Raw genomic sequence first — 144,179 nt, forward strand, 5'->3', positions numbered from 1 at the left:
TCCAGAACTACACCTGGCACAGCAATCCCTCTTTCCAAGGAAATGGATATCCTCCTCGTAGAGGAGGCTTTGGTGGCTGGTGAGCCAGCACTGTGTGTAAATAGTTTAATCTTGTAAAATTTTTCTTTTTTTTTTTTTTATTATTTTCTCTTTGAAAGAAAAAAAGTGAAACATTGTCCAGTCCAAAAAAGATGTGTAAAACCCTGTATCGTTTCACATTTTGTACATATTTGTATTCGCAAATTTTGTTAAGATAATTGTCTGGTTTACTGGTTTCTTTTTGGAAAACACTACAGGCAAAGGGGTGTATGTGACCCTGGTTTTAATGTTAACATTATTTTTTTAAAATAAGACTAAAACAAGGACATTGAAACAATTGTAGCAGCTGTTTTGTTAATTGTCTCTGAACAGGGAGTAATTTCTTCACTTATCCATATATAAAACATTGAATTTCAAGATGTGGTTTGACTCTTTGTTATTACTCTGCTTGTTGCTCATTTTCTAAAACAGCTGCACGTAGCAGGAATGTTTTTAGTGTCTGTCAATTACATGGTGTAATCTGCTAATGTATGGCCTATTTCTGTGTTCATGATGGTTGGGAAGCATACTGTAGGCAAAAAAAAAAAAATTCAACCATGTGTTTTCTGCCATAAATGCAATATGTTTTCTGTGTGCACTCATAACTGTTGTGCTGTCAGTCCAGGTAAGTTCAGTTTTATCTTAGTCTTTTTTAGATTGTTAAACTGAAGTGTTGCCATACTTTTAGCTTTTGGGGTGTGTATGATTTCTGTATTGTCAGCTCTCCTGTCTGTATTTTCCCTCCAGTTATGTAAATGGGGAGCACAAATATCAAACTAAAGTGGAAAGATTTGTTGCTGGCGCTATAATTCTAACATTATCAGAACAATTGTTTTACAGTTGCAGCTACAACCATTCATAAAATTCACTAACAAAACATTAACAGGGATAGAACAATGCACTGAGGCGTCAATATGCAGAACTGACACTGCGTTGTGGAGAATGGACATTCTAGTAATTATGCAGTTGCACTGCCTCTAAGCCTGTAAGTAATTAGCACAACATGTTTATAGTCCTACGTTTTTTATGTATTTATTGTTTTCAGATTTAAATTTTGTAAAAAATGACAAACGCACCAAATAGAGAACTCTGTATCAGGACTCTTGCTATAAATGTTTAAAATGTTCCAACTCTGTGGGGCAAAAAAAAAAAAGTTTTTGCTGTAACAAAATATGCACAAGAAATGTAAGAAAATCAAAAATACTTTAATTCACATTAAGACCTCAAGGTAGCTGGTTGAAAATTCACATTGTCAAGTCACAGATTCAGTTCAAGTGAACTCAGTCAGAATTAGCAACCCAATAAATAATACATTAACCCATAAAATGAACCACCCTAATTACCACTTCAGGCTACATTCAATACATGAAGGAGCAACACAAGTTAACTTTCAAGAAATACACAGAATACTGTTCAAAACTAAGTTCAGGAAAAGTGCCTGTTTGAGTTGCAGTACCCGACACGTGCCAAACTCTTCAGTGCTGATTGTAGAAAGGAGATCTTTAAAAGTCTGATTCCCTGTTTTCAGTGATTTTCATTATACAACTGTGGAAAGTAAAGTGCTGATGTGTAATTATAATCTCTGGTGAGTTGGGTTCTCTCACATAGGCTGGAAAGCTGGTGAGTGGTTTCTGCTTTGTCCCTGCAGTAAAGGGTTCAAGCTGCTTTCTAGTTCTCTTTGTTTTTGCAAAAGGCCCTGGAAATAAAACAATCAAAACGTTAGTTGCGTGTGAAATCACTGTGTTGCATCATATACAGTAGGCATGTAAATCTCTGACTTCAGTGATTACAACTGAACATAATTATTTAGGAAATGATTTTGTGCATGAATAAAATTTGACCTTTTTGGTTCAATTCAGAATTATTTTAGAAAATACACTGAATACACAAATATGACTGAAGTAACTATTCACACAATAGTGGACAGGGGTAGGACAGATCTGAGTAATTATACTTGAGATTTGTACTTTTACTTGAGTATTACTGAAGTTAAATATTTGTACTTTCACTTGATTACATTAAACAAAAAATATACCTTTTACTCCTTACTTTTTCATTAAGACCATTAAAGTATTCATACATTTCAAAGGCCATTTTTTTTCTTCTCTTGTGTCTTGGGCAAAAGTGTTGGGACATCTACAAGAATTTTTGACATCCCATTCTGAACCTACAGGCATTATATGGAGTTGGTACTTCTTTTGCAGCTATAATAACTTTCACTCTTCTGGGAAGCTTTCAACAAGATTTTAAAGATGCCTGTGGAAATTTGTTAATTCATCCAGAAGGGGTTTGATGGGGTTGAGGCCAGGGCCAGGCCGTGTGGGCCAGTTTTTTTTTTGCTCAGTACTTAAAATTTTTTTTAAAAAGTAAGACAGAGTACCTGTAATTCCACTAAAGTACTTTCTTTGGCCTTTTCCCTTTTTATAGAGGAATATAGGAGACAGTTTTTGCCATTTAAAAATTGCCCAACAAGGTTATTTTGACCAAGAAGCTTTTTTGTGTTTTTACTTTGTTTAATATTATTATAATTCATTCAAACACTCCAATAATGCAGCTGCATCACATGCAAATGTTTGCCTAGACTGTTACGAATGCCATTTATGTATTTGAACAGTACCTGTCTGAGTTCAGATAACCCCTTGAGAATGGCCTGCTGCCTCTCTGTGCTCTTCAGCAGCTCTGGGTGTAACAGGGGGTCCCGCTGGACCACATTAGTGGGCTGTCTGCTGCTGTTCACATCTAATTAAACAGCACAAGATGTATTAAACATGCATCACTCATGATGATCTGTGTGGGCAGCATACACAACCCACTGGCACTTTCAGGACCATGAAAGGCTCAGTTATGTTCAATTTTATTGATTTGCTATGATTTATATACCTGCATTTGTCTTCTGAGAGGCTTCATGTGTTGGTGGTCTGGAGATTGGAGCGAGGGGGTCCAGGTGGTAAACTTCATCAGTGCGCACGTAAGGGACGTAGTCAGACGATGGAGGCCATTCATCATTGCTGTCTGCAGGTTCGTCTGTCTGCGGTGGGGAGGGCTGGTGAAACTGCTGGAGTCGGTGCTTCACAGCCGGGACGGGCGGAGAGTGCCCTCTGCTGGAGAGAGGTCTCTTTAAAATGAACATGCTTGATGTATACGCTGTTAAAATACTTAATGTACTGTTTGCTCTCCAGTCCATACATGGAGACCATTTGAATTCCCTCATTTTGTGATTTTGTTAAAACCAACGCTTTTACATATACCTACCTACTCAGTCTGACGTCATCAGGACTGTTTCAGCCTAAACTGATGTTTGAATGATGGTTTTAAATACAGGCAATCAGAAAAGATTTACATATCAGTCTTAAAGACAGTCATAAAAACAGCCTGTTTAATTCTATAGAATTCTATGCGAGGCTAGAAAAGGTTGAAAAATAGTTTTTGGTATATTAATCCAGTGTTAATTCAGAAAATAATACTGACGAAATAATACAATATGCAAGATATACTAGACCTTTAAAGATCTGCATATGGTCAAATGTGAGGCTTCTTTTCACTTTTTAAAGGTGACTTTAAACATGATCTTTTTAAAAAGTGTAATACAATAAAATGTAATCCTTAATTATCAATTATCATCTTACACCAAGTTAAAACTAAGATTCCTTTCTCTTTCTTTAGTTCCAAAATGAATTTTATACTTTAGATTTAGATTTTGGAACTTTTTTCAACAGATCTTGAAAACAGTTCTTATGGTTTTAAAATGACTTCCATTTTTGCTAGTAATTTTAATAATGCTAAGGGATTAGGAGCTGTGCTGTAATTCTGAAAAATGTATTTGAATTTCTTTTCATAACAGACTTTACACCAATTCAAGGATCAGTTCATGTAATAAAAGGAGCTGAATTATTCTACTTTAGGGTATAAGTGATTTTTTTTTTTTTTTTTTGATCCCACAACCAGGGAAATTCCACCTCTGCATTTAACCCATCCGTGAAGTGAAACACCACATACACTAGGGGGCAGCCCTATCCACGGCGCCCGGGGAGCAGTTGGGGGTTAGGTGTCTTGCTCAAGGACACCTCAGTCATGGACTGTCGGCCCTGGGGATTGAACCGGCAACCTTCCGGTCACAGGGCCAGATCCCTAACCTCCAGCCCACGGCTGCCCCCCAAAAACCCTGGCAGAGCCTTCAAAAATAAGAAGAACTCGTCAGCGTTCCCCTCCACGGAAATCTTTAGTAAAAGGCGAAAGATTTGTGCGTGAATGAAGAGAAACCCGAGCTATTGTTACTAAAACGAGTACACAGGTAAGAGTCAAGAGACTGTGTGCAGTCACCTGGTTCTGAGGTTTGTTTTTGTCCTCTGAGATTTACATCTAACACAAGTTTTTATACGTGACAACTTTCAATCACCTTTTATCACCCCGTCTTACTTTCTAGTGTTGCCTGCACTGCAGGCAAGACAAGAAAATGTTCTGCAGCTAAACAACTAACCACTCTGCTTACCTCTGAGTGGCAGAGGACGGTGCTCTTTGAGAGTCCTCACCCTGAAAAGTGTGCAGAAAAGTGTTGATAAACTAAGAGAACAGGCACCCACTTCCCTGAACATTGTTACAATCACACTAAATTAAACTTGGACATTAACGTTCATCACTTACGTTTCGATAAGCAGAGTGCATGTGCCTTTGGATATGAGATGGGTTCACAGCGTGTGACGAAGGATTTTGCTGAGGAGTTTTGGAGAACGCATTCCTCTCCACTAATGTCATGAGCTCCATTTGGCGGCGTATTCTGCTCTCCTGCCTGTGCCGCTGTAGGACAGCAGGATAACGCTCTGATGCTGGAACAAATGGCTTACTCGGCCTTTGCGTATTCCACTCTGGCTTCCTCCCAGGCTCCTGTGCGTGGGGCCTGTCTGTTCTCGCGTAGGCCTCGTAGGGATCTGCTTCTCTGAGTGCCACAAAAACGTTCTCTTTTCCACCGTTCTTTTCAGCCAGTCTGGCCTCACGTCTGGATCGTTTGGTATTGGGAGAAGCCCTGCACTCTGCTGGAACAGCTGGAGCTTGTATGTCACCTTTGTTAGTAACAATGACTTCGGTCTCAGGTGGGCCGACTTCATTGACATCTGCATTGAAAAAGAAAGTGATCACAAAAATGCAATATCTGTTCATTAACTAGGAAACCTTAAACTAAGGATGGCCGATATGACTATCATGATGCTTGAAGACGATTTGACGATGTACAATACAAATCAACATTTTGTTTAAGGTTTGAAAACAAATGCAGCAGCAAAACAGTAGCGTGACATTTTTATTTAAATCTGCAAAAAATAAACGACGGGACTAAACAATTAGTAAACTACGATGGGCATCCAATTGACAATATTCTGATGTCAATCACATTGCCACCATTTTGGCAGGCAATCTAAGTTCATTTAGCAGCGCAGTGACTGTAATGGGATAAAATCAAAACCAATCCAGTAAAGCAGCAAAACGTTTTAAATGTTTTTTTTTTTTATTCTCATTTCTAAAGTGTATTAACTGGTGTATTTGAGTGTGTTGCCTTGATTTTATTTGATTTGTTGCTGTAGTAATGACAAATGAAAGCTAAAATCCAAAAGGCTGAGATTTCCCACTGCGTTATTTTTGCGTCCCAAACTGCACACCAGCACACTATATATTATGTTTAAAAAAATTGTGCATCTTCCATTAGCATGCACTCATTAATGTAGTAGGAGAAATACAGAAGTGTGAGGTTTGGGGCCGGCGTTAGATCAGCCAGTGAAACACGTTCAACAGCGCTGATGGCTGATAGCTTCAATCTGCAGCATGTTAGCTGCTCAAGAAACATCTCCAAGCGAAAGTTTGAGGTATTTGTTGATTAAGAATGCATTCACTGAGGTAAGCTGGTGTTAGCCTAGTATTCAAAATTCTATGTTTAAGGCACCTCAGTGTAAGTGCAACTTCTTCTTCTTTCGGCTGTTCCCTTTAGGGGTTGCCACAGCGGATCATCTGCCTCCATCTTGCCCTATCCACTGCCTCCTCTACTTTTACACCAACCATCTCCATGTCCACCTTCACTACATCCATAAACCTTCTCTGAGGTCTACCTCTTCTCCTTCTACCCGGCAGCTCCATCTCCAACATTCTTTGACCAATCCCTCAGTGTAAGTGCAACGCCAATGGAAAATTCTGGTAATTCTGAAGCTGATAATAAGAATAAGAAGCTGACCTGAGCTTTAAGATTATTATTTAAGAGCTTTTGGCAGTTTTGGTAGCCACTTTTAGTTTTTATATCACAGACTGGACTCTTTTTAGTGGTCATTCTGGTGTATTTTGCCAGGTTTTTATCCAGCTGCAGGGCTGTAGCTGCAGTCATGCTGATGAAACGAGCTCTATCAGAGTTACAGTCCTTAGGATAGATGCACTAGTTTAGTGTTCTCAAAGTACTGACAATACCAGTGATGTACTAAAAAAAAAAAACATACTGTGACAAATGATTGCGATTACAATAAGTCATATTGTCCACCCTACATCAAACACTATAGAAAGTTACCTGTCTGAACTGCTGTGTCTTTTCTCGTACTTTGGAGAGCCTCCACTCTTTGTGCGGTGTCCCCTGTGGCCACACTCGCTGAACTTACACCACGCAGAGCTGTGATAATTAGACAAAACACAAAGTTGTGTAATCTGATGTATATAAGAAGCACTGATAACACTGTGTTCAGGAACTTTACCATCCATTTATTTCACCTTGTGAGGCAGACTCGCCCTCCAGGCTTCTCAGCAGGTTGGACACATCATGCCCTTTCCTGGCTAGCTCTTTTATTCTCTGCAGATGTTTGTCCTTCTGTGCTTCTTCTTGAGCTCTTTGGACACTCTGGTACAGCTCTTCTTTTTTGCGTGACTGCAACTCCTACAAAACAATAGACAGAAGATTTTGTATTACCTTAACTGTGGAGCAGTCTAATGGAAACGGCATTTTTAATGTAAACATATCTATTTTGGGTGGAGATGGAATATTTGGTGTCATATTTGCTACTGATTTTTCAAAAATGTATTGCATAATTAAATGGTTAAGATGTAAACAAAGTCATTCAGAGTAAAATGATGTGAAATGCTCTGTTCTAGGGAAATGTAGGTAGTCGAAGTTGTTCACAGTGGTGGTGATAGGAACCAGACGTCTGAAGAGTTAGAGAGTTTTGGTAGATGTATTGCTATGATCTTATGATGTGCTAATATACTCATATGGCCAATACAACTTATCTTTTCATACTGTGAAATGAACACAACAGTGGATCTTCAACGCAACAGCCAGCTAATGAACAGTGTGTGTCAATCAGCTCTTTTCTCCTGGAGTGTAAATTAGACTTGAGTACAATTGTTAAACCATCATTTGTTCATCAGATTTTCATACACTTAATGTCTGAAAATATCCAGACACCACTTCTAATGTAGTTTTTAATGTAGAATTCTAGTGAATTCAGCTATTTTAAATTGCACCTGTTGCTGACATGGACGTGCTGACGTGCACACAGCTTGTACAATATCCACTGAAAACTGACCAATAGAATGGGATTCTGTGAAGCAGCAGCACGAGTCTACGGTCACCATGCTAAGTGACGAGCTTTAGCCATACGAGCAGTGGAACAGCATTCTATGGGCTGATGGAGCTGCATCCAATAACTTTTGGAGGAGTTTTAGTGGCATTTGTTAATGCTCTTGTGTCAATGTTGCAACATCTAGTGCAAAGCCTTCTCAGAAGAGTAGAAGCTGTTACTGCAGCACAGGAGGGGGTTCAAACTTCCTATGCTGTGGACAAGCAGGTGCCTACAAACTTTTGGACAGGTTGCACATCCATTTTAAGAGTGATTAAAAGTTCCACTGGATTGTCTACCTCTTTTTGTCTCTGGCGCTGTGTGTCCTGTAGGTACTGCTGCTGCAGGAGCTCCCTCTCTCTCGCCACTCTCCTCTCCTCTTCCTGTTCCAGCGCCTGGCGCGCTGCATCTTCCTTCTCTTTTTGACGCCTCTGCTCTTCCACCTGAGCCTCAATAGCACGCTGGCATAAGTGGAAACCAAAATTATTGTTACATTATTATTACAAACTGCAGATATAAGCATTATCATAACTGACACATCAGCCTTTTTTCTTTAATACAGAGGCAGGACTTGGCACCATCACTTTTAAAGCAGATGTATTGCTTCTCGAGTGCCCTGCTGGGTTACATTAGCAGTTGCTGCTCAAACGCTGCAGCTGAAATGTCTGAGCAGGGAACTATTGTACACTTCACCAACTCAAAGGTCAGTAGCACAAAGTGTTTGAAGCCTGTGTATGGACTCTGCAGGGAGTTGGAGCCTATTGATGTTGGAAAGATAGAAAGACTATTTTAAAAGAAATAGAAACCTCAAATGCCCTCCTGCTGCCTTTACAGCACCAAAGAGCACAATATGGTCCCCCTTCATCCTGGAGCTGGGTGGAACGTGCATTATTGAAAGGAACACTCGCTGCTGTTTCTCACTGGCTTATTCTGTTGTTTAAGAATAAGGAGCACAGCAGCTTTTTATTAAACCTAAAGTCTAATTTCTATATTTTGTTGCAGGAGTCTGTTAGCTAATTTAACTAATGTATGCTAAGGTTTGTCACACATATGCTTAGGAAGTCCAGCCAATAAATCCAGTGAAACTGTGGAGTGTTTTCAGCCTTACAGGTTCTTTCTGAGAGGCAAGTTGCTAAAAGTATTTATAGAAATAGCTTTTCAATAAGCAGTAACAAGTAATACTCTGTAGTAAGTAGTAATACTCCATGTCTGCTAAATTTCTACTTCAGTTTAACCTCTGTAAAATATCACATTTTGGTTAGATGAAGTGCAGTAACCTAGTCTTTTTAATGCCTTTTCTGGGTGAGAAAGGGTGTAAAAGGATGGCTGTTCTAGCACGAGTTTGGTAGATCTGCTTGTGGTGGAAGCTTTTATTTAAAATTAAACTTTTTTTATCCATTTATTCATGGATGACAAACTTCATCTACTACCTTATGTTCAAGTTGTTTGATGCGCTTCCTCTCTCTTTCCTCTATTTGGGCTGGGTCTAGAAGTGCAGTCATGGTGCGCAGGTAACTGGAAAAAAAAAAGATTGAACACGTTACACTGATTTCCTTTCTGAACCAAAATGCACAAGTTTTTTTTTTTTTTGTTGCCACCTTACAACAACCAACCTGGACTTGTGTTGAAAGCCCTGAGTGGTGTCCACACTGGCTCTGCCAATACTGTCCCCTCCAAATGCACTCATGGCCTCCCAGGCTGTAGACAAAGCTCCTGAGGGTGACCGGTGATGGGAAAGGGAGCTGCCCATGTCTGGATCTCCGCTATCTGAGGCTGGAACTGCAGGCGGGTGAAGAGGAACTCGCCTTTGAAAGGAGTCAAAGTGCATGGCCCAGCGCTCGTGGTCCTCAGCCTAAGAACACATAATGCCAGTAAGAACTCCTGACCTACTTGCTCGACATTGAAATTATTAGCAATTTTCAAATGCATTCCGAGTTTGAGGTGTGTACCTGGTTCTGGATCTGTTTCTCCAATTTCTTCCGTAATTTGGCCTCCTCTCTCTGCTGCTCCAAGTCCTGTAGCCAGCGCCTCTGCTGGTCTTTTTTCGCATCACTGAAGGCATGCTCCAGCGGAGCGGCCTCCTAATTAGGCATGAAATGCGAAATTTAATAAGAGACCCGACACAGTGGAAATTCCTTAGGTTATTTTATAAAATTTTTTGCAAAAATGTTTCTGTTTAAGAGAAAAAACACTTATAGAACTTCAAACTGACTGTAGACTGAGAACAATTCTGCAAAAAATCTTGTTTAAGCCATTTTTCAAAAGAATATTTTGACAAAAAGAAAATACTCCTCTGTTTAAAATGAACGCAACTTTAACCATTTAAATTCATTGTTTTATAATAATGATGGACCTCTGCCAAAGTAATGTTATTTTCCTTTGTTCCACACTTAAAACAACAAACTTGAAAGCACGCTATGGTTGAGGAGGTGCCATAGCTTAAGAACATACAGTAGCCTGTAGAAGTTGCTCATGTGATGTTTTGTATGTCTAAAATCTAAATATCTAAAAATGTGACAGTCCACCAGTGCTTTCGGAAATGTGCAGAAGCATCTTGTCTGAGTACTTACAAGAAATACTTCTGGTCTTGGTGGACTGGACTTATTACATGAATAACAAAAACAATGATTCCAAGATAAACAAGTTTTAAGGGAAAAAAAACTTAAAAGGTTACCCCAAGTATAAAGGCTGAGCGGATAGCAGAGGGAAGAGCCCTCTGGCTGCCATGCATCTGTGAAGGTGCTGGTCTGCTGTTTGTGCCTGTCCTTGAAATCCTGTCATCTTGCACCTATGGTGATGCATGCAGAAAAGAAATATAAATGCTTTAGACAACTGTAACCTGACTAAAGGATAAGCAGTACAGTAGTTTGTAACTCTAATACAACTTTATTTCCTATATGCTTAAGAATTGAGTATTAAATGGGAGTTTATCAACTCTTTGTGACCCTTTGCTGCGGTAACATCCTCTACTCTTCTGGAATGGCTTTTGGAATGCTGAAACATTGCGGTAAGGATTTGATTGCATTCAGCCACAAGAGCATTAGTGATGTCAGGTACTGATGCTGAATGATTAATTCTGGATCATAAACGCCACTCAAACTCATCCCAAATGTACTGAATGGAGCTCCGTGACTCCAGAGAACACGGTTCCACTACTCCACAGGCCAATGCTGGGCAGCCTTATACTCCTCTAGCTGATGCACTGGGATTTACTTTGGGCAAGGTGGCCGCATGTTTAGCTTCTCCACAGCACATTTTTGCAAGTACTATAGGTAAACAGAAAGAAAGGGACAGTAGCATTGTCTTACCCCTGGCTGGTCATTTGATCTTGGTCCAGTAGAAGGTTCACTCTGAAGCGTAACCTCTGTATTTGCTTTCTGCTGCTTTTTAAGAGCCATCTGCTCATCTGTACATGAACAGAAAACATGCACTAAACCACAACTTACCATCTAAACCCAACCCAAAAAACTAATCTATCTCAGTCACCTTAACCTCCTACTTTCTCTACAGCACTGTGATTAATATTGAATGACTTGTCAGTCTCTACACAAAGGCTTCTAGTATTGATTGTGCAATCAGACACTACCCCTGCTTTAATACCTAGCTCTCTCCTCCATTGTGCCCTTTTGGCCTCCAGTGCATCTCTTTCTCGTTCTCTTTCTCCTAAAGTGCCGAACAGGCCTGATGGCGTCAAATCTGATGGTTTTCTGTTTCAAGAGAGTAGAGAATGTCAAATAAATGCAATTGGTTGTATTGAGAAACAATATGCTTCATAGATATCTGTAGAATTCTGTCTGGGGGAAAAGGTTGGTTAGTGAAGGTTTCTGGCAAGCTTACTTTGCATTAACCACTTTCTACAAATGTTCTTTTCCCTTAAAAGACTGCTCATGTTGCAAAATTACACAAGACTAATTATTAATGAGTCTATTATCTACACACAGGCCCCAAATCTTAAGTGACATGAATTTGCCATGTATTCATTTATTATAGTTTTATTATGCATCTTGCTATACACGTTTGATTCTTAACTTGTTTGATTCTTAACTCTTAAATCGTTACTATAAGTGTGTGTTATGCTGATACGAGTGGATCAGATACAGCAGTGCTGCTGGAGTTTTAAAAGACCTCAGTGCCCCTACTGGAGTGAGAATAGTTCACCAACCAAAAATATCCAGCCAACAGATGAGTTACTGTCTCTGATTTTTTTTCTACAAGGTCGACAAAGTAGTGTCCAATAAAGTGGACAGTGAGTGGATACAGTGTCTAAAAACTCCAGCAGCACCAATGTGTCTGATCCACTTGTATGAGTGCAACACATAACACGCCACCACCACGTCAGCGTCACTGCAGTGCTGAAAATGATCCACCACACAATGCTCTGGATCCTCTACTACCACCACTGATGATGATTATTTATTCTCCAGAACACACATCAAACCCCTCTGAATTACTTTTACATCTTAACCATTTAATTATATGGAGATTTTAAAATTTGGTGCCATTACCCTTTAAAACTGAGTCTGAACTGACACTGTTCATCAAATATGCAAAGTAAAAACATACTGAATTGGTACCTGACATGAATAATTTTATAGCCCAAGTCATGTGACCATTCTTTAAAGCCACAAAATGTCTGAGGCTAAAATCATCCAAACTGACTTCACAGAAACCAAATTATGGATTTGAATGATGTGCTATTTTAAAGTAGTCCCACCACAATTCAATAGTTTTATTCTCTGTTTCAGTATTAAGTGCAGCTAAAGCGTTGGGACGATTTTCAATAGACATGCACTTACTTCTCATTGGTTCCTCTTCCTTGTGAGCTTCTGTGTCTGTGATTGCTGCTGTCCAGAAGAAGCTCAGCAGCTCCACTACTCACTGTATCACTTGAAGTACACTGCTCTTTTGTATCAACTGCAGGTCCTCCTGTTAGCAAGAGATTCAGTCAGTTTAGAAACAGCTACACCCAGCAGCAGTAAATGAGTAGGTGAGTAAATTAGTGGACTACAAGAGTACGTGGACATCCCTTCTAAGTAGTTAGGTGTGGCTAATTCAGTTGCATGCATTGCAAACAGGTGCTTAAAATCAAGCATACAGCCATGTTATGCTAAAGCACACTGCCATTAGACTCTGAAGCAGTGGGAATGCATTCTCAGGAGTGTTGAATCAGTCTTCACTATGACAGTCTGGTCGATGCAAAGAGAAAGCTACTTGCTTGAATGCATAGTGCCAACTGTAAAGTCTGGTGGAGGAGGAATAATGGTCTACAGCAGTCTATACTTTGACATTTTGGAGAACTGTACTTCCAGCTTTGTGTTAGCAGTCTGGGCATGGCACTTTCCTGTTTCCTGACAATATATAATGCCCATGCTCACATAAACAGAGGCTGTAATAGCACCAAAGTGTGACCAACTCCTTATGAATGGCTATGGGTTTGGAATGAGATGTTCAACAAGAACATACGGATGTGATTTTCAGGTGTCCACATACTTTTGCCATGTAGTGTATATAACTCACGGTTTTCAACATGTGTTTTTAAATCGTCTTGTACGTCCTGCCCTGAGGCTTTGACGGTGTTGAGAATTTGCTGAAGTTGCTCCTGGGTTAAACACACCAAACTCTCCTTCATAGTCTTCTCTATGACCTTTGAGGTTTCATCAGTGGTTTTTGTTTTGCTCTCCGATTGCACTCTGACCACCCCAATGACGCTGCTGTGCTCTTTGTTGACCTTGACTTTGGTCTTTCTTCGGGTTTGTGCAGTTGACTTCTCAACAGCATTCACACCTACAGGATCTCCGCACTTCCTCTCTCTCTGGGGTCTTTCGGGTTCTTTAGGACACTGTTTTGAGTGGACCGTGCTTTTCTGAGTTCTGTTCCTATAAGGTAACTGGTATGAGCACAAAGACAATTCAGATCAGTAAATATCTCAGAAAACTAGCAAAAAATGTGAATTTGCATTCACAAAACAAAACATCTAAGGTTTGTAGGATAAACAAATAATGTCAAACTGCATTTTGCTGATGTTGTAAATTTTAAAAAAGGCCTTATGTCTCCAAAATGGAAACATTTGAAAGAGAAGGGAAATGCCTTCTTTAAAAAAAAAAAAAAAAGCATTCTTCACTTTAATTATTATTTTGAAATGTTGTTTTTGGAGTCTACCATACAGGTGTGGGAAAAGCACACTTGTCAAGTTAAAGATTTTCTGGAATGTCTGTAAAATTCAATCATAAAGATAAATTAAAATAATTAAATGAAGTCATTCAAAGTAGTTTGCTGTAAAATGTGCCATTCTGCCACCTGCAGAGTTAGAACTTTTTACAGTGGTTGTGATAGGAATCAGAGGTCCAAGGAAAGCTATTACATGAAATGGTTATGAATATGTTCATAGGCTGATATTTAAAATATAGTTGTATGACAGTTTTGAGAAAAGGAAACAGAACTATTCCAGTAATAGCCAAGTCTTTCTGAAGCCACAATACTTACCTGACAATGTCCCATCTTACTGGAGGCCTTTGGCTCATCTGGAAAAGTTACAGTAATTCAGATACTAATTAATTACATTACCATAATACAAGCATACACGGTCATACTTAGAAGGCACAATAAATGAACATACCATAGCTGGATAACACAAGCTTGGGCTTCCCATCCTCAAGTTCAAACATCAGACCATCACTGCAAAGCAGATCAGTCAGTCAATAATTTTCTAACGATGCACACTTGAACAAATCTATAGCAAGTGGGTCACATTTACTAAAACAAACACACAAACAAGCCATCACACTGTGCCCGTATCTAGTTATCAAATACAAGACTTTGCTTATATTTGGCAACATGTAGACAGCTTTGTCACTGTCCAGACATCTACAAAGTTATCATTATTTTAGCTGTGTATAGTAGCAAATTAGAATTAAAAAAATAAATAGTATGAATATAAGCTCAAGTGGAGATTTTGAGCTTTCATATTTACATCCAAATTGGCTGAACGATGTAGGAATTGCAGCAATTTGACACAGCCCACCTCTGTAGATTTTGGAATACCGTGGTGAGGATTTGATTGCATTCAGTCAGAGGACCATTAGTGAGGTCAGATACTGATGTTGAAAGATCAGTTCTAGATCATTCCAGCTCCTGCCAAAGGTATTGGATGGAGCTCCATCACTCCAGAAAGCGCAGGAGGTTCTCTAATATCTTAGTTATCTATATAGCAAACAAGCTGAGCTGAAAGAGGCCTGTGGAGTGACCATCAGGGCCTCCTCCTCACCATTACCAACCTGCTCTCCTGATCATTTGTGCCAACTGCAACACCCTCAACCCACATCACTGTGCCATCCAGATGTACCAGCATTGAGATAGGATGAGACTGTTTCAGCTCACTCCCACTTTTCATAAAGACTCGGTCAGAGACCGCCTCAGTCAGAGACCGCCTAAGTCAGAGACCGCCTAAGTCAGAGACCGCCTCTACCAGTGCAGTTTCTAAAGCTTTACCATCCAGTCTTCAAACAGAGATCCTCTTAGCTTTTATTTGGTATTTAACTTATTAAACTGTAAACACTGTTTGACCAGAGGAGGATGAGTCTCCCCTTGTGAGTTTTGGTTCCTCCCAAGGTTTCTTCCTCCAGACTGAGGGAGTTTTTCCTTGCCACCGTCGCCTCTGACTTGCTCACTGGGGGATATTTGTTGTAACTGTGTGTTTTCAAACTTCTGTAAAGCTGCTTGGTGCCAACATTGTGGTAAAAAGCACTATACAAATAAACTTGAATGGAATTGAATTGAATTGGAGAGCTTGCTAATCTGACTAACATAATCCTGACCAGACAGATTAAGGACTTAAAACAACAGTTTGGGCATTATTTATATCCATATTATTTAACAATAGTTGACAAGTTACGTTTTTCAGGTTCTCTTCCTTCCTTGTCTGAGGTCTGGTCACTACAACCAACAGATTTCTGTTGGTGCTTGAGTAGTAAAATCCTCCGAGATGTTTCTGTTTGTATTTTCACAGCAGAATATGATAGAATGATGGTACAGTATCAGTATTTTCCTGCATGTACATATAAACCAAATGTGCAATAAAGTTAAAAAGGAAATGGTCACACGACTTTGAGGCCGAGAAGTTATCCGTGTTACACTCCAGCTCTGGATGGTTTTACTTTGCACACTTGATGAACACTGTGAGCTCAGACTCAGTATTAAAGGGCAAATCCACCACATTAAAAAAAAAAATCTGCACAATCAAGTGGTTGAGATGTAAACAAAGTAATTCAGTGAGGCTGGATTTGAAATGCTCCATTTCCCAAAACTTACCAAATCAGAATTGTTCACAACAGTGGTCATTAAAAAAAAAAAAAACAGAAATCCAAAGCATTTAATGTTCCTAAAAGCTCAAACGCACAGAAAGTTATTACATGAAACTGTTACAAATACATTTCATAAGAGTACTGGAAATAAATTCAGTATCTGTATTCAGTACAGGCTGAATTTAGTAAAGACAGTGTTTATAATGAATCATATGAATAGTTTTATCAACTTCAGCTACATTTCAAAGATCCGACACATGTAGGTTAACTGGTCTTTTTGGATAATGTATAAAATATTCAACGTTACATCTGAAACGACTGTATTAGGCAGAAAGTCGGAAAAGTCGGTGGAGCTCCCCTTTAAAGGTAACACGAACATTCCCTGATGTGACTCTGTAAGGTGCCAATAAACGGAAGACTGGCTGGCCACTCATTAACAGGCTTCTTGGTCAGAGGTTCCGTTCCACCTTAAACAGTGCAGCAGCTCCATTCGAACACCTGAAGTTACCCCGGCCAGAATGCGAATACTGCACCATTTAAGGTGGAACGGAAAATTCGCATAAGAAGCTGACCAATAAGAAGCAAACCACAGCTTCGTATAAGCTTCAGACGTTAAATATGCCACTGGGGCAGTAAAGATGCATAAATCACATTTAGGTTCACAGACAGCTCAACGCTGGGGGTCTAAATTAAACGCTTAAGACGCGTCTAACGTTGCAGTGGTCAGACAGTAGTTACCGCTGGAACTGGTCAGTGTGTCGAGCTGATTAAGCAGCCGCGAGGCAAACACTGTCGTTGCTGCTCCAAGACGGAAAAACCCGTAACGTTACTCACCCAAGATTCATTATTCAATTTTCCAGACATTGAGCTTCTTGAAAAGCGCAGTAAATCTATGAGATGACGTTTTGTTGTGTTTCTGCTTCGGTTGCCACAATAAAGCGCCCCAGCGACTGGCTTACCGTTGTTTTCCTTCTCTTCTTCCCGCTCTGATACTTCAGTCACAAGCCAGCTCTCTGTCGCCCCCTACCGGCCACTGAATGTTCAGTTCAATTCAATTCAATTCAACTTTATTGTCATTATACAATACAGGGTAGTACATAAAAGATGCATAGTAAACAGTGCAAAGACAAAAGACAGTAAAAGACAAGACAAAATGTGCATAGTCAGTAGGTACAGGTGTCAAACGTAGACAAGATGTGCATAGGCAAGTGTTATAGGTATATTGGACGTATAGACAGTTAGTGCATAGTCAGATATTCCCCTAACACCTTGACCACTGCTGGGTTAAATTTGCACTGATGGACGAAGTACACAAACCATGTAATTGAGTTAAAGTTGGTTGGTTAGTGTAGTGGTTAACACCTCTGCCTTCTACGCTGTAGACTGGGGTTCAAGCACCCTACACTATACCAATAAGAGTCCTTGGGCAAGACTCCTAACACCACCTTGGCCTACCTGTGTTAAATGATCAAATTGTAAGTTGCTCTGGATAAGAGCGTCAGCCAAATGCCATAAATGTAAAGTAGAGATCAAATCTTCCTCTAGGAAAAGTTCCTCCTTTCAGACCTCCACTTACATAAAAGTACAAAAGTATTAGCCTTCAATGTACTTATAGTACTGAAAGTCAAGTCAAGGCAAGAGGCTTTTATTGTCATTCCATCTTTGTACAAGTACACAGTGGAGTGATTTCAGGACCAACACGGTGCAACAAGGAACAAAAAAGCACAAACGTGCAGACGCAGTGTGCAAACAAAACATTTTACTAGAACAATAGAATAAATATGATAAATTAAAGTAAACAGACATTAGACACAGTAAACAGACAGAGTTACGCAGTCAGATATCAAACATAACCACAGCGGTTACTGAGGTAGTACTTGAGTAGAAGTAATAAAGGATTAATTATTCATTATTAGTTAAGGATTCATTATGGCTCTAATATCCTGTTATCATTTTTATGACAAGACTCTACTTTATCAAATCATTTCAGGTGAAAGTCCTCCAGCGTCTCTCTTGGTAAACCAGTCTTTTAATAGAACGTCATTAATTAGTGACGCTGACGTCTATTAAAATGATCAGAAGCACAAAACACTGAAGGTAAACGGTTTCCATCAGGGAGAACCGAGTGGCTCTGAAATCACTTTTTACACACAAGCAAAGTTTCAGTTTCAGATTTATTTACAACTTAGTTCCAAGTTTAAGTTGAATAAAAACTGGCTTTAAACTCAGGATCACAGATGAGCTCCTTTACTATGTTGATCTGTAGGCCTCTGTTCATAAACATAAACCAGCCCAAACTCATTTACTATAAAATTAAATGGTGTTTGTAGAAACTCAGAAAAAAGCCGCGTCAGTCTCGACTGCATATGTGGACATATTTCTATATTGAGCTCTATTTACACAAAGTTAGGTTAGTTCATCATTTATGTTGAACAGACTCTCCCAAAGTTTTACGCTGCTGCGCTGACGTTGAACCGCGTGCTGCACTGGGTCCGTATGACCAACAGGTCAAAACCAGCTCTAAACAAAGTGACCGCTGGGCCCTGATTGGTGCTCTGGCTTTGCGCTTCTTTTGTTGTGACATGTTACGTTTTTGTACACACAGAAACCAAAAGGAACGACCAATTTTGCAGAATGTAGTGGAGGAAAAAGTCAGATATTAGACTCTGAAATGTAGCGGAGTAAAAAATAAAAAGTCACCCAAAATGGAGAATATACAAAAAAATTACTAAAGTACAGTAACGAATTACATTTACTTTATTACTGTCCACCACTGTAATTTTGTGCCTAAAGTGTTACAGAAATATTTTTTTAATTCTTTGTAATATTTTTGTAATTTTGTTTAACATAAATAAACTCCATAAACGACTCACGACTTGACCACAAAGAGCTGGTGCTATAACACTAAAGCTGTATAGTAATTATTATACTGCAGCATGTTTAAGAAATGTCCACATATTTATTCTGAGTTATTTGTCTTACAGCGGTTGTCCTCTGGGCTTGTTCTGACAAAGACTCTCATTCTAAGGATGAGGTTAGCCCTGCTGCTGTGTTTATGCCTGTACAACAGGAAGAACTAGTCGGAGCTCAAATGCGAGGCCTGAGCTAAGGCTAGAGCTAGTGTTAGCCTAGCTGGAGGTTAGGGAACCAGCCCTGTGACCGGAAGGTCACTGGTTCGATCCCCTCGGCTGACGGTCCATGACTGAAGCGCCCTTGAGCAAGACACCTAACCCCCAATTGCTCCCCGGGGGCTGTGGATAGGGCTGCCCACTGCTTCGGGCAAGTGTGCTCACTGCCTCCTAGTCTGTGTGTTCACTAGTGTGCATGTATGTGGGTGTTTCACTGCACGGATGGGTTTAATGCAGAGGTCTAATTTCACAGAGTGCAAACACAATGACTCTTTTAATGCAGGAAACGATTTTCTAGGCTATTCGTTTATCCTACCTGGATTTCAGTGCTGGTAACATTTCAAAATATACTACCCGCACTTTCATGTAGAATAAGGACATTTAGACAAGGTAGCTCAGTTCGCTGACTTTGGGCTTACGTTGCTGCATCTGGCTAAACTGAGAAATCCTGCTTGGTGAAATGTCCCCTGCAGCCCTGCTGAACATCTCTGAGCACAACTCTCGGTTCTGAACCTTGAGAAACCCAATGTTTACATCTCGAGAAATGCCCCAGGGGGCAGCAGAAGCCTCTAATACGTGGAAGGAGGTGGGGAAAGAGAGCGGGGCTCTCTCTGGTTGAGCTCAGGCTGAGCGTATCACAATGTTGTCTTTACTTCTCTGGACTCCTGATGCACCTAAACAGGCTGCTGTTGTATGAGGGGCGACGGGAGAGCTTAACGTTGGGCAGGTTTTAGCAGCCGCTGGGCAACAACACGACTTTCAGCGACTTACCTCGGTTAGCTGATCTAGTGTATTTACAAGCCAGGCGGCTTATTTAGCTGAATGCCAGTAAGCAGATGGCTTATGGCTGTGAATTGTAGGGATAAGCTGAAAACAAGCTAGGAGCAAAACCACTGAAGAGGTGGCTTTGGGGAGAATAAGCTAAACATAATGTCAGTTAATTTAAGGTTTTAAGGCGGTCCTGGCCAGGTTGACACACTAACTAACTAGCACAGCATGAAATATTAACGGTAACGTAGAAGAATTCAGCTGGAGCTCGCTAGCTAACTAGCTAACAGCTGCATCATTGGGGAAATAACATTCGCTAACCTTCCGTGGGACAGGGGGCTTTTACTGAAGGGGTCTCATTATTTAGCAGTTAGGGAGCTGGATAACGTAAAGCAGGCTGATATCAGTGTGTCGGGCAAAACATTAACGTAGCCAACAACCCGAAACATGTTAGCGCTGGTACTAACAGCGGAAGCCACTAGGTAGCCGACAGCATAGCTAGCCTTGTTAACCTAGCTAGTGCAAACTCACACAGACGCTTTGTAACTGAAGGAGGTTAATCTGTAGTGCAGTGTTTTATGTGGTCAACTGCCTTGTTAAATGGTCAAGTAAGCACCGTAGCTAGTTAATGAAATCCAATATAGGTAATGTAACCCACGGCTAGCTACGCCAGCTGACCGACTTCAGCTATCGTTTGCTGGTTGTCTCGCTAGCAAAGTTCGCGGCCCCTCGTTGGATCTCACCGGCGCATTTGGACCCGATTTGTTACAGTATTGGAAGTGGAACGAATCCAGACCACCAGCTTCAAGTCAGCGTACTAAAGAGTACAGCCTGACTGCTGTCTTTCAGCAGGTAAGGTAACACAACTAGCTAAGACTCCAACGCAGTTCACAGTGGCTAAGATGCCGAGCTAACGCTAAACGGTTCCTGACTTGCTTGGTTAAGGTGGTTTAGCCGGCGAGCTCTTGCGCTAAATAAATGTGAATTTGGCGTTGCTTGACTATGAGCTGAATAACTGAAGTAATAATGCAGTTATGGTCGTGGCAAGTTGGCGCACTTGATATCAGAATGAGAAAAGAAAACATCGCGAAATGACGTTAGAAGCAAGCCGCTCACAGCTAAGCAAACTAGCTACTTGGCTAGTTAGTTTCCACAATGTCATTAGGAAATAACGTTAACCGAGCTATGGGTTCCTCACAGCTCTCTCACTGCATTATAGCTGGGTAGCTTAACATTTGGTTCCATCTAATGAACGTGCTTTTTAGCCACTGTTGTGGCTTATGTAGTTAGTAGTATGCTTTATTTGAAGGCTAAGCTAGCGTAAGTCCGTTTCTTGGTTGACCCGATAGCAACCACTGGCACCAATGACTCATATTCGCCAAAACAGTTTTTTTTGTCTACCCCAATTTCTGCCGTGTAATGTATTTTTTCCCATTTCCAACTGCATGAAAGCCAGGCTGTGTCAAATGTGATGGAGCTACTGCGCTCATCGTGTGTGATCAGACTGTGGTGGAGAGATGGGGCTGATATTACGCTCCGATTCGCCAGCTTCTCGTTCGTATTTTCCGTTCCACCTTAAATGGTGCGCGGTTACGTTCTGGCGCGTTGTACAAGCGAGTGCAACTACTGCACCATTTAAGGTGGAGCGGAACATTCGAATATTAGGCTTTGAAATGAGATAATGAGGAAAAGGAGGCTCTGGATTGAATATTATGAATGCTTTATGATTATCTGCCGTCTCTGCTGCGGTCCATTCAGCGAATATTGCCATTTTTAGGTAAATGTGTGCCTGATGTGATCGAATATAAGGCTCACGTCTTTAAGATTAACGGCTAATACTGGCGATCACGTTTGTTTTGGAAATGCGTCTCGAAACGTTCGGCTAGCCAGTGCAGCCACATGGATGGCAGCTTCGTCAGTCCTGGTCCTCAGTCAGATAGGGGTCATTGCGTAAGGCTCACAGTCAGGGAAAAATGACTCCATCTCGTGCGTATCCTGAGTCGTCTCTTAGGTCAGGTTTTGGATTTTTAACGCAGATTTATTGCACATGCAAGGCCACACGTGTCACGTCTGCCATTCTGTTTTGCTGCTTATGCTGCCTGCGACTGGCGGTGGGAGGCGGGTTGGACAGCAGGCTCTCACTGACAGCAGCCCTAGGCTTAAGGCTTTCGCGGATGGATGTTCAGTGTGACCATCACTCTTTCTCTTAGCCCTCATGTGTGATCTCTTATTTTCTTTCACCACTTCACTGATGCATCTCAGTGCATTTTTGCTTAGCAGGTATGTGCATGGCATTCTGTCAGTGCTGTGGACCCTCAAGGGCACTTGAATGTGACATTGTGCTTTTGATGGAAAATTGTGTGTTTATGGTGGGGTATTTTATGGGAAAGGCTGAACCCTTTTTAGTCATGGGCAGTATGTAATCTGTGCTGTGATATTGCCACTCTGTGATGTTGCTTTTTAGTTTCAGCTAAATTTCTGTTTAATTGTATTTGATGGGTCACTGCATTACATACATCATATAATGTCCATAAAATAGAGGTATCTCTGTCAAAGTAGGTGTTTTTATTTTTAATGTTTTTTATTTTGTACACACTACTCATGGTATCCGGAACATGATCGTTAACTATAATGTCTGTAATGTACTAGCTACTTGATATAGATAACAGTTTAAAATCCAACTAAGTAAATATGAAGTTTCCTTCCTGGAAATGTGCTTTCTGTCTGGTTAATGTTTATAATAGTGTGTAATGTTCCCTTTGGTGTCATTTTAAGAGAAGACAATGAAATATTCCTGTCATAATAAGCTATGTCAAATGTGTAATATTCCCAGATTCCTTTGGCATAGAGCAGCCCTATGTAATCGTTGATGCATAAAAGTTATCAGTGCAAACTTAATTATGACCTAATACTGTGATGGATTTGTGAAAATATTCCTAGTCTTACCGATCATGGAGAAACAGTAGAGTCTTTTTCTGAGTAGACTTTCTTATACTAGTTTTTCCCTTTGATAACTTATCAGAATTGGTTTGACCTTATATGGTTTTTGTAGTCTACTAAAGGTCTCTCTCGGTCTCTCTCTCTCTCTCTCTCTCTCTCTCTCTCTCTCTCTCTCTCTCTCTCTCTCTCGCTGTGTGTGTGTGTACTTAGAGAGAGAGAGAGAGAGAGAGAGAGAGAGAGACAGTCAGTCAGTCATGGTATTAGCATCCTCCTCCACGGTTATCACTGGCGCCATTCCCCATTTTCACTGTCAGATCATGTGTTTCGTTCTCAGTATTATGCTGGAATCTTAGATTTTGTTCCAGTGTTTATTTTCACTCGACATTCTGAACAATGATCAACATGCATGATATGTCCAAGAGTGCCCAGGCACCTCTTCCAATTAGTGGGTTCTACTCTCGGTGCACTCATTGCAGATACAGGTGTCTCAGCTGCTTGTACGCAGCTTGAGTAGTCTTCACAGAAAAGAATAGCTAAAAGAATGGCAGCCACACAAACCTGAGGTCACCATGTCAAATTCCATGGGACAGTCGGGGGCATAGAAAGCCCACCAGCATTGAGCTGTGGAGCAGTGAAGTGTTCATTTCCTGTTGGAGTCGTGTTTTTGATCCAGAACTACATCCCACATCAGTACCTGATCTCACTAATGCTCTTGTGGCCGGACGCAGTCAAACCGCTGTTCCAGTGTTTATTGTAAAGCCTTTCCAGAAGAGTAGAGGCTGTTACTGCAGCAAAGGGAGTCTAACTACTTGTTAACCCTGATTTCAGAAGAAACGGTGGATGAGCAGGCATCTGCAAACTTGTGTATATGTGTATTGGACTCTTTAAGTCTCCTGTGCCTGATTTTGGCCTACTGGCCTTTTAAGCAGTGTAACTGATGTATGGTCATCCAGTACCTGCGAAGAGTATAATCTTACACTGTCACTTAAGCTATCAAATTTTGGCACGATCATTGAACACAATCTCCCTAATATGTGTGGTAATTACGCACTGTTAGTTAATTAGCAGCCTTTTGTTGAGCACACCTGCTGAGTCACTTAAACTCTAGAAGGGGTTTTTGTTTAGGTCACATATGTTACTGCTGAAATGTATAGGGGTATGTGTAGAAGGGGGTGTGGTCAAGCATGGAATGCGGGACGGAGAAGCCGGTCTGGCTGAACCAGTGGGCTAAGTACCTGATGATGCTCCCCTTTGCCTTGTTTCTGCCAGCTTACTTATAGCCATCTCTCCCTTCAGTAGGCCGCAGAGCTGCGAGAGAGAAAGAGACGAGTGAAGGCACGAGAGCAGAGCTGGGCCGAACTGAGCCGACTGAGTGGAGCTGAATGAGCGGAAGAGAAAAAGGACTGAAAAGTCCCCGCGAGCCGTGCTTTATTTTGTAGGCTGAAAAGCCGAGTGTTTTGACTGAAACAATATAAGAGAGCTCTCCGCCTTCACCCCCTGCTGCCGGCGTTTTTCCTCCACCCACCGTTAAAAATCGTTACAGGGTGTGTTTACAGTTCATCTTGTGTTGGTGAAGTATCATCTGTATTTATTTAAAATGTATAGGTTAGGTGTCTTTTATGAGCTTCTCTGAAACTAATAGCATGACTAACAGTGGGCGGCTGTAGTAGTACTTACATTTACCAGTTAAATTTCCTCTTTAGGTATTAGTTTTATCATAACCATTATACTGGAATGCCATAAATAAGCACAGACAATGCGACGTGCAAGCAGTGCAAAACACACTGTTATCCCTTTTAACGGAGTGCCTGAGTCAGGGTTGTTGAAAACGCAGCAGTCTCTCACACGCTTCCTGCTGTCTAATCCATTGCCTCTAAAGTAGTGCACTTTTGTCATGGTAGCCAACCTAAAGAAATGGCCCGTCTTTCGAGGTTAGCCCTGGCCTTAGTTAGACACCATAACGATCAATACGCTCCCTCTTGTACTGTCTGAGAAGCCACCTAATGAGGCCACAGTCTCAGTGTCTTGTCTGTTCAACAAGCTGTAGACCAGCTGGTGCTAATAGCATGAATAATATCTTCCAAATTCAGTCAGATCCTTTTTGCTCCTTCCCGGTTTAGCTTATTTTTACTAAAACAACACTTTTCTCATGGGTATTGTACTGCTTACTACTGTGACCTTCTACTAGGGAGCAACAAACAAAGCCTGTTTAATCCAGAATATTTGATGTTTCTTTGTAAAATTGTTCTCGGTTCTTCACCTTTAACCAAAACAGGACAAACCATGTGTGTCTAAAGGTGTTTAGACATTGGCTGATAATCGAAACCTCCCTGTGACAATGCAAGGATATGATGTGAAGACCACAGAAGGAAATAGATCAGGGTGACATTTGTTTAAGTGGACCTGACAAATGGAGTGTGGTGTTTTTCCAGGAATCCCGCAAGCGCTTGAGTGGTTGAAGGATGCAAAAGGTCTGAACTGGCTGAACAATGGCCAGTTCTCAGTGTTGGTTAGCAGTAATCAGACGCACCTCTTTTAGGCTCTCTCTGCTGCCAAGCGGAAGATGTTTGTGACTTGCTTCAGAAACTGCTTTGCTATATATCTTAAACTTTCCCCAGATGTTACGGTGGTGGTTGGTATGGTTATTAATGTTGAACAACATGAGTCTTTTATTTACCATGCTTTTAACATTTGGAGCAGATTTGGGACATACAGAATTTTTGTCAGAAATACGACGATGCGCAATAATCATTATTAGAATCTATGGTCAAATTATATTGCATTGATTGTAATGTTAACAGAGTCGTTTTGACCAGGAACCTCATAGGAACTCTTCATGAATTGTGTTTAATGTAGCAGTGCGGTGGTACAGTAAATGATAATAATACTAATTGGTCTCTTTTCCTGCTGTGTTAATAACGCCTAATGCACCCGCCATTCAAAATAAAGCCAAAATTAGTTTGCAGTCTTTGATCATGATGACATGTGAAAATCTAACTGGGAAGGATTTATAGATTAATTATAAACCATTGAATTATCATGTTGATATGAACAGCAACCCCATAGAAAACTAACTTTCTTTGTTGCTGTGTGGTCTATGTATATTATGGCTTAAAACTACAAGGCTTTTTATGATGTACTTGTCCTTTTTTTTTTTTTTTTTTTTTTTTTTTTTTTTTTTTTTTTTTGGAGAAACCTTTTGTGGTGTATGGACAATAATTCCAGGCTAGTTTTACAGCACATCAGGCTGTTCATATTTTGGAATCCATAGGCTTTTGAGGTATGATTTATTAAACTTATGTACCAAGCATGAAAAGTTGTCCTGCTAGTAAAATGTTTTTTTCCAGTTTAAATCAGCTTCTCTGTAGCATTACATTACCTGTCATTCCTACAGGTTTTCCATCCAGCCCTTCATGTCATTAGATTATCTCTTAATGCTTGTGTGGTGAACTGATTTTCCAGCTGATTTAAACTGGGGACATCCCCATCTGGCCTTGGATCCATTCTGCATGTACCTTACATTGCAGGCCAAGACTTGCACGACAGTTGTGGACCTCCGTGAACTCTTTCACACTGACAGCCTGACTAGCATGCATGGAATGCCTATCCTGTCACTGGTGTCAGGACCTACACCCACGTTTTTCCTACTACTCTTGTAGCAGTTACTATGAAAGTCCCTCTCAGCAGGAGCTTGGTTAGTCATCAATTAAGCGCAGGTATGAGCTATGTGGCAGAAATATTACATTACGATACTGAAAGACTTTTTCACGATACACAATACGTATAGTGATATTTATGAAGCGCAGATGCCGTGCACTAGTGGTACCACATTTAAAAACAGCCATCGGTAACTCTGGCACAATTATGTGTTCAACATTTAACATACTGTACTGCACTAACTCTGAATAAACGGGACTTAAACATGCAGTTAAACTAGTTCTTTACATGTAGACGATGTCCACATTGTGCTCATTAAACGATGATAAACTTCATCACAACAGTGATGAAATCATCACATTGCCCACTTCTCAAGCTGGACATGGCAGCTTGATACACACGTTTCCAGGTTCAAGACTTTGTTGATCTTTTGAGTCTGTATTTGATTTTGTGGAGCTTTAGTTATTTGCTATGTGTTTGGCTTAGAATAACACAAATTTTAATTTCAAAGCATATAATGCAAAGTAGACGTGTAGCAGCAATATTGATGTTTATATATTGATGTTTATTTATATATATATATATATATATATATATATATATATATATACATATATATATGTGTGTGTGTGTGTGTGTGTGTGTATATGTATGTATGTGTGTGTGTATATATATGTGTGTGTGTTTATGTATGTCTATTTAATGTTATTGTTACACCATGGGGTCTGAGAGTAACGCAGTTTCAGTGCACTGCATGTCCTGTACATATTTTAATATTGACAATAAAGGTGACTTATAGCTCAGTGTTGCTCAGCTATAAAGGAAACTTATTGCACCCAAATACCTAGTTTTGACTAGACAGTGGTTTTCAAACCTTTCATTGAATTTTTTGTAGTTACATTGCTGCATATTATATTGCTACGTCCGAGGTCATCGTGCTCACAGCACACAATGAAAATGTTGTGATTGGTCAAAGGCAGGTTTTCATATTGCAGCCTTCATTGATATCAGTGTTTCAGAGGATAATATTGCAATAACATTAGATCTGTCCGTGCCCTGCCATACAAATGCTTTCTATTATAGCAACTTTTGCCGTGATTCACGAGCTTCACAGAAACCCCATTTGACTAGTAGTAGATTGTTGTTTGAGGTTGATGCAATGTTAAGCTTCCAGTTGCTAAAGTTAATAAACAATATATTGAGGGTGTCTGTGTTTTTGCACTGCATCTAGCTTTGGATCAAGAGAAGTTCATTTTCCATAGAGGTTTGTTTTCATTCTCAAGCTCACTCAAACTTCTCTTTGCCTGCTCAGAATGACCCTTGTGGTTTGTGGAGTCTTGGTGCTCGTCACCCCCTGGCCATTACACATAGCTGGTGGAACTGAGTGTCACTTGATGCGAGCTGTGTACTGTTTAGGTCTTTGGAAACTGCCATATTGTGTTTTTTTTTTTTTTTTTTTTTTTTTTAAAATCGCCTCTTTAGAGCTGCTCAGCAAGTCTTTGTTTTTGTAATTCATTACTTGTTGCAGGGCGCCTCTGCTGACTTCAGGGAGAGATCAGCAGAGATATACCATGGAAATATTCAGCCAGCACTGCTGAAGAATTGCAGGTGCATTCAGTTCACTTGTCTAGGTGAAGGATCTAGGTGAGAGGGTTTGTTTGTTGAACGTATCCACGTGCTCTGAGTAGCTCATCCTTTGGACTAAACTTTTGTCTTCAAACAATGAATGGGTGGTTCATTGTTTGGACTCAATGAATATAATGTCTTTCCCATCTGCAAACCTTACTAAACCTCTGTTCCCTTAACACCGAAAACGCTTAGCTCTGGTATGTATAATGGTGTGTTCACACTTGGCGGGGTTGGTTTGATTAAAACAAACCCTGCTTAGACTGCTGGTGGTTATTACACGTGAGAATGCTTTCTGGTGCGCACCAGATAACCCTGGTTCAGTTTGATTGAAGTATGAGCGCATTATATACCAAAGATGTCTAAACAGGAACAAACAGTCGCCTCCTGTGGCAAGACTAAAGAATGGTTTAACCCATTATAAAATGCTCTGTATACACATCACTGCCCACATGAAATGTGTTATGTATGAAAGTGCCCAGTTTTAATGTTTTTCAGTGACTTTGCCCAGCTTGCTGTTGTTGGAAAACCCAAGCATTGTGTCTTTTGTGGTTGATTTCTTTAGTGAACCAGAAGTCCAAAGACTTCTTTGGTTATGCCAGAGAACAGTTTGGCTTCGGAAGTTTGGTGCATATTTTGCCAGTTATCGTCACAAAATGTACAAATTCTGCCCAAACGGTTGTTACTTTTATTCTGTATGACTTGAGTTTACATCTCAATATATCACATGTTTGTGTGAACGCTAAGAGAACCAGAACCAAAATGCAGCGGTGTATCATGTTCTGATTTGGTCCAGACCAAAGGAGCCAGACTACATATATAAACACACCCTGCGTTCCGCTAGACGGGTTTTCCTTGCTGTTGTTTTTGTCTGGCTTTTTACCTACAGCTAAGGGTGAATGATATGGAAGTTATGATTGTGATACATTTTGCCACAATATGCTTTTCTGAGTGTCATGGCTATTGTCCACCAGACATGTACCAGTGTATAACAGCTTACCACCTGTCATAAACTGCATACTAACAAATAGGATTTTATTGTTAGCAATTGATTTTGTACATTTTTATTCTTCATATATATTTTTCAATTCAGCATAATGTTGAATTTAACTTTACTCAAACCATTTTAAAAAGGGCCTTTTAAAAATGGTTTTATCTGCACATTTTGTCAGTTTCTATTCATTTGCAAGCCTTAGAAAAAGGAAATAATTGTCTTGTATTGCAGCTCCTACAAGGTCTCCGCTTAACCATTTGGGGCAAAATGTTTGCATGGATTTCATTAAGCATGTACTCTACAAAAGTTGCATATCCACTGGAGCGCTGACTTCAAGGTGATTACATGTTTAGGCTTTTGGAAGATGACTGAGGTTTGGTAATTGTCCACTAAATGTTGTCTAGCTGTTGCTGGACCAGTGCAGCTTTTCGAAATCCTCCTGAGGGCACTGCGGTTATGAACACTAACAAGGAAGTGGTTAGTATGCATGATGATAGGGCATGGGTTGTTTTCCAGGCGTTAGGGGCATCTGTGGATTTGTTTTGAGGAAGGAGGTTTGCATGGATCTTGTGGTGTGCGATGATTGAACAGTTGACTGGTGATAAATAGGTTTGGCTCAGGCTTTGTGGCTTTGCTCCTGTTTCAATGTGCTCTCTTGTTTGGTATTAGAAGCATCTAATTGTGTAATGCTTTGTTCACGGAGACGTTTGTTTGGGGAAGAGCTGATCAACAGGGTCACAAAATAACCTTGTCCTGCCTTCTTGATTATTCTTGTATGAGCCAGCAATAACTGTTGGCCTTTTTTAGGCCCTTGTTTTGGCTGTGAGGCTGTGTGTAATGAGTTGTAGAGCCAGTGATTGCTTGAATTCATTGCTCTACACACATCACAGAATTTGGTCTTTGGTTTTGAGAGATTGAAACCGTGTCTCCTCTTGGCCCAGCAGTACAAAGCAGTCCCAGCCAAATGGAGAAAAGCTAAAATGGCTTTGAGCAGTGCAGTCAGTGGGCACCCTCTTTCGTCTGATTGGCTGTCGCTTTTCTTGCCCACTGTAATAACACCCTTGAATTGTACTTTGTCCGCTGCATCCCATCCTCGATCGTCGGGGGGGCTAATTTTAGCTCTATAATGCTGCATGGCTAGCCGTCAGAGAAGAGATCTAAAGTGGCTGCTGGAGTCTAATCTACCATTCCTGCCTGCAAACAGTACAGTCACCACAGTAAAGAGGCTTAGTGGGGTCACCTAGCTCTACTTGTCTGTCTTGTTCTTTCATTCGGTCACTCTTTGTCTCGGCCCCTCCTTTCCTTTTTTTCCCCATCCCTCTGTGTAAACCACTCCCTCTGTTATTTTGTCAAAACAGCTGAAAGTACTCTTGAGCCACTACGGTTTCATTGTCCACTGAGGCACACTTTACTTTGTTTAGGAAAACTGCTTTCTTTTTTTTTCTTTCTAATTTAGAGACCTCTCATAACAGGCTCCTTCCCTTAAGCCACTTCACATAGCCAGACTCATTCACAGCATGTAGTAATCCCTCCCCAATTCCTCGGCAGAGCAGCACAGAGCCAGTGTCAACAAACCACACTGGACCGTGGAATACAGCGTGTAGCTGCATCCTCGGTTGAGGAAATACAGTACAGTACTTGGAAAAACTGGCAGCTGGATCTAACCCCACACACAGTAAGTGCAGAAACAATCTGAAGAAATGCAGAGATGTTTATTCAAGTTTTGCATTTTATTTTTGTTACCTGTCTTAATATGTAAAGAAGTGTTTTGTATAAAGTGAAACTGACCTAATTTAACCAGCAGCTCAATAGCTATGAAGTGACCTATAGTTTATTTAATAACTTGTTTTGTTTTCCATTCATGCATTTTTATTCTCTGTTCTTTTTTAAATTATTTTTAAAAAGTTGAAGACTAGCAACTATTGCAGTATGAATAGGGACTACTTTTAGAGTAAGGATGAGATCATATTTTTTCACTACCATGGTATTATTAGTGCATAATATACTTAATATACTAATATATAAGATGTAAACAGTCATTCAGAATGGTTTGATGTACAATACCATGTTCTAGAGAAGATTAGAGTCTGAACGTTTTTGTGGTGACACTAATCAGATGGTCAACGTGTTGAATGCCTCGGAAAGCTTCCTCCCAAAAAGTTGTTATGCACACATGTTGCTTGATGAGACGACGATGTACGATAGTTGTGAGGTTTTTAGCCTAAAATATATTGTTTAAATGTCATTAATGGTGAGGCTGCTGTAATCCAACGTGGTCCCCACAGAAAACACTTTTTTTTTTTCTTTCATACGTACTATTATTTTACTATTATCACCACTACATATGAAAACTCTAAGACTGGAGTAGGTTCACTGGGTAGTTGATTAAAAAGGTTGTATTTGCGTTGTTGAATGAACAATTATTAACCATTTCACACCAAAAACGCTGTTAATGACATCCCAGTGACTGAATTACGCAGACATTTAAACGATTGGTTTGATGTTTTATCCAATTTATCCTGTTTTATTTTTTATTTAATAAAAAATATTTTAATACTTTTGATTCAGATCATTATATTAATCCTGGCCTTGAGCTTTGAGTGTGAACCTTTTTGAAATAACAGTCCTAATCATGGTTAATTAAGAGTTATGCATGGTGTAGGAAGGGTAGAACAAGCTGTGGGCTGTTTACACTCATTCAGTTACTTTCAGAGGTTTAGTCTGTTAACATTCTCTGCATTTGCTCTCTGTGGTTAACCATCCTAACATACTGTGTACCATAAGATGCAAAACATTCTGGTGCGGAATCCTCTTAAATAGCGTGCTTAATATTTATCTTATTTTTTTGTCTGCTCTTTCAAGGTCAGAGTGCAGCTCTTTGTTTAATTGGCCAGTTTATTTAGAATGTGTCTTGGAATCGCTTGAGCTTCTGTTCCATGTTAAAATGGATATTAGCTCATCTTTCCACACTAAAGTTCTGCCCCATTAATCTCTCTGTCACTTTTATAGCAAAAGAGGAAAAACATGCAGCTGGTGGTATTGGATTTATGGCAGTTTACAGGCTGTGAACTCTGTGTCCCCACAATCTTTCTCAGAAGTGTCCAGCGCAACTTGGAACTGACCGACGAACCCTCCTGCTCTGCCGGCTGATAGAAATAGCCACTAATCTGATGCTAGTGTACTGTCATAGAGCTAGGTGATGTAATTGCTAGAGCTCCACAAATCTCATTTGCCAGTGTACTGGCCACATTAAAGCACATCGGAAAATCTTAAGAGGCAGGGCAGAGATTAATGTTGTTTGTGTAGCTCTTCCTCCCTGCATAATGTTACTAGCTTTGTTGGCACTGAGCATGACAAAGCTGCCAGTCGTGGGTAATCGCTCTCGGAGATGCTGCTGATGTTCTGCAGGGCTGTTTTCACAGACTGTGGTCGTGTGGTGCTGGGTAGTATTACTGACATTCATTGTCATTATGTTTTTTGAATTTGTGACCTTGTCAGATGATATTTAAGTTAAGACGTCTTCCTGAGTCTTGATACTCTATGCCAGGGGTATTTAATTACAATTCAATAAGGTCCAGTTAGAGAAAATGTCCTCAAGCAAAGGTCCAGAACATCATAATGTCTAACTTGCGTCATGATTCAGTGCCATATACTGTTTGCTGAAGTAGCCGAGTAGTTATATTCAGTAATATTTCAATAATGTGTACTGTCAGTTTTCTCTTTTTTAAAGCAGGCAATGTAAAATAACCTCCCTCTGACTCACTTTCTTCTCCTACTGCTGTTTCTCGCCTCATCCCTCTACTGAGTGTGCGACACTCACTGGAGTCTCAGTGCTCATCGTAATGCACAGATCTGATTGGCTGAGTAGCATCATGTGTGATATGTACAATGCATGCGATTGGACTGGGAGTCTCCCGGGCCACTACCGTAAAGGCTTGAAAAGTTAAACTTTTCTGTTAGATTAAAATCGGACCACCCGGTTGGAATGAAATGATTCTCCATGTTTTATCGGATATATATAGGTCCAGGTCCGCATAGGGAAGACTCTGGAGTCCAGTATTCACGCACAACTTTTGTTTGTTTTGATTTTTTCATTTAGCTCATTTTCTCAGTGAGGCTTCTTGACAGCTACACATCCTTTCAGACCCATAGTGTTGTCATCTCGCATAGAAGGAGGAACAGAAACGTCAAGGATTTTTTTTCAGATCTGAGGCACCCTGATTTTGTCCCCTCTCTCACTGGCGCACACAGTATATTGCCCAGCACTAACATGATGTTGGGGGGCTTTTGGTTGGGGGTGTTGGAAAGTTGCTGGTGTGATGTTTGGTTGCAGTGGGTCATATGCCAAATGGAATGTGACCTACTGTGACCACATCGGAACATCAGTCACATAGTCTCTGTACTTGGCATTCATTCAGAGCTCAAATTTCAAAGCGGGAGAATGTATGTTTGATGTGGAAGCTTGCTACTTTCTCAATCAATTACAGTTGGATCACTGCTAGATAATTAAGAACTCTTTCTTCCCTCCAGAATGTTTTGTTATACAGGTCTACCTGGTTGCTCTGTTGTGGCCTTAGGCCCAACTTGGTTGTGTGCATTTGCATGAATTTAGTTTGGGGTTCAGTCTCATAATTGGAGGCTGACTGTTTATTAGGGTACGTGGTAAAAGCTATTTTAAATGGACTGATCGTTGTCTTGGTTTTATGGCTTCTTGGCAGCTACAGTGCAGGCTGTAAGCAATTGGACAGCAACTATTTTTGTTTTAGCTCTGTGCTCCAGTGCTTAGATTTGCAACAACAACTGAGGTTTAACTGCAGAATGTTGGCTTTAAATTGAGCGTGTTTACATCTACATTAGTTAGTTGTTTACATCTACAACCCCATTTCCAATAATGTTGGCTTGCTGTGCAAATGTAAATAAAAACAAAATGCAGTTATGTGCAAATCATTTAAACCATATATTTTACTGAAAATAGTACAAAGACAACAAATCAAATGTTGAAACTGAGATTTTATGTGTGTGTGTGTGTGTGTGTATATGTGTGTGTGTGTGTGTATATGTGTGTGTGTGTGTGTGTGTGTGTGTGTGTGTATGTATGTATGTTTATTTATTTATTTATTTATTTATTTATTTATTTATTTATTTAAAAGCCCATTTTAAATTTGATGCCAACACTACATTCCAAACAATTGTGTTTCCGTCACCTCTTCTTTTAACAACACTCTGTAAATGTTTGGGAACTGAGGAGACGGACTGCTGTAGTTTTGAAAGTTAAATGTTTTCCTATTCTTCTTTGATGTAGGATTTCAGCTGCTCAACAGTTCAGGGTCACCTTTGTTTTGTTTTTCATTTTATAATGCACCAAATGTTTTCAGTGGTGACAGGTCTGGGTTGCAGGCAGGCCAGTTTAGCACTTTTGGACTCTTTAAATATGAAGCCATGCTGTTGTAATATGTGCAGAATGTGGTTTGGCTTTGTCTTGCTGGAATTAGCAAGGCCTTCCCTGAAAAAGACTTTGTCTGGGTGGCAGCATATGTTTCCAAAACGTGTATATTGTTCAGCATTAATAGTGCCTTCACAGATGTGCATGTCACCCATGCTTTGTGTACTAATGCACCCCATACCATCATGAATACTGGCTTTTGAACTGTGTGGTCTTTAGCCTGGAGGCCAATGATTTTTAAAAAGAATTTAAAATTTTGATTTGTTGTACCCCAGGACACTTTTCCACTTCCATTTAGTCCATTTTGTATGAGCTCGGGCCCAGAGAAGGTGGCAGCGTTTCTGGGTCCTGTTTATATGTGGTTTCTTCTTTGCGTTTTAGAGTTTTAACTAGAGTTTTCACAGAAAGTGTTTTTTCAGAAGTGTTTCTGAGCCCATGCAGTGATTTCTACTACAGAATCATGTTTGTTTTTAACGCAGTGCCGTCTGAGGGTCCAAATATCACGACCAGCGAGTACTGGTTTTTGGCCTTGTCCCTTGCATACAGAGATTTCTCCAGATTCTCTGAATCTTTTAATGTTATTATGTACATAAACGATGAAAAGCAGACGTTCTTTGCAATTTTACACTGAGGACAGTTATACTTGAATTGCTGCACTATTAGTTTTCTTCTTTGGTCCTGTTAAGAGACAAAAGCAAGACTTCAGATACAAGAGCATTTTCCAACATCAACTTCAGACCTTTTACTTCTGGCTCCTTTGGCTATGAAATAATGATGCTGCCATGCACAGTGATTTAAGAAACAACTGAACAGCCTAATGAATATCTGCTTTTGATCCTCCAAAACAGGAGGGCTACATTCAGTCTGTAATTCCTGCATGGGTCACCTGTTACGGACGTGCATGCCCTCAGATTAAAGCGGACAGTGCTGCTGTCATTTTTTTCCTGCGTTCTAGCCTCTAATGCCAGGTCTTGATGTTTTCCCAAGCATATTTAGTGTGAATGATGGATTTTTATGCTCAAGCGGTGGTGATCCTTAAACAGAAATCACATGTGACCTTGCTTCTATTTTAGTTCTGATCACTCCCCAGACCCCTTGTGTTTACAGAGTATGGGAACAACATCTGTGGCCAAAGCTTGGCAGAGAGCTCCATTCGTTATGCAGTGGAAGGCAAGAGATTCCACCTCCTCGACTGTTGTTCATATAACTGGGCCACTTTATATGGCAGCAGTTCATTAAAATACTTCTGTTATCAGCAAGCACATTTTTACACATGCAGCTCTGCTTGATCTGCTTGATAGACGGGTCTCCGAGAATGCAGGGCTATTCTTTTACGATAATGATGCCATCTCGCAGATGAAGGGCTGCGATTGCAGTTTGCATTTGGGTTCATTGGTAATTTCATTAAGTGAACGCTTTGCCCATTTCAGCTTAGAAACTGCTGCACACTCGGCGATAGTGAGCGATGCTGTTTGTATAATAATGAGTAACAGTGTAATCACATTTCTAATTTGGAAGGACAATTGATTTGAAAGGTATTCACTGCTCAGTGATGGGGAAGGCATCTTTATACGTTTAGCACCACCCCCACCTCCCTTCCCTTGCGCCATTATAAGGATGTGTGATGTAAGGACGGTGAGTCATACTCGAGTGGGTGCTGCATGAACAAATGGTAGCAGCACATTCTGTCCAGTTTTACACACACTGTGCCCCTTTTGCTGCTGTTTACATGTTTAGCTTATGGCCTGACTGATGTGAAAATTTTATTGCTGTTACTTTTTTATAAGGGTCTAAAAATTCCTGGCTTATGCTCTCGACAGATATATTTTTATTAGATTTATTTTTGTTATTAATGGTGCACCAAAATGAAAATCCTTGGCTGAAAACAGATCCAAAATCAGAACACGTTGGTGCAAAAAAAACAATAAAAAGCTATAAATTATTAAAGCATCGGGGCTGCAGTTCATGCCACAAAATCCAATGTCCTTGTCAGACAGAGAACGATTGGACGGCGAAGGCAGTGAATTTCAGTTATTACATTTTGTAGTTAGAATTTGCCCTTTTGGCATTTGAGTTCTGTGGCTGCAAATAGGGTCGTTGTGCGGCCAGGGACTTTCCTATCTGCTTCTTTTTATCTGTTGTGCATTTCGAGTGGGATGTCCTTTTTTTCTTTTCTTTTCTTTTTTTTTTTTTTTTTTTGAAGCACTGTCAAGACCTGTAGTGGAGAAGCTCTTGGGCGTTCTACCTCCTGTTGCTACTCGACGTGAAGAAAGGTTATAAATCGCTCTGCTAATGTTCCTCATAGAAACCGTGAAACCTTGAAACAACCAGCGTTTCTAATCACTGTTTCGCATTTTCATTACCATTCAAATCATTTGTAAGGTTTTTTGAAGCAGGTCTACGCAGACACTTTATATTTCAATTGTGGTTTTCTTTCTCGGCTAAAAAAAACAAAACACTTATTACATTTTTGCCCGTCTGATTGAATACATTCTGATTATAGATTCTGACTGAGGTGTTTATTCATCCACTCCACTCAACAATCTGATGGAAAAAAAAAAACTCTATTTACACGCAAACTACAAGTAATCCATTTCAAAATTACATGCATGTGTAGTCGTTGCAATGGCAATGAGCATCACGTGAGTCCAGTCAGTGTGAGATGAGCAGCAGTGAGCAGTGCTTGTGTTTTTAATTGCTTTAAAATGATGTCAGACTCAGGTAAACGTACTTCACATGCACTTATTGAAGAAGTACGAGAGGCGAGCGTCGTGTTCGATGACACAAGCTGGACGTCTGTCCCACCGCCGTCATTTAAAGATCAAAGCATAGCCTTTGTCTCCTCTGCAGACCAGTTTCTGCTTCGCCATGCTGAACGTTATAAACCTTTCACTATGACGTGATGAACATGCTAAGAACATGCTAAAACTTTCTGATTGGTAATTTAATCAGATACAGACGTTTACATGGTGGTGGTGGTGGTGGTGGTTACGTTTTAACAGGTTATATATGTGATTACCCATGTCAGCCAATCAGACAGACATTGTATTCTGAATGGCCTCAGTTGGAATACTCTGTTCCGATTGAGGTGTCTACATGGACATATTTCTTTTGGATGATTGGGCTGTTAGTTGGATTATTAGGCTGCGTGTAAACATGGCTAATGATTGTTTGGTCATCAGCTACTTTCGACAGTGAACAATGTATGTGATGTTTCCTTCCAGCACTTTTATGAGCAAACGGTCTGGAAAAATGGTGTCCTACAGTTTTACATGGAATTAAATTGAGCTGATAGTGTTGTTTGTTGGTAATCATTTGTTGCGTGACTCATGATTTAAAAAGGTCTGTGGAAGGATTCAACAAAGTGAGTGAAGAGCTTTATCTCCTCAGTGGGACGATGTTGACCAGCCATGCTGGAACTATTTTGCACAGTTGGTAGGTCTGACCTTAAAAAGGCAAGCAAAAAAAGCTGAACTGTTCTTTTCTGATCATGCAGTTTATAGAAGGTTGTCACACAAGTTCTAAAGAGTTTTGCGTATGTGTGCTTATTTAAATTTGAGAAATATTTTTAAACGCAAAAATATGTTTGGGGCAGTATAAACTCTGGACAGCGCAGAGCAAGTCGAGGAAAAAGTGAATGTTGAACCCTGGTTTTAGCTTTAATACTGACTGATATGATGGTCATTTTCAGTCATTATGTTTCTTAAACTCAAACAGCAGAACCATACAAACTCTTGACATGCACAAATGATGGAAGTGTGTCAGGTGGACCTTCAATAATTAGATTTCTGTTAGTTATTTTTCTTATTTTTCATCAGTTCTTCTCATAGAAATTTTTTAGTTTTTTATATATTTTAACATGGTATCCTGTGCTAAATGTCACATTTGTATACAATTTCCAGTTAATTTAACCATGATGTTCAAATTTACCTGTTTTTATTGTTGTGAAGGATGCAAGCATATAATGACTGCCACTTAAGCAGTTCTACAAAAATGACCAGAAACAATAACATCCTCAAGAGTGAACGATTTTCATGTGAGAGATGGATTAAAACCCCACTAATTATTGGACAATTATTTCAGCCAATGTTATCAGCTGTTCAGTGTACTGACTGGGCCCTACTGTGCCTCCTTGTGTTGTCTTGATCCTTCTGTTGTGAAGTAATTAGCTGTGTTCACTCTTTTGACCCAGTCTCATGCTTGTACCAGGAGTCAATGGTGGGCCCCATGCTAGGAAGCAGAGTGCCCCTTACTTGATCCAGCGTCAATAGGCTCCCCGTAGAGAGGCGGTGTGTGCGATTCGCCACGTTGACTTGGGATGAAGACATCATCGGTGAAAGTGTTAACAGATGCAGAGAAATGAGGGCAGGGTAGAGGTGAGGGTTCTCTCCTTGTACTAATCCATCACTACAGCGTCCGGCACGTCTGTCTTGAAAAAGATCAGCAAGTCAGGATGAGAATGTGTCACTCAGACTCAGCAAGAGGCAGTTTAGCTCTGCTACGCACCACATTCAGAGCACCGTTGTAAAAGACTGCCTTTACGTTTAAAGGTCGAATGCTTGCAGGTCTCTTTAATCCTCCATGGCGCTCTGCTGGATGTTGTTGCAAAGCTAGACATTGAACTCTAACAGGGTAAACCTATATCCTCCTTATTAAGCTTGACTCTAGCCGGCCTAGCCCTCCTATCGTTTTTCTTCTGTATCGAGATGCCTGTGTGGCCCGGGGAAGTTCTCTTATGCTCCTTGAGGTTGGACGACACTTGAGTAACAAGAGCTGTGTGAGGAGATGAAGGGAGCAGGATTTGCTGTGTGCTTTTGTTACTTAGGAGTGAAAAATGGCTTTTAACATATGTTTTAAATGCAAATTGAGAGTGCATTCTGCACATAGCCGACACAGATTCCTGAATTGTTCGTAGCATCATAATGTAAACATTGTATGTGGAGCATTTTTATCAATTTTACAGAGGCTCCTTGCATTTACAGATGTTTCTTTAAAGAACCAGTTGTTCTTTAAGATTCTTTTAATCTTTATATCTTTTAGGATTGCATTGTAAGGAGATATTAACAATTGATGTAAAATCTGTGTGTAGTATGTTTCTCATAAGGGGGGCAGTTCTATTTTCTCTTTTATTACAAAAGGGATGTATTTGGGTCACGTCTTTAGAATATGACCAGAGGCATTTCCTTGCTGTGGTGCATGAAACTAGGTTTGAGTGATATGGTAAAAATATAACGTCATGTTGCTTCCAGACATTTTCATGACACACAGTGTGTAAGATGTTTAGTTCCTCTGAATTTGGACAAGGAAGAGAGGAAAAAATATCAGTTGTGCCACATTTACGTTTATGCCATCTGGCCGATGCTCTTATCCAGAGCGACTTGCAGTTTGATCAATTTACACAGGTAGGCAAAGGTATTAGGAGGTGTTAGGAGTCTTGCCCAAGGACTCTTATTGGTACAGTGTAGGCTGCTTGTCCAGGCAGGGATTGAACCCCAGTGTAGAAGTGTTTTACAGTGTAGAAGACAGAAGTGTTACGCACTACATCAACCAACCACATTTAAAAATACTACCCAGAGCTATAAATGCAGTGATTTTTTTTTTTTTTTTGATTTTTTTTTTTTTTTTCTTCCACCATTCACTCGCTGTGCTTTGTGAGTGACCTGTGTGATTGGTTTCTGGACGCCTCACAGTTGTAAAAATATGGTGCTTTAAAATCGGTTGAATCTTTTTGAATCACCCTGCATTTAAAACATAATGTATTTATTGTACATTGAAAGGGCAAAATGTTTTGGTGATGCTAGGCTACTACGCTAAAAGTTTCATAAGAAAGGTGTGTTTAGTCCCAATTTATCCCTCTTATAAATGTTTATGTATCAGCAACAGGAGATTTGACTGTGGAAAACATCAGGATCGGCCCATGGTTCCCTTATTGGTGCATCCCTGCTGCCCACAGTATACATTGAAAACCACACTGTGATGTAATTAACCACAATAATATTATTCTTATACAGCCTAGCCAAACAGACGCTGTTTCTTTTCTTGTAATAGTTGACAGGAATTTCATATTTACCCCAACATCTGGACACAACCAGTTTCTACAAACAACTAGTGTTTGGGTTGCAGACTTTGCTGCCTGTTTTATTGCTGTCGATAAGGAGGCTTATGTAAGGAGTCCAGCAAACTGGCAGCTCACTATGAGTGATTAGACTTGCAAACGTCATTCTGGTGTTGTGCAGCCAGCCCGTCGTGTGCCCTTGTGCCTGCTGTGCCCCTCTTCTCCGGCTGATAGCCCAATGTTTTGCGTGCGTTTTGTCTCTATGGATTGGGAACTAAATGGGGTCATTGAGTTTCACATTCACGTGTGCCCCAGGCATCAGCATGCATTGTTCTACATTTGTATGAGTGCCTGCATGTTGTAATGAATATCAGCATTTCTAATTAGCAACTAATTAAAGGAACAGCATGGATGATGAACAAGGACAATAGAGCATGGCAACCCTGTTGTCAGCATATGGGCTTTCCTTAGTGGTTGCAGTGCTTTTGTCTTCCTTGTTGGGATTTTGGTGAATGTGCTTCAGTCTATTGGACAATTGATTCTATTGAAGTTTCCCCTGTGTCCGCTTTTATCGAATGTTGATTGTTCTTTAGTTCTGGCTTGTAGAATTATCATGCATCTGAATATATTTGCATGTACATTGTTGATCCAGGCCTGCGGTGGAAGTTGAAAACAATGCTTTTAAACTGAATAATCAAGGCTGTTTTTCTAACAGGACTTTATTGCTTGTTTATAGATGGTATTGGTTGCTATTAGCGTGTCCTAATGAGACTTATACCTCTTATAACAATATACCTCTAAGCCTTTTCTGTTGTAGCGTTGCTGCACGTTCTGTTCATTTTTCAGACAGTATAATTTATTTTATTTTAATTTCATGTGGATCCCTTGGAGTGAATTTGATTAATTTCAGCAGAGTTATGACTTCACCTAACACATATTTAATTAATATTAGCTAAGGTGATGCCTAGATGCGTAGATAACCTTGACACACATGTTGGAGTGAAGGTATGAATGTAATTTTTGATTTTCTTTTTCACTTTCTAAGCATTTTTAGTCTCGACTGCTGACTGAAATCGGTTTGAATAGTGAAATTTAACATTAAATCGTGTCAAAAGATGGTAAGTGTAGTGGTTCGTCTGGTCTTATGCTGCACAAGTCTGATCTGGTGGTTTGCTTTGGTTTCTGGCATCTGACCATCCTGGTCTGCAGACACTGCTTTGTGCTTTCAGTTTTTTTTCAGGAAACGTGTTGTTTTTTTTTTGTTTTTTTTTCTTTTTTTCAAGCTCCATTTGCTCGATAGAGCAGCAGCAGTGAGTGACCACTGTATCCAAGAGGTCACCCAGTTTCCAGCAGTGTTCTCGTGGTGTCCGGGGTCTATTTGAGCCTGGTCCAGTGTTTAGATTGGACTGGTTCTAGGACTCTAAAGCTCCAACAACACTGTTCTGAAGACACAGATCATTGATTTTGTTTCCTGTGAGCCACCACGTCCTGCTGCTAGTGCTGTGATGAAGCACACTTCAGTGTTTCCCACACACAGGCTGTACTTTGGTGCCCCCCAAAAGTATATTGCCTTCGAAGTAAATTTTGTCCCATTTTAACAAATTAAAAAATTATTTCTGTGAATGAACTGTGGCACCAGGGTCACCGATCACTTTTTTTCCATGACTTAATACTTCACTTTAGCCATTAATGGCACTTCACATCTGAAAATGAAAGCCTGGGAGGTTCAATATTCAGTTATTTAATGCCGAATTCAGCAACCTGAATAAATAAATAATATTATAAAATGTAGTAATTAAATGTGGGGCCGTTTTGGATCTTAATGTTCGTACTTGGGCTGTATAAATTATAGGGTGAATAGTATATCCTAAAGTTTATGTTACACCAGATTTCTTTTTTTAAATTGAGGACAGTTGTGGAAAACGTTTACCTTAATATAGGCCCATTAATAGCCTACAACAGGGAACTGCCACCTTCATGGTAGTGCTAAAATAAAACAAGCTCTTGAAACTTTGCTTCTAAAGGTTGGTTAGTGTAGTGGTTAACGCCTCTGCCTTCTACACTGTAGACTAGGGTTCAAACCCCCACCTGGGTAAGCACCCTACACTATACCAATAAGAGTCCTTGGGCAAGATTCCTAACACAACCTTCGCCTACCTGTGTAAAATGATCAAATTGTAAGTCGCTCTGGATAAGAGCGTCAGGTAAATGTAAATGTAAAGGCAGTCGCATCCTACGCCTGAAATTCCACACCAACATTCCACACCAACAGGACATTGCACACCAACAAATCATCAAAATGTCTCACTTGTGCCTTTACTTCACTTGAGGTATGCATGTTTTGATCTTTATGAGTGCTTAAGTATTTCAGAACAAAATTCAGGCAGAAGTTGAGGCAGAACTATGTGGACTTGAGGGGGAAAAAATGGTGGTAGTGTCACTTTTAAAAACTGCCATTAAAAACTATGATTTATTATTCAACATTTCACAGTATTTTGTGCAAAATATGCAGTTTAAAGAAAGGTTTTGTACCGAGTTGAACCATAAATATTACCTGGGTTCACCTAAAGCAGGGTGGTCCAAACTTTTCAAAGAGGGCCAGATCATACTCTGTTAAAATACCCGAGGGCTGACACATTACTCACAAATGATTCAAAATATAAAGTTTTTTGCAAAATATCAGAAAATAGAATCTGAGCTTTCTGTGAGCTATCGTGTTTCCCATCGCTGTATGAAAGATGCCCGAGGTGAGAAAGATGCCTTCTTTTATTGTTGAATTGGTCATTCAGGACAGTTTGGATGGAGAAGCACTTACAATAAATAATTCAGTTGTTTAAGAGTAACAGTACAACATGTCAGATGTACTAATCATATTCCTGATTAAGTCTTTACTTGTTGAAAAATATAATTTGTGAGATGAACTAAACAATCTATAAATTGTTGGTTTTGTTAATGTTCTTTACATATCAAATAAACGCAGTGCAGCCGTGTTTTAGTTCGACCTTGAAGGGTAATATTTGCTGAACTACTGAATTTAGTCTGATCAGGAGTTAACATCTCGCCACAGTCGGCAGTTTTCAGTGTTTAGTTTGAGCTTTGGGTCTGTAGTCTTGACTAAATATTGTTTGCTAAATGGTCAGCTGCCACCATCAGGTGAAAGGAAGAACTGCAACGTACTGGCTGATGGAGCACTTATAATACACTGTAAAACAGACGCCGGAGGCTCATTTAAATCTGTCTGTGGGCCGCATTTGGCCCTGGGGCCGGACTTTGGACAACCCTATCTTAAAGGGTCTGCGCCAAGATAAGACAGACATTTTTTTTTCAAGCATCTTGACTCACAAAAGCTTCATTCTTGATCCATTAATTGTTGCTTAACTTCAAAACTGTCCTGATTTTGGAACCAGATGGTGCAGTTATGTTGTATTTAATAGGCACAATGTATTTCACATAGGATAGTGACATGAAGGAGAACCGTGGAATGGGAGATGGTCAAATTTGACTAACATGGCAGACGTCTTCATGAGAATCAACCAGAGTTCTGTTGTTATAGTGGAGCTCAGGATGACGGGTGCAGGACTCTTTTGTTTTTCTTCTCTTAATGGAGATCCCACGTCTTTCATGAGCAATTTTGGCGTGTTTACTAAATGAGCCATCACCTTACTTTCTGGTGGTCTCCCCAGGCTTTTTTATTGTAGTGCAAGATTTCTCAGCCTTGACGACAGACAAAGGCATGCCTGAAGGTACTGACACTCTCACGAAATGTTGTACCGCACCCGGAAAATCTACTATGCCACCTCACCCTTCAGGCTTTACTCATGCAGTGGGATGGTGCAGGTTGACAGTGTCCTGACAGAAGTACTGAGGGCTTCGTGACTGCCTCATGAACATATCTTGATAAAAAATGTTTTTCTGCAGTGATTACTTGCCACTTAACAATATGATAATGCATATTTTAAATTATCCAGCTACTTTCTCTTGCAGTAAGAAATAGTTTGATGGACATATTTATATGCATTTTTTCAATTGTTTGTCCTGTAAAGTTTTCATTATTTGGCCAGTGTGTCAGTCCAGTGGTTCTCAAGCCAGATGGTCCAAATGGGCTGGGTATCGAAAATCTATCACCTATTTGGTGCTGACAAAATTACCTAAATTCTACAGAATGTCGAAAAATGATAATTTAATGCCAAATTTCAATTGGTGCGAGTCGGTTTGTTTTGACGGGTGTGAACATGCGCCTCTGCTTACTTCCACACCAAAGAACCGAACTGTGGTCTGCTAAAAGTCACAGGTCTCAGTCCGCTCCCAGGCAAACCCTGGGTTAGTTTGCTGCAGTGGAAACGCGTCTATGATTTTGTGCATCATATTCGAGGAAATGTAGCATAAATCCTCTTCTTCTAGCAGCACATCAGCGCTTCACTGGCCGCATTATCTGCCTGTTTTAACATCTGACTCTTGACTCATTTCATTCCCGCTAATAACGGTACACCAGTAATAAAACAATAGCCAAGAGAAGCATTTGATTTTGGCAGAAATGGACATTTTCTGTGTTCATTGTGGCAAGTTTGCCAGTAAGAGAACTTGTCTCTGCTAACTTTAAGACCAATAAACAGATACTCACATGTGAAAGGTGATGTGCTGTAGCCATTGCGGTGTGTAACCGGCCGAACTAAAAGAAATTGTCACAAAATCTAGACTGCTGATTGGCTGTCTGTTATATTCTGCAAGCCTATTGATAAATTCAGAGCTGTTTGGTTATTCTATCATCACTTACAGTGAGCAAATGCACCCACTTTAGCAAATTCTGTTCATTTCTGGATTAAGCCACACCCACTTTCAAAAAAGTATAAAGAAGTATCGTTCAGAATTGGGATCAAATCAGGGTTTCGGTATTAGTATATTGTTAATACTAAAAATGATTCAATTTGATCTCCCTCTATTATTCTTTGACTGCATCACTTTTGGCGTTCATGACATAGTATTTAGGATTTAGTGGGTGGTCTGTGGTGTTGGAAGTATTTACTCTGATCGAATCAGTGGGTAAACTGACTGTCTTTTAGGTAGAGCTGGCTAACCGCGCTAGGAATTTTGATTAACGTGAAGGTCACCTTTCTCCTGTTACAGCTATTCAATTCAATTTTATTTGAGTACTGTGCCAATTAGAGTGCACCGTGCTGTATAACCTTGGCAGACTCTTGAAGTGTGTGCGGAGGAGGAACGCTGTGTCTGGCTGTTGTTGTAACCTTCATTGTGTAGGATGGTATTAACTTCGTGCAGCTGCTGTTTTGTATTGGCTCAGATGGATTGTGAAGCCCTCCTATGACGATGTAAAGGATGCAGAACCCTGTACAGATACGGGAAGCTAAAAGCCAAATGCATGCTTTCTTGAATCATTATACTGCACAATAAAACCTGCTTGGCAGTGTTGCAGTAGTGACTAGAGCCCATGTGTCAAACACGAGGCCTGCCACACAATCCTATCTGGCCTGCAGAAGTATTTTAAATTTCTATTAATATTAATTATATTCATAAATTATATTAATTAATTCATATTACTCCAAACTAATGACTCTCCTACCCCAACAACAGTCTATGGGCAGTGGTTACATCTCAGTTCTACACAATTCTGTGCAATTTCACACCAGTCATACCATAAAAATGCATTTTAGCTACAGTTCAACCAGCAGAAACATTAATGTCAGCTCAGCAGCTCTGAAATTGAGCCCAAGTCTTAATGCACTTGCAGCAAAGAAAGGATGCCAGGCATCTAGTTCAAGTAAATATGTAGGTTTAAAAGCCTGAGCTCCTGGGCACATCTGCATTTAGAGTACTTTGTATGTCCATGTAATTTTTCAAGGTCTACTACAAGTGTCTGAATTTTACTGTTGAAGTTGCAGATATACAGTTGCATATTTGAATAAACAACGGCCAGTTAAAAAAAAACCCATTTATTTCTGGCCCACAGATTTGATGAGATTTTTTAATATGGGTCTTTTACTGGTCAAGTTTGACCCCCTGGTCTAGAGTACGATTTTCTGGTTTAAAGACTAGGAAGAGCCCCTTGTGATGCAATTACAATGGCTTTGGGTTCATTTTTGGAGGTGGCCTGCTTTGTGTTTTTGTTGTTGTGTGAGCACTAATTCAGTCTTTCATTCTGCTATTCATACATTGATTCATACATTTATTTGTGCCTGCAGATGGATTCAGAAGTAAGCCAAGAAGCTAACAATTATGCTAGAAAGCTAAATGTTTTATTGCAGCTGCATTAAAAGTGGTAACTTTAAGGCTTTAAACTGTGATTACAGTAGAGAGAACTGAACAGACAAATGACTGAAATTGCTCTTTAGATGTGGAGGACAACAAGCGAATAGCTAAGGATAGCACTCTAATTAGATTTCTTACCTTTTGGATAGTTTTCTCAGACTTAAAGGGTAAAAAGCTTTGTCTCTGGCATTCACAAGTGCTGGGATTGGTGTCGTACCACTGGGATTTCCAATGGTCGTTTGAAGCATTTGTGCAGTGCATGCTGTATATTATGGTGAACTTGACAGTGATGAAATCCTGAATTCTGTCAAACCAATGAGGCTAAGGTGTATAATTTTATTAACTCTCTGCTTAAATACTGGCTCTGAATTCTGTCAAATGACCCAAGTGACATTTGTGGTTTTATTTCTTAAAAACAAACTAAGGTATAGAAATTCTGAAATGCGTGAAGAATTATGCACTTGATTATAAAGTGCCTTTTGTCCTTTTTAATCTTTCTACCTTATTTCTGACTTCTGTTTGAATGATGTTTGACCTCCATTCCACTAATTTTGCATCACATTCCTTAGTAGTCCATTTACATGGCAAGATGCACAATAGCATATTTTTTTTTTCTTGTATTTACCAGCACTCAGAAAAATTAGCCAGGAGAGCTGACCTGCAACAATGCTAGGAAATCACTTCCATTCAAAGCTCCTATTGAATCAGGCCTTTAGCAGAATGGAATCCAGACAGTTTCTAAACACAGACTCTCAGGCATTTGGAAGAGGTAGGATTCTCCATGTTCAACATTGTCTGCCAGATGCTCTTTTTCACAAATGTAACGTTGTGATCACTGGATTTTCTGGGTCCAGTGAGAAACAGAAAGTGGCCTTCCAACTTGTACTTGGCCTTAAATGCATGACTGCTGTTCTCTGCTCATAGGGAAATTTAAATAGTGCAATATGATATTTAGATTTCTGTGAACTTGCGTTGTATACTTGATAATGAATGAAATGCATTAATTGTGCTCTTGTTGGGCTTCCTTATTCCTTATTAGGCTGGAGTTGGATTCATTGTTTAGCTTTCATTTGAGTAACTTACCACATTTTCTAGTTACAGCAGGCACATCTTTACATATATGTCTGATTTGTAATCAGGGCTTCGATACGTTTGTCTGTTTCTTGGTCCAAGTCTTGACAGTATTGATCATAATTTCTAATGCTGCAGGTGGACGTGCTCGTCAAGGTCAGCAATCGAGTGTGTCTCTGCAGCTCAGTTGAGGCAGCTTGTCAGCTTGTCTTTGTTCAGGTGATTGTTATCCTTCGCACATTAACCCGTCTCAAGGAGCCTGGTGAGCTGCTGCTGGGTTAAATCCATAGCTCTGATTGGCTCAGAAGATTACAGCGAAGCATCAATCATTCCATTGACTGGCCTTTGTGTAGTCCACAGTTTACCCTGGCTAAAGAGAGGGTTTTTTCCACAGGGCTAAAAAACTATGATGAATAGTGAAGCTACACTCTTTCTTTTCATTCATCTGGGGAAATATGTGAAATGACAAGCTGTCTGATTGAAATGGGCATATGTTGAATGTTGTTTTACAGGAGGAATGAGGATTACCAGTGAAGTGGGTTGGGGTGATTATGGTGAACATGTAATATTGCACTACTTGAACTTCACAATATACAGTGCATGTGACAATATTTATTATGCCTGAGGTTTGCTAAATAGTTGGAACAGATGCTGAACTTCAAAACAGAAGTGCTTAATTAAAAAGTGAAAAAAAAATAGTGTGTGTGTGTGTGTGTGTGTGTGTGTGTGTGTGTGTGTGTGTGTGTGTGTGTGTGTGTGCACGTGTATATATACACAGTATCTCACAAAAGTGAGTACACCCATCACATTTCTGTATATTTCTATAGAAATGAAACTTGGAAATAACTCACACTGTACAGTTTGCATAGCAGTGTAGATTTACTGTCCTCTGAACTCAACACACAGCCATTAATGTGTAAATAGCTGGCAACACAAATGAGTCCACCTCTCAGTGAACATGTCCAAATTTTCAATATTTTGTGTGATTATTAGGTCACTGCATTGAGCATGGAATTTACCAGAGCTGCACAGGTTGCTACTGGAATCCTCTTCCACTCCTCCATGATGACATGATGGAGCTAGTGGATGTTGGACACCTTGCACTCCTCCTCTTTCCACTTGAGGATGCCCCACAGGTGCTCAATTGGGTTTAGCTCTAGAGACATACATGGCCTGTCCATCACCTTTACCTTCAGCAAGGCAGTTATCTTGGAGGTGTGTTTGGGGTCGTTATCGAGTTGGAAAACAGCGCAGTTTCCAAATGTCACAGTACAGGTTGGAATTCATGTTTCCCTGAATGAACCGCAGCTCCCCAGCGCTGGCAGCATTCATGCAGCCTCAGACCATGATACTACCACCACCATGCTTGACTGTAGGCAAGAGACAATTGTCTTGGTACTCCTCACCAGGGCACCGCCACACATGCTGGACACCATTTGAGCCAAACAAGTTTATCTTGGTTTTGTCAGACCACAGTACATGGTTCCAGTATTCCATATTCTTAGACTGCTTGTGTTCAGCAAACTGTTTCTAGGCTTTCTTGTTCATCAGCTTCAGAATAGGCTTCCTTCTGGGATGACGGACATGCAGACAGAGTTGATGCATTGTGCGGCGTATGGTCTGATCACTGACAGGCTGACCTCCCACTTCTTCTACCTCTGCAACAATGCTTGCAGCACTTATGTGTCTCTTTTTTGAAGCCAGCCATTGGATATGACGCTGAACACATGAACTCTACTTCTTTTGTTGACCTGTTTTGTTCTTTTGGTTGGACTGTTCGGAATGGAACATGTCCTGGAAAACCTCTGTATGACCTTGGCCACCGTGCTATAACTCAGTTTCAAGGTGTTGGCACTTATATTTTTTTTTCTTATGGCCTAGGCCATCTTTGTGGAGAGCAACAATTCTCTTTCTCACATTTTCAGGGAGTTCTTTGTCATGAGGTGCCATGTTGAATATCCAGTGGCCAGTAAGAGCAAATTGTACCCAGAACATCCAATTTAACAGCCCTGCTCCTCATTCACACCTGGAACCTTGTAACTAAACTGAGTGACACCAGGGAGGGACACCGACACACTTGGGCACAATCTGGACATGTTCACTGAGAGGTGGAGTCACTTGTGTTGCCAGCTGTTTAGACATTAATGGCTGTGTGTTGTGTTATTTTTAGAGGACAGTAAATCTACACTGCTATACAAGCTGTACACTGACTACTAAGTTATATTCAAATTTCATTTCTATAAGGTTGTCCCATGAAAAAATATAATAAAATATTTACAGAAATGTGAGGGGTGCAGTCACTTTTTTGTGAGATTATGTATGTATGTTTTTGTGTGTTCAACACCCCTTATATATATAACGCAATAATAACACTTAATAACAAATAATAACGCGATTTTAATGCAAATTCTACTTGCCCCTGTGAGTCATCCGTAGTTCATGTTGAGATTGGACCGTGCGCGGCGTCTCTCATTAAGAGTAGACAAGTAAGTGTGTTTACATGTAAAGATCTTTGCCAATCCGACTGAAAACAATCGGATTACAGACTCAGACTGAGGTGTTTATTTTCACTCTGTTCAACAGTCTGATGAAAATCTTCGTTTACATGCTCGCTACAAGTAGTCTGATGCAAAATGACACGCATGCGTGGAGTAGCGCTTAGAGAAAACGTTACCATGACAGGGAACATCACGTGAGGTCCAGCCGTGTTGAATGGTATAAACCTTTCGCTGTGACGCGCCGCGCATGCGCAGAACATACACGTTCGGATTGGAGTGTAATTGGGTTCAGGCGTTTACACGGATATTATTCTTTTATTTAACGGAGTATTTAGAGGTTTACCCACCTCGCTGAATCGGATAGAAATTATATTCCGACTGGCCTCAGTTGGACTAGACTATTCCAATTGAGGTGTTTACATGGATGTATTCTATTCTGATTGAGCTGTTGGATTATTAAAGGATTATTAGGCTGCATGTAAACGTGGCTAGTGATAGCATAAGATCATAACCATTTTAACCGTAACATTTCACTTAAAAATCCTTATTTTCTATAACATTTACACAGATTAAAAAAATGGGATTAATTGCATTAATTGCTTATGAAATTCTGAGATAAATTGCGATTAAATGTTTTAATTGTTTGACAGCCCACATATATGTATATGTGTATGTATAAGTGTGTGTGTGTGTGTGTGTAGTGACTTGAAGCAAAGTTTCTCATTAATCAGCCATCATTCTGTAAAGCTTATTCAACCTAGCAACGGTTGCTGTGAAATAATGTATTTGTGGGTGTGGCATTTGTAGGTCAACTTGCCAGTTTTAGAAATACTGACGATGCTTGTGCTGAGCTCAGAAAGCATATAATGATGTGATTTATTATGAAAATGATGACACTGTCGTATTGCCCACCCATAAAACCAAGTATCATATGGAATGATTAAAGCAGGTGTGAGAGGCCTGGGAGTATTCCCCAGGCTTGTGGAAATGAGAGCGTGTTTTGCGTAATGTCAGGCTCCCTCTCTCACGCACATAGACAAGCTCTGCAGCGTAATTGGAAATGCCTGGAATGAATTTCTGTGTACGGCCAGATCAGTGCAGTCAATTAAGGAACTCGCCACTGCCTTCGTGCAGGAGTGAATTACGTGGCCATTTGCGCTGCCCTTTTTAGGATGTCGGACACATCATCCGTTCAACCAAACTAAGTTAGTGCCAAGACTTTTTTTTTTTTTCCATTTAGTGAGCTCTTGTAATGTCTCCAAATCTTTTTATAACCATTGATGAAACTCGCACATGTAGATCGTCCGACAAGTGAGGATTACATTTTAGGCCCCGGTGAGAGGATGTCCTGACTGGATCTAGGGCGGTGTTATGATACTGTAGAGCCACATATCAGAGGTCAGTGGTTGGCCTGTGCTATTGATGAGAAACAGGCTGATGTAATAAAGGATCTGGTCCCTCTGGCACGGAGATCAGTAGATAGTGAGTGGCCTGCTGTCTGCCAGAGCGGCTTTTTGGCATGCGCATATGCGTTAAGTACTTTGTGTTTGTGTAGGCTGTCTCTTGTTTGCTTTGCTGCCTGGAGTTTGTTTGCTGTATCTTAGGACATCTGTCATGTAATCTTTTTTTTTTTTTTTTTTTGTATGAGTAATTTGTGATTGCTCATTCATAGATAGATGCATAGATTAATGGAAACATTCATACGTACGTACAAGTACATAGCAACTGCTATTTACGTTGTGTGCATGTTTCATGATGAATAGACCAGTAGAAAAGGCTTTTGCAATTTTTTGAAATTACATTGATTATGTTACTTTCTTTCCTCCTTCTCCCATAAGCTTACCATTTCATAATGATGTTGTTGATACATAAGAAGAGCTAAAGACTGTGCAAAATTTTGTGTTTGCAAATCACTTGTGTGAGGATGTATTGCAGATTATTTATGCCAAAATATGATACAACTTGAGTTAGCCATTAATGGGATAAATGTGCATATAAATATTATACATGTGTATTTATCGTTTTTCAGAAAGTTATTTGTATGACATCTGTGGTGCCGTTTGTTTTTCATTAACTCCAATTCTCCACCTCTCCCTCCTTGTTCCTCCAGGAGGCAGCTGTAGGGGCGTGTCCCAGCACCCTCTGGGCCGGGATCGATTGGCTGGCTGGTGGGCGTGGCCGGTGGCGGGCTGGCTCCTCCCCCTCCCGGCGGCAGCGTGCGCTCCCAGCCGCCCCCCGCCTGCACCCCGCGCTCGCCCGGCCTGCGCGCCCGAGCCCATGCACCCGGCGCCACGCGTTCCCCCAACGCCATGTGCGTCCCGCACACCATGGAGGCGGGCAAGCACAGCACAGGCCAAGGCCAGGGCCAGGGCCAGGGCAGCCGTGGCGGCGTGCCGCTGGAGCCGTTCGTCCACCAGGTGGGCGGCCACACCAGCATGATGCGCTATGATGACCACACCGTCTGCAAGCCGCTCATCAGCCGAGAGCAGCGCTTCTATGAGTCGCTGCCCCCTGAGATGAAGGAGTTCACCCCAGAATACAAAGGTAAGCCATGAGACATGGGAAAGGGTAATGGAGTCCACACTATGGTGGCGACTAAAGGTTCTTGTTCTAGTTAGTTAGTTCTTATAGGCATTGATTTATGGGAAAGTCATGTCAACATTTACTTAAAATTAAAGTGCTGTGTGACCTATAATCCTTAATATAATCTGCATTATGTGCACAAATGCTTAGAAAGATATTGCCGTTGATTAAAAAAGGGAAGAGGTGGAGAGACATTGCAAACGACTACAATGGCCTGTTGATTAAGCTTTATTTTGGTACAGTCATGTGAACAGACTCTTCTCAGGTTTATTCTCATAAAACAGCGGGGTTAGGGAGTCTGTCACAGTTCTCTCCAGATGAGAGATGGTGTAATTTGGGAGACTTGCCTGCACCACTGCGTGTCCAGATGATTGCAAGTAATAAATGTCATGTAGTGTCAGCTTGGCCTTAGAGCAAATGTTTAATCAGCATCTGATTCTTATTAAAAGCTGCAGAGCTGTGACACTGTAATCCCCGTTGGCGTGCATCAGGTCATTTTTAGACACTTACAGCAGCAGCTATTAGGGCCAACAGATGTTGGAGTGCAAGCGAAAATTAGTGTCTTGGTTAAATATGGCACGTTTACAGAAATGGCTGTTGAAGTACGTAGACCTTGTTATGCCAACGTCATAAAGTCTCAGATTCCCTTGTTTGTTTCCTGTGCTGCCCTTAAACACCTACTGTTTCCAAAGCAGCTTGGTGAGCAGACCCTGCTGCATATTCAGCTGCTGTCACGCCCTGCACGCTGCCTGTCTGCAAGACTTGATTATGATGTCAAAGGTTCCTCAAGGTCTACTTATGTTCATGTGCGATTATGTACAAAACATCTTTTTAGAATTAAGCTGGCTGCTTTTGTTCCTCTGTCTTCAAAGGGGGATTCCACTGCTTTCCACACCCCCCCCTTTAATTCAGTTGTTAAGACATAAACAACCGCATTCAGAGTGGTTTGATGTGAAATATTCTGATCTTGAGAAAGTGATCTTTAGAAATCAGGACAGAATTGTTTGTTCACAGTGGTGGTGATGGGAACCAGACGTCCATCTCAAAGAAAGTTATTATATTAATTTAAGAATACTAACATGTAATTTGACCCTAACGTCATTTGTAATATGCATTCATAGAAGAGAGGTGCACACATGGCGATTTAAGGCAATATATTACTTGAAGAAAATATTTTTCAGATTTACCTCTATATTTCTTTAATCACCATTACAAATAATGAAGGCCTGTTTTTGTTCAATGGTGGATTTGAATAGTAAATAAAACGAATAGTAAAAAAAAAAGTTGTAGACATCCAGACTATCCATTTCTCATTATATACATGAAGAATGCCCCACACACACACACACACACACACACACACACACACACACACACACACACACACACACACACACACACACACACACATATATATGCATTCTGAGTTGAGTGAATGAATTTGACTCTGCTGTTGATGTTGTCCGTACAGCTGGAGGAGGTTCTTATTGAACGCTTATAGAATTACGTAATAAACTTTATGCTAAGTTAAACCATTTACAATTTAGTGCATCATTCTGTAATGATTTACAAGTAAAATAAATCATTTGAGTCCTTTTGAATCACCCTGTATAATCAGATTTTGTATGTACGTTGGCTGATTGGCTGCCCGGTATTTTATTCATTCAAAATTCGAAAAAACAGTCTGGGCTGAAACACTGTGAATGGGTGTGGCTAATTTATTGTAGGCCGGATATGAGCTAATGTGATAACACTGGTTTCATAACGGGCTGTTTCGCAGCTTTATTTCCATGCACCATGTGGACTGGTGACTAAATGGTCCATTTTGAAAGTTTACAAACTGCAATGTTTACAAACTACTTCATTAGAGAGCAAGAGGAAAATTCAGTTTTCCATCTTATGGGACCTTCGTAATACAGACAGCAGGCAGAAAGGATCAAGGGCAGCTGTGTTGCAGTAAAGCAGAGGAAGAGACATGGTCATTAATCTAGACTTAAAAACACTTCCTGCAGCCTGCTGTTCGTCCTCCTTATGATTTTGTTAAGGCCAAAGCTGCTCTGCTTTAGCAACCATGGAAAACAGATCACTGGGGGCCAGGTGCACTGCATAGAGTTGTTATGACATCTATTGTCAGAGCGGCTGAGGCAGAGCAGCGCCTGATGACTGACGACTATAACCTGGGTGGAATTTGTCTGTGTATCTGCCGGGCTGTTCCAGTGCCCGTAGCGCCTGAGATTTTCAAATGGAGAACACGCCGCTGTTCATCTGCAATGTGATCCTCATTGTCCACCCCCACCCCCCCCTCTGTTTGTGGAGGGTACCAGCGTGTATTGCTATCAATCACTGTGCCTAATAAAAGCACTGCAATTGCCATTGCTCATGTTGTCTATCTAGGTTCCTGCTGATAAGGCAGTAATATCTGTGCTGCGAGACAACAGTTCGTGGTCATGCTTTATTTTGGTGTTCGTCTATAGCTCGTCTACAAATACCTAAGCTGTTAACCCTTTAAACTCTAGGCTTTTTCGTCAGTTGTTAGTCCTAAGACTTATGCAGTAAATGCTGTAAGTTGTAAGTAAAATTTTCTTGTTAAAAAATGAGGGAAAACGTCCGATGTGTTTTGAAGGTGGGAATTAATTCTGGAAGACTACACGTGTATCAGTGTGGAAACTTACAGGCAGTTTTGAAGGTTTGTTTAACACAAAGTTTGATGACCAGTTGAGGTTGATGCTGATGCCATCTAACACCACAGAGGTATTTATTAGGATATATAGATCAGTGCTTGGCAGTCAGGACTTGTCCCACAAGGATTCCCAGTGATAATGTGTTATATTTGCGTAATGCATGCTTGGTATTGTGAGAGAACATGAAAATAATACAGAACCATGAACTCCATCAAATATGGCTGAGACTAAGGGGTGCAGAGCTGCACTACATATAGAACAGGGATATGTTGAGGTTCTAGATTTATGCCCTTCAATATGCTATTCTACATACACTTCTACTGGAGAGATAAACAAAATATCTGGTGAAACTCAATTGGTTGTCGTCTGTATGAGGGTTACATCTAGGGTTATGATTATGTGGAGGTTGGACTGAGGATCTGGATTTAACATTGGTAGAAAAGTTCAATTAAAGCGAGCATCTTTGAAGCCTCTACAGTGGCCCATCAAAATAAAGTTACCTCATTTGTTTCTGCAGCTTCTTGAAACTTTACAAAATACTTAATGGCATGTGCATCTACAGGTGAATTTGCAGTTTTGTTCATTGTTCACAGTTCACGGCTCTCAAGTAGCTGTGCAGCTATTCAGTAGCATTGTTTTTTCCCCTTTCTTTACCCTGCTTCCTGAAATTGCCAGCATAGGCCATCCCTGTTGACATCTATTGTGTTTGAATTGAATTTGAATTCTCCTGCTCCTGGTGAGCATGGTGCCGTCTGGTCGGTAGTCTAATATGTGCCAATTGTTTGTCCTTAACACGGAAGCATATATGACATTGATCAAAGCTCGTCTCTCAAAGCCCATTTAGCACCTGGTCTGTGGCCACCACCACCCTGTTGTCACCATGCTAGATTCACGACATGCTTTCCCTATGAAGCGGCTATTCCCTCATGCTGTGATTGGCGTAAATAAATACAGACATCTCAAAACTCCTGACGCCTATTTCAGGCCTGGCTTGAGCAAGACCACAGATCCTGTTTTTTCCATCCTTTAGAAGCCGTCCTTCACTGTGCAGGCGCTTAAAAATAGGGCTGTCCCCATGAGCTAAAGGCTTGGCATTGTTTGTGCATGACAGGGAGCCTGGAAGAATTGGTCGCAAACCTTCAAGGTATGTGTGAAATGAAGTAAAGAGCTATAAATAGGCAAAAGTGTGGGGTTGTGGTTAGAGGAGGTGCATGGAGCAGCTGAGGTGCAAACCCTGGTTGAAGTTTTGTTCCCATTCTGCGCCAAGTCAGACAGTACTGGTAAACACAGTGTGATTTTCTTTTGAATGCTAAAAGTAGACATAATGTGTTATTTTTCCTCAGTATTTACATGCGTCCGGGGGGTGCTCCCAATCCCAGGAATTTGGTCACGATAAGATGGCCACATGCACTCTGAATGCACACTGAACGGTGCTGCTGGAGATGAAAGCAAAGAGCTTTTTAGGCCAAAACCACAGCTGTGAAGCAACAATTTATGGCGCCCTATTTTGAAGGTGTTTAATAGCCTAGTCGTTACGCGGAAGCAGTTTTAAAGCTTTCGGTTTCATCTGGATACGGCTGGTTTTTGTTAGAAAGCTTCTTGGCACCCAGCCACTCATGTAGTCAATGTTGTGCCCGATCTCAATTGATCGTTTTAGTTATTTGCATCATTTCACATGTCAGTATCAGCTGTGTTATGGAAAATGTGGCTGAGGGACAAGCATTCCATGGATGTTTTGGCATCTTCTTTGCTTCATTTCAATCTTTTGTGTGTGTATACAGAGAAACATTGTGTGTATATATATATATATATATATATATATATATATATATAATTTTTTTTTTTTTTTTTTTTTTTGGCTGAAGAAACCTCAGGGCTGTTGTGCACTTTGGAGCCATTTTTGGGGCCAGGTTTACTTTTGTAGTGTACATATGTTTAAGGCTTTCTGGTAACTTGCTAGAGTTGCACGATGCGGATATTGCGATTATATTGCTGAATGTTGCAGTTGCAAATTAGCTTGCAATAGGTATGTGTTTGATGTTGGCTAAGAGTTACTGTGGTAACAGGCCCAGTGATGGGAAAAACACTTTTACTGCAACTTTTTTTAATTGCTCATTTATTGTTTTATTTAGTGCCAACTATAGCAAGACACTAGTATTCCCACACATGAATGTAACTGAACTTTTAAACATATCCTACCACATTTATTATACCGAACAGTTGAGATTGTTCTCAAGACAGCTGTTGTGATTGTACACTCTCAGTGCTGCAGGCAGGAATCAATCCTTTCCAAAAAGCCACATAATAGTACAGTGTATATTTTAGGACATCCTCAGATCACAGCGTCATGTTTCCGATATCAGACAAAACCGTTTCAGGTCTTAGGAAAAACTCAGTTGTGTGTCAGGCTGTACAGTCAGGCTAGACCAAGCAGTGGCTGCAGACACCATAACATTAGATATTAAAGCAAATTTTAAAAATGACTCTACTACAACCCCAACTTTTACTGAACTGTGATGATACGATCCTCATGTTATGGTTTTATTGCTCCTCCGCCTGCTTCATGATTAGGATCCCTCTCAAATTTTTCTCTATAAATATCATTAGCTGATGCTTCAGGACTCATAAGTAATGTTTCGGGAAGGATCAACAGATGTACCTTCAGAGATGATGATGGTGATGATTTTTCCAGTAATTTTGAGACTGACACTAAAGCAGCTGTCGGAGCAAAAGAAGCGATGTGTGAGTTGATCCTAAGTCTTTGTCAGACAAAAGGTAAAGCAAAGAGAATAAATTCCAAAAGTTTGGAAACCCTTCTGGTTGTAAAGTCTTAGAGCACAGTTAACTCATTAGGACTGATTAGGCAGGTCAAGAACTGTCTTTAGGAACAGCCAACTGATGACTATCCAGAGCATAATGAATTTTATAGTAATTTCCTGATCATAAAAGTCAGCATCTAATGTATGGAAAACAACATTGTGATCAGTTAGAGGCGTTTTGGAAACAATTGCTGTGTACTAATGATGTTAAAATGCGATGTGGTCTCCATCACCAATAAATCTCTTGATAAAAAGAATGTCTTGCCAAAGTTAAGCATGAGGATGCATCTGTTATGCTTTGTTATAATATGGCAGTCAATGTCACAGAAAACATAGCATGGTTGGATGGAAGAATGAATTACACTAAATATCAGCAAATTCTGGAATTAAATTTGACACATTTCAGGTAAGAAACTCAAAATCAACAGGGCAATGATCCAAAACATACCTCAAACTTCGCCATGACCTGCTTGCAAGCTGAAGCTTTAGGACTGACTCTGAAAGTCCCCTGATTTGAACATCACTGTAAGTTGATCTTAAACATTCTGTGCATACAGCACAGCTCAAGAACTTCACAGAATAGAAAGACTCATTTTTCAAAGAGGCGGTGAGATCTGCCAAAGGGAGTGCTGCTAAGTACTGACTTAGTAGGTTGTCCAAACATACTTTTGTAATTAAATAAAAGGTAACTGCAGTATGATTTGCAGAACATTGTTTACTGCAGAAGTTGTGTTGACTTCACTTCAAAAATCAGTAAATGCATTGGTGGATCAATAATGTTAGACTGGCCTGCATTAGAGGTCTGTGTGGGTGGGTGCTTCAGCTGCCGGTCATGTTCTCCTGGGTTGACGAGATCTAGTGTCTTTCTTGCCCACGTTTGTACGAAAACACTTGGTCGGACTGACATGACATGGGAACTCGCACTGCAGCCCCTACAGACAGCTCTGTCTACTATAAAACTGTATCATTTAAAACAACACGCTGCGTCTCCGATGTCCTGATCAAGACACTGGCTGAATCTCAGGATGCTCCTTGCTCCTTACATAGTATACCACTTATTAAAATAGTTGCTCCAGCACCAATAAAGTGCATCACACGTCTGATAAATAGCCTTCTGAGATTCAGCTATGTGTGCACAGTTCTGTACTGGACAAACAGTGCACTATATTGGTGTAGAAGCCAGATTCAGCCATTGACAAACCACTACAACAGCTTTGTAGTGCCACATTGTGCCACATTGTGCTCTGAAACTGTGGAACAAGTGACCAAAATTTCTGACAGAAATCTATCCAATCGTTCAAATGCTCAATTGGAGCTCATTTGGGCAGTTAATCTGGCATCATTTTCCTACTTACACCACACAGCAAGCGACAGTCGATGAAGCTGAAATTCGTTCCGGTCATGAATTCAGTCTGCCCCGACCAAATTGGGCTTAAAACGGGCTAAAATCACCCAGGCCCACTTGCCTGCTTTGGGCTATGCCAGTCATACCTCAGCTGCAAAAATAAGTGTTTGTGTTGCCAAAATTAATTATTTCATACATATTTTGTGTATTTTAGGCTGAACAAAACTATGAATCCATGTGACATGGATGAACTTGTGCAGATCTTTAGTCTGTGTTATTGTCATGTAAGGCCTCAAAGTTTGCTTTACATATCATTAGTATAACAAAAGCCAATCTCGCATGGAATACCAATCATTATGCAGCCCTAGAAACTGCTTAACTGGACTCCATTCAGCTACCACTGTATTTGATGCATGACGGCGCTAGGGAGACATCAAGCTGAGAGCCCTGCATCTTAAAGGCCTCTGCAAAACAAGCCAAATGCTAAATCCTTAATGCCCATTAAACTGGGCCCTTCCTGAATTAGCACAGTGTTGCAGGAGCTTTATTTTGCTGGCTCATAAACAGACTCGGTCGCTAGCATGCACGCACGCACACACACACACACACACACACACACACACACACACACACACACACACACACAGCCCCTGATGTAGGCTGGTCTGCTCTGACATCAGCGCTGTCTCCATTCATTAGCTCCAGTAACTGAGCTGACATCACCAAGGAGGGATCAGTGAGCTAAAAAGGCCACCCTGTAGCTGCGAGTCAGCAGGATGATGCATGATTATTGGCCTCCCTCCTGCCACCTTCTTGTGTTTCCCACCCCCCCATGACCCACCACTCCCCAGCTTCTCCCCTTTCTCTTGACTTGAAACGCTTTACTGCACCATCAATCAGACTGACGTCATGTAGGAAACGTTTGCAGGCCTCCTTTCGGGAATACATGGCCCCTCTTAAAGCAAGGCTGCCAGTGGTGACTCCATTTAAAGTCCTAAATATTTCAGATGTGTATTCACTCGCCAGGCAGCGGTTTGAATCCTAATCCTCATATTCTATATTTAGTGTTCCTACATTGTTGCTCTATTCACAACTGTGTTGTATGCCAAGGAGTGTTCTTTGTGCACCTGTTAAAGCACAATGCAGTTTTCTTGCAGGTTATATTTTGGTCCTATTATAATGTTCTCATTTTGTGTACTGTTGCTATTGTAATTGTCTGGCTAATTGAATCCTAAATTTCCTTCGGGATCAATAAAGTATCTCTCTATCTCTCTATCTCTCTATCTATCTATCTATAAAGCACTATACATAATAATATTGGTCAAATATGTTGAACTTATTGGTGGACAGAAGTTTAAACAGCAGTGCAAAACAGAATTATATCTGTTCTTTTGTCCTTTTTTATGCACAAGTGTGATAGTGTCGGAGTCCACATAAGCAAGTCGAATTGAGATTACTACACTACTAGAAAAAGTTTTATGATCATAGAGATATTACTCTATGCTTACAATTTACTGCTGAAAGCCAAAAATCTTAGACACTCTCTGTATTTTTTTATAAGAAGTCATTTTTACAGTGTATATCACTGAAGAGACGCCATCTGAGATCCAGTTTCTGGCTCAGATTGATCGATTTTCAGATTTTAAAAAATTGTGAGTTCAGCTTCTTCTGTTTTAGTTTTTTTTTTTTGTCTCTATAAAATTACATTACCCATCTATTTGACTGGAATAGACACCCACCTTTTGAATGAAGCTTATAAAATATGAAAGTTGTGAAGTAAAGAATATGACTAAGTGCGTTTTGGAACCAGCGGTGGTCTCAAGGAGGTTATTGATTAATGTTTGACTAATGACTGATAATCTGTTATGAGTCAAACAAATTAGCCATGATTCACATCCCTAGTTTGAGACATGAGTGTAATTTAGATGAGCTGTTTGCATTTATTTAGCTACTTACTACTAGCTCCAGTGCAAAACTAAAGAAGCAATCCTTGGGCACAACCCCAAACTGATGTTTTGAATAAAGGGAACATTGTGAATGTTTTGTGTTTACCAAACTATTCCTTTACTACCACTTTCTTTCTTAACACTCTGCTTTCCATCCAGCCTTTTATGTTCACATAAGTTTTGAATCACAATTCAACATTAACACATTAAACATTAAATCCTAATTGTTTGCTTGTCCTGTGCAGGTGTGGTCCTTGTGTGCTTTGAGGGAGACATGGACGGCTACATTAACCTGGTGGCCTACCCGTATGTGGAGAGCGAGGGCCTGGACCACGAAGAACTGCCTGAGAGGGACCAACCGCGGCGGAAACACTCACGCCGCAGCCTACACCGCTCCAGCAGCGACCACAAGGAGGACCGGCCCGCCCACGAGAGCGACAGCAGCGAGAAGTAAAGCTCTACTGTTTCCCAGTGTTTGTGGTTCCAGTACCAGTATAAAGTTTGGACACACCTGATTTGAGTCTGTGTTTATGTTCTCAGTTCGTAGATTTACAGTACAGTATCAGCTTTTGATATTTAATATGATAATTTCTTCAACCCACAATTAAAACTAGGAGATATTGGTAGTTGGTATATGAATTCTCAAACATGTTTGTATATAAAACTCAATTTTTTAAAGCCTGCTGCTACACCAGCCCTTCTTACATAATGCTTATGCATTTCCCTAAGCCTAGAATATATAAACTACTTATTAAAAAAAGCCCATTTTCTGCCCCCTTTATACCGGTAGGATGTACTTGGATGCCTGGTTTTGGTAATCAGCTTCAGCTCTATCCAAATTTATTATTATTATTTTTTAACACTTCAAAGTTTTATCAACATCAACAAAACTTTTTTCCATTCAGCTTCTGAAAAGTTGTTTATCGATACCTGAAATTTTGCGACAAACTACTTTAGACATTTTTTTGGGAGGAGAAATAGCCCATCAATTGAATGACGTGACAGATTTCCCTCACATCCCTCTTACAACACACAAACAGCATGTTGGAGAGGCTGAGCTGGATTGCTGCCACTTTTTTGCTCTTACAGAGGGAGACATCCAGACGAGGCTACAATCTTCCTAAATGGAAAGTGCTCAAATATTTAATGGCAGTGAAAAGATAATTTTATGCTTTTTCATTTTGTTGCTTGGTTCACGCAGAAAGCTATAACTAATGACGGTGGTTTCCATGAAAGAGGGTGAATTAGACTCTCAGAAACCTACCTTTCTTTCTTTTTGACAATGTTTTGAAACCTTTCCAGATCTGCCTAAAATAAGGGAGATCTTTCTTGAGTATGTGTCCAGACTTTTCACTGGTACTGTATGTGAAAGAAACAGACCAACCACAGCATCCTCATGTTGATGTATTTAGTGCACTCTAGTGCACATGTTCAGTGGTCTCTTCTATTGATTAGTCCAGCTAAAGCCGAACAGTCCAGGCCAGCGCAAAAGCATTGATCGTTACAGCCGATGAACACGCACTGAGGGTCATCAGTTAATTTACTGTGCTATTACCTCACAGTGTACAGGGCGATGTATTGCCGTACAGGGAGTTGCAGTGTGGTAGAAGTAAGTTTTGTGTGCGATCACCGCTGTTGTGCTTTGTGTAGAAGAATGATATTCCTCTGTGCTTGTGATGTAACCACACAAACCTCTGGGTGATGTGATATAATCACCTCAGGCAATTTATGCTTTGTGATATCTCTGTGGAAGAGCACAGCCGCAATAGTGCAACACAAACCAAATCGATGCGTCTCCTATGTTCAGAAAGAATCCTTTATGCTCCGTGGTGGAATAGCTGTTCCACCACAAAAATACATACAATTTTCACTCTGAAGTCTGAATAACTCTGAACACTCTGAACTCTGAAAGCTGAAAACTTGTATTACTCTGTAACAATACGTGACTGAAATGCACTCAGCCAGCACTGAAGTGAACGCAAGCTCTTCCAGTAATTCATATTCGGCTGTTACATCTGAATCAATATACTCCTGGCATATGATCCGCCCTACACTTTCGAAGAATGGGAGTTTGTCGTGGTTGTTTTCAATGCAGAGTCAAGGCATAAGCGCCTAATGTGGTTGTGTATTCATTTAAATGCTTAGTTTAGCTGTTTTGCTCTCTTGTTTAGACCTGGGAAGCAGTTTTCAGCACCTGTGCCACATGTGGTACAGCCTCAGCAATATGCTGCCGAAGCAGGAAGGTCTTCTAAGTGTGCAGAGACGTTGTGGATGTGGGTCATTAAATTTGCATTCAGCATAGTGATTCATCAGTGTCAGTGTTTTTTGCCAGCTGAGTCTGGTCACATACTATGACCTTAAGCATTCAGAGCCAGCGCACATACAAAGTAAATCTTTTGTCAAGCCTTGTCTAGTCAGGAGATGAGGGCTTTTTGTACAGAATCCAGCACTTGCTCACATTCAGCATGATCACGCTATGGCACTGAACCGTAAAGATGTGCCGATGCTATGATTAGTTGTTGAACTAATGTGGTTGTTCTGGATTTTACATCGATAAATTGAACTCTTGCTTCAATATCTATATCTGTCTGTCTGTCTGCCTCTCTGTCAGTATATTCCTACCTACTACTATAGTTTTATCAATGGGGATGACGCACTTAACTAAGTCAAGTATTTTAAATTATTTATTTAAAATAAATTATATATTTAAATAAAAAAAAGTTTCAAAATATACTGTTCACTCCCAGTCCTTAAGCTGCAGAAACAGCATGTTTTGAAGTTATAAAGAACATTGCAGCCCAGACTGAACAAGCAACAAAGATGAAACAAATCACTCCCATTTTAATCAATGAACCTGACTGCACCAGCTGTGAGCAGCAGATCGTGATGTGGTGCGATGCCATTTTACCGTTCACCATACCATTAGCCATTTACCATTTTACCACTCATTCATAAACTGGAGAATCAGAGGGCTCTCTACAAACCCTTCCGTAAATATGGTAAGGATTACAGGCACAGTAACAGCATCCACCAGCAACAACAGTAAAAATATATTTCCCGCAGTGTTCCTGAAATGACCGACATGCAAACGTCGTACTCAGTAACGTCGCATGAATGAATCAATGGCATCATCAGTTAACAAGAACGAGCTTCGCTGTGGAGATAATTAACTCTGTTCAGCTCTCAGCTGTTGATCATTAGACTGAGAGGAAGGGGAAAAGGTGAGATGTGTTGCTTTTCTACCATTTACAGGTTTTAACTTCTTTTTGGCGCTGCTGCCATGTTAACGCTGATTGATGGCACACGTGAATTCCTATCGGAGTGTTCACATTAGGTTCACATGGCCACGAATCTGATACGTATCTGACCTAGGACCACATATGAAAGTGTCTCAGGTCGGATTTGAAAAGACCAGATTTGCGTGTCCACACAGCCCAGAAAACCAGATCTGAATCACATTAGGGCAAAAAATCTGATTTGTGCCACTTCAGCCTGGTAATGTGAACAAAGCCTTAGAAACTCACTGGAATACACTCTGGTTCAGACCAGTGCAGAAGGCAGTTTTCATGGCTGAATTGCGACACCAGCTTTTACTTAACTGCACTATCGATGTTCTTGACAAAGAGAGAGCCTTGTTTGCTTCTGCGTCTGCTGTAGAGTTACGCTCTGTCTCAGAGTTTCAGGGGTGGGAAATGTCCCTGGTTTAGCTATTTACCATGGTTATTTTCTGCACAGTAACCCGAATAAGAGGATACTGCAGAGGTTTGCTTTTGGGCTTTACTAAGAATCCAGAGTTTAAACGTATCATTATGCTAGAATTTTTGAGCATTACCATTTACGGTCCAATTACGACTCCGCTGAAATGTGACACAAATTGTGCCTCCCAGAAACCCAGCACATCTGCTAAGTCAGTGACTCAGTCATTTAGAATCCTAAACTTTGAGGTTTGTTTATGCTGAGACTAACCATGTCTGCATTTCTTTCTTTGTATTCTCAGTCTGCAGGAGCTGAAGAGCCCACGTCTAGACCTCCAGATCCACTCAGACGTGCCCTTCCAAATGCTGGACGGCAACAGCGGCCTGAGCTCGGAAAAGATCAGCCACAACCCCTGGAGCTTGCGCTGTCACAAGCAGCAGCTCAGCCGTATGCGTTCAGAGTCTAAAGAAAGGAAGTTCTACAGTATCCTACTTTACATGTTTACTTAAGTGTTCTGTAATGTTCATATTGTAGCTGTAGTCACTGACTGGTTGAGATGCAATACAGGACGCATTGGGGGCTTCTGGAGGGCTCTGACAGAACTTTGAATGATGGCGGCACTCTGAGCTGAGCTTTAACCACAAGTCTAAAAAATTGGTTAAACAAGTAAAAATCCTCAGGTTAATTGATCACAGATGTAGTTGTAGCTGTCTGTCTGACAGGTAGGGTTGGAGGCCACAGAAAGAAAGAGCAGGTTTTTCTCAGCATTGGCAAAGATGTTTGTATTTTTTTCATCTTGTTTCTGTTTATTTTTGTTTTGTTTTGCTGAATCAGATCAGAGATTTCCATAACAAACTTTGTTCCAAATCAGTGCGCAGATGTTGAGACATTGTTTTTCTCAAGCCCTCAAGTCCCAATGAAATTTAACTGCCAAGAGCAAGACGGAGGTCTTTCTGTCCTTGTCTGTTGTCTCTGAGGTTAGGGGCAGCTGAGATGAGAGATAAAGTTCAGCTTGTACCTGGTGGTCCCCTATTATTGTCTGAGTAAACTTGACCCTTCCCTGTAGTCCCGCTTGTCAAAGGCAAACATTATGCCCCACACAGCTGCAGAAACTAGAGACAGGCCAGATTAGATTTTCCACTGTACTTGCACATTCCTGACATGTTGAGCTTTTAGCCAGAGGAGAAAAGAGGAAATCAACACAGGTGACCACCCTGCGCTGCGCTAATTCTCTGATGGCTTACATCCCCAGGTGACCGAATATACTTTGACTGGAGGCACCACTTGAGCTCGATATTAGCAATAGGCAATTAAACTTATTGAGAGTGCCCCAGAAAGCAGGAATGAAATAGGTGTCAGTTTGTTCTCATTTCTAAATGAAGTGTTCACTAACAGTATGTGGGTTATTGGAGTACCGTATTAGTCGTTCTCTACTGCTGGAAGTTTCTATGGGGTGTTTAGAATCAAGAACTTGTTCTCCATGATGCTGAGCTACATATTTAGTCACTGATAATGTATGTTTGAAGTTACTCCTCTTGCTTTACCACTGTTGTTGACCTGGGTACGAGTTCCTTGACCCAGAATCCTCTCAGAATTTCTCCTGCTTGAGAATGTGGTGCACCACTTCAGCTACCCCTGCATCCTGGACCTGAAGATGGGCACGCGGCAGCACGGCGACGACGCGTCCGAGGAGAAGGCCGCTCGCCAGATGAAGAAGTGTGAGCAGAGCACCTCCGCCACTCTGGGTGTGCGAGTATGTGGGATGCAGGTGAGGATATCTTTTTTTCATTTTGTAAATGGTTTCTTCACTCTTCTTGTGTTGGTAGAAAGTTGCTTTTGCAGGACAGTTCAAATTTCGAAGCGCTGTAATCTGGTAAGAATTAGTCGATTGTTTTCTTTTGTCAAGGCCAGACGCTACAGGCAGAATTGCTGATTTAAGTCCTATCAGCCATTTTTCAGATGTTTGAACTTTTAATGTAAGTCAATGGGACCAGACTCAAACCCTCCAAAGTCGTTTTGGGCCATTTCTTTTGGTCTGTTCATCATGAAACGTACGCACAAAGTAAAGAACAGGCATTTTCAGGTTATGTCTGGAAAATGACAAAAAATGGAGGTGCATTTTTCTGGCAGCAGCTATATAAAACACGTTTTCTCTTAAACTGTGCTCAAAATATAGTAAAACTTAACAAATATATTCATTTCAGTGTGTTTAGTTAATTTACATCAGCCTGCATCTGTGTTTTTATGAACGTTGATGGACACACTTGTCCATGTCATGTTATATATCACTTAAAAATCATTTCCCGTAGAGTATAAATAAAATCATATGTGTCTTATATTTATATGAGTGAGGGCATTCACACAAATGGTGCATGTTCTCCAAGATCTTATGGGGTAATGCAATTTTGAGCCAAGTTGTTAAACTCCGAATCCCAGCTGGAACACCAACATGGTTTTGTGTGTTCGTGCCTAGACATATTCTGAGGGATATTACAAAAGGATAAAAAACGTTGCTCATTGCAGTCTAAAAGAAGTGTGAAGACGTTATGAAATTCTGACATTCTAGACTTACCTGAAGCTTCTTACTTCTGTGCAAACGTGGTTCTACTACTTCTGTGCATACAGTCTCCTGGTCTGTTTGCCAAAGAACTTGGCACCAGTGTATATGCATCCAATTCATAGTGATTAAACTGTATTGTATTTGCAACTGTGCTGAAAAGTCTTTTGTATCTGTGCAGTTAAAATAGCTTAGACACATTTGAGAATATAAATACTGGATACTAGGTCATGGCCAGCAAAATGCGCGTCCTGTTAAATGCTTGGGCGCAGTGTTGAACCCATGTCCGCTGCTTTGTTGAGGACAGTTTGGTGCTTTGGTCAGGCCCCTGTGCAGGAAGTGGCTTTCACTGATGGCTTTCCTGTTTTCTAACTCTAAAGCCTTGACAAGGCCTGCGAGGTGAGGAATGAGGCCCTTGGGCTGAGTGACGTTTCTCTTGTAATAGCTGCCCACTTCAGTCTAATTGTTGTTCTCTTACTGATACGCTGTCTCTGATACATCTACATGAAAGCACCTGCAGTGAAGAACTGCTGGTCCAAAAAAAGCCTAGTCCCGCTGAGCTGTGGAATTGATTGATGAATGTAAACACAGTTGTGATGTTAGCACATTGTAATTTGCTTCAACGGTGATTGCGTGGTTTTGGTTCTCTTTGTTTCTGACTGTGGCTTGAATCTAAAAATTTGAGAGGTGTGGCTTTTATTTCAGTCCTTATCTCGGTCACACTTCTTAATGGTGCCCTTCTGCTTATCTGCAAACACTTACATCTACAACTGCTCAAACATTTCCACTGCCAAGTAGCTCATGCTGTGTTGAATTTGGTTGCCCCTTTTTTTTGGGTTACCAAGGCCCAATCCCAAGCCCTATCCTTCTGTTTTGCATGTTCACTTCTAGTCGTAGTGTGTCCCGATTCTTGTTGAGATGGAGGGGTAGAGCGAAGCGTCAGGGCTACATGACCCTAATGTATGCTAATGTCTCGGTAGCTAGTTAGCTAAAAAAAAAAAAAAGTTTTTGGAAAAAAGAATCTGGGTGGGCGATAATAAATAATCTCCCTAAGCCTTTGAAGGCATATGATTCCCTAAATGTAACTGAAGCCCATCAGTGAGGAGCTGAACTTTACTCTCCTCTGCTGTCACTGCAGACTGGCAGGGTCGTCTACAGAGCAGCGCTCTGAAGTGTTGTCCTTTTTATTTGAGGGTCCCGTTTTTTTTATTATTTTTTTTTTTATACCATAACACCAAATGACCACGACCCTATCTGGACTAAGCGGTTAATGATGATGATGATTTAAAAAAAAAACAAATGCTGAGTAAAAACTAAATTGTGAAGCTCCTTCATTGTTGCTACTATCTTTTGTGTTTACTGTTAACACAAGCCTTGTGTAAGAAATCATGGTGACCATCGCAACCTCCAGAATACCCAGCCTCCTCTCTCAGGGACTGTTATGTGATGGGGTAATCTGCGCTGATACTCAACCACAGTTCAGATAGTTCTGAATTTGGATTAGTAATGGTAGCATGACATACTCCACTGTCCATGATAGGCTTAAAGACAAGGTTCAGGCCATTTAAATTATACCTCTTCTTTGCCCTGCAGGTGTACCAGATGGACACAGGCCATTACCTTTGCCGCAACAAGTACTACGGCCGCGGCTTGTCCATCGAGGGCTTCCGCCACGCGCTCTACCAGTTCATGCACAACGGCGCCCAGCTGCGCAAGGACCTCTTTGAGCCTATGCTGGGCAAGCTACGCAGCCTCAAGGCCGTCCTGGAGCGCCAGGCCTCGTACCGCTTCTACTCCAGCTCGCTGCTCATCATCTATGAGGGCAAGGAGCCTGAGCCAGCTGAGCCTCCTTCGGAGAAGGAGCCTCTGGCTGGTCAGACTGCCCCGGACCCGTCCCTGCTCATCCAGGAGCACACCCCTCCTCTTCCGCCACCTCCTGCTCCTCCTCCTCCTCCGCCTTCGGACCCTCATAGTCGCCCTCCACCCAGTGTGGACGTGCGAATGATAGACTTCGCCCACAGCACCTTCAAAGGCTTCCGCGATGACCAAACGGTGCATGACGGACCCGACCGAGGCTACGTTTTCGGACTGGAGAGCCTCATCAACATCTTGGAAGCGATACAGGAGGACAACCAGTAGCTGAAGCCTTCCCCTCACCCAGTCATCTCCACCCACTCAGCCATACACCCCCACCTCCTTCCTCCCTCTCATTCTCAATATTACTGTATTCTTGATATGAACACAGAAAACAGTAGTGACATTTTTCTGTGAGAGAATGGCACATTGGTACACGCAGGAGCCAGAGAGAGGAGCAGCCTTCCTTTCTTTTGGCTACTGGCAGTCAAACCTTGAGGGTTCTTTTTTTCAAGCTTCAGGGGGAGAAATGGAGGTGACCTGTACAAGGGTCTTTACTCGGCCCCCACCTTCAGGACAGAAATGGCAGGAAACGGCCCCCTCGAAACAAGAGAGGGGTGTGCTTTTTTGTGTGTCCTGTGGATTCGTCGCCACCATGTGGCCAACCGAAGAATTGCAGTCAAGATAGGATTTTTAAGCAGGCAGCCACAGCTCAGGGCAAGTCCAGGGTCAGGTCCTCTTTACTGTTTGGGGGTCGGTGCAGGGAAAGCGTCTGTCTGTCTGTCTGTTTTGTATATGCGTGAGTAAATGTATGTGTGGAGGATAGAGATGTGGTGGCTGGGGAGTACATGTCAACTCCCCACATCAGTATTCCTACAGGGGCTCAAAAAAGGGAGCAGATTTTGCTCATTTATTGTTTGCGAAAGCTTTACTGTAAAATTAAGGGTTGGAGGCTCACCAGGCCCTGCCTGTTCTCCTTGACAAAAAAGACGGTGAAGCCCGCCTTTGGCGTCAGTTACCATCCACAGCCTTGCTGTGTGATAATCCAGTTTGAGGTCACATGCTTTTTAATTTTAATTATTTTTTTTTTCTTTTCTTTTTTAATGTTGCTATTTCTGCTGCCATCTAATCCACTTCAGTTAGAGTCAGCGTTGCATTTTAGCGTTTTTCTCTTTGATTTTGTTTCCTTGTTTTTGTATTAAAGTCTTTTTCTGGTTTATGGTAAGGCAAGACAGTCCTAGGCGTGTCTTTTGGGGCAGCACACGTATATCCGTAGACCTTGTCACCTATGTTGTTTAAAAGCCCCTTTCTGTCAAATATGGTTATGCTGAAAGTAAACCATCCTATCTTTTGCACTGTAGATTGTGTTCTCAACACATCATCCTAAAGCATGGTTCTTTGAGTTTCTTTACCTGCATTTTTTCCCCCCAGGGCTTCATTTTTATTTTTAACTTTTCATAAATTATTCACACCGACTCACAGTGAACCTTTGTCCACCATCAGCACATGTAGCAATGCGATTCAGAGGAGAAAAAAAAACACATACGAAGAAACATTAACGTCACCTTTCCTCAGCCATTTAGCTCGTCGTGTCCCCTTGCCGTCACTGTGGGTGGAGAATTGTCTCCTCGTAGTTAAACGTGGTTAGGGTGTTCTCTGTGTAGGTGGAACAATTGCACTGTAGCCATTGCCCTTTTTTAAGACAAGTGGATTTATTTTCCCCCCCTTTTCCCTCTCTGGCACATCACAGGCCCCATTGGGTCATATTTTTTGTAATAAAAATGCAGTTACATGCATATTGTATTGATATTACCAGTGGAGTATTGTTATTAGATTATGACACCCCCACTACCATGAAGGTACTGCTTCTATTATTATAGATATTGTTCTTGTTTTTTCTCTTATGTCAGGGACGGCCATTATGTGTCTAGATTAGATGGGGTCTTTCCAAAAAAGGAGCTTCATAGAAGTCGTGTCATCATTCTGCACTGCTAAAGCAAACAAGTGTTGTAAACCCTCTGCTTTTTGCTGTACTGACGTTTTTACTCCCAGTATCACCGGATCCTGTGATTTATGAGGTCAGTAAGGAGTCAAAATATGAATATTGCTATGCGCAAGTTAACAGTAATAAGACAATCACACCAAAATACCCAAAACACAAGCTTTGCCAAATGTGGTAGTTCGGTTGATTTTGGTAGTGGCGGTCTATGGATGTGCGTGTCCAAGGAATTTTGAAATTTAAGCCTCTGCATGGGTCAGTGTAATCAGCGAGGGATTGGTTAACCACGTAGAAGAGGGAAAAGGGACTTCTGGTTAAATTAATGCCATGCTGTATGCATAGTGTTGCCCATAATTCACAGTCAAAAACATTTACAAGGGTGAGCCACGCAGGGCTTACCCTGCCTTCTCAATCACGTCCTTAACAACGTATCCCTAGCAGCTCGCTCACGCTGAGGCACTCATGTTTCACAGTAACACAGCAAAGTGTAATATAATACACTTACTTGCTCTCAAATTGGTCGTCTTACTGAATTTATAGTTTTTCTCTTGTCTTGCATAACACACATGTAGCCATATAGTGAGATCAGTATTTGAGTATTGGCTCTTGACTGGTTAACCGTGTACTTGTGGAAGTGTGTACATCTCAAGTGAGTAGCTGACGTTGTTATATAGGCCTAATTGTGTTGAAGTTTAATACTAAACATACTTTTCATGCAATGTCATTTCAGCGCAGCAGTACTTCACTAAGTGACCTCGTAATTCTGAGAATCCGGTGACGATTGGGGAAAAATGTACACAGGACAAAAACAGTGGCTTTGTGGCACCTTGTTTAGTGTAGAGTGGGATACCTGCGATATTTTTGTTTTTTTTTTGAGTGTTGTTTTTATAGAGAAAAGCGGTTTATTACCGATGACGTCAGAGATGTTCTGGTGAATGAACATTGTAGATGTGAGCTCTCTGCAGTGTGTCTCTCGGCTCCACCAAAGACAAACAGAGCCTTTAGGAGTTTGTTTGCACCCCCCCACCCCCACCCCGGGGATAAGATCTCTGAGGAAAGAGAACTAATTCAAATTTAAGAGAAAGAAAATGAATTCCAAGCATAAATGCCATTGGTGTGACATGCTCACATCCTCACATAATAAAGTAAATGACCATGTAAAGTACGTTTTACAGCGTATATTCTTACTATTATTAATTTATTGAAAAAGCGAGACTGCATTGACGAAACGATCGAAGTAGGATCTAATCTAAATGTAGGATGTCTTTAAAAAAATCCCTCCTCTTTGCGCCGTGTGTTTCATCTTCTCCCCACTTTAAAATGTTTGAAGGAATAGTTCAGTCAGGCTAATGGGTGGCTGCTAGCTTCTGTTTACTCTTGGCCACGTTAGCATGTTTGTGCAGTTTCTTTAAGGTTAATGTCCGGCAGTGTATAAGTGCTAATCAGGATGCAAAACTGATTCTAGATCAGCACTGGTAGCTCTGGGACTTGATTACTGTACTGTTTAATGATGATACTGGTCTGATTTAGCATAAAAAATCTGTTCTGTGCCAGAGCAGGAGAAAGCAAACTAGCAAAAAGGGAATTTTGCCGTCTGTTGTGTTTGTCACAGGGATCGCGATGAAGTCCACACTGCCTCCTCTGTGGCTCATGTTCTTGGTCTTTCCATAGATGTGAGGTAGAACCTGTAGAGAAAAATCTATTACCCAAAAAATTATTCTTTTTTTTTTTTTCCCCCCCTTTTGTTGTTGTTGCATGGATGGATATTTTTTTAAGACAAATATAAGACATATTTGAATGTGAGTTATAAAACATTTATTTAAGAAAACCGTTGTCTTGTCTTGTTTCTTTTTGTCTTTAATGAATTGATCAGATACCTTGACTGAATCAGTAATAATCATAGAGTGGCATGCAAAAGTTTTGGTGTGCCTGATCAAATTACTCTGTGAAAATGTCAAATTACCCCCATGAACACCTCGTAATGCATGATTACAGTTCAAGATTCAGAAGAAGTGACCCTTATTATCCCCCACAATGGGGAAATTTCATCTCCACAGTCTAACCCATCCGTACAGTCAAACCCCACATAAACACTAGTGAAGACACGCACAAAGGGGCAGTGGGCACACATGCCTGGAGCGGTGGGCAGCCCTACTCGCAGTGCCCGGGGAGTGCTTGGGGGTTGGGTGCCTTGCTCAAGGGCACCTCAGTCATGTACTGTCGGTTCAGGGGTTCGAACTGGCGACCTTCTGGTCGCAAGGCTGGTTCCCCCAAATTAGTTGCCCGGTCACCTGAACAGGGACTTAGATTAAAAGTCTGATGCTCCAATGACCGAGTTATCCAGGCCCCATTTATTTTGTTGAATTTAACATCCTGGGGGGGGACATGGGATGAGATTGTGGCATGTTGTGCACTAAAATTTCCAGACAACATTTTTAACTTCTCTGTAGCAGATGTTAAATTATTAAAATCAACAAAACATCATTTCATATCAAATTAGATAACTAAAAACAAGAAAAACTGATGGGTTGCACCATTCCTTGTGGATTATAGGCCTTGGGTATGAAGCCCAGTGGTGAGGGAGAACACTCCATCCTGATGGGAAAACAAATGAAGTTCAGTGTAATGTCTATGAAAGGACCAACATCAAGTTTGAATATGACTTCAAGGGCTGTTTCATTATTGTTCTTCAGATACTTAGGAGGTGGGCCATGATGGACCACAATAAGCCCATATCATGCATGAAGAAATGGTGCAAATAAAATGGAACACACTAACAAATATGGTTCTTCCTGAACGCTTTTTGGTGCTATGTAGAACAGTTCCTATGCTGATAGATGCTGGATGTGCACTATATGGCCAAAAATGTGTGGACCGTGATTCCCCTAATTACAGAGTTCCGGTGCCACTCTCAATCTGGGTTTGGTGGATGCCAGGAGAACGTCATCGACCAGAATGCATAGTGCCAACAGTGCCGTTCAAGTCTGATGGAGGAAAGCTGATGATCTGGGACTATTTTTCAAGGTTTTTGGCCCCTTAGTTCCAGTGAAGGGGAATTTTAATGCTACAGCATACAAAGGCATTTTGGACAACTATGCTTCCAACTTTGTGGCAACAATTTGGAGAAGGCCCTTTCCTGTTCCGGCATGACCGTGCACCTATGCACAAAGCGAGCTCCATGAAGGTGTAGATTTGATGAGCTTGCTGAGGAGACTCAGCAGTGGCCTGCACAGAGTCCTGATCTCAGCCCCACTGGTCACCTTTGGGATGAATTTGAATGTCGACTGTGAGGCAGGCCTTCTTGTCCAACAGCGGTGCACAAAAGCTCTTTTGACTGGGCACAAATTCCCACACACACTCTAAAATCTTGTTGAAAACCTGTCTAGAAAGAATGCAGGCTGTTATAGCTATGATAAAGCGCATGTCCATATTAATGCCCATGGGTTTGGAACGGGATGTCCAACAAGCTCATATAGGTGTGATGGTAAGGTGTCCACAAACTTTTGGCCACGTAGTGGAGTAACAAGTTCCACTGTAGTTCTATACGAGAGCCTACTATAAATGTTTTTAATCATGCTGTTTTTTATTTCTGTTTGAGGCTTTGCCTCATTTAAGTAAGGGCACGTTTTGGTTCAGTGAGGTTTTAGGCTCTTTAATGCTTCAGGCGAGCTGAACGGAACATAATCGCCTGTGTTTGACTGTAAGTCGGTATTTGTAGAGCAGCGGCTCTCAGAGGCCAGCAGATCCCTTTGTGGACTATAAAGTTGATCTCGGGTAGTCTAAAGCTGGGTTTATATATAAACCCGCATTCGGGAAAACGCGTTTATACATTAAAGCCATTACATCAGATTCATAACCTCGGTTTGTTTTCGTCCGCGACAAACTGACAGCGCAGTGTTTCTACTTCCGCGCCACGTTGTTCTCCTGTGATTGGTCCAGGCGGAGGACGAATGAGGCCAATCACCAAATCACACACTACGGCATATACCATTACTGTAGACGGGGGGTGTTCAAATAATTTATCTTAAAAATAGCAGCGGGGCTGGCTGCAATTCAACCGTAATTCATATACATTCAATTTTACCTGTTTTCAAATAAAAAAACAGTAATCCGTACCTCACAAATCAAAAAGTAGAAAGTAGAAGTAGAAGTTCCTCCCTTTAGACCTCCACTTGAGTAAAAGTACTAAAGTAAAGACTGGCTTCATGAACTCATTTCAGGTGAAAGTCCTCCAGCGTCTCTCTTGGTAAACCAGTCTTTTAATAGAACGTCATTAATTAATGACGCTGACGTCTATTAAAATGATCAGAAGCACAAAACACTGAAGATAAACAGTTTCCATCAGGGAGAACCGACCAGCTCTAAACAAAGTGACCGCTGTGCCCTGATTGGTGCTCTGGCTTTGCGCTTCTTTCGTTTTGACATGTTACGTTTTTATACACACAGAAACCAAAAGGAACGACAGATTTTGCAGAATGTAGTGGAGGAAAAAGTCAGATATTAGACTCTGAAATGTAGTGGAGTGAAAGTAAAAAGTCACCTAAAATGGAAAAACTTAAGTACAGATACACGAAAAAACTACTTAAGTACAGAAACTAATTACATTTACTCAGTTACTGTCCAACACTGGCAAATACAGACTACACACTTCTGTGGAAACGCCTTTTAAATTTGCTCAATTTTCCATTTTTTTGAATAACGTACACTCATAATTCTCCATATATGAGCACGGATTTACCAAAAAATGAGTTTTTATGACAATGCACCCCCCACCCACCCATATAAGTATAGTGACAAAACAGTAAATAAAGGAAAGTAAACAAAACTTTCATGATTCCCGATTCAGTTCATTCTAATTCAGTTCAACCATTCAGTGTGTTTTGGTGAGAACCAGTTGTAGAGAAACACGCGATCTTTTCTCTTTAAAATTTCTAAATCTAAATTCATATGAAAATACATTTCTGACCGCTGAATGCGTGGAATAATTCCCCTTTAACGAGATGGTACGTTCCGTTGACCATCGACCTAAGCACGTAGGCCCGCCCACTGATCCGGATCCGCCTCGGGAGTGAACTGGGCTCTTATTCAGTGAATTATCTCTGTTTATGACTCGGTTGGAGGTCCATTAGAAACCAGTGTGAGTCTCGTCCCTGTACCTTCCCCGTCCGGAGTGACAGAACTGCTCATTGATCTGCTTTTCAGGAGAATTTGGGACCAACGAGCAACCGGACCTACAAGTTTAGCAGGTGAGGCTGTCACTGGTGAGTGAGATGCTGCTGCCCGGTTCGCCAGCGTGTCTTAGTTACCGGCTGTATGACGATAATATCACCAATTAACCTAATAAATAAAAGTTATAACAACAATGTTTTGCTATATGAACCGTTTTGAAGGTGTAGCAGTTACTAAACGGTGACTTGTGGCTGTTAAATGAGGATTTTAGCTAGCGGTGCGGTTGATAGCTAAGGAAGTCTGACAGTTATTAGGTTATGATGTTACAGGTACCAGTTTCTTCATCCATTCAGCGAGAATTGTTGGCTTTTCTATAACATTTACCTGAAATACTGTTTTAGCCTAAAATGGGGCGTTTTATATGTTTTGGCTTAGGTCGGTTCTGTGCAGCGAGAAGTAGGAAATTCGAATTTCGCCGTTCCACCTTAAATAGTGCGGCTGTTCCTTTTTAGCGCCTCGGGTAGAGCGTAACAGAATGCGTGTTCGTTCCATCGTTTAAGGTGGAGCGGGAAGATTCGAAAGGGTCGCGATGAGATAATCAGGTTTCATGAGCTTAATCTAGTTTGTAGGAGTGGAAGAGGTGTGCAAGATGTAGGGACAGAGATTAATACCTTGTAAAGCCAAAAAGAGAGTAATATTTGTGATGTGATACAGCGTAATCTTTCACAGGAGCTGTGACTAAGCTTATTCATTCCTTCTTTAAATACACGGTATTGAAGTAAGGTATGCAGCCACTGTGACACACAGTATTATGGCGTTATAATAACGCTCTTAAGTATGAATGGTATTTCTTGCGTAATATTTCCATTGTCAGTTTGTTCTAGGATGTTCGGGTTTGTTTCCTCCTCTGACTCCTCCTTTACCGTTCAGGTGCAGGTGTAAGCTGGTCATACCTGATGCTCCTGTGCGTCCTGTCCCTTTCCAGCCACGTCTGACTGCTCTTCTGTGCTTCCACAATGAAAGCTCTGATTCTCGTCGGGGGCTACGGCACTAGATTACGGCCCCTCACTCTCAGCGTGCCAAAGCCACTGGTGGAATTCTGCAACAAACCCATTCTCCTCCATCAAGTGGAGGCTTTAGTGAAGGTTAGTAGATGTTGTGATCGCTGTAAAGCCCTTGTTGTTTGTATTATATTTATGTTACATTTGGCTTCATGTGTTTAGCCCACACAGTGTTGGCTTTGGATCACACACACACATTTTCTAAGTTGCTTATCCTACTGGGTTGCGGGGGGTGCTGGAGCTTATCCCATCGCTCCTTGGGTGGGAGGCAGGGAACACCCAGAACTGGTCGCCAGTCCATCATTGAACAGACACTCGGACATACACATTGACCCTCACACACTCAAACCTAGGGCCGTTTTAGCTTCTCTAATTGGCCTGACTGTGTGTCTATGGACTGTTGAAGGAAACTCACGCAGACACAGGGAGAGCATGCAAACTCCTCACAGACAGGACCTCAAGCACCCAGACAGGGAATAGAACCTGTTTGCTTTCTGTGCTAATATAAATTTAGTATCGTGGGGGGTGGAAGTGTCATCCGCCCAATGACAGCTGGCATAGGCTCCAGCTCCTCCCGTGACCCAGAAGGATCAGTGATTTAGATGAGAGTTTGGGTGGTTCCCAGCAGTCATTTGAATTGGTTTCTTTGAATTGGCTCTTATTTTTCTCTCGTATTTCGTCAGTTCTCTTTGCATAAAGATTCAGGCCTTGATCAGGACTGTTAAAATCCCATTATTTGTTTATATGAAAGCATAGAAGAGCCTGGGGTCACAGGACTACTTTGGAATGAAAACAAACGAGGACATGCAGTAAACGCTACTTATCTAGCAACATTTCTTCGGCCTGTACCTTGGTTCTGTGGGTTGATGCACACTTTCTCTTTGCTGAACGATCAGTCTCTGCTTTGCTAGCATAATCATATTAATGTGTTCATTTTGTGACAGGCTGGAGTCCGTCATGTCATTCTGGCTGTGAGCTACATGTCTGAACTCCTGGAGAGAGAAATGAAAGCGCAGGAACAGAGAGTAAGACTCATTTGATCCTACACTACAAATGCTGATGACGTGTGGATGAACATTGGAAAAAAAAAAGGAAAATCCCAGTTTGTTCTTCAGTGTCATAATGTAAACACAAGAGAGTCAACGTTGCTCTGTAATGACGTGGGAACATAGACGTTAACAGAAAGTGGATATGGCAGTCACTGTGAATCGACAATAGTTCTGCGTGAATAATAACGATATATTCTTTTACAGCTCGGGATAAAAATCTCCCTTTCGCATGAGAAGGAGCCTCTGGGTACAGGTAAGGGAATTCTGTCTTCTAAGACTTACTGTGAAAGTTTAACCCTTTAAATGGCCACGATCTGCTGGCTGGTCCAGCATTGTGAAGGGAAATTCCATCAATTTTTAAAAAATTCCTGCAAAATGTAATTACTGAAATTTGAACAAAGTAATTTGGAGAGATTTAATGTGAAATACGAGAGAGATTGTAGAGAAAATGACCAGCTCAGATTTCTTTACAGTGGTGGTGATAGAAACTGTATGTCTTAATGCCTACATCACAAATATAGGCATTTTATTTACCATACAAACTGACCAGTGAACCTAAACGTGTCTTCTGAGGTTTTTTTTATAATGTAGTTGATGGTAAAATAGAGGTAATTCTGTTAGTTTTTTTGAGACTAATTTGTCTTAGAGCATCTTGCATCTCTGCCTTGAATGCATTTTTAAAAAGTCAAAGGCTTATTGTAAAACTGTCAGAGAACAGTGTATCAGGAATCAGACAGCATATTCATAACCATTTCATGCAATAACTTGCTTGCATAACTAGGCATTTAATGCTTCAGATGCCTGGTTCCTATCACCACCACAGCAAGTTTCTCTAGAGTGGAGCATTTCGCACCAAACCCCTCTGAATGACTCTGTTTACATCTTAACCATTTAATTATGCAGACAAAAAACTTGTGGAGTCCCCCTTTTAGGAATAACTCAGCCAGTTTGCATTGTAGTTACAGAATAGTAAGTCTTAGGATGTGGTAAGCCTGATATTTTAGAGGGTTAAACTAGGACTTTTTGGCCTGCACTCCAGCTCATTATCATAACTACATGACTTACACATTAGTTTCATAGTAGTTAATAGAGGTGTAAATCTGATTTGATTCAATTAGAAAGATTTACTAGGAAGAGGATTTTTAACAGCACAAGAAGTTGCCAAGTCATTTATAGTTGCTAATTAGTATGTCTTAAGATCACTAACTGAATAGTGAGTTAGCAGTTTACAGGCGTAATGTCTGATATTACACTGATATTAATGTTTGTATTAAAGTAGTTCTTGATGTTCCTAATTCCACTGGACTTCTCTTCTTGTAGCTGGTCCACTTGCTTTGGCCCGGGAACTGCTGACTGACAACGAGGAGGCCTTTTTTGTGCTCAACAGTGACGTCATCTGTGACTTTCCCTTTGAGGACATGCTTAAATTCCATAAGAACCACGGCAAGGAAGGCACCATTGTTGTAAGTCACTTTTCCCAGCATATCTCTGTTCACTTTTTTTTGTTGTTGTTTTTGTGGGTTTTTTTATTTTTATTTTTAAACTCTTACCTTGTACATTTACTCACTGACCACTTTATGAGCTCCACCTACCATGTAGGTGTACAGTTACAGACTGTTGCTCATCTGTGCTCAGAAACTGACCTTTATGAAGGGCCAGTTGATGGCAAACAGAGACAGTCTCTAACTGTACACCATCAAGTTGGAGCTTTAAGGTAATTGTGTCTAATAAATTGGCCAGTGAATATATTTAACCAGTTCAGTTTGGCAGGTAGGAAAAGGCCAAAGAATCACTACATTTTGCAGAAAGACAGTGAACATTACCAGGATGTCTTTGTCACATTGAGGCTCTGTAACATCAATAACATCAACATCTTTCTAGATCAGGGACCAGCAACACGTACCCCCAGAGTTGCAAGGTTGGCACACAGGCTGCTGGTCACCATAATAACACAGCCAACAACCTCACCTAGCTAGCAGCTAACGAAGCAGCAAAGAGAGAGATTTAAGACGAATCTCAATAATTTGGAGACAAACATATTTATGTGGGTTTATAATCACTGGTTTCCTGACACGTTTAATCTGCAACAAGAAACTGTCCAAAAAAAAAAGTCACCGGAAAGTCATGAAGCTGAAGTCAGATTCTCAATCGCCAGCTTCTTGTTCGAATTTTCCCGTTCCACCTTAAATAGTGCAGCAGTTGCATTCTGCATTAATAAATTGTCGATCGTTCCACTTTTGTGGGAAGGTATCTTGCTGGAGATGTGAGAAAAGTGGCTATAGCTGAGCTAAAGCTGAAAGCAGAGCGTAGTAAGTCTGTGTACATTTTTTTTTAGCCTGTACTAATACTTTAGCACGTACTGAGGCATATTTACCAAGATATTAAAATGGACATAATGTTGTGGCTCCCAAGGTGGTTTGATTTCTGTCGGAAGGACAAAATGTCTCTTCTTAACATTTGGGTTGCCGACCCGAGCTCTGGACTGACTTGTCATGTGATCATGTTACAGGTAACAAAAGTAGAGGAGCCGTCGAAGTATGGTGTGGTGGTGTATGAGGGAGAAACTGGCCGCATTCACCGCTTTGTTGAGAAGCCACAGGTTTTTGTCTCCAACAAGATCAACGCTGGAATGTACATCTTCAGCCCCTCAATGCTGAGGAGAATCCAGGTCAGGCAGACACTTGGAACTGAAAGGGATCTTTTTTTTTTTTTTTTTTGTATTATGCAGATATTAATGTTCAAGCCTGACGTGACCAAATAAGCCGATTAGCTGTCTCAATAAATGCATTTCTGCTTTCTTTTATTACATTTCCAAGCAATTTAAATAATGAAAACACGTAATGAATTCTGTGTGTTATATTAAAAACAATGCGAATTGCCATTAGAACGGTATGATTGTGAAAATGAACAGCTTTGAAAAATGAAATAATTGCGACCAGCGTAAATTACAGCGATCATGCACTTTTTAAGTAATAATGACGTCTAATCTAATGGATCTACTGGCTTTTATCCGTATCACGTCATGCTTTTTATTCGTTTTGAGGGGTTCTTACTGTGGGATACTGTTTCCATGATGTATTTATTCCACTCTGTGCTTTTCCACAGCTACGACCCACTTCCATTGAGAAGGAGATTTTCCCAGTCATGGCTGAGGAGGGGCATCTATACGCCATGGAGCTGCAAGGTACAGCAGCACATTGTCCTCTTACATTGATTGTTCCACGATTGACCTACGAGGCTAATGTAGCTAACCAGTGTGATCTGCATACATTAATCATCACACTTGTCTCAAACTGTGTTGGGTTGTTCAGTGATCTCACATAGACTTGCTTATATTGTCTCGGACACGATTTTATGCAGTTATCTATAAAATGAACAAAGGTCTAGACAAAATTCAGGCTACACAATGGCTGCTTTAACCTATGTGATACATTTTGTACGTTTTTATAGATGTTGAGGCCTACTTGTAATGATTTAAGCATGCAGTCTGCACTCTACTAACTAGTAGCTGTAAGCTTTATTTACTTGTTAGTGATATTACCCTTGCAGCTAGGGTGGCTGCCTGTCCTGGATCTCCCTGGATTGTCCAAGTTTTTGGTTGCCTGTCCAGAACAAAAAAATATTCTATTTGTGGAGACAAAATATGCAGGAATCCAAGCATTTTTAACTAATTTTAATGTATAAATTGCTTTTTAATCCAGTCAAACCATCTGTAAATGCACAATGGATTTGAATATGATACATTACCCTCAACGTCGGACAGTTGTTGGGGAAATGTTTGCTGTTAGTGATGTTAGACACTAGGCAGCACTTCGATGCGATAACTGAGAAGCTGATAAGAGAACAGCTGAACTGAGATCTAGCGTAGTCTGAAAAGCACAGTTACTGGATAAAGATTTTTAAAAAAAGCAAGCAAGTTGCTGATTGAGTGTCCAGGGACTCCTTACTGGTAGCTGCAGTGCAAAGTGAATGAAAAAAACTTAGGACTTCAAACATATTTTGTTACATCATTATAAATATGAGTTGAGGTGATGGTTTATTTTCCCCTTTGAGTTAAAGTGCTGAACTACTTGACTAAAGTGGTTTGACTGCCTCTTGCTTCAGGTTTCTGGATGGACATTGGGCAGCCGAAAGACTTCCTCACTGGTATGTGCATGTACCTACAGTCCGTCAGACAGCACGCTCCGGAGAGACTCCGTACTGGGCCCGGATTCCTTGGCAATGTGCTGGTGGTAAGAAGTGTGCATGCTGTGGGCTGCCGAAGCCTTGCTAGTCTTGTGTTAGTTGGTCCACTAGGTGGCAGCATGAGATGATCACATTCCAGCAGACAGCTCCCTTTATTCTCTTTATAAAGTAGTAACATTAGGATAGGAGTTCTAAGTAAATGTTAGTTAAACTCAGGAATAATTCAACTAACCCAGATAATTGTACTGATTTATATATGTATTTTTTCCTCTGAAGGAAAAGTGAGAACGCTTCCCCCTAAATGTAGGAAGAATCTATGTAAATTAGCTGTTTTCTTGAACTATTTCTTAAACAAGCTTTCTTTCCATCCAGGACCCTACGGCGGTCATTGGGGAGAACTGTACGATCGGGCCTAATGTGACCATCGGGGCTGGAGTTGTTCTGGAGGACGGCGTGCGGATCAAACGCTGCACAGTGCTGAAGGGCGCTCACATCCGCTCTCACTCCTGGCTGGAGTCCTGCATCGTGGGCTGGAGCTCTTCTGTGGGACAGTGGGTAAGGAGTTCTGCTTACTTTATTACACCAAAGGGAGAGCTACATTGTAGGCAACCAAGTCTTGATTTGTCAGATTCAGAGGAGATGATCCTACTTATGTATTAAGTGCAGTTGTGAGCAGCTCTGACCATCTGTTGCTGTTTTTTTTTTCTCACCCCAAATGTGATGTTAATGTCTAACGCTTAATTCAGGTTCCTTATACGATAATTCTTTTCCCTACAGCGGTCATCGGGGAGAACTGTACAGCTGGGCCTAATGTGACCATTGGGGCAAAAATTGTGTATTTATTTTATTTTTGATTTTTTGGCCAGACAACAATAACAGTTTAGAGTAGGGCTGGGAATCGGCAAAGCCACCACATTATGATATTATCACAGTACTTAAGTCACGACATGATGTTATTGCATTTTTATTTTAAGCATTTTGCAATATGCCGAATATTGCGTTAACATACCCTGCAGTACATCGGAATTTATTACCTTTTTTCAACTGAAAATAATGTCCCCCAACACAGACTTGGGCCATATCTCATTTTTTCTGCTAATGAGAGAAAGTTTTCAGTCTGTTCATCTCACTCGTCATTTTTATTGCCGGAAAATTGGACGGTCAAGCAGACAGACTGACCAACACTTCATAAAAACTTTAAATTAAAAAAAAATATATTGATACTTGGAGTCTGTGTATCAAAACAATATGGGTCATGCAAAATATTGTGATAATATGCTGTATTGATTTTTTTTTTTCCCCACCACCACGAGTTTCGAATTCATAGCTTTTATACAAAATGATTAAATGCACTTGTTGCCATAAGGCAACAGCATGCGACAGTGCAACTGTAACCTGCAGTGCATGCAATGGGAGTGTGTACCATTTGCACTGTGCATCATTTTTTTAGCTTTTCAAGTTGGTAGTTTTATCCATAAAAATATTTCTATATTACTTTCTATATTCTTAAAACTTTTAAAAGTTTTTTCATGACTGGACAGTGAATGTGATGGTATACGTTAGTGATTGCAGTTCCATTGGTGGCTTGCTGCCATATGGCAAATATGAAGGAGTTTCTGTTAGTTATTACATTTTCAAATAAAATCTATGTGTTTACAAAATTCATGTAGTAAAAGTTTATCGTAATGACATCAGCTTGTCATTATAAATTAATTAATAATAGTAACTGGATCATGCCATCATAAATTGACTGTTACCAGTGTCAATTCAAAATAATTGTTAGACGTTAAGATGACATTTCGGATAAGAGATAGCGCCTGATACCTTCTGATTTCCATTGGAATTATCTACAGCACCTGCTACACACTGAGAGTTATTGGGCTGTCATTGCAATTGTTGTTATAAGCTGCGGTTTCTATTTTAAGACTATTGTGCTGGTCCAACCATGTGACCTAACTGTGCTGACAGGGTCTGGGCCACCAAGAATGAGTGAGCGTTTGTGGAAGATCTTTCACACTGATCTGAATGTACTGTTAGTTACACCTTAGTTTAAATGGGTACTTGATGAAGAGAAACTGTCATGAAGGTGGCTGTATTCCCGAGCTTTCATTTGGCTTCTGTTTAGCTTCTGTTCATGTGCGTTTTTGAAAATGTGGTAAAAATGGATGGATGTAAATTTTTGCATCAAATCCAGATGTGGTTATTTTTTGGAATTGCACAAGAGTTCTCATTCTCTCAGCATATCTCATCCTCAGCCAGCTGTACCGCTCTGCTGACGCTCTGCTGACACCCTGCTTTTCCATAACCTTAACCCTGCCCCACTGTGGTTTGTTTTGTTGGTTTGTTGTAGAAGAGGTGCATGATGAAAATCCTGCAACCCTGAATTTATGCACTATTTTTCCATCTGCGTTTAGTTTTTTGATATATTTTTAATTAATCATGAACAGTTTATTTTCCAAGTCAAGTTGAAAGGCCTGTACCATGGAAAACAGATTTTTTTTTTTAAGTAAAATAAACAAAACATACCATACAGTCCCAGTCCATATAGTCCACACACACATATATATATATATATATATATATATATATATATATATATATATATATATCAACCAAACTGCAAAACAATTTGATGCCATAAAAACTAATGCGTTCACATATATCCAGTTTAGCACCACCCATTCACATTGAGGTTATGATGATTGTTCCAGACTAGACTGTTTTCTAAAAGAGACTCAATACAGGACAGCCAATCAGATCAGAGCTCATTTACCGGCAGTGACACAACACGACTAGGGCGGCAGGAGGTCATTCATTTTCCATGAGAGCTGGCGATTTCCTGCGATCCTGGCAGGATAGCCCTGCTTCTGTTTCGTTAGCGGTGTCACATGAAGAGGATGCTTGTTCTAGCCTTCAGCCACTCAACTTGGTAGCATCGTGTGATGGGGAATTGAAGATGACTTAACTGGGGAGGAAAACAAAATGGATTGAACCTGCCTTGTGTAACGACACTCTCTCTTTCCCTCAGGTGCGGATGGAGAACGTGACGGTTCTGGGAGAAGACGTGATAGTCAACGATGAGCTCTACATCAACGGTGCCAACGTTCTGCCCCACAAGTCCATCACAGACTCCGTGCCTGAGCCTCGCATCATCATGTAGAACACACACACACTTCTCACTAAGTGCCCGAGTATGTGTCAAGAGGGCACCAGCAGTTTGAGGACGTCCTGCAGAGGACGCTGAAGGGAAAACTGACCAGTTGTGAAAAGGTCATTAGAACCAGGCCTGGGTCGAATATTTGTTGAGCGTATTGTAAGGGTTGGGAAATGAGAGACAATTCTGAGAAAAATGTATGCAATCTGAGAACACATTTGTGTGTTTAACCCTCATGTTTAGGATCTAGATGAAGGTTTATCTAGATTAGATGTTCCCATGCATCTGTTACAGGCCATACTTGAGCGTCGTCGTCAAATTCACTGTGCATTGTCGGCAGCGGCTTCCGATGCTGAGCTCATTCGTGGCAAAGGCTGGATATGATGTCACGTTGCCTTAAAAACAAAGAAGGGACACTTGATGTCCCTTATGCAGCTTTATCTTCTTTGTCGCGTTTGTTTTGATCGTCGTTTCCTTGCTTCTGTTCCATGCTGATGATTTGTGATAAATAGGATACCCTGGGAAATATATGTCTGTGGTGATAGACTTGCAGTACAGGTTTAGTTTAGCTTAGCCTAGGAGCGCTTGGTCTGGAACTGATAACGGTGCCATAGGATCTAATTACTTTGTTATTTCACAAGTTCATGTGAATAACAGCAACGGATGCAGCAACACTAAGATTAAAAAGCCATGCCAGAATGTTGAAATGAAGGCCCTCAATGTTTTCTTTCCAAATTTGTAGATTATTTACATGTAGGTTATTAACAAAACTACTAGTCTGAATCTGTGAGTGAGAGTGCAACATGTGGTGGCAACTTGGTGAAGATAATGTATTAACTTTTTTTGGTAAAAAGCATGAACTGACTATGAAGTATTTGAACGATGCCACTGAACTGTCTCAGCACAGATGATATGAACACTTTTAATGAAGACATTTTTTATCAGAATTAATATAAAGTGTAAGCAAGCAGTCTGTCTGATTATTTTTGGTGGAATGTTTGTCTGTCCTTCCCTAAAAGCATATGTTTGAGAAATGTAAACATTTGTGCACACATCACATTTAATATATAGCAACATAACTGAAAATTAGTTGATACATTTGTTTCAGATGCATTAATATGCACTTCTATATTGAGCACTGTATGTCCCCATGCCTAATGCCTGAAATTACAGTGAATAGTAGAAACACCTAAAAGGGAATTTCACCAATGTTTCAGACTTTCTATGTTAGCCAAGTTATTAGGGAACCAGCCCTGTGACTGGGAGGTCGCTGGTTCGATCCCCTGAGCAGATAGTATGTGACTGAATTACCCTTGAGCAAGGCACCTAACCGCCAGCTGTTCTCCGGGCACTGCAGATAGGGCTGCCCACTGTTCCAGGCAAGTGTGCTCACTGCCCCCTAGTGTGTGTGTGAGTGTATGTGTGTGTGTGTTTACTAGTGTATATGCAGTGTTTCATAGCACAGATGGGTGAAATTTCCTCATTGTGGGACTAATAAGGGTCACTTAATCTTGATTGTATGTGGAAGCTTTTAGAGGCATTTACATCTTTTGATTTTGATGCTCGTTTAGAGCGTTTCAGACTCAGCAAGTTTCTCCAGAATAGAGCATTTCACAGGAACCAGACGTCTGAAACGTTTGTCTCTCAAAGCTCCCTCACAGAAACTTATGACACAAAATTACAACCGTGTGGTTTGATGCTTGAAAGACTGTTGTATGATAGGTTTATTGGCCTGATTTTGGCCCAAAAGGTTTGTTTATTGATGACTGAGAGGTGCCTGCAGGGCATTGTAAGGCAAAATAGTTTGCCATAGAAAACCTTTTTACCACTGTTTCATCATCTACCTTACATATAAAAACTCAGAATTGTAGGTTCACTGGTCACTTCGGATGGTAAATAAACAGCCTATATTTCCATTGTAGGTATTGCGACTCCTGGTTCCTATCACCACCACTGTAAGAAAACCAGTAAGCCAGTCAGAAAATGTTTCTATAATGAAGCACTTCACATCATACCTCTCAGAATTATGTTGTGTTCATCTCACAACCATATTATGTAGATTTTTTTTTTTTTTAATTGGTGGAATTCCCTTTTGTTGCAACCAAAACAAACATTTTTCTGTTTTGACAAACGAAGAAACTGGAACAATATTACTTGGCTATTAGTTAGATGTTGGATTCATTGACACTAAGAAAAGGTGATCTTGGGAATCTTGGGAATTCAAACAGTCTGTAAAACATCTTTTACTGCTCAGTCAACAAAAAAACCCTGATTTTTTTACTTTGATTCTTATTGATTTTCTATGAGGTTTCAGTATTGACAAATGTAGCTGAGGATTTGAAAATATAAATAATTTATGCTCAGTTAGTTCCTAAATTGTAGGTCATATGCAATACAAAGGTAAACAAGTTTTAATGGGAAAATAAGACATTTTAAAACACGTTTCCGACCCCAAATTTGAAATAACTCATATAAGCACAGGAAACTTCATATTTTGCTGTGCCATGTTGCGTCAAAAGATTCAGCGACCCCATAAAACACACGAGGCAGTGTGAGAGAGGCTTATATTAGTCAATTCCGAAGAAGAACTGGAAGAAAGCCTAGTTGGCACTACATCCAGAGGGGCATGAAAAATAGTCAGTGATATAGGCCTTTTCATAAATCAGTGTATTTTCCTCCTCTCACAGCTCACTTACTTAGCCGTGGAGGCCGAATAAAGTCCTGAGTGTAATAAAGCAGCTGTAGAAAATCATTTTGAGTTATTTGAGTAAAGTACAAGTCCTCTTAAGGGAGCTTCACTGGTTCTTCCTCACTGGTCATCTGAAAAGCTGTGCCTAGTTGCACCTCGCACCAAGTGACCCTCATTTGTGTAGAAATTCATGCGTCCCAAATTGCTCTCCACTCAAAAACAGTGCCCCCAGATGTATTTGGACACTAACCATTTAACCATTGGTAAATGTCAATGAAGTCTGTTAGGTTAACTCATATAAGGTTTAACACAAATCCAAACATTAACCTGATGGTTGAATATGTGTGAAGATGAGAAAGCCTGGACTGGACTAAGGTTACTGGCACAGAGGTGGAAACGTCAGGCTATTTTTCTTACAGTGGTGTCACTGAGTTTGTGTTCACGGACTGAATCCTGAACTCAGAAGGCATTTTGGATGTAAACCTGCAGAAGTCCCCAGAGAAACGGCTCAAACTAATGATCTGAAACAGCAGCCACCGTTTCACCAAACAGAAAATGACACAGTTTACAGTGAAAACCACTTGGTTTGATATTTTGTTTTATTAACACAAAGAACTTGGTACATTTTACAATAAGGAACAAATGTCCAAATACTTGCTCGGGTGTAGAAGGCATTATTTTATGGTCTATAAACAGGGTTGTGTTCTGGACTTCCAATAAAAGTAAGGCAGCCCCTTATAGCAGCCAGATGTTCATGTTGGGCTGTTCAAACATGTGATGTTCACAAAAGCCTATTGCTTTATGCAATAATAATAATAATGCTTTCTGTGAAACAATCAATATATGAACAGAATTTTACTTGGTTGCCCAGCAAAAAGTTTTTTAAAGTTTATTTAGCTGAGAAAGAACATTCAGTGGTTGCTCCCGGTGCTGGCTAACCTTTTTGTGCTGTGAGAAATTTGAGAACCCAAATTTGAACAAATAGAGGATCATACTTATTATTTAACACAAGACAAAGCAGTTGAAGAGGAACTCTTGAGATCAGAGAAGTGAAAACATGAAGAAGCGAAATGAAATTGGGGCAGGCGATGGCAGAAAACCTAATGTCCACAGTTGGTTTTACTACACGCTTGGAAAGGGAGGGGCGAAGGAGGCGTATTCGGTTGGTTGCATTGTGTGACTTCACTGCTAGATGCCACTAAATCTTACACCCTGCACCCTCAAAAGTTATACAAGTTAAATATATAAAAGTTAAAAGATCCCCTGCCTTGGCAAAAATTACAGGGCTTCACAAAACTTCATAAAAAAAAAAGATTGTGAGATCCTCACAGTCTGCCTACACAGTGTGCACTAAATAGGGAACAGGGAACGATTTGGGACTCTCTCATGGTTTTCTCCTCTATTTAACTCATCCAGAACGACTTTGGCCTCCTCTTTCCCAGCTCAAAACGTGTACAAAGTGTCCAGCACTGGGTACCAGTTCAGTGAAGCATGGATATGAAATAGCTGGCTAATTCTTCACTGCTGTTTACCTCAGTCTGCTATGACTAGTTCATAAATAGCAGGCAACTTCCGATTCAGCTCGACGTGGCCCACACAAAGGGTCTAAAAATAAATGAAATGGACTCATGTTTGGCCTGTCATACGTGCTCAATGCATTCCGCAGCCTTAAAAAGGCAAAAATAAAGTGTTGAGCCGAAACGCAGGAAACATCCTCCCTGATTTCAGGAGGTTTAACTGATGACAGAGAATGTGACTCATAACGTTCGTGAACGCGCGTGACGTCACGCTGCATGAATTGTAGCCTTTCAACGGTCCAAGCCGGCGGCAAAGAGGAGCCCGTTCATTGGCTGGGCGGGCGTCCCTCTTCGCTGTGATTGGCGGACGGGAGTCTGTGTCTGGGTGCTCGCGAGGGATTCCCAACAGATTTCCAAACTCCACCCGTATTATGACGAGACACGCTCCCTCCTGTAAGGAGATTGACTGGTAGAATATCGGCTCCTGCGCTATGATTGGCTTCTAGATGCTGCCAGCCAATCCCAGAGCAGGAGGGCGGGGTTTTGTCGGAATGCGGGTGGGAAAAAAATGAAGCCAGAAAAACCCGCTTCGGTTAAATAGCCTCAGTCTTACATGCAGAGGCATCTGAGGCTGAACCGCTGAGTGCTGGGTTCGCGCGAAATTCCCTGCGTTTAAAAAGCTCTGACTGGAAATATACTCACTTTGGCTAAATGGATGTGATTTCGGGAGTGCAGAAGGTGAGAAAGAAACATTTACAAGTATTTACAACTTTTTATCCTCAGAATTTGAGCTTACGGTCATCAGACTAGTGTAGACTTGGCGGTGAAAGCTGTTTAGCTGCGTCTGAGCCAAACGTCTGAGTGAAGCACAGACAGAAGGAGCCACAAATAAATAGACATTTTCAAAAGTGCCACTATTTTCCTCGCAAAACGTTAATTCAAGGGTTAGGAATGGGAATGGTTCTGTTCAAGAACCATGGGTTCTATATAGAACCATGTCGTGCTTGAATGGTTCTCTGCATGGTGGGTCTTCAGACTGATAGAGAATGTGTTGTATGTATGCTGTCAAGCAACGCTTTTGGTGCTATATAGAGCCAAAGGTTCTACATAGAGCTATATACAACACATTTTCCCCTCAGTCTGAAGAACCATTTCACCCTGTAAAGCTTAAGCTTTGAAATGGTTCTAAAGAGAACAGTTCCTTTAAAACCATTAAAGACCCAGCTTTTTTCTGAATGAAGTGACAGAAACAGTGTAAGTGAATGTGATTTTCATCTCCACTCAGTTTGCTTCACACTTTGGCTTCAGTTCTTTGCCGTCCCCCCTGACAGGCATGTTTTAGTGACTTTATTCTGAGGTCAGGAAAAGACACAACATAGCTGCCCACGCTGAATGGAGGTCAGCTAGCTTGCAACCTGACAGGCCCATTAAAATACTTTCCTACGTCTCAGCAACACTCTGTGATTTTCCTCCGTCTAGTCCTCAGAGTCCGCAAGCTCAGCCTACTGTGTGGAGACTCACTCCAGCAGGCAAATGTGCTGAGGCTTCACAGTCAAGCTGACAAATGTCCAGTCACCCTGGCAGGTTTAAGCTCGAGCCGAGGGTGGCTGGACAATGAAGAGTCTGTCTTTGCGTTTAAAAGGAGCGCTAGACCAATTTCTCGAAATATCTGCGTGATTAGCACGTCAACAAAGTCGCCCAGAGTAGTTTGGTGGGAAAAGCTCTGTTCTAGAGAAACGTACAGAGGCAGAGCTGCTCACAGTGGTGGTGATAGGAACCAGACGTCCACCTCTAAAAGCTACATGAAATGCTTATGAATTCACTGCCCGATGTGTTTTACAGTAGTTTTGTGTAAAGGTTTGGTCCAAAATATATTTTGATCCGTTTATTTTAATCCATTCATGGTGGAGGGGAACGTGCAGGGTGTGGTAAGGCAAAATAGTCACCAGAGAAAGCTTTTTTTTTTCCTGATTGAACATTATTGTACCATCATCAGAAACTCAGAAAGCATGTGTAGGTTCACTGGTGGTTTGGATGGCTATATTGCATTGTAGCCGTTAGGATGTCTGGTTCCTATCAGCCCCACATCAAACCACGCTGGATGACTTTGTTTACATCTCAACCGCTGAATTATGCAGAAACTTTGAAAAATCAATGGAATTCCCCTTTAACTCCTCTGTGAGGTTGTTGCAGGGACTTTTCAATACTTTTATACCTAATTAGAATGATCAGGCAAGATATGAGGAATCATACTATCAGTTTACAGCAGCTTTTTTCAAGATGGATGGGGTAAGAGCTCTAAGATGCTGTTGTTTCAGTGGAATAATGACCGAAATATTAGTCACCTAGCAAAAAGCCACGGGTCAAAACATCTCTTATTTAGCCCTGTTAGCCCTTAAATGGCCAGAACCCATCAGCAGGCCCAAAGGATCATCACATACTACTATAACCTCAAGCCTCACACACTTAAAAACAACGGTTCTTCAAGGGTTTAGTAAAGAAAATGGTTCTGTATGGAACTAAGAACACTCAAAGAACATTTCGCATAATAAAAGGGTTCTTTGCATCAAGAAAGTGTTCTTCAGATTGATGGAGAGTGTGCTGTAGATGGCTCTATATAGCACCAAAAAGGGTTCTTCTATTGTTACAGGCTTGACATCCTAAAAATAGAAGAACCCTCCTTTGGTGGTATATGGAACCCTTTTCTCTTTTGTCTATGTTTTGAAAACGAGTGCTAGATACTTTTCACAAGTGCTAGCTAGATGCTCACTGTCTGAATGAGTAAGTGTTCTTCAGTTTGTTGGAGGCTGTGCTCTATATGGTTCTGTATAGCACTAAAAGGGTTCTTCTGTCATGAAGATGTCAAGCTAGAAGAACCCTTTTTGTGCTATATAGATATTTTATGGATAGATATTTTCAAGTAGGTTCTATACAGAACCACATGCAGCACTATGGCATGCGCCCGTTCCCCGGGCCCCAATGAAGGCTGCGAGAGCTGGCAGGAATGTGGGCCTGAACTCCGGCAATGACAGAAAGCTGAGTGAGTGGGGGAGGATGCATGTGCCATAAGCATGGTCTCCATCAATGCGAAGAACCATTTCACCTTGCAAATAACCCTAATTCTTTTCAAGGTATTCAAGGTTCTATGTAGAACTGCTTTCTTTACTAAAGAACCATCATTTTCAGGAGTTTAGGGCGTAATAAGGGACTTTCTGGGACTTTAAGGTCTTAAAGGGCTGTAGCCACTCTTTCACCAGAGGAGCTAAAGTTTGTTAGTACTTCTCTGCTTTTTTTTTTTTTTTTTTTATACCTTTGGTCTAAAATGAAGCGATAAAACTCCAAAGTGGGAGGTAAGAGCAGCAAAAATGTGTAGGAGCTGAACCAAAACGACAGAATGAAATTGCATCCAGAACAAAGAACCAGGAACACAATATTGATAACTAAAGTGGAACAGAGGGAACAGTAGATTTCCTCACTTTCCTAACAAATATAAGTAAGTGTTATCATGCCACCATGGTAACAGGCCCATATTCAGGGGCAGTCGTGGGCTGGAGGTTAGGGAACCAGCCCTGTGACCTGAAGGTCACCGGTTCGATCCCCTTGGCTGACAGTCCATGACTGAAGTGCCCTTGAGTCAGACACCTGACCCCCAATTGCTCCCTGGTTCCCCTGGATAGGGCTGCCCACTGCTCTGGGCAAGTGTGCTCACTGCCCCCTCGTGTGCATGTATGTGGGTGTTTCATTGCGCCGATGGGTTAAATACAGAGGTCTAATTTCACAGTGGCAAATGGTCGTGAATTCTATATTCTCCTTTTTATACTGTAAATATCTGCTTTTATATAGAGGGATACATATTTAGTGGTTTTAATTGGTTAGAAAACCCAGTTTCCTCTTCCAGAATAAAAGGCAGTAGCCCAGCCTTCCCCAAACTCTCTGTGATACAATAAATGCATCAACACACATCATTTTGACCTGTTGGTCATTTCTAATCATCTGTCTGATATGGTAGTATTTTGTCTGCTGATTTGCCGATACTAATGTGATCCCAATATCATCATGCCTCCCTCTATAAATGACCTCTGTTTTGATTGGCAGTCCTGTCCAGGCTGAAACACTCCTTATAACTTCAGCATGAATGGGCGGAGCTAAACTGCTGTAGGCCAAATATTCGGATGTCTGTAAATACTCTGTTTTTTGTGATATTACTAAAACATTGAATTCAAAACGGGCTGCTATAGCAGTTTAGTTTCCATAAACGGGATGAGGAGTGACAATTACACTTTTAAATTTTAACACATTTAACCAACTGAAAGGAAGCAATTACCTTACGCCTTTGCTTTTAGCTCCAGGTATTGCTGATTTGAAAGTGAATATTGTTGAGAAGCCATATTTCCAAGAATTCTCAGGCTACTATTGGTCTTCTCCCACAGTGTCTGGCTTTTTCTTTATATCCCTTAAACTGTCACACGTTAGCATGTTTTCAGCTGTCACATCCCATATGGAAAAAAAATAGGTGGACATACAGCACTGTGCGAAAGTTTTAGGCGTCTAAGCAAATTTTAAACAGTTGACCTCAGCAGTGAGTTTATCACAATGTACATTAGAATAAAGTCATTCACAATTCAAATAGACATAAAATCAATACAAAGTAACAAGAATTTCTTGGGTCCATATTTTTCCTCGACACCTTGACCACCACAGACTTGTTAATATCATCAATTACATCATGAGCGCAATTTACTGAAGCACTGACTGGTCAAACCAGGAGCTGTTTTTTCAGATTTTACACAGCTTAAGGCAAACAGGGAACCTGGGGCCAGAATTCACTATAAATGTCTTATGCAAGTGACCACTGGACTCTGTGAGCTCTTTTAAATGCATATTAGATTGAAGAATCATGATCCCCCTGACACATTGTTTTAATCTCTCTGGAACAACATTCATCTGTTTGCAGACTGTTAGCAGTTGATATCAGGAGTTTTATTGCTGGAGCTATTTGTGGAGCGTACAGATATGCAGAGAGGATTTATCAACAATAAAACTGACACTGACAGATTATGGTGTAGTGTTTGGCATTTAAAGCCCCATTCAGGTTGAATTGCCTGCACAAATTATTGCCGTTTATGACAAGATGAGAAGGTCACTTCATAAAGATTTTGGAGGTCATAAATAAGCGATATCGTATATTTGGGACTTGTTTTGTATAAAGTAACTGAACAGAATTCATTTCACATCTTTGTTTGGTCCCGGAGTGATTCTGGGTGATGAATGGCCACTTGACCTGTGTGCTTCTCTGGAAACCTGAGCCCCACGGCTGCGAGGCGTTCATTAGTAGATGTCAGGGCCTGAAAGTGTGTCAAGGGTGCACAGTGTGAGTTAGTAACACCAACTCGTCACATATTTGCTGCTCCGATCTCTCGATCTCTCCCACAAACATACCCACACACAGTTTTTGTACACTGTCAGTATGTGGGGTCAAATATCTGATACGTATTATGTCTATGCAGTACTGTGCAAAAGTCAGAGACCACCATTCATTTAGTTAAATTACAGTCAAAATGGCCTTTAAGTATTTTTTGAGAAGATTAGATGTGCATAAAGGTGGAAAAAGCCCTCACAGAGAAAAAGAGAAGACACATCGAGCAATGAAGCTGAACGATGAAGCTGAACGATGAAGCTGAACGATGAAGCTGAACGATGGACTGACCTCCCAAGAGTCCAGGCCTCAACATCACTGAATGTGTTTGATTACTTGGATTGTGAAAAGCAGAAAATGTAACCAGCTTCTAAGACTGAACTTTGGGGATGTGAAAAACATCCCCCTTGATTTCTTTGAAAAACTAAAAGCAAGTCTCCAAATACTGAAACATTTGACATCATATTCAGGTTCTGTGTTAAATATATTTTCTGCTTTGTTCCCAAAACTGAAAAAGTAAAAATTTGTTCTCAAGGGTTTGACTAGAATCAAATAAGGCTGGTCTCTGACTTTTGCACTTTACTGTGTGTTTAAGCACTTATACGCAGTATTAATGTCCCATTTCGCTGCTGTCAGAACAAAACTTCGTATCTCCAAAAAGTAACTTTACAGGAGAGGGAAAAACACTCTTAACTTTTAATGGACATAAATAGAGAAATATTTGTTTCCAAGTCATTTTTGACCATTTCCGTTGGTCTGTGTATCATGAAATTTCGACACAAAATAAAGGGCAACTGCCTTTTTAAATTAATGTCAAAAAATGAAAAACAAGAAAAAGAAGATACGAGGTTTTGTCCAGACAGCCGTGGGCTGGAAGTTGGGGAACCAGCCTTGTGACCAGAAGGTTGCCGGTTTGATCCCCTTTGGCTGACAGTCCATGACTGAAGTGCCCTTGAGCAAGGCACCTAACCCCCAACTGCTCCCCGGGTGCCGTGGATAGGGCTGCCCACTGCTCTGGGCAAGTGTGCTCACTGCCCCTTAGTGTATGTGTTCACTAGTGTGCATGTATGTGGGTGTTTCACTGCATGGATGGGTTCAATGCAGAGGTCTAATTTCACAGAGTGCAAACAGTGACAAATGGTTGCTAATTCTTCTTCTAATGCTTGATATATAAGTATGTCCCATATGTGTGTAAATTTCATGACAAATGGACAAACAACTGACCCAAAATTACTTGGAAAAAACTCTGGTTCCATTGACTCACATTGAAAGTAAAGTATGTTTTCCTTCTCCTGTAAAGTTACCATTTTGGAGATATGAGGTTTTGTTCTGACAACAGTGATATGTAAGTATCTCTATACTGCCTCTTAACCTCACTGTTACCGTAACCTTTGCTGTCTCACTTCAAAGCCGTGAAATGTTCAGCTTATGCGAAAATGCACTGTACAAAATCCACACCTTTCTGTTGATCCTAGCATTGCAGGTTAGCCCTGTTTATCCTATTTTACACAGAATATTAGGACATTTTGGTCAGAAACAAAAACACCACATCTACACATACTTTATTCACCTTTGCGAATGCGTCTGCTTTTTTGAGACGCGTATAAAGGGCTTCAGCACTGTAGACGTGTGAAAGATTGTTTTGTTTGCCCTGTATTCATCATGCTATTTTTTCCTGACCCTTCATCACTGGGCTAAAGCCGCAGTCTTTACTGAGTGATGTTCCCTTTGGGGGCTCATGCAGGTCTGGTGATGTGATGCCTGTGAGGTTTTGTATGTGTTGATGGAACGATCATTTGACAAATGGCCTCTGAGGGAGTGAACGCTCTGAGCTGGTGTTATTACATATCTCCTCCTCACATCTCTCATACCTGTCCTCTCACACTGCCCTTTACGGACAGAGGCGAGGACACAGATGCACAGATGATATCTTCAATTGTTAAGCTACTAAAAATAGCCACTCACTGCCCTTTTCAAAATGGATTAGTTTTACTTACGCTGTTAGAAATAAAGGTTCTGTGCAGGTACATTTTTTGTTTAGCGGGGACTAACAATGTAAATGTTCCCTCAAAGGTACAACAGTGGTTTTAAGGTCCAATTGTGAAGCTTAAATATGTTTTTCCAGGTGAAAAATATGTATTTGTACCATTTCATAACCTAATGTTTTAAAACGGAACAATAAAATAAAAGTCTGGAGACGAGACGGGGTGTGTTGAGACAGCATGTGACTGAGGTGTCCTTGAGCAAGCCACCTAACCCCCAACAGCTCCCCGGGTGCCTTTGAAGGGGAATGGGACAGAGTCAACAGAAATGTAGACTTGAGGAGACGTTGACAGAAATAGTTTAATCTAATTTAAATAATTTCATTTTTAAATCTTAAAAATGGTGGAAAAGGCTGTTTATAAACTAGAGCAATAAAATACCTTAAAATACTTAATATTTTAAAACTGTCAACATTCAGTTCACTACATTACGTCATCTTTATGTTGCAAACTACTCTTTTTACTATCTTACACTACTTTTATCTTTTATGCATGATTGCTGATATAACATTGTGACATTACAATCTCAGAAATAAAGGTAGTAAACTGTCCTTGGCGCAGTACCCCTCTTGTGGGGTGGTACCCTTAAGGCTACATATCAGTACCTTAGGTCAGGGAACATAGTTGTTCCGTAATTCATTGAAATCCTATTTTCTAAGCTGTATTTACTCCACACACCCCGTCTCGTCTCCAGGCTTTTATTTTATTGTTCTGTTTTAAAATATTTGGTTATGAAAAGGTACAAATTTGTATTTTTCACCTGGAAAAACTTATTTAAGGTGCACAGTTGGACCTTTAAACCACTGTTCTACCTTTTGATAGAACATTTACATTGTTTGTACTTTGATGAATGAAAAATGTCCCTGCACAGAACTTTTATTTCTAGCAGTGTACTCTGTTTTCTAGCTAGTAAGAAACCACAAAAAGAAGGCTAGTACACCACTGTTCTCATTCTAAGAAGCATAGGCCAGAGAAAGTAATCATCCAATTTGTGAACATTATGCTCAGATGTCTCAAAAAAAGTTTGTTTTTGTCGTTAGCCTAGCTAAGGATGAAATGCCTTCTTTTTTAAAAATCTGCACCTCAATGATTCCTTTTCCCTTTGTCTCACAAGTAGCACTGAAGGCAAAGTTGGTGAGGGCTTGTCAAAAACATTACTGAAACTCAAGGCGTGTGCTGTGTTGTTATTGTCATTGAAAGTGGCGCCTGTAGTGTAATGCTGAACTGAACTTCCAGGCTGTGATGTTTCAATCCGGGCTCTTTACATAGATGCTGTATGAATTGATCCAACCTCTTCTGATAAAGCTATTTCAGCTTAAACCGTGCTTATTAGTCTTTCCCACCATTCACTTCTTTAGAAAGAAAGCCTCGCTGTAACACTTGGAGAGGCTTTGGCCTGCGTCCCATATGAAAACAAACAGCTTCGAGGGCTCATTTTGTGATTGCACGTGGACACACTGGAACTTGTTTGTTGTTTAGACTCTAGGAAAAACAAAGGCCCAAGACTTGGCATAGGGCTTAAGAAAATTTGTTAGGCACTTTTCAAACAAAGACACAGAGCTGTAGATCATGTAATCATCCCATTAGAGGCCGAGATAACAAGTGCGTGCTTGTTTAGCCTCTTGGGACAAACAGCACAGGCTCTCTGTGCTATCAAGCCCTTGTTGTATGAAAACCCTGTAACTCTGTTTTGAAGATGCGAGCTGGCCTTTATAATGTATGAACAACTAATGATGAAGGGATGAATAGAAATGGCTTGTAATAAAACATAATTATATTAGATTACATTAAAGTTAAAGATGGGTTCTTCCTTCTCCTATAAAACCACCAATTTGGAGGTGTAAGGTTTTCTCACGTCAGTGACGATTTGGGTGTGGAGTGAATGAGTGCATTAGAATCAGAGAATAGGGAGTAGCATTAGAAGTCAGTGACATCATCACAGTCATGGGAGGCTTAGTGAACAGTGCTTGCAAGACGACTTTGTTTCCAAGTGCTGTCATGCTCACTTGAATGTGTCAGTGTGTGAGTGCGGCTCGACGATTTGTGACACATCCTGTGTGTGTGTGTCTGGACGGGTGTGAATCTGTGTCCTGGCATGCCTGATTCACTGCAAGTAACCTCTCAGCTTCCATTGTAAGTTTTACAGAGTAAAATCTGATCAGCCGTTACTTACTGTTACACTGCACATCTGGATTTTTCATTTAAACATACTTTTCATCTTGAATGACTGTCTGCTGGCTCAACTGTCAAAATAAATTTGGATCAATATTGCAGAAATTGAAAAAGGGTCCAACAATCACAACCAAAAAGGGAATTAGTGTGTAATGGTCTGTAACAGAGGTCTGCAATGACAAACCTTTAATCTAGTACCTATCCTTGATTTTTTTTTTTTAACTGGCAGTTAAATGAACTGGTGATATAGCTGATTGATCGCCTACTGCTGTACCTACCAGTAACTACAATCTCCAGGAAATGGATTCATGGAATAAAGTTTGAAAAAGTAGCAACATTCACCCAAAATCTCATGATCAGTTGATTACATTAGGAAAAATGTAGAGTGGTTTTAGTGTAAAGCTACAAAAGCTACAAAATCTAAATTTCAGTTTAACTAAAGAAGATGCGTTAGTGCTCAGTCCCACTCAATGCTCTTAACAGCACTTTAAAAAGTGCACTGAATTCATTTTTGGTTACCTCAATTTTACAGCTTCATGAGGTTTGTTGTCATTCTCTGAATAATGATTCTCTGTTTTTCTCTCTCTCTCTTTTTTTTTTTTTTGTCTCTGGCTTTTCTTCCCCCCCCCCCAGCTGTCAGTGGGGCAGCCAGCAGGACGGGGTGCGGTGTGTCTGACATGTAAAGGGATCTGCTCTGGATTCCAGCCACATTCCTGGAGGTGATTTATTCTCTCTGCTAAAACGTAAAGAAAATGAGGAAACGGGTTCCTAGCCCTCCTCGCTCCTTTCCCTCGACATTTGTGGAATGCTCTGCTTGATTTGCCGCGAGCGTGTCGCCACCCACTTTGGGTGTCTCTGTTTAGATTTCTGCAGGCTTGAAAGATGATTTGTGGTGAAAAACGCAGGCGAGTGGAAGCAAACTGAAATGTTTTTAAAAGGTTATTGCACTTGATCTGATAAAAGCTGAGCACTGCTAAGTGCACATCATGTAAGCTGTTGACAATGGAAATGCATTTTGTTGTTTGGTTCATGCTTTGAACTCGCTGGACTGTCTCAGACTCATTACATACAAGCAATTATAACAAATGTTAATTCATGTTATTGCTAAGAAACCAGCTATTGATGGATCTCATGATATTTATCATGTTATTTATCTGTTCCGTCAAATCCGAGAGCCAAGTAGTAACTCGGCACTTGAGTGCATCGTGTCATAGCAAGGAACGAAAACACACTGCATATTCTAATCAACAGTTTCTCCATTTCTCTACTCCAACAGAAAAGCCTGCATGCAGTGCCACTGCAGCCAGGAAGACCACGCTGCCAGCTCGGACGTTGAGGATGACCGCAAGATGGGCAGACTGCTGGCGGACTCCAAGTATGCCCACCTGACCGCAAAAGTGAAGGGTGGAGATGGCCTGAGAGTCTACAAACGCAATCGCATGATCATCACCAACCCTGTGGTGTCTCGCAAAGACCCCACCTTCAACACCATCACCTATGACTGGGCTCCCCCAGGCCTAACCCAGAAACTGGTAAGAAATCTAGAGTCCATCTGCTAGAAACTTTTGTGTCACTACACGGGACTGGGTGCTGCCAGCTAACTCACAAAGCAAACCCCAACATGATACATGAGTCACAATTTGATCATGATACATCATGATATCACACAGGATCACAGGTTAACACTCCACACAAATTCTCAAATGGTGGCATCGCTGCTGCGAATGTGCAGCAAACTGCAAGAAGGTTATAAAGGCTACACTGTTCAGGCATTCTGTAGAAACTGATTTCTCTACATACAATTACACACACACATACACACACACACACACACACACACACACACACACACACACACACACACACACACACACACACACACATCTTCTAAGCCGCTTGTCCTTCTGGGTCATGAGGGCAGCTGGAGCCTATCCCAGCAGTATTTGGGCAGAAGGCAGGATACACCCTGCAGAGTTCACCAGTCCATCACAGGGCAGACACACAGACATATACATTCACACTCACACCTAGGGGCAATTTAACACATCCAATTGGCCTGACTGCATGTCTTTGGACCATGGGAGAAAACTAGAGAACCCAGAGGAAACCCACACAGACACAGGGAGAACATGCAAACTCCACACAGAGAGGACCCTGGTTGTCTGGCCGGGGAATCAAACTCAGGCCCTCCTTGCTGTGAGGCGACAGCGCTACCCACTTCAATCCTTTAAAAGGTTCTTTAGCAAACCAAAAGTTTTATGGCAGAGGTGGGGAACTGAGAACCAGTTAACTACAGATCCCCAGCCTGTTCTGTGGCATCACTTCAAAATAGTATGCAGGTTTTAAGTAGGCACTTCTTCCGCACTGACTGAACCACAGTAATAGGAATGAATTAGGGGTGGGCGATATGACAAAAAGTATTATATCACAGGATTTCAAGACATTTTATGCATCACAATATACAGTTTTTCTGAGTTTTAATAAGTCAGAACAGACACAATAAAACCTCCAGTGCCACATAAAAAATACTATAATATTGAATTAAAAATTATCCTCACTTTGTAACAAAGCAAATAGTTAGTCAGAGTTATTGAACTACTCACAGTATCCACGATATGATTATAAATTTGTATTGTGACAAGTTATCATGACAGCGATACACAGACATAAAGACGTTTCAGTGGGAGGCCTCACAGCTCTATTACTACAGTCACTGAACAATACAGTACAGTGAAAATTCACTGTTAACAACTGTGCTGATAGTTAGCCACTCTTATAGAGCTCAGAGTCAAAGGAAGGCTGAGTTCTTCCCTCATGACAGAGGATTAAGAAAGGAGTCTTGATGTTAGTGTTATATAACGAGCGAGACAGCCAGCCAGCCTTTGTTTCGTTGTCCAGGAAAACCCACTGGGATGTTGGGTGAAAAATAGACCTCGCTCCATGCTTGCCATTAAGGATTGCTTCGCATGATTGACATCCTGTCTGCTCAGCCTCCTAACTCACGTCAGCTCAGTGAACAAAGGCTAGTAGATTGTTAGCTGCAACTGTTTAACAAACACTTGTTGGTACTTTGTTCTCTGGCTGCACATGTGGACGTCGGGGGTAGAAGACTGGAACGAGGGCTCACTAGTGGTGTAACAATATATGTTAATTATTACGTTGCAATGTGGATTGTGGATCTTTTTTTGTGTCCAATAGTGAGAGCGTAACACAAGCAACAGGTAATTTAGCTTTTTTTTTTTTTTTTTTTAATTTTAGACAAAAAAATTCTAATTCAAAGTGTAAATCTGCTCTCACTTCTGTGGTAGAAATTTCATGAACAGGAATATCAAACCTGAGAGTACCTTTAGTAGAACAGTGGGATCCATTCTCATACAGTTTACAGTATCATTCAGAAGTTTGAGATCAACATTCATGCCCCCCCCCCCCCCCCCCCCCCCAAAAAAAATCACCTTTGTTGGGAGATAAAATCATTATGATTACAGTATAAAATGATTGTAATGTGTTAGTCCGGTGTACAGTCATGCTAAAGCTATGATTTTGTTTTACTGAGTCAAAATAATACATCCTCTTCAGACAGGATATTTAAATATCACATTTTTCTTCAGATTATTGTGCACATTTTATATACATTTTCCTAATTTAAGATATTGGAAAGGGTCAAATATGAAACTATTCATTTGCACGGGTCATGCTTTGTTTTTTTTGTTTTTTTTTAAATCAATATGTTAAATTCAGCAAATCAGCAGTAATTGTGTATTAAAATGTGTAGAGGGTGTGTTAACTTATTTTCTTTTAGAACATTAACAAAACATACCTTTTGACCAGGGGTGCCCAAACATTTACATATAACTATACCTTCACTGGTACAAAAAAATTGATTGTAGTCTGAGAATCTGAAGAAAAATATACTTTTTAATAGACAATTACACAAAAGTGCACAAGATGCTAAGTATAAAATAGAATATTACATTGTCATTTTAAAATTTAAATGAAACAAAGTTCAAACTTCAAATTTAAACGGCTACATTTAAAACTAAATAATTATTGCATTTTAATGGAAGTGCATGTATGATCACAGATCTTTGTCATAAAATCTGATGGTATTTCATTGTCAGTACTTGCTGTACTGTGTGACCTCAGGCCTAAACCCTGGACCAGGACAGTTCCCGTTGTCCGTGGATTGCTCTGACTCCCAAAGCCACCACCTGGGGAATGAAGCTGACCTTTTCTCTATCGCAAAGCCTGGCTATCACTGCTCCTATTCTTATACAAAGCTCTAATTCACCCTGGCCAGAGCGCTCAGTTGTCAGGGAGGTGGGGAAATTTTAATGCTATGATTGGTCCTGCCAGTTGCACCAATGGCAATATGCAGTGGGTTAGAGACCTGGCAGGAAGCCTTCTGCTTTACTGTTCCGCTCTCGGCTGCCAGGAAGCGTGGCCGCTGTGTGCCGAAGCGAAGGACTTTCATCTCTCAGGGGGATTGTGGGAAGCTGTTTTTTCAGCCCCCAGTCTTTTCCTGCTATCCAGTTGTGTTGGAGAGCTTTGTTCTCTATAGCTGGTCTGGCAGGTTGACTGCAGAGGAATTTGGACTTGTGGTTTTATTTGATATAGATGAGAAGGCCTACACAGCACTAGCCCAGCATCCAGTAGTTATCCCAACATTGCTTTTCCGACCATTTAAACAGTGAGAATTTGAACCGAGCATGCCTTAACGACTGTTTTAGAGAGATTTTCCTCTCCGCATGCTGTACTGCGGCTGTTGTTACAGCTATCAGGGTTGTCTGCCCTAGTTTATAATAAACTGGCCTTATAAATTACTTCGTTTTAAAGAACTGTAGTGCTGTTGTTAATCCCACTCAGACTCCATGCAGAGCGACATATAGGCTTTCTTTTAGCGGGCTCATGAATATCTGTGGTTGCTTTAAAGTGTGCCTCATCATGCCATGAAGAACAGTGGGGCTACCCGGAGGATGACTGTGGTGCGGTCGATAGCCGCAGGGTTTGGGTCAAATCTGCCAGGAAGTTAGCATAAAGAGAGGATAATAACATAGGCCTGGTTGTAAGCATGCTAAACCACCACCTGGTTTGAATGAGCTCATATAGAAACCATACTGTTCTGTGTTTCTGTCCAGCTGGCTGACTGGATGCTCAATTATCCATTTATTTTGAAGCAAGCAAAGTGTTGCTCCTTAGCTTAGCGACAGAGAAGTCTCTGTTAGCATCTACTGTGCTGCTGAGCAAGCAGGCCTTCTTTCTTTTAAAGAAGGAATGAATTCCTTCTAAATAGTGCCCAGGGCACTCATAATGTTGATTTACTCACTCAACAAGTCAGCCCTCCCTAACTACATGTTTGCTAAGAAACTGCTGAGCTAGCTTGGAACTAGCAACCCCCTTTTTTTTATTCTTCTTGGCCTCCGTGTATGTCTGAAAAGTACATGGTACAGACATTATGCAGGCTTACACTGGGAAAAAACTGGTTGATTCATATGTGTACATCAGTTTCACACAATTAAATTATATCACATCAACCCAGTCACTGCCAAAAGTAAATAAACTGAAAGACAAATTTGTGTTAATGTAATACAGCACTGTGCAAAATCAGACTAATATAGAGGGAGAGAGACAGAGGGAGAGAGACAGAGGGAGAGAGACAGAGGGAGAGAGAGAGACAGAGAGAGAGAGACAGAGAGAGAGAGACAGAGGGAGAGAGACAGAGGGAGAGAGACAGAGGGAGAGAGACAGAGAGAGAGAGACAGAGGGAGAGAGACAGAGAGAGAGAGAGAGAGACAGAGAGAGAGAGACAGAGACGAGAGACAGAGACGAGAGAAGATGAGGATTGTGCACCAGATTCCTAAAAAGTTAAAACAGTTTGTAAAAATGCAAATAAAAACAGGCAGCAATGATTTGTTACTGCTTTTTGAACTACATTCAGTTAAAAGCTATTTAATGTGTTAACTAATCAACTTTATTGTTTTTTGTTTACATACACTTATTCTAAATTGGATACCTGCAACATGTTCCATATCTGCTCCAGTGTTTCATCACCTTTCCTTTTAATGACATTCAGTAATCTTTTAGGAACTGAGGACACCAAATACTGTGAAAATTGAAAAGTGGAAAGTCATTTTCCCCCCATTCTTGCTTGATATAAAACTTATGCTGCTCAACAGTTCTGGGTCTCTGTTATTGTATATAATGCTGCATAATGCAACATACTGTAGGTTTTCAGTAGGAGACTGGACTGCAGCCAGTCTTACTAAGATGCCATGCTGTTGTAACACATGCTGGACATCCCGCTTTGTATCAGCAAGACAGTGCCACTCTACAGTATACTTTGTTTCAAAATCTTTTTGTACCCCTCAACGTTAAGGTGCCTTCACAGATGTGAAAGTTTCCCATACTACTGGCACTAACACACTCTCATACCATGACAGACGCTGGCTTTTGAACTTTGGGTTGGTAACTGTCGTGATGGTCCATTTGAAAATTCGGCGGCATTTCTGGATGCTGTTGATATATGGCTTCTGCTTTGCATTGCAGCAGCAAACTATGTTTACTGACGAGTGTTTTTCAGAGTATTATTCCCGACAAGTGTCGGGGAGCAGTGCCGCTTGATCACAGGTACTCAGAATTGACTTTTGGCCTTGCTTTTCACACATAAGCTTCTTTAGTTAAATTTTTTATGATATTCCGCACCATAGAGTGTGAAAAAACTAAAATCTTTGTAGTAACTAGTCATTCTTCAAATGTTGACACATTGTTTGACCAAGTTGTGTGCCTCAACCCATCCTTGGTCAGAAAAGACTCTTTCCTGAATGCTCCTTTTATACACAAGCGTGATCTGTTAATCACCTGTTAAAGATGTTTTTGGAACATTTCACAGTGTTTCCAGTGTTACATTGCCTGTGTTTCAACCTTTTTGGAACGTGTTGCAGGAATCAGTTTCCAGATGAGTACATATTTACATAAAACAATGATGTCCAGAAGGAGAAAACACGAAATACCGTGTGTTTATGCTGTTTTAATTTAAATCAAAGTCAAGTGAATTTCCAATTCGCTGCTTTCTGTTTTTATTTACCTTTTTCCAGCTGCCCTTTTTTTGGAATTGGGTTTGTATTTATGTATCAAAAAAAGTCATACTTGATTTAAATGTGTATGCCACTTTCCCGTGAATAAAATGTAAGTGAAGGTAAGCAAACTGACAGACTAAATTGTGATGATAAACATTTTGTGTGGAAATTTCTGGAAAACCTTCCAGAAATTTTAGGTTCTCTGCCTGTTCTCCCTCATCTCCTTTCAGTTTGTGTGCATGAGCTCATTTGCCTCAATTGTAGGTATATTCAGTAGGGCAGTGTTGCAGTGATGGGACAAACACAAACAGTGGCTATCCCGTCTCCTAACCCTCCTCCTCATTTGGGAACTGGAATGTTTTCCGGAATCCCAGCCCTGCCAGAAGTCTAGTTTTTATTTGTCACATAATGGCTGTTAAATGACTCTTAAAGTTTCTATTAAAGCATTGGTGTTGAACACAATCATAAAGAGGGTTTAACAGTGAGTCAGTGTTGCTGTGTGCCTGGGTGGATTGAAGAGGAATAACAGGGCAAAGAGGAAAAGTCTGTTGTAGCTCCGGTGCGTCTCCTGCATGAATGGATTGCCTGTCTTCTTTTTTTGGAAACCTTACCTTCTTAGATTAGGGGTCTTTGTGAACAGCTTATCCTGCATGAATAATATCATGCAGCTCTTAGGACTTCTGTGCTCAAGAGACACTGCTTGCTTCAGGTTTGGGCCAGTTCACTCTTAGGAGAGTTCATTGGGGATTTCTGCTTGTTTATGTGGGGCTTTTACAAATCCAGATGCAATCTAGGGTTTTTAATTTTATAAGACTATAAAGAGCTTTTGCCTTTAGTTCATTATAGGCACATTCATATAACAAGTAAGGGCAGTTATATAATGACGCAGTACTTCAAGATATTATGACAGAACACAGGTGCATCAAATATTTTATTTTCTGAGGTTTAATAAGTTGGAATAAGCAAAAAAGAAGCAGTAGAGCTGCATTTAGAAATACATGATAATACAGTGACTTTTAGTCAGTGTTTCTCTTCTTCTTTACTTCAGCATTCTGTAGTAAAGAAAGTGGTTCTTTGTAGAACCACGAACACTTAAAGAACCATGTGCACGATTCTTTGCATTGTGAAAAGGTTCTTCAGATTATTGGAGAATGTGCAGTAGATGGTTCTATATAGAGCTGTTTTGAAAAGGTTTTTTAAGGCACCAAAAAGGGTTCTTCTATTCTAACAAGCCTGACATCTTAACAAAAGAGGAACCCTTTTAGGGATATATAGAACCCTTTTCAAAAAGCTTCTATATAGAAACATCTACAGCACATTTTCCATTAATTCGAAGAATGCTTTCATGATGCAAATAATTCATTAATCTTGCAAGGGTTCTTTTGAGTGTTCATGGTTATACAGAACCATTTTCATTACTAAAGAACCCTTAAAGAACCATCATTTTTAAGTGTGTACTCAGAAAACATAATCACCCCTCATTTAGTCTTATAACTCAGTTACTTTGCGTAATTTCTACTTTGTACAAGGCCAATATCTAAAATTATCTAAAAGGACCCACATATACACCAACCAGGCATAACATTATGACCACCTCCTTCAGCACTGCCTCAACACACGCTAACACACCACTACTTCAGTCTATTGTTAAACTAAAGCCATTTCCGACCCATTGCCCCCATTGGGTGATGACCACAGATTGATATGTGGGTCAACTTAAAACATTTCGCCACACAGCTTTTTGAGTTATCTAATTTTGTCTAAATTTTAAACTCCTAATCTCCTAATTTTTTTAGGTCTGTATCTCAGTTGGCTCACCATCACAGTTGAACTGTGCAGAGATTGAGTAAAAAAGAAAACACATCAGTAAGAATCTGTGTTCATTGTGGCTCAAAAAGATCTGATTCTTGGGTTCACACAGCACTGAACAAATCAGATCAAACTAGATTTGTGCATCTTCAATCCTGTAATGTGAACTTTTCGTTGTCTTATTTTCTCTCTCTCTCTCTCTGTCTGTCTGTCTGTCTGTCTGTCTGTCTGTCTGTCTGTCTGTCTGTCTGTCTGTCTGTCTGTCTGTATATGCATGTGTATCTCTGCCAACCAGGCCATGCAGTACATGGAGCTTCTCCCAGAGGAAAGGCGGCCTGTAGCAGGCACGGAGGGTGCACTGTACCGGCGCAGACAGCTGATGAGACAGCTTCCAGCATACGATGATGACCCCTCGCACTGCCACAGCCTGTCAGAGGTTGAAGTGAAAGCCATGGCTCAGTTTGTGAAAAGCTATAAGGAGGAGGCTTTGGGAGTGGGAGAGGTGGCGCTGCCTGGAGAGGGAGGAGCAGCTAAAGAGAACATAAGCAAGCAGAAGAATGAGAAGGGCTCCCAAGAGCAGCCCAACCCAGAACCTACCACCAATGGAACACTGGAGGAGAACAGCAAGAAGAGCCAATATGTAAGTTAGTGCTGACTGAGTGTGTGTGGTTATAGGCTAATTATTTGGCCAAAATAAAATTCTCAGGTTTTTTTCAAATGTAGAACTTCCCAAAAAGGCTTTTGTTTTTATTATCTATATTTAAGACATGCACACATCATGAATTTTTACATCATGGTCTTTCATGACCTGTCACAATCACAGTCTGATTAGCTGTTAAATGATTTTTTGAGCCGCTTTTATTAGCCATTCACAGGCAAAACAGGCTCCTCCACTCAGGGATAATTTTGTCTGACACATGGGGGAGACCGACATCAAGAGGTTATAGCGTCCATACAATGCTAGCACCTCGAGATCATACAATCATATTTTCTTGTCTGACACCAATTTACTGTAAAATATCATCAGTAATATAAGCTATGTTGGAACTTTTTGAAAATCAGTGGACAAAATGCAGCTTACAAAGTGAATGTACATGAAATATTGCGATTTAATGAAATGTTTATGATTATATGACAAAAAATAAGAAAGTTCTTGGACTTACTGGAATATTGCCAGTTTTATGTTAGCACAGGCTGAGCTAGTGGATTGTGGAGAGGACGCCCAGGGCTGCTGTGGGAGAGTGGTGCTTCACATGAACCACAGTATAAAATAGGTTTTTGTTGGTGTAGTTCATTAGTAGTCACCTAAGAATTCAGATATTCTATAAGTAAAATGGTTGAAATCCCCAAAGCAAAGTTCTTTTAATCAACAAAAGTAGCAACAGTTAAAAAATTAAAGCAGCATCCATCTATTTATTTGGCTCACATTATGTATGTCATAAAATCGCAGCACAGATTGGCTTAAATAAGTTTTAAATAAACCTGATGATTGTTATGAGCGAAAGTTCTGCCCGATTCTCATGGTATGCCCCTGCTATATTACACTGCTGTGCAAACAGATGCTCCATCCATCCATTTTCTAAGCCGCTTCTCCGTCAGGGTCGCGGGGGGGAGCTGGAGCCTATCCCAGCGGTCATCAGGCAGAAGGCAGGATAGGTCGCCAGACCGACACTCACACGCTCGGGCAATTTAGCATTTCCAATTGGCTTGACTGCATGTCTTTGGACTGTGGGAGGAAACCGGAGAACTCAGAGGAAACCCACGCAGAGAACATGCAAACTCCACACAGAGAGGACCCCGGTCACCCGGCCGGGGAATCAAACCCAGGACCTCCTCGCCACCGTGCCACCGTGCCGCCAACAGATGCTCCAGTTTAGTTTAAAAATAAATTCCGAAGTTTCTGTGTTGAAATTTGAGGTTTCCTCATGATTTTAACCTTTTACTAAAGAATTATAATGATGTCTAATTAAGAGCACAGAGATACTCAGGAACTTAATTGGTATTTCTTGTCAGCTTTTGCCCACATGCGTATGCTCTCTGTCTCCTTCTGAGGTGGGCCAAGTAGAAAAATGCAAGATCCATATTTTGGAAAGACTGGAAAACTCTTAATTGCTTCAAGATTGTCTGTTGGTTAGAGCTCAGTTTCCTACAGTCTGTCTGAAATATCTCTCTCTAACGACCCCCTCTTCTGCCTTATCTGTCTCCATCCATCCATCACTTTCATTGTGAACCGTCAGTGTTGTGATATTTATCTCAAAAAACTTCCCCAGAAACTGAAATACAGCCAGCGCTTCCTTTCAACCCTGTGATTTAGGCTTAATTAATGCCATGTACTACACTTCCCAGGGAATTCAAATATGTAACAAAGCTAGACACATTTATCACAGCTGCTACAGTAAGGAACCGGTTTGTTAATGCATATCAGAGAAAGGCTGCAGCAAAACAAGACACTGCGTATGCCCCTCAAGGCCAACCCCACCATATGCCTGACCATGTGGAGCTCCAGAATGCAGGAGCTCTCAGAAGCAGCTTTAACGTTCAGTGGATACTACCTAGACCAATCACAGTTAATTGGCCTTCTATCTTGAATTAGTTCAAACTGTAGACAAGGGTCTTTTGCAGCCACCTGCAATTTGCTGATTATCCACTTCTGCTTATCAAGTCTGATGTTCAGAGTAAACATCTGCGGCCACTTTGCTGCTTGCATTTTAAGTTGAAGGAAAAAGCTCTTGTTTTGATTTTGGAGCAAACAGCTTGATTAAGGCCTTGATTAAGGCCAAGCACTGGGCAGCAGGTCATTTACTGCTGGAGGAAGGCTGGTAGCTACCTTTGAAAGAAACTCCGGCTCAGAGCAGGGGTGGTAGTAGGAACCCATATACATGTTAAAGTGTCAATAAATGGAATAGGGACTCAAGTAGGTTTAAACGTAACCTAGAAAAAAAACATTTTTACTGATAATATTTTCAAAAAAGGTATTTAGTGCCTTATAGATCTGTAGTGGAACTTCATCCAGGGACTATCAAGATAGGACCGGACGTTTGTCAGGTGCTGTTGGATCCTTTTGGTCTCAAATAAATTGCTAAACTAACAGAAATTATAATAACTCAATGTGAACTACTAAAATGAAAATGAGTAAAAAGAACATTACTTTTCTCACAAATATATTTAATACTAAAAGTATTATCATTTGAAAAATACTCAGAAATGTACAAATATAAGGAAAAATATGAACATATAGGACCAGTTTTGTGGTCATAGATTAGGTCTTGGATTAAAATGCAATCTCACTGATGTTTCACCGTTAATCACACAACTGTTAGTTCAACACTACCTGATTGGTTGAATAATGTTCTACCATGTTTTTACAGTGACTGTATTGTTTCGCTGAGTACTGGTTGCCAAGTAACAATTTATGCTTCAGCTAATCATTACTAAGTCTCTTTTTGCACATTAGGCATTGGATAACTTCTGTAAGATAATATTTGGCCTGCAGACAAGACTTACTCAGATTCTGAAGAAGACTGACAGCAAGCCGTCATCAAGTTCTGAACCTGACGTTGCCCCAAAGTGTTGGCAGAATAACCAAACAAGCTGGGATTAGACAGAAATGAACAGAATACAATTTAGCAAACAGGGGCTGTGAAACCCTTTATATTAACAAAACTACATTCAGGTTAATCTGGCCAATCTTGAAAAATTTGATATTGTGACAGTTTTATGGCTGTATGTATGGCAAACTGTACTGAAATAAAAAATAAATAAATAAAACGATCATGTCAAGTAAAATCTTCTGTATAGTCTCTTGTTGAGAGAACATTCTTTACATGTTTTACTAGTTTTAGGTCATTTTAAGTGAAATAATATCACTACACTGGCAGACAAACTTGCTTGTAAGAAATTAGCTTAAAAACCAGCAAAGTTATCTGCCAGTGTAGTGAGAGAATTAATAAAATGACCTAAAACAAGTAAATATTGTCTAGAAATAAGCTTGAAAATCTTATAATAGGTGCACAACCATCTCAAAATGGAAAACTAGATACATCTTATTGACACACAGATATCATTTGAGGCAGACGGAATTGCCAGTGTTAATGCACATTTGAATACAGTGTTAGAGGCTTTTTTGCTTTACTTTTTTTCTTTATTTTGCAGAACTGTTTATGTATAAAAGACACAGAACACTCGAAGTAGTGCATCATCACAAACTGATGAGCAGTGAATGATGTGATCTACGGTATTTGCCTTCAGCTTATGCGTGCAACCCAATCACAGCTGTGATGTTATTTGTGATAACGCACTCGTTTATGTTCTCTTGTTTAAGATTCCCCTTAATTCCAGTCTTAAGAATAATCTGAGTCTAGGAAGGCGGCCCCATAGCTAGTTACTACCCACTGCCTCTGCAGACGAGTATGACCATCGTTAGTGCTGCACAGTGGATGTTACACAGGGAAAAAATCAGGGACTCAGATTAGATAAAGCATTAGCTGAGAGTAGCAGTGTGTACCCAAAGCGTGTACTCAAAGCGCTTTTCAGCTTTACAGCAGGTTTTTACAGTTCTTCATTAATCATGCTGATTCTGAGCGAACGAAGGGAACAGAATGTCTTTTAAAAGCCTTACGAGCAAATTCAAGATGTTGGTTTACAGTTGATGTGTAAATTAGTGCTTTTCTTAAGTTGCCTTGCTGGAACACATTTATAGGCCTGTAAAAGTCTCACTGGCTTTCTTTTTTCGGATGTAGTCTAGATGGCAATCGCCGGAGTTCCTGTTGGTTTTCCACTTATTTTCAACACATGGAGTCTTGGCTTGAAGGGCTTACGTGTCAGTTTTACGACACACCACACAAATTAAATGCTTATTTCCTGTGTAGAAACACATACAAATGGCAAACTGCCAGCTGTTTGGAGGTGGGGCTGAGTGATGTGATACGTTATCATTATCATGATAAATTACAGTGATGCACTTTTCTGAGTACATCATGGGTTTCATCAGTACTCCTAGAACACTGACCAACAGCAGAGATCCACACAAATCGCACACGGCTGCTTTCAAAAGCATTTTAAACTATATTTTACTTTTTTTTCCTAAAATGTGATGATCTTAATGTAGTAGTTGCTGAGCAGCTCCTGAGTTGTACTAACGGTGTGCAGGAAAAACTTGTTGCTGTCATTTTGTTACAAATAAACAGATCCTGCTGTAAAACTGTTTAATCGAAAGAGAAAGTGATGTATTTTGTTCTCCTCTGAGGCGACTTGACATGGTTGCCTGGCATTGTTTATGATGCATTCAACTAAACCAGCTATTTATTTATTTATCTAATCATATTTTTCCTTATATTAACAGTAACTTTTCTGTTTTAAGTTTTTACTGATTAAATTTTTTTGCAGGCTACAATTTTTGTGGTTTAGAAAAAGTCAAAGTCCCAACACAATGAACAAATACTTGAGTATTTAAATTATTCAGGCCCTGATGTAGAAAAATTATAGAAAGCTTGTACACAACTGCCACCACTGTATAACTGCACAGTAGTAGGCAGCTGCTCATTATGTCATGATCTTATTTTAATAATTTATACTATTTTTAAATTATTTTCTAAATGCATTTTTTCCTATTCTTTCTTAAAAAGTTTATTTTGCATGCAAAGTATAATAGTATTATACCTGAAGGCCATGGCACTATTATTTTGCTGATTTGTTATTCCGACTTGTTTGCAAACCTCAGAAAAATTAAATAGTAAGATATTGTGTGGCATGAAAAAGTGATATTTTTCCCATATTGCCCACCTTAGTTGGAAGATGCTTACTTTTATAAAGATCTCCTTTGTTGAATGCATGTGTGAGTTCAGCTTTTTCACCCTAATTTGTCCTTGCTTGGTCTCTTGCGGTGTAAAGGGGGGCTTTCTGTCTGTAAAACCGCTCTACTACTCTCATATTTCCAGAATTTGGCAAGCTGTTACCACGCAAGCAGTGTCTTTTTCTTTTTTTTATTTATTTATTTTTTTGGTACGGTCTTGAATAGAGAACAGAGATTTCAAAAGCCTACATGCCACCCCTTCACATAAAACACATTCAGCAAGTGAATGCTTGTTCAAAGACCCCGCTGAGATGATTTATGGATTTTTCTGGTTGGAACTGATATTTTTGGTGTACTGATAGATTCGCCTCAGCGTCTGTAGCTAATATGTTCTCTTATTTGTTGTCAGGCTTTCAGCCGCTGCAGGAGGGTCTGGGTCCAGAGCAGCCTTTCGGGATTTTGTTTGTCAGGATGTCTGGGCTGGAAATTTAACTATAAACATACAAGCCATAAACAAAACTTCACCTACTTCACGTCAGTGATGCTTTTCCAACCCCCCCCCCCTTTTTTTTCATGTTCACGTTTTCACGTGGGCTCAGCTTAGGCAAGGAGGGAAGCTGCAAATCTGAAAATAATTAGAGCAAGAGCAACATCTGCGCTTGATTTTTGTTTTATCATAACAGGAATGCTCAGTTTGGGGCCTGTGTGTTATTGCCATGCTAATGTGGCTTTGATTACAGCTCTGGAGATTCAGAACAGGACGAAATGTAACTTCTTCAAGGTCGTATATTGAGATAGGTGGAAGTAGGTACGAGAAGGAGAAGGAGTAATGCTGAAGTGAGCCCGTTAATCACTAGTATACGGGTCTTTTCTTGTGGTTTAAAGAACTTTTGCAGCATAAGGTTATAGTGTTATCTAGTCTGGATGTATGGCCTATTCTTTAAAATAATATGAAAGCAGTTTTGTTGCAGATTGATGTAGAAAGTGATTCTAATATGATACTAATACTGTGTTTTTGTAGGAAGCTGTAACAAAAAAGAAGAATCAAAAAAACCTGGAATAGAACACAACTGACTTGATAAATCAGTTGGTGAATAACATTGACAGCACAGTTTTATTGGCATTGCTGACAATTAGCAGCCTTTTTAATTTCAGCATCTCCGAGATACAAACTTCCCAATATGAATGTAATATAAGTCATATGTCAACAGTAAGGGCAGAACTAAGAAATGTGAATACCAGCGTGGCAAAAAAAAAAACAACAAAACAATTTAAAATATCTCCAAAACCTCATTTTTAACCAATTATAATATTTTAGATATGAAAAGGTGTTTTAGTATTTATATTGCTTAAAACTTTATTAGTATTATACTATTTATTTGAGTTTATGATGATCATATCAGTCAGTAAAGCTGTTTAGCTAAAAATACTGAAGTATAAAATGGCAATTCATGAAATTCATAACTATTCTAGATGATGTGATGGTGTCTTAATCCAGTACACTTCTCAATCTCAATAGTTTAAAAGTACCATTTTTGAGACTTAAGAACAACACAGTGGAGTTTGGTCTGATTTACTCACACTGGTTTCTTAGCAGTGTAAAAACACAAAACAAAGCTGTAGTTTATAGTTCTGTGAGCTAACATTGCAAGCTATAGCTATAGCACAATATAGTTGCCCTGAGAATGTACCAACCACAGTACAGTATGATAAAACACAGTACAGTACAGTACATTACAATACAGGATGATGTGTTATTGCACCATTCATTCCAGATCATCTATCAGTTAATTCCTTAGGTCTAGTTCATAGTTTATATAGTTCAACTGTCATACTGAATAACTTATTATTGTTTATTATGATGTGGTTCTTTTTTTTTTGAGGGTGCATCCTGCCTTACTTTATACTGGAGTTCAGTATCAGCTTTTCTCTCATTCCTGTTCAGTAGCTTATACACTCAGCTGAGTGTAGGTGTTTGCCTTCCTTCCTCTCTCCCTCTATTTTCCACTGTTTGCTCTCCTTCCTCTCAGCATGACTGTTTGTTCCTGTTCTCCATAGCACTGCAGCGGTTGTGGGGAGTTGGCGGCGCTGGACAGTCCAGTGGTGTATGCAGAGAGGGCGGGCTATGACAAGCTGTGGCACCCCACCTGCTTTGTGTGTGCTGAGTGCGGCGAGGCGCTGGTGGACCTGGTGTACTTCTGGAGGAAAGGCACTCTGCTGTGCGGCCGCCATTACTGCCAGAGCCTTAGGCCGCGCTGTGCAGGCTGTGACGAGGTGAGACAATATATTTGATCTCAGGATTTCATACTGCACTAGTGTGAGAGTTTAGTTTGATAGTTTGGTGACAATTTTAACTCACACAATTTTCCCTGATTCCAAATGTAGCAGCCAAGAAATGTCTGGATGGACAAAGGTACAGATGAATCAAGCTTTAGGATGTTCTTTTAAACCACATGAGCATATCTGTACGAGAGTACTTACAGTACTGTAGAAAAGTCAGAGCATTATTTATTCCAGTTTCCAGTATAAATAGCCATAAAGTCATGAGGTTCAAATATTATGAAGATATATGGCATTCCAAGGACCTGGTAGACCATCAAAACTGTCCCCATCAGATAAACAGTACTTGAAGCTTCCGTCCTTCCACTGTGAGACAACAATTCAATGCTATGGGTCTGAAAGGATGTGCAGAATGTCAAGAAAGCATTACTGAGAAAAGAAGATAGACAAAAAAGAAGAAATCAAGCATGTTGCTGGTGTTCTAAGAGGACTGACCACCACAAAGTCCCGACCTCAATATCATTGGAAGTGTTTGGAATTGATTAAATTGTGAAAAGAAGAAAAAATACAACCAACTTCTAAGACTGAACATTGGAGATGTGGAAAAATATCCCTGCAGGTTTCTGAGAAAAACTGAAAGCAAATGTACCAAAAAGAATGGATGCTGTAATAAAGGCAAATAGCAATCATTTAATATTGTATATAGTTCTGTGTAATTTTCTGTTAAAACACATTTTTTCTACGTTTTTTCTTGATGCTGAAAAATGGGTAACTTGGACTTAATGGCCATTATGACTGGAAATGAAAAGAAAAATAGTATCAGTCATTGACTTTTGCACACTACTGTACAGTTTGTGGCCAGTGTGTGTTGATTTAGGCTTACACTTTACACGCTGGTGGGGTTTAAGTTCAACTACTTTTTAGCTACATTAGCCACATACCTCCAGTTTAAGTCTAAAGAATCAAACTTTGGGCACAAAACACGTCTTGGCTAAACAATTACATTTGAGGCAAGGGGAAAACTTGGAGTGGTATCCGTAATAACTAATGGCAAAATACAGATATATATCACTCATAACACTGATTATGCAATATTGCAATATATTGCTATGTCATGATAAATATGCCTGTATATGTTATTTTACACCAATAAATTAATGCACACATTTTCATTTGAGAGGTTTTTGTCACTATATTTGGGTTTGTATGAAGCTGTGTGACTTTCCACCTGACTCCAATTTTTCATACTTATCGGACAGGCTCTGTCTGGCTTACGCAGATGTTGGGAGATAAAAATGATGATCTTTGGAAATCTAATTCAAAACACTTGGAGTGCTAACCTGTTTTCTCCTCTTCTTTCTTTCTCTCAATCTTTGATGCAGCTCATCTTCTCTGAGATCTTTCATCAGGAAACGAATGGGCAGTTTTGGCACAAGGAGCATTTCTGCTGCTGGCAGTGCGGTCAAGGCCTCAACGTCCAGTGTGGTTGCAGCAGCCGCCGCCAATCCAAACCAGTCTAAATCGGCCAACACTAAAAGCCAGCACAACCAATTTGCTTAGTGGAAGCAGTAGGCCAGTTAGATTATAATTATCTGTTTTAAACACAGAACATGGCAAAATATTTGATAGCACTTCCACTATATACGTAGCAGACTGATCAGCCTATGAAAATATGGTTGTGGCAACTTTATCAACTTTATTAATTAATCAATTATTATTTATGGACTAGAGTTTGTCATTTTCGTGCCTGCTTGGCCATGCATGGGGAAATAGACAAGCCACTGCCGACTTAGTAGAGATAGTGGCTTTATTGATATTCAAACAAAACGGTGTATAGCTGAGCTTTTTATTAGCAGATACCTGCAACAGTGAACAATGATAAAGTTTGCTTTCCAGACACCCGGCTCACTCGCGCTCGATCTTAGTGCATCACTGAGAATTTGTAAACAGAATGACCCACGCCCTGGTGTTTAGACATAAAACACACTGCACGACTGCGTCACGCCATGATATAATGCACTCATGGGCTTGACTTGGCTAAGAAGAAGAGGTGATGGCGTGTAGGGTGGGACGTTAGTGCTGGTCTGCAGGGACATTCTGGAACCTCCATGTCTGGTTAGTGTAGCATGTGACTTGCATAGAACGTGAGAGCTTATAAATGACTCACAGATCAGCTGGGTGACATCCAGACACATTATGCATGCTCAGGTCGTGTGTTCTGAAGCCAAGCTCTGTTCACTCACTTCCCTGAGAATTAGACAGCAAGCTTAAAGCAGTGCTAAGACACTGTGCTCTTCATGGGGTGATGGAAACAGAGATAGAGGCCTTGTTCACACAGCACCGTGAATGTGGTTTGATTTTTTGATCCGAATTTAGACGCTGTTTACACCTTGTATTAATATGCATCTCATGTACGGATCATATCTGGAGAAACTTTGGCATTTACACTTCACTAAAATGCATCCCAAGTTTGACCAGATGAGATCTGATTTCTCCATCCTGCCTAAAACGCTCTTACGTTGTTTCCGTTTTACTTTCGTTTGTTTTCTGTTACTATATCAATCGACAAACTTGGCTTTTATCAGCCAATGGTGAAGAGAGAAGGCTCTTGGTTCGGTATAACTCTAGCCTCATGTATTCTCCTTGTTTATCCTATCACTTTTGGCAGATACATTGCTGTGTATGCAGTGGTTATCCTAAACGCTTTTCGTTTACACTTGTGTTGAATGTGGTCCCGATCCGCCTCTGACTTCCTTTAAATGTGGTTTGAACAACCTGTTCCTAATTAGATCGCAGGGCATCCTGGCAGTGTTAATGCCTGGCTTTTCATGCAGCCAAGTAAAATCTGAGCGTGGTCCGATCACTGAAAACGAGTGACAAAATCCTCACTAAAACTTAAAAACGCACGTCAGGTTTTGAAAATGTGCACATTAATACTAACACCATCTTTCATGTCAGAACTCATAGTTGCTCCTTTTTATTCTTTTTAATGCCCAGAGCTCCGATCTCGAGCTCTACCACACACACAGTAGAGGCTGAGTTCAGCGTGGTGGATATTCTTAAATTTGAAATTTTAGCAGAATGGGCTGTTATCCAGTGCTTTATTCAGTATCTTTCAGTCGCACTGGATAAAAGAAATATATATTTATCACATTACAATTCAATGAATCAATTTTATCTTCCTCTGTCTTCTTCAAGCTTTCAGTGTTTAATACAAAAGTGCATCAAACTTCATGTGAAGGTTTCAACGCATTAAATGTATAAACACTGGTGTGAAAAGACCACATGACGACTTGGCATTCAACTATAGTTAAGCATTAATAGCACTGATAGTGTTTTCCCTGACTAGAGTTTTAGCCTGGATCAGAAAGCTCATGTATACAAAAATGGATAAATTCTTATTGATTTTATGGCCACTTTTGATAATTAGCGACAAATAGCCAAGTGGTGCCAGCCCTAATATGCTTGCTGTTCTGACTATAGAACGTTTTACTTATATAAATTTTACCTATATAAAACTTTTTACCTATTATATATACCTATATGTGACCAGTGAGGTCAGACTGGAGTAATGCAGATCACGCTTCACTGTGGTAGTTTGTCAGCAGGAGCTACCTTAATTCTAAAATAAGTGCATGAGGGTCCTTTCAGAGCTCAAAAGTGCATTATATTAATGATAGACATGGCTCAAACACCAATATGAACTATTAAAGCAGGAGGATTGCATATGATCTAAACCAGTAATGAGAGAGTGGATAGTCAAGACTGTACAAATCAATTACTGCAGTAATGCTAACTGTTTTAAAGATCTATAGTGAGAGGGGAGATCTTCAGCAGAGCCAAAATATTATCCCCCCATCTCCACCTGCACAGTGATCTGTTTGGGACCTCGCAGATGAGTTTCCCAAGAGTTACCCATTTGCAGGTGCTGTCAGAGAGACAAGCCAGACCCTCTCTCATCTATGCATGTAGGTAAGAGTTCATGGGGAGGCGATTAAAACAGTTCTGACAGGGCCCGTGTGAGGCCTTTTCATCTGAGTGTGTTTGTAAATATTCGACCGCCCTAAGATTTATGGCCTGGATGCGATCTCCCGTGGCTCGAGCTGGATCGTAAAGTCTGCTTTCAAGTGTAAATCGGATGTTAACTTTCTGTGAGGAGGGAATTGTTCAGCTTACTTGGCTGCATTCATGTGGTTCATGCAGGTTGTAGTCTTTTAGCTAACCCTGCTTCATAAGAGTAATATTACCAAGCCATAAACATATCATAGATGTCATATGCTGTCTTTAGTCTTTGTAATATTACAGTGTCATGTTACTCTTACTGGAATTGCTCATTGCAGATTGATGTTATGACAGCTTATGCCATATGCTGAATTAGCTGTCATGACATCAAACATTATGACAGCTGCCATGACAATTCATTTTAACATGACACTGTTACATTACTGGGTATAATCTGTCTTGACAGCATAAGGCAGGGGTGTCAGACTCAACCCAAGGCTATATTGAAAATTCTCAGCAAATCCATGGGCCAGTTGTTTTCATTTCATTTTTATTTCACATTTTGCCCAAACGGGTCATTGTTTATTCATATATATGCCACAATATGCCAAAACTGCAAGAGTAAAATAGGCACTGAATAATATTAAAAAATACTTCTGAATAAAAATAAACTGATTTAGTAGGTTTTTTTTTTTTTTTAAACTGCCTGTTTACTTAAACTAGACCAGGCACCTTTTCTTTTTGTGTAACCACTGGCCCATAGACTGCTGTTGGGGGAAGACGGTCAGAATCTACGCTATGTTGCAGTGCATGCCAGGGACTGTAGTGCATCTCAGGGTGAAACAGGTCAATAAGAATCGAAAATTAAAATTGTTTTGCAGGCCGAACAGGACCATGTCATAGGCCTGACACATGGGACATAAGACATCTGTCTTGACATGTTTATGGTATGATAATGTTATGCTTGCAACAAGTTTCAAGTAAAGTGTCACCAAAAATATGTACTCTGCTTCATCAGCCAACTTCAGACGGTCCTCATGGAGGTGTTATAGGACTCATGTCTGTGGCTTCATGAAGCATGTATCCCTGGAAGTATGTTTCATAGGATGAATCTCAAAAGTCCACCTGATGCCTCCTCCATTCCTCCCTCCTACATCCTCCAGCCCATCACTGGGAAGTTAACTGATGTTTAAGGACGTATGTGTTCTTTAAATGGAGGAATCGAGGAGAGAGGATAGAGGATGCTTCCAGAGCAAGAATCTATTTTTGTTTGTTTGTTTGTTTGTTGCAGGCCTGTGGTGCAAATTCTCTGCTTTCACCCTGTTTTTATTGGATGATCACAGTTACTAATGTGAAAGTTTGATGACATTAATTAAGTCACTGATGTTGAAATTTCATTAAGACATGCTCGTGTGAAAAGTCAGTCAGTCATGAGAGATAAGAGTTTGACATAGGCAGTTCACAGTAACACACGACGACTGGATGAGGGGCAAACATGTTTAGTGTCAGTTCATCATCAGTGTTGGTTCATGGGCACATTCTTCCAGCGTCAATATTTGAGCCAGTGATGAGTCATAAATTTCACAGAACACAACCACAAATTCTAGCTATCTTAGCAACACTTCTTGGCAGATGGCACCATCTTCCACTTGGTGGTCAGCACCAGCCAAGCTCTGCATTTGTACACAAGCAATAAGACAAGGAAAACAATTAATTGCTGTTTGTTACTTCGAGTGTCCCCTTAAAACCAACTCGAAAAAAATAATTGTATAATAAAACAAATAAATAGAACCTGAAGCATCGTTTGGAAAGAAATACAATGATTAGCGCTGCACTGACATGGGAATTCTAGGCCAATGTTAATATCGGCTATTTCCCATGAATACGGGAACATCTATAAAATGTAGAAATTGGAACTTACTCCACTTGGATTAGCATAACAAAGAAACCTAACATCTAGCTGTGTTCTACTCACTCGCCAAATCCTCACCTCCCTTTGTGTTGATGTGGTGCATCCTGGTGGGAAACTCATTTTTAATAATAAAACCGAGACCACTGGGAGAGAAATGCTACAGAGTTCACGCAGAAGAGCATCTATCATAATGGCAGAGCGGATCGCGGCTGAAGTCTTGCAATAGTGTTTGTCAGTCTTCCTCACCCTATCATTACCCAAATGATGTTGATCATATCTGAGTTACAATCATAATCAGTCAAATTCGTTAGTGTTATGCAACAATGCCACAAATGGCTGCGCTTGTAGCCTTTGGAACCACGTCTAAGGCTGATCTGTTTGGATTGCTGGAAGTAATAGAATCCCACATCATTTCAACGTTGATGTGAATGTTTATACAGATGTTGTAGCCAAACATTAAGGAGAACAGAAATGTGCCTTTTATGTGAAAACGTGACAGTTTGGTGAAGTTCCTGTATATAGGCCTATTTTATTATGAATATTGAGTTTCACACTGTCAGAGGTAATAGACCATTAAGAGTGGGAGTCAAAGTGAAGGTATGTGAAGAGGTGATCGTGCAGGAACTTGTGCTTGTTTTTCTTGCACAATGAGGTACCAGTCCTTAATTCTTACAGTGGCAGCACTTGGAGGGATAAGCCTTGACCATTTAGTGCCTTCTAGATACACTATGTCCAAACCTGCTCTTCTGAAACCAAGGGTGTTAACTGAGTTTGTCCTCCTTTGTTGCAGTAGCAGCCTCCACTCTACTCTGAAGACTTTACACTAAATGTTGCTGTGAGGATTTGATTGCATTCAGCCACAAAAGCATTGGTGAGGTCATGTAATAATGATTGATCTCTCCAACTCATCCTACTGGTCCACAAGGTGTTGGATGGAGCTCCATCACTCCACATCCCTATACTTGGGGCCTTGATATCCCTCTAGCCCACCCTTGGCATTGAGGATGGTGACCTTAGGCTCATGCATGGCTGCTCCTTAGCATCCCATTCTATTGGACAATGTTTTTCTATATAGCTTATCCAAGCTCAATGTGCACAACTGAATGCCTGCATCAGCAATTGGTGTGATTTAAATGAGCTGAATTCACTAGTAAGACGAGGTGTCTGGATACTTTTGGACAGTTTGTGGCTTAGAACATTTCTGATGCTTATAATTGATGACAAACCAGTGGAAGTGTTGTACTTTTTCAGCTGAAAAACAATATAAGAACTGGAACCTTTTGTTTTTGTGACTTTAAAAGCGATATATTAATACAAGTATCATATTACCAATAACACTATTGTCAAAATTCTCATTTTTAGCACTGATATTAAGGAACGATGTACCAAAAGATCTTACAAAGTTGTAACAAAACCAACTGGAATGCTGAGCTTTGACCGGAAAACTGATGAAAAACAATGATTTCTTTTTCTGTAGGGCTATTAAATCAATCGACTCAGACCTTTGTGTTCTGTCGAAAATATAATTGTCAGTTTATGGATGGAATTTAGGCTCACAGGCTCATTTGCGGTAAGACTATTTGAAATGTCAGTGTTGGAATGCTTTTACTCTTTGAGGCCTTTATCCAGTATAAATCTGAAAGCAATTTGTGTTGGTATGCGTCTAAACGGCTTGTCCAGAGATAAATTGATCAGACTGACGCGTTGTATTTTGTTGTTTGTTTTAAAACGGCATTCAATTGTGTAGGTGAGGTTTCGTGCTTTCATGTTTGACTTCTGCCTTGCTGGAGTAGATATTTTTTGTCTTTCATATTTTGAATCTTCTATTTTAGAAATTTGTTTGTATGCACAAGTTGATTCGGTTCCTGTATACATTCATGTATGTTTCAAATGTATTTTCTGGACCTATTGAATAAACAGTTCATATGTATGAAGTTTCATATTTAACATTGTGTTTTTATATTCTGTATACTGATGTCCTCAGTTTCCTTCATTTATTTAACCCCTATAGAAGTTTTATTACACACTTCTATAACCTAAGAATAGCTCAACCATTTTGCATGGGAGACCTGTAGTTACTGAATAATAAGCCTTAGTATGTAATAAGCCTGAGATTTTAAGGGGTTAAAGAGGCAGTCCAGCTTAAAGTTTGCATTTAATGCTATTTGTAGTATTATTTTCAATTCGTTAGTACAGCATCATATTCCTCAGCCTCACCGGTTTGATAGAATCCATACCCTTGTCGCATTTTCGCATATCGGTGCTCTTACACTACAATGCCCAGCATGCATTGTGCACATATTACCACCACTGCACCACTGTCAGTCAGTTTTCTGACACCACTGTAGGAGGCGAGTAAGCATTTTTACAACAGATGCAGTTTTTCGTTTTGGTGGGAGTGCCCCTTTAACAATGGCGTAATCTGCTCATTAATGCTTTATATGCTGCTAGTTCATGACTATTATGCCATTATCTGCAGCTAACACTCCATTTCCTTTGTGAAGGAGAGTGAAGTCGAATGTTGAATTACGTCATTGACGGCATGTTGCAGGTGGTTAGTTTTATTACATCATCTTCACGACCGCCAGATTGCCTGGACACGCATCTCCTGCTAGGCTGCTTCCTGACTGTTAATTGTTTTTAATAAGATAAACAGAGGAAAGTGTATCTGTATGATCACGTTTGTTGCTGGCTGCTTGTTCACGTTCTTTCACCATATGTGTTGAGGGTCTCGGCACCCGGTTCAAAGGATTCAGACGCGGGGCACACCCATGGCTTTCTGTCAGGAGGCCTTTCATTAGTGAGCTTTTTAGCCTCGCTAAGCAACCATGAAGGAGTTTGAGCACAGACACGCCACTTCTGTGTAAGGTTGACCCTGGAAATAAGGATATCAGCTGTATTTGTGAAGAGTTCACTAAACTGCTGTACGTAATAAAGAAAACATGGAACATCAAAATAAGGGACAAATACAAATGTGACACGGACTGACAGCTGTCCTTTTACACACCTTGAACAGGGACATAAAAAAATAAATAAAGATAAAGCTAAATAAAGATTAAAGCTAATAAAATACACTTTATTGTCAACAACTTACACATTATTGTTATAGTCTCATTACTGTCACTGAATAATTGTAGATATTAAATAATTCATAGAGGATACTAAACAATTTGTAATAGTTACTGAATAATTCACAGTAGTCACTAAATAATTAATACTAGATACTAAATAATTTATAGCGGATGCTGAATAATTCATAGTTGAATCTGAAGAATTGACAATAGTTTTTGAATAAATCATGAATAATTCATACTGCATACAGAGTAATTAATTGCACTTACTGAATAATTCATACTGCATACTGAGTAATTAATTGCACTTACTAAATAATTCAGACTGCATACAGAGTAATTCATCACAGTTACTGAATAATTCATACTGCATACTGAGTAATTAATTGCACTTACTGAATAATTCATACTGCATACTGAGTAATTGCACTTACTGAATAATTCATACTGCATACTGAGTAATTAATTGCACTTACTGAATAATTCAGACTGCATACTGAGTAATTAGTCAGTTACTGAATAATTCATACTGCATACTGAGCAATTAATCGCACTTACTGAATAATTCAGACTCCATACTGAGTAATTAGGCAGTTACTGAATAATTCATACTGCATACAGTAATTAATCATTCAGACTGCATACTGAGTAATTAATCGCGCTTACTGAATAAATCATACTGCATACTGAGTAATTAGTCAGTTACTGAATAATTCATACTGCATACAGTAATTAATAATTCAGACTGCATACTGAGTAATTAATCGCACTTACTGAATAAATCATACTGCATACTGAGTAATTAGTCAGTTACTGAATAATTTATACGTCATTCTGAGTAATTAATCAATTACTGAATAAATCATACTTCATACAGAGTAATTAATCAGCTACTGAATAATTCATACTACATACAGTAATTAATCACAGTTACTGAATAATTCATACTGCATACTGAGTAATTAATCAGTTATGGAATAATTCATACTTCATACTACAAAAGGGGAACAAAACAAATCCCAAGAAATTCTATAGTTTAATATAGATATTCTGATAATATAATCTGTAATGAAACTTTTGTATTCAATAATCAAAATAATGCAAAGTGAAGCACTAGTGGTCTCAGACTTTTGGACCCCACTGTATATTTTCCTGCTGAAGTAGTTCATGTATGTATAATACGTTGGTATTCTACCTCTGATTGGCATTACCTAATTACCTAATGCCAATCAGAACCGAGGTAATTTACATGTAATCTGTCTTAAAGGCCCAGCCTGGCTCTAGTGATAAGGAGAAGTTGCATTTGTACCTCTAGAAAGAAAACATGCTGATAATCACAGGCGGAGAAAGAAAAAGGCTGAAAGTGAAGGTAGCAGTGCTAATGTGTGCGTGTCGGGCTGAATGTTACAGTTTTAATATCCAGGGACAAAAGCAGAGGAATCTGTGGTTTCACGGCAGTTGGGCTCATGCCATTGGCAGCCTCAGGACTTCCTGTGAGCACACTTCTATTTGAGGAAAAGCCGAGCGGCGAGGAATAACTGCACAGTGTTTACATAAGCGCTGCAAATATTCCAGCAATTTCACATATTACATTCCCTGCCCATTACATCATCCATAATTACAGCAAGCTTTTGAGAGGGAGAATGATAATGAGCAGCGACTGACATGGGTTATTTTAGGCAGAGAGCACCGTACAAACAAAAATGCACTTAATTTGTGCGTTTATAATAACTTTGAAGCTAAATGTGGTGGAATATAACAGTACAGCTTACCTGAGTTATTAAAGCATGATGCTGTTTCTTCTACTGGCCAGAATAAATTGTTACTTTCTATCCTCGTTGTAACAACCTGCCATGTGATTAGTGGTAAGTCAGTAGTGAGCATTTAACAAGCACAAAAAGTCTGAAAACTGCACTCTTTTGCAGTTAAATAACACATTACACGTCACATTTTAATGCACAATTTAAGAGAAAATAAAATGGAAAATGTAGCCTGTGCAAAACTTATGGCATATATTTTATGTTTTATTTTTTCCCAATATGTTAACACCTGGGCGGCACGGTGGCGTGGTGGGTAGCGCTGTTGCCTCACAGCGAGGAGGGCCTGGGTTCGATTCCCCGGCCGGGCGGCCAGGGTCCTCTCTGTGTGGAGTCTGCATGTTCTCCCCGTGTCTGCGTGGGTTTCCTCCGGGTTCTCCGGTTTCCTCCCACGGTCCAAAGACATGCAGTCAGGCCAATTGGACATGCTAAATTACCCCTGGGTGTGAGTGTGTGAGTGACTGTCTGTGTCTGTCTGTCTGTCTGCCCTGCGATGGACTGGCGTGTATCCTGCCTTCCGCCCGAAGACTGCTGGGATAGGCTCCAGCATCCCCCCGCGACCCTGACGGAGAAGCGGCTTAGAAAATGGATGGATGGATGGATGGATGGATGTTAACACCTTAACGTTCCAGGTTTATTTCATTCAAAGCTTTATTAATCAGTAACTACAGGGACTTCAATGCAAAATAATGGAGCTATTCAAAGGCTAAGGATGTGTCTAATAAAACTTTGGGTGTGCCGGCCAGCCCACGGCTTATGAGGGGGTTAAACTCAGCAAATAAATGGAAACTGAGCACTATAATTGGCATATTTAAGATTTCCATGCAAAGAATGTGTTAGCTTATTTCACTTTTTTGGGGTGATCAAAGTTTTGCCCACAACTGTACATTAAGTCCAGACTACAGTTTTGTCTTTAAAACAGAGCACAATTCACAGTGTTGCACTCCTACAGCACTGAGATGGTTGTGCCACTCAGGACTATTTACATGTCTAATTTTGAATGTAGAGTCTTGAATTCCTTAAGTCTTTCATTAACAGTGAAACGGCCCTGTTTAAGGAATTTGCACTAGTTTTTCCCCAGATTTCTACATAATTCTGAAGTATTTTCATGGGAAATCTTTCTGAAAAGACTTGACGAGTCAGAGTTGTTTACAGCAAATGGAAGAAATGGGAGCAGATGTGTGAAGTGTTTAATGCCTCTAAAAGCAACAAGGCTATAAATTTTTTTAAGTTTTGGAGAAGGACATGCAGTTTCCACATTCCAATTTCCACTCCAAATGAGTTGCATCCAATTCCACCTACTAGTTAGGACTCCCCCAGTCATGCAATATCACCGGTGCTAGAAGCACAAGGCCTGTAAAGCGCCAACTCATCTTTTTGAACAGCCACTAATGCAACATCATTGAACAGCTGAATGCACTTGCAGGAGAACGTTAACCACCAGTTCTGTTCAACCCACCCAGATAAAGAGAGGACACTTGTGCTCTTTTGGACTCCTGGCCACGGATGGCTGTAGCATCCCCAGAGTTTGAATTCAAGATCTGATGATAGAGCCAATGCTTACGGTACATGGACACTGCTCCGGCGCCTTGATGGACGTGAACGCTTTCCCCCTCTCAGCTGGCCGCATGTGGGCGTGACAAAGACGTTCTCTGTGTCATCCAATTAAATCAGTCCTGTCAAATTTGATTTAATAAATGTGCTGAATTTCTAATCATCAAAAAGTCAGGGATACTTGGCGTTTGGGTGAAATTGCAGGATGAACCTAAAATGCACTCTAACCTTTACAGGTGAACTTAATGTGACCTTCTCTAAACTTTTGAATGCACATGTCCAACTGTTCAGTGTTTCAGTTCATTTTGCACAACTTGCTGTTCTCTGACAAGGAGCTTAACAGCAAGGTGGTGGTGGTGGTGTTACAGTGTGGGCAGGTGTGTCTAGTCAATACAGAACTGCCCTACACTTTGTGAATGGTACAGTGACCCAGTGGCCCATACTACTGAATAACATCATTAATCCAGTCTGTGTGCCTCAGCATGAACAACACAGGCCTGATTTCATCTTCATGGATGACAATGCTCCAGCTCACCGAGGTCGCATCATTAGGGAACGGCTGCTGGAGACTGGGGTACCTCAAATGGAGCGGCCTGCACTTTCTCCAGACCTTAATGTCATAGAAAACCTATGGGATCAGCTGAGTCATCATGTAGAGGTTCGTAACTCTGTACCCCAGAACCTCAATGACCTGAGGGCCGCCCTTCAAGAAGAGTGGGATGCCGTGCCTCAGCAGACAATAAGTCGACTTGTGAACAGCATGAGACGTCGCTATCAAGCTGTAATTGATGTTCAAGTTATTGAGACATTGACATTTTTTGTTGGGGTGTACCCACCACTGCTGTTGACTTTTGTTTCGGTAAATTGTTTGAGATGAGGAAATCACCACTGCATGCTTCTATTTAAATGCCCTACTTTCATGATATAACATCACTGTAGCGTGAACTTTTTACGTTTTCCATAAATTTCACCCGAAAGCAATAGACGGTCTCAAGCGCTGCAGTTAATGTTACCAATATCTGCCAATTCACCCGTTAACCCTGAAGTTTGCCATACAGACTGCTGGTCACCATAGCAACACAGAAAACACTCTCACCCAGCTAGTAGCTAACGAAAAGGCAAATGGAAAGATTTAAGACGAACATTGATAATTTGGAGACAAATGAACTTATTTGCATTTATAATCACTCCACTTGGTTTCCTGATATGATTAATCCGCAATGAGAAACTGTTCGACACTAAAAAGTCACAAAGCTGAAGTTTCTCACAGCTTCTTGTGCGAATTCTCTCATTCCACCTTAAATGAATGTGACTACTGCACCATTTAAGGAGGAATGGGAAATTTGATCAAGAAGCTGGAGAATGAGAAGCCTCCAGCCTCGTAAAAAGTTGAATGTTTATGGGACGTTTTTACAAGAAACTGATCTACCTTTGAGGAAAAGCCTCCTGTCAGAGATGTGAGAAAAGCATGGTAAAGCGCTACTGCAATCAAAAGGACATAAAATGTTGTGGCTCCCCTGGTGGTTTGATTTTTGAAAGTTTTTGAAAGTACAAAATGGCTCTTCTTAACATTTGGGTTTCCGACGTCTGTGCTAGATGACAGGAGGGGGAGGTAAAACATGATATTATTGGTCTGATATTATTATTAATAATTGATATTAATAGTCTTCCCAGCTGCTGGTGCGCAGGGATTAATTAAAACTCTGAAGACGTTTTAGGGGAGGGGCAAAAATCATTACATTTTAATAGAAAATTACAGGAAAACAAGACAGTTGTCTTTTAAAAGAGAGTCATCTAAAGCAAATGAAGGGGAAAAAGGTTGTTGACATTAAGGTGCTGAATTAGTACCGACAGTGTTATCCTGTTTAAGCAACAGTGCTGAATTCAGTCTTACTAGTGTGTCTGAATAACAACCACAGCTTTCAAATAACACGTAATGCACTGAACTGACTCCCACAGTGTTTAAACTACTCTTACAGGACTTACATAAACGCTGCAGGTGCTCATTGAACACTGAGGATTTCGCTGTGAAGACTTTGATCATCAACCTTATCAGACCAGCCAAATTCCACACAGTCTTCAGCCCATGGCTGCTTTTCTTTGACTGAGAAATGCCGTTTTATCCTGTGAAACTAAAAACTGGGCTTACTAACAAGCCCTAGTGTGACAATGCGGACCTTTTCTTTCACTCATCAAATCTGGAGAACATACAAATACATACAAAGGACAACAGGTATTTTCAAATTATATCAAAAACTGAAAAACAGCAAAAATGGAGATGCGAGGTTTTACTCCGACAGCAAACGACTATGTGGCCTCAATGTTACTGTGTTATTCCTATTAAAGTTAAGTGATACTTTTTTAATCCCACGAACGGGGAAATTCCACCTCTGCATTTAACCCATCCGTAAAGTGAAACACCACATACACACTAGTGAGTGCACACACACACAGGGGCAGTGAGCACACTTGCCCAGAGTGGTGGGCAGCCCTATCCATGGTGCCCGGTGAGCAATTGGGGGTTAGGTGTCTTGCTCAAGGACACCTCAGTCATGGACTGTCGGCACTGGGGATCAAACCGGCAACCTTCCAGTCACAGGGCCAGTTCCCTAACCGCCAGCCCACGACTGCCCGAGCATATAGGATTTCAACCTAAACACACCTACAGCTACTGTGAGGTTATTCTGTCCCTTTGATGCTAGCAAGCAGCTATGTGGCCTCAGTGCTGCTATGCTATTCCCGTTAGCTCTAACAGGTGAAGCCAAAGAGAAGCTGCAGCCCGGCGAGCGCGTGGCCAAAGTCAACATGCCCGCGCACAGGCCACCTTTGTCTCCAGCGGCAACTGAAAGGCTTCAGAGTGCCGGTCCAGACATGATCGCTAGACCAGCTGGGGGAGTTGGCCCTGGCCTGTTATGTTTTGTATAGGAAAAGCTCTCAGTGAGGCTGGTAGGGCAGGGAAGGCGGTGTTATCATAGGCTCGCAATCAAAACCCAACCACCAAACTCTTGAACCGGGTGATTCTGATCGCGCTGATTAATAGACTTGGTGGTCTGCTGTATTTCAAGAATGCAGACTGGCTATAAAGAGGGGTATGCAGGCCTAAAATGGCTGCATCGATACCACTGCATGAAAGAGAATGTGTGACCGGGACCTATTAGACTTGAAATATCTCTGACCTCATCATGTACAAATCTTTATTAAAGCAGCACTCCACTGTTTATTGTGTGACTCTTGACTTTGGGGATATTTTGGAATGTAGAATGAGAACTGTGGTCATGTGACACACTACCATTCCAAAGCTTGGAATTGCTGGAAATTTGGCATCAATGTTTTAAATAAAAATAAAAGCAATCTGTTTGCAGATAAACATACAAAACGCTGATAATACATTAGTCCTGTACAACTTCACAGCTTTCAGATTCCATTTCTTTACAGCTTGTGCTAATAACGACCTAAACTTGGGAAGAAGGATCAATTCACATGAATTCATATCCAGTATTTCTCACATTTTAGAAGTAATTTTAAGGCAGATACATATCATTGCAGCATATCATTTTCAGTTCTTTTTCATAGAATTCTTGAAATATTTAATAGAACATTTAAAAGCACATTTTAATGCATCAATATATTTAGTGTAATGTTTAAATCGTTGCTGTCGGAAGAAAACCTTGTATCTCCATTTTTGGCATTTTTCAGTTTTTGACATAATTCGAAAGTATCTGTTACTCTTTACACTGTTTGTAAATTTTATGATGAATGGCCTAAAGGAAATGACCCAAAATGACATTGGAAAATTCTGGTTCCATTGACTTACATTGAAAGTGAAGTATGTTTTTTCCTTCTCCTGTGAAGTTACTGTTTTGGAGATACAAGGTTTTCTTCCGACAGCAGCGAAATCTGTGTTATATGTGTGATCATTGTATATTAAATAATATGAATTATTAATATAGCCATTCCAAACTCAAAAGGTGGCCTAAACCCTACTGTCCTCCTGCACCTTCGAGTCCTTGAGGGTGCTAGCTTTTAAAGCACGTGCCTGGCAACATTATGTGATCACACTTTTTTAAAAGAGCTAGTTAGCTCCTCTGCAGAGAAATATTAATTGGCATATTTTTACACATCTACAGTGGCTAAATCTTGATGACAAGCTTAAGGCAGTTTAATGACAATGTAAATTACCATAAACAAACGCACTTTAACTCACATACACAGACACATCTTCTAAACCGATTATCCTTATGGGTCGTGGGGAGAGCTGGAGCCTATCCCGGCAGTCACTGAGCTGAAGGCAGGGTACATCCTGGACAGGTCACCAGTCCGTCGAATGGGCAGCACTCATACCTGAATATTCTTCTCTGCCATGTTGGTCAGACATCTGTAAACAAACCAGTTCAACCTGATTAGTCCTCGCCTTCATCTCAAGGAATTTTCTGTAGGAGTCTGCATTGATACGCGCCTTGACCAAAACATAAGGGGAACAAATGAGAAATAGGACCTGCTATGACCTTGTGTTCCTGTGACGACCACAGGACTACTGGGACGTTAAGGTGAATGTGATTGGTGTAATGTAGTAAACACCTCTGTCTTCTACGCCCCTACACTATACCAATAAGAGTCCTTGGGCAAGACTCCTAACACCAACTTCGCCCACCTGTGTGAATTGATCAAACTGTAATTCGCTCTGGATAAGAGTGCCAGCCAAATGCCGTTACCAGTAAAGCAAGACAGGAGGAACCACAACATTAGAGAAGGTGAAATGTTACTTTTAAAGCAACAGCAAATACAGAAATACATTTTTAATTAGGCCTGTGAAAAAGAGGGTTGGCCTACTTGGTAGATACAAGTGCCAAACTGGCTAATGTCTCACATTGCTTTTACATTAGGCTGTCAGAATGCAGCATTCAAGAGTGCACCGTGATGTATTTAAAGAAAAAAGAGAAGAGCTTCTTGAGGCAGCTTAAAAGTCATCACATCTTGATGAGATTACAAGAAAATACTTATAGATGCATTTTGTCATTTGAATGATATGATAAAATGTGCTCAATGTGACCAGGAACATCAACCGAATCAACTGAAAAAAGGGAAGCTTTAATTTCCACCTGACTTCAAAATTAGTCGGACGCTAACGAAGAACTCCTCATTCGGATTTGGGACCTCTGGAAATTTGGAAAAAATATTATCTTTTTTCCCCCTTAATCTTAAATCTATGAGCATCGTTGTACTGGCACAATGAAAAAAGCCCTATCCTGCCTTTATTTGAATAAAGCAACCTCAATTATTTAGACATTTAGCACATTTTCAGTTCACAGGAATGACAGAGGTTGTATTGTGGGATGAATTTAACCATGAAATATATAAAGAAATGGACAGTATTAGAGATACAAAGGTGGAAGGCACAAGTACGTATCTCATAAGGTTAACATGATTCAATGCAGCTGTTATATTTATGTAATCATGGCCTATTACTGACTAATCTGTTTTCTGTTTACTCAGGGTAGCATTCATTTTCCCAGCCCAACACCATTTAGTTAAGCGCTGGCATGTTCAGTCCTCCCACAGAGTCCATTTATTTAACTTAATATGTTAGGAATGCTCTTATGAATAGGGCTTGTTTTTTTAATGTGTGGTAAACAGTCCCCAAACGATGATCTATAACAGGATGAAAAACTGCACGATTCCTTGTTGACTCAGGAACGCTCTCAGCTTTTCCCATTAAGACTCATTCATCAAAGTTAACGAAGTGAATCTCAAGAGACACTTTTAACCCACAGTGATTTGCAGCCGACTCATTCACAATCATTTTCTGCCTGGAAGAAAAGTCAGTCTTCCAGTGCCTGTATTGGTTTACTGGTACACGGTGTTCTCCTGCGCATCTGTGACCATAAATTCTAGAAAATGAACTTGTTTTTCTTTTCTTTGAGGTTCACTTGTGGTTGACGTCTAATGGCACTGCTGCACTGTAACTTTAATCTGATTTGCTCTGGACTGTGGCTAATAATAACAGCTTTGTCTGACCCCACCGCTCATTTCTGATGAATAGACTTATCATTTAGAGCAGTGGCATCTTATCAGTGCTGTAAACGTTCACAACGTAAATTAAATTTAACGCTTTGCTTATATCACAATGCAAACCAGGCCCAAAATTCAGATTAAAAATGTGCAAATTAGCCCATCTTGTGGTCAAAACACATCATTGCAGCTCTACAAATGTGGTAGCACTGATAACATTAAAGGGGAATTTTACCCTTATTTTTAAAATGTTCAATTCTAAAAAAAAAAATAAATGAAATAAGTTAGAATTGTTCACAGCGATAATGATAGGAACCAGACGTCCGGAGTTTAAAACAAGGCAGCTCAAAGTCGGCCCATGAGGATGCATCGTACCCCTTTTAATAAGCTAAAAATGTAATAAAATTGACTATTTCAGTAACAAAACATAGTATAATGTTATAAATACATTTCAAAAACTATTTCTAAAAGTCCGTCACAAAGCATTTTCAAAAAAGTGTTTTCTATCTATAAACTATATTTATGAAATGTTTTGTAAGAAAAGCTAGTGTAATGGGGCAGTCGTGGGCTGGAGGTTAGGGAACTAGCCTCGTGACCGGAAGGTTGCAGATTCGATCCCCAGTGCCGACAAGCACATGACTGAGGTGTCCCTGAGCAAGACACCTAACCCCCAACTGCTCCCTGGGTGCCGTGGATAGGGCTGCCCACCGCTCTGGGCAAGTGTGCTCACTGCTCCCTAGTGTGTGTGTTCACTAGTGTGCATGTGGTGTTTCACTTCACAGATGGGTTAAATGCAGAGGTGGAATTTCCCCGTTTGTGGGATTAAAAAAGTATCACTTAATGTTATCAGTGTTGGACGGTAACTAAGTAAATGTAATTGATTACTGTACTTAAGTAGTTTTTTCATGTATCTGTACTTTACTGAAGTTTTTCCATTTTGTGAAATCTGTTGTTCCTTTTGGTTTCTGTGTGTATAAAAACGTAACATGTCAAAAGGAAAGAGCACCAATCAGGGCCCAGCAGTCACTTTGTTTAGAGCTGGTTTTGACCTGTTGGTCATACCGACCCAGTGCAGCACACGGTTCAGCGTCAGTGTAGCAGCGTAAAATTTTGGGATTTTGTTTTTATTTCATTGTTTTTATTGTATGCTGTATATAGTAGATAATGAATCGATGATTATCAATTCAGTACAGTAGGAAGCCACGGACTGATTATACTACCACCTAGAGGCGGGTAATCCAGGTCCAAAGAAAAAAAAACCCTCCCCAGGATTTTGCTCCAACTGCCTGAACACATTTGCCGTTGGGTTGAGCAAATCAGAGAAGTCAAGCAGTTGGAACAAAATCCTGGGGAGGGTTTTTACTCCTTGGATCTGGATTACCCGCCAACCACACCTTCCCGCCAAAAGTTCGCTTTCTGTGACTACGGCGTCATCAGTGAACAGTAGGCAAAGACCATGGCGGCCCTTTCTTCAAAATACAAGTTCTTGTGCTTGGCGAAATCCGTCAGTGCACACGTTAAAAACAAACCTAAAAACCTAACAAAGAGAGCCCACATCAACCCCGTTTTGAAAGAGCTTCACTGGCTACCTGTATCTTTCAGGATAGATTTTAAAGTTCTGCTACTAGTTTTTAAGGCTCTAAATGACCTAAAAGCACTTACGTCACAGATTGTCTGTCTGTTCCCTCATGTGACGTTGTATCTGCAGATACGGACCCACTGCAGACACATTGTTTAAAACACAGAAAGGAGCCTTTTTTTTTGTTAGTACGCTTCTAAAGTGTAGAACTCAATTTAACATTTTATTAGACAGTCAAGCTCAGTGCACACTCTAAAGAAATATCTTCAGCTTAATGTTTAATTCAAATTCTACATCTCTTTTAGTTTTCATTTTTTCAATTTGATATGTCTGCCTTAGACGCCTTTAATGGAATCATTTAATCATTTCTCTTTATTTCTTCTGTTACTGTTGCAAAGCACTTTGACCACTGGTATGAGAAGGGCTCTGTGAAGAAAGACTATTATTATTATTATTATTATTATTGTTGTTGTTGTTGTTAATAACAATAATACATATAGCGCTATGTTTACAATGTCTATAACGTAAATTATATTTATACCCTAATTTGTTTACATTGTGCGTAGCACTCACATGTGATTCCAGAAACGGGACTTTTACTTTAGAAACTGAAGTCGTAGTGTTTTAGTTCACACGCAGACTCAAAACCGTCGCACTCGCCGCGTCCCAAAACAAAAACAAAGGTATTTGGCTCGGTGTGTAAACCGCTGCTGCTCCTGGTAGTTTACTTTTATATCTGTTTCGCATTATGTTAACAGTAGATATTTTAAGGAGGAATTTCTGGAATGTCTGATATTTGCCGAAGTTGTCTGTATATTAAACATTTTAGCCAGTTTGTTTAGCGTTCACTGCTAACGCCAGGCTAACGTTAGCTACAGTTGTTAGATTTGAGGAGCGCATTAACGCCACTAACGTTATTTGCTTCATTGGTTTATAGTTTTCAAAGCGTATTATATTTAACTAGTATGACACATGAATGGACTTAACCAAACTATTATGCTTACAGTAAAGTACGTTCATGTTTTGAAAACTGAAAACTCGTTCCACCTTAAATGGTGCAGCAGTTACATCCTGGCGCCGGAGTATGTTGGAACCTAACTAGCGTAACCCAAGTGTTGCACCATTTAAGGTGGAACGGGAAATTCGGGCGAGAAGCTGCCGAATACGAATACTTCAGCCTCGTCCTGAAAAGTGGGGTTAAAACATCTGTCTGAGGTTTTAAACGTTAATTCATCGTTTCATTTCATGGATCATTTCCTAAGCTTGTTTTTAGCCGTTTTGTCTTTAGGGCCTGTTAGCTCTCAGTGTTGACAATTGGAAGTACAGTCGCTTTATTAGTTTTATTACTTTGTACAGTCTTTGTTTAGTTTATCAGCTCCACTTACCATATAGGAGCACTTTGTTAATTAATTCTACAGTTACAGACCGTAGTCCACCTGTTTCTCTGATACTTTGTTAGCTGCCCTTTACTTTGTTTATCAGAGGTCAGTGCTCCCACATTTGGGTTTGGGTGGCAGATCATTCTCAGCACAGCGGTGACTCACATGGGACGAGTGGATCAGACACAACAGCAGTTTTCGGGAATTTTTAAACAGCGTGTACCTTTACTGTCCGCTCTATTAGACACGCCTTACCTGTTTACCCACTTTGTAGATTTGTGATGTTAGAGACGGCAGTGTGGGCGTCTTGTCCTTGGTCAGTTTCTGGCCACAGGATGCTGTTGACTGGATATTTCAGTTGGCAGACTATTGTCAGCCCAGGAGTGATAGTGAGGTGTTTAAAAAGTCCAGCAGCTTCACTCAATAACATTTCACTACTGTCTTAGTCTCACTGCATTTCTGAGAATGAACCACCACCCAAATAATACCTGCTCTGTGGTGGTCCTGTGGGGCCCTGACCATTGATGAACTGGGTAAAGGGTGCCTGACAAAAGGTACAGAGAACCAGAATTAGTATAACCTATCAGAACTATATGAGTTACAGAGCACGCCTGTATGGTAAAGGGTTCCTGATAACATGGACAGTGAGTGCAGATACAAGTTGTGTGTAATTCATGAAGTGGCCAGTGAGTTTGTTCATTTATTTGATTTGTGCTTTGAAGGTATGATTGAGAAAAAGCTGTGAAAGTGACAGGGGAAAAGCGATAATGCCAAAATAGTATCACGATACTTGAAAACGTTTTCACGAGATTAATTACAGTATTTAGTTTTGAGGTTTGATAAGATTAAACAGATGGATTGACCCAGCAGTGTAAAGATCCCCACAAAAAAGATTAAGTGTTTTACACACTCTGCACTAAATCCAGTTAAACAGTAACAGTTATGCTCTCTTTATAATGAAAAAATGCAGTCAATGTTTTTGAATACTGATGAAATGCTTAGAAATATATAATGTGGCATAATTTATCACAATATGATAGTCAGAGGTGGGTTGAGGAGTAAAAATCCATAGTAAATCCACACACTCCTCAAATAAAAGTACTAATACAATAAAAAATACATTAAAACGATGACTCAAATAAAACTACATTCCCAAAAAACGTCTTGAATAGAAGTACAAAAGTATGAGGTCGAAAATCTACTTTAGTACTGAGGAACGTACACGACTGCGGTGCACCTGTTGTCATAGGAAATGAAATTTGTTTGGCTGTATTTTTCTGTTTTTATAATAAGTTAAAACAAATGTAATAATTATTAATAATACTTTAGGTCACACTTTATTTAGATGGTCCCCTATAGATGCTCTACAGATGCCTAAATCACTAAGAGACTTTCTGGTGATGTTCAGTTGATTATCAACAACAGCATGGTTAGGGTTAGGAGTAGGTGTAGGTTTGGTCTTGAGGTTAAGGTTAAGCTTAGGTTTAGGGCCAGGAATAGATTTAATAAACTCTTTGCCACTGAATTTGAAGTTTTGTTATATTTAATTGATATTTAGTTGAGCGTTACTTAAAGACAGACTGAGCATTTTCAAAGCATCTGCAGTGAACCATCCAAATAACGCTCAACTTCACGTCAAGTTGCAGTTAATGACAGAGACCCACTGGTGACTTCGTGTAGCAATAAAAAATAATGCATGGTCACGACTTAGTAAGGCGTGGAAATGAGATAATTCATTCATGGCCACGACTCAGTACAGCGTAGGAACGAGATCCTAATACGTAGCCACGACTTACTAAGCTGCGATCTCATTCCCATGCCTTACTAACTCATGGTCACGACTTAATCATCTCATTCCCACGCCTTACTAAGGCCACACATTATTTTTATTTCTACAGGATGTCCCAAGCAGGACTCTGTAGTTAATAGATATTTAGTTGAATGTTAAAGACATACTGAGCATTTGCAAAACATCTACAGTGGACCATCCAAATAAAGTGTTACCTCAGAGGTGTAACCATTTACAAAGCAGCAAAGATGTTGTCTCCAACAAAACATCATGAAATTAAACACAAGAAAGGAATAAACAGACTAAAAAGTAGATTTCTTTACTCACTAATGTACTTTAGTAGAAGTAAAAGTGTTGCATGATTAGAAAATACTCAGGAGAGTTCTTGTAACTCCTTAACTTGTTACTACCCACCACTGAAAGTGATGCCTTGTTGCCCACCTCATCTACAATATTTGTCTGTTTTTATCCATATTACCAAAAGAGAGATTGAAAATGAGCGCTTATGTTTTTCAGGTCCAAACTGCACAATGTCAGCTGTTAAAGGGGAGTCTTCAGCTACATCACCAGTCCTATTCCTAAACAAAAACGGCGAACCGATGCGCTTCTTTATCAGGCCTGGTCCCACCAAAACGCAGCTCCAGCCTTTAATAGCAAAGGGTGGAGGCGTCCTGTGCCGGACTCAGGAGTCCAGTGCCATCCTGTTGGCAGATCCTGGAGAGATCCATCCTGTTGCGGACGGCGCTAGTCAGTTCTACATTTCCACTCAGTACATCCATGAGTGTGTTCTGCAGAACCAGCAGTTGGATATAGAGCAGTACAGGTTCAGGAATTTGCAGCCTGTTCGAACGAGGGCAGCTTTACGGCAACAGCGAGGCAGCAGGCGCTTGGGTTACTCGTTGGAAGATGACGCTGCCATTTTGAATTTCATTTCCAAGCGACGATATGAAGCCAAAGGAAACCGTGTGTGGCAGCAAATGGAGCAAGAGGGTGTCACCGCACACACCTGGCAGTCCATGAAGGATAGGTTTCTGAAACACTTACAGCATAAGCTGACAGACAAAAGCCCTGGGAAAAAGAAGAAAGTTCTGCCCTTGAAGGAAAGTTCATCTGAGGATAATGTCTCTCAGACGTCACCTCGAAAGAAGGATGCCAAGAAAACCCCAGTGACTTCGTCCTGTGATTCAGATGCCACACAAATCAGCCCTGATGTTCAATGTGTGATGGCAGACACACCAACACGCCAGTCAGATCCACAGTCTTCACCTGAAAAAAGCAGCTCCCCTCAGCGTCCCAGCTCAGAGAGGAACCAAACTCTTGCCCCAAGTGATGAATTTGAGAAAGAAGCTAGTGGTGATAAGCCAGACCAGGAATCATCGTTTGAGCAGCAGCTGTGCCAACAAGACAACGGGCAGCCTGAAGTCTCACCTAAAAGATCTAGAATGGACCAGGATGTGACTGAGAAGGAGACAACCGATGGTAATTTGTTTGCTTTGACTTTGACTAAAAGGGCAATGAAATGTTGTGCCAGTACAATAAAGAACGTAGCTGTAAGACTCTTAAAGGGAAGTTGCACAGATTTTTCCACACTTCTGCATAATTCAGTTCAAACATTAAGATGTAAACAGTCATTCAAAGTGGTTTGATATGAAATGGTTAATTGTAGAGAAACTTACTCCAATTTTCTATTCAGTGGTGGTGATAGGAACCAGGGGTTCCCATGTCTACAACACAAACATAGCCATTGTATTTAATGTCTGAAACAGCCAGTGTTTTCTGAGTTTTCATGTGTAATAATGATGATGTTAAAATACCTGTAATAACTTTCTGTGACAGCTTTTAGAGCAGGGGTCCTGAAATTTGTTGTCTGGAGGGGCCAGAGTGGCATATATGTTCGAACGGGGACAAAAAGACAAAAAACTGTGCAAATGAAGAAGATAGGTTGGTCTAAAATTTCAAAAAGGATATAAACATTAAAAATTAGCCCAAAAACAGTTGTTGAAGCTACTGTAAATCAATGTCTCGGCCAAAAATTGCAAACATTCTAAGACAAGTCTAGCAAACCCTTTTTTATTCCACTAAATAGAGACACGCTCTGAGCAAACGTTTCAGTGTCTTGCCATCATCGCTGCTCTGTGGTTAATTTTTTTTGCTGTAATGCACCTGCAGCAACTTACAGTGCAGCAGTATTTTTTTTTACTTTTGTTGTTTACTTCATAACCATTTATAACCCTTTTAATAACCATTCAGTTTTGAGGGAATTTTGAAATATTTGTAATATTTGGAATTCCTCTTTAATTCATTGGAATCTGGAATTAGAAACCACAACTTAGCCAATGTAAGACAGTGTGGTCATTATTTACTGGCCAAAGCGTTATTAAAAGGTGTGAAAACCATTGATATTTGTTCAGAACAAATGACGTCTTACAAACTGCACATTTTGTAGTTGTGTAGCTTCTGCAGTCTTTTTCTCAAACTCCTCTGCTGAATGTGAATCGTGGTATTTTCACATGTACAGTCTGCTTATTGTGCACGATTTCTTTGGCTGTCACTTAAAGCTTTTTCTGCCTTAGATGTCTTTGAATGCATTGCTGCCTTACTTTGATATAATATGTATGTCTTATTTTGCATTGTGATCTGCTACATCTGCTGCAGCCCTTGTGTTCTTTTAAAAAACAACATCTTTTTGTCTTTGTTTTTTACTTTTTTATTATTTATTTATTTAGGACCAAATGATCAGCTGACTACTCCTACTGAGACCAGACAAAAACCATCTAGAACTCACGGAAGGAAGCTTGGCATACTCGAGAGAGCTGCCAGAGAATTTGAGGACTCTCAGATGGTAACATCAACACCTCCACAGAGAAATGAGCTGTTCACTTACTGCTAAAGGCAGCTATGCACTTGAAAGCCGGCCGTGTGCTACTGCACAACAAAGTAATAAGCATGTAGGCATGCATGATGCTTTAATCTGAAAGGCTGCAGAGATTCATATGCATCTGTTTTGAACTGCTAATAAGTTCAAAAGTTTGGCTTATTGTTTCATGTCTACATTTCATAAGAGAGCAGGGCCCAAAGTAATATGGGTAACAGGTCATTTGGACTTGCTTCTGCTCATCATTTTGTGTTCCCAAAGTCACAGAATTCACTGCTATATTATTGTAATACTTCTCTTGATGGCTACTACAATGTAGCACTATTTCAAAGCATGTAACCAACTCGCAGTGAGAGCTAGCCAGGCTAACGTGCAGCCACCACATGGCCGAGTCAATGAATCCACCCAGAATAAACAGTGAGAAGTCCATATTCCTCATGTACATTCAAAACAGGTATGTTTTTATGCACTGACTCATTAAAAACATGCCCCGAATGCCATTTAAATAAAGTGTTTTTCCATTTGATCACTACTAGTAAAATACTTTGCGGTGTAAAATAAGTAACTCTTATAATGACAAAATGGAATGTTCCCTCATTTATTTTCATACACTATTGAAAAAGATGATTCTTCAAGGGTTCTTTAGTACAGAAAATAGTTCTGTGTAGAACCATGGACACTCAAAGAACCCTTTGCGTGATTGAAGGGGTTTTGCATTATGAATTTGTTCCTCAGACTGAAGCAAAATGTGCATGAATGTGCATAAATGTGCTATTGATGGTTCTATACAGTAGCTTTTTAAACAGGAATCTATATAGCACTGAAAAGGGTTCTTCTGTTGTTCCAAGATTGACATCATAACAACAAAAGAACCCCTTTGGTTGCTACATAGAACCATTTTTG

The 144,179-nt window shown here is 40.4% G+C and overlaps 6 protein-coding genes and 1 pseudogene across 14 annotated transcripts in view; 5 read left to right on the forward strand and 2 right to left on the reverse strand.

Annotated features, from left to right (window-relative positions):
• The window catches only part of tasora (transcription activation suppressor a), a 27,179-nt gene extending 26,477 nt beyond the window's left edge, over positions 1-702 (forward strand). For both annotated transcript variants that reach the window (XM_017704862.2, XM_017704863.2), the window contains one exon: positions 1-702. This exon is cut by the window's left edge and continues 1,140 nt beyond it. In XM_017704862.2, coding sequence (XP_017560351.1) covers positions 1-83 — 83 coding nt within the window. In that variant the 3' untranslated portion in view covers positions 84-702.
• Positions 703-1,264: 562 nt separating this feature from the next.
• On the reverse strand, positions 1,265-16,953 carry ccdc66 (coiled-coil domain containing 66). 3 transcript variants are annotated; one of them, XM_017704866.2, is made up of 19 exons: positions 16,918-16,953; positions 14,275-14,333; positions 14,142-14,179; positions 13,176-13,545; positions 12,455-12,584; positions 11,259-11,365; positions 10,967-11,064; positions 10,333-10,446; positions 9,608-9,739; positions 9,272-9,510; positions 9,089-9,173; positions 7,958-8,119; positions 6,814-6,976; positions 6,617-6,715; positions 4,720-5,186; positions 4,568-4,608; positions 2,959-3,179; positions 2,696-2,817; positions 1,265-1,774 (listed from the first exon to the last, which is right to left on the reverse strand). In XM_017704866.2, exons 2-19 carry the CDS (start codon positions 14,321-14,323, stop codon positions 1,679-1,681), a joined length of 2,733 nt encoding a protein of 910 aa, XP_017560355.1. In that variant the 5' UTR covers positions 14,324-14,333; positions 16,918-16,953; the 3' UTR covers positions 1,265-1,678. The 3 variants fall into 3 exon arrangements, with proteins under 3 accessions (XP_017560355.1, XP_017560354.1, XP_017560353.1); XM_017704865.2 differs by having other exon boundaries at positions 2,959-3,176; positions 16,793-16,928; XM_017704864.2 differs by having other exon boundaries at positions 16,793-16,928.
• On the reverse strand, positions 4,237-4,346 carry LOC119261955 (annotated as a pseudogene).
• Positions 16,954-19,710: 2,757 nt separating the features above from the next.
• ip6k1 (inositol hexakisphosphate kinase 1) lies at positions 19,711-73,705 on the forward strand. 4 transcript variants are annotated; one of them, XM_017704858.2, is made up of 6 exons: positions 19,711-20,706; positions 52,513-52,946; positions 62,022-62,226; positions 65,774-65,955; positions 67,065-67,240; positions 69,623-73,705. In XM_017704858.2, the coding sequence occupies exons 2-6, from the start codon at positions 52,712-52,714 to the stop codon at positions 70,166-70,168; spliced, it is 1,344 nt and encodes a 447-aa protein (XP_017560347.1). In that variant the 5' UTR covers positions 19,711-20,706; positions 52,513-52,711; the 3' UTR covers positions 70,169-73,705. The 4 variants fall into 4 exon arrangements, with proteins under 4 accessions (XP_017560347.1, XP_037388284.1, XP_037388285.1 ...); XM_037532387.1 differs by lacking the exon at positions 19,711-20,706 and adding an exon at positions 21,841-22,134; XM_037532388.1 differs by lacking the exon at positions 19,711-20,706 and adding an exon at positions 26,055-26,074.
• Positions 73,706-76,915: 3,210 nt separating this feature from the next.
• gmppb (GDP-mannose pyrophosphorylase B) lies at positions 76,916-87,473 on the forward strand. The gene is made up of 10 exons (XM_017704857.2): positions 76,916-77,128; positions 77,982-78,196; positions 79,057-79,137; positions 79,366-79,414; positions 80,482-80,624; positions 81,671-81,829; positions 82,267-82,345; positions 83,266-83,393; positions 83,719-83,901; positions 86,375-87,473. Exons 2-10 carry the CDS (start codon positions 78,068-78,070, stop codon positions 86,504-86,506), a joined length of 1,083 nt encoding a protein of 360 aa, XP_017560346.1. The 5' UTR covers positions 76,916-77,128; positions 77,982-78,067; the 3' UTR covers positions 86,507-87,473.
• A 3,857-nt stretch (positions 87,474-91,330) lies between these two features.
• Positions 91,331-125,150, forward strand: lmcd1 (LIM and cysteine-rich domains 1). Its single transcript, XM_017704856.2, has 6 exons — positions 91,331-91,444; positions 100,970-101,055; positions 101,613-101,868; positions 109,514-109,858; positions 117,068-117,283; positions 118,672-125,150. The coding sequence occupies exons 1-6, from the start codon at positions 91,418-91,420 to the stop codon at positions 118,807-118,809; spliced, it is 1,068 nt and encodes a 355-aa protein (XP_017560345.2). The 5' UTR covers positions 91,331-91,417; the 3' UTR covers positions 118,810-125,150.
• A 12,679-nt stretch (positions 125,151-137,829) lies between these two features.
• LOC108431599 (telomeric repeat binding factor 2, interacting protein) overlaps positions 137,830-144,179 on the forward strand; it is an 8,137-nt gene continuing 1,787 nt past the window's right edge. Inside the window, exons 1-3 of one of the 3 annotated variants that reach the window (XM_017704854.2) lie at positions 137,830-137,916; positions 140,918-141,880; positions 143,128-143,243. In XM_017704854.2, coding sequence (XP_017560343.1) covers positions 140,932-141,880; positions 143,128-143,243 — 1,065 coding nt within the window. In that variant the 5' untranslated portion in view covers positions 137,830-137,916; positions 140,918-140,931. Of the gene's footprint in view, positions 137,953-140,917; positions 141,881-143,127; positions 143,244-144,179 lie in introns of all 3 variants that reach the window. The other 2 variants (XM_017704853.2, XM_017704855.2) reach the window with 2 other exon arrangements.

Source organism: Pygocentrus nattereri, chromosome 21, assembly GCF_015220715.1.
Source record: "Pygocentrus nattereri isolate fPygNat1 chromosome 21, fPygNat1.pri, whole genome shotgun sequence".
NCBI classification, from domain to species: domain Eukaryota; kingdom Metazoa; phylum Chordata; class Actinopteri; order Characiformes; family Serrasalmidae; genus Pygocentrus; species Pygocentrus nattereri.

What these genes read in the sequence shown, in the direction of transcription:
- lmcd1 (XM_017704856.2), top strand. Translation starts at nt 91,418, where the DNA reads ATGGATGTGATTTCGGGAGTGCAGAAG. An exon ending in TGATTTCGGGAGTGCAGAAG is followed by an intron (nt 91,445 to 100,969) that starts GTGAGAAAGAAA and finishes CCCCCCCCCCAG; the next exon opens with CTGTCAGTGGGGCAGCCAGC. An exon ending in GCTGTGCAGGCTGTGACGAG is followed by an intron (nt 117,284 to 118,671) that starts GTGAGACAATAT and finishes TCTTTGATGCAG; the next exon opens with CTCATCTTCTCTGAGATCTT.
- gmppb (XM_017704857.2), top strand. Translation starts at nt 78,068, where the DNA reads ATGAAAGCTCTGATTCTCGTCGGGGGCTACGGCACTAGATTACGGCCC. An exon ending in GAAGGAGCCTCTGGGTACAG is followed by an intron (nt 79,415 to 80,481) that starts GTAAGGGAATTC and finishes CTCTTCTTGTAG; the next exon opens with CTGGTCCACTTGCTTTGGCC. An exon ending in TCCTTGGCAATGTGCTGGTG is followed by an intron (nt 83,394 to 83,718) that starts GTAAGAAGTGTG and finishes CTTTCCATCCAG; the next exon opens with GACCCTACGGCGGTCATTGG.
- ccdc66 (XM_017704864.2), bottom strand. An exon ending in GGAAGAGGAACCAATGAGAA is followed by an intron (nt 11,366 to 12,454) that starts GTAAGTGCATGT and finishes CTCTTGAAACAG; the next exon opens with AAAACCATCAGATTTGACGC. An exon ending in GGGCGAGTCTGCCTCACAAG is followed by an intron (nt 6,716 to 6,813) that starts GTGAAATAAATG and finishes TAATTATCACAG; the next exon opens with CTCTGCGTGGTGTAAGTTCA.
- ip6k1 (XM_017704858.2), top strand. Translation starts at nt 52,712, where the DNA reads ATGTGCGTCCCGCACACCATGGAGGCGGGCAAGCACAGCACAGGCCAA. An exon ending in GTTCACCCCAGAATACAAAG is followed by an intron (nt 52,947 to 62,021) that starts GTAAGCCATGAG and finishes TGTCCTGTGCAG; the next exon opens with GTGTGGTCCTTGTGTGCTTT. An exon ending in TAAAGAAAGGAAGTTCTACA is followed by an intron (nt 65,956 to 67,064) that starts GTATCCTACTTT and finishes GAATCCTCTCAG; the next exon opens with AATTTCTCCTGCTTGAGAAT.